This window comes from Engystomops pustulosus, chromosome 6, assembly GCF_040894005.1.
Source record: "Engystomops pustulosus chromosome 6, aEngPut4.maternal, whole genome shotgun sequence".
Taxonomy (NCBI): domain Eukaryota; kingdom Metazoa; phylum Chordata; class Amphibia; order Anura; family Leptodactylidae; genus Engystomops; species Engystomops pustulosus.
In genome coordinates this window covers 51,181,448-51,298,268 of record NC_092416.1, presented here as the reverse complement: position 1 = coordinate 51,298,268, position 116,821 = coordinate 51,181,448, and the positions used below count along the sequence as shown (strand labels likewise).

The following is a 116,821-nucleotide window of genomic DNA, read 5'->3' as shown; positions in this document are numbered from 1 at the left end:
CACAATAATGGTGGGGGGCAGAGAAGGAGGCACAATAAAGGTGGGAAGGCACAGATAAAGATGCACAATAGGAGAGGGGCAGAAAAGGGGGAGCACAGTTAAAGATGCACAGTAGGAGGGGAGCAAAGAAGGGGCACAATAAAGGTGGGGGGCAGAGAAGGAGGCACAATTAGGGTGGGAAGGCACAGATAAAGATGCACAAAAAAATGTTTGTGTGCCACTATTTCTGACCTTCTTTCTTAGGCTCAGAGGTCGGGAGGTATGACTAGACTCTTGTCTGAGCGCTCCTCACTCCATAGATTAAGCCATGCATGTCTAAGTACTGACTATTCTTTACGGTGAAACTGCGAATGGCTCATTAAATCAGTTATGGTTCCTGTGTGCTCACCGCACCGTGACTGGGAGCCATAGACATATTCTGGCCGTGATCTGGCCTCAATTGGTGAGGCCAGACCACAGGCACAATTGTGTCTGTATGAAGGAGCTACCAGTCAGTGAAAAATGTTGACATTTCCATCCATAACTCCATGGACTATCAGTAAAAGAATGTGGTGGGAAGAATCGGTGAAAATTTTTTACTGTGGGTTTATTCAGAATTTTACTTCCTGCTAGATGAAGGTTAAATCTGTGGCATAAAATATGTAGAAAGAAGTGAATATGATATGGTGTCACAAGTCCCATTCATACAAAGAATAACATGCCCACCATGCACGATGACCGGGGGCCATAGACGTCAATGGGGACAAATATACGGCCGCATATCGGTCCCCATTACGTTTGTGTGAATAAGACCTAAGTGCCTTTGCTCTAGCCTTAGTCCCTTTCATAGCTTCCAATTGACATTCATCAAAAATATCAATCCCAAAATGGATTTGTCATATTAAGGTCTAGATTCATGTGCACACCTGTATGGGGACATAATGCACTATAATATCCATGTTCCTCTATACAGCAAAGATATTCATCACTATATTTGGGACTATGCTATTATTTTTTTTTCTTATTAGATGTATGGAAGTACAGTACTGGCTATAAACATCAAAAAAATGCCACACAAGTCCAGAGCCACTCGGGATTTTTACACAGATCATTGAAATAACAAAAAAAATTAACATGGGTAACCTCAAGACTACATGGCTCCTCAGGGACGAGAAGAAACGGGATGCATATAATTACATCCATATACATATACGCTAATGCTCTCCACAGCGATATACACCACTAAAAAAAAATGTAAACTTAAAGCCTTTTTCCGAAAATAAGAGCCGGATTCATTTAGTTGTCACCCTGGCCAACTTGATCTGCCGCTCACTAGCCACTGGGGCATGAAATAAGATGCCAAAAAGACTTGTATAGGGGTTAGATGAGGAATGTGTCTTGAAGGCCAGGAATCCAGGGCCGATACTGGTGTTAATAAAGAGATTTGTCTTCATTTGGCAGCGCTGTCTGAATGTGGATGAGTATTTGGGGAGTGTGTGTGGGGGATGGGGATTACAGTCGTGAGTTCCCTGCAATGGGCTGAGAAATTCCGGTATGCATATAGGCACAAGTTACGGAAATCACTACTGAAAATACATACATGGAAAGTGACATCTGATTCTTAATATATTCAGAAAATTGATTATTTTGTTGTCTTATCCTGTTATTCTGGTTTTGATCTTATTTTGAAAACCAAATTGAATCTGATATAGGCGCTTAAAGGGGGTCGTCACCGTGCGGTCTCCCCTTTTACTATTGCTTCATTTGCGTGCATCTGTCCTCTGGGACTCTAGAAAAGCTGAGTGACACTGCCTGTGGTAACAGAAAGAGGTGGCAATGTGTTCTAGAAATAGATATTGAAATAAAAGGCCTTTCTTCGAACAATCCATTACGTCACATACACACAACTGCATTGTCCATATTTTCAGGCCTCAGGACAGTAGTAAGATGTGAGATCAGGTCAGGAGTAGCTATAACACTACTAAACTACAAGCACCCTGCTATGCATACCCTTTCTAGAATTTTGCCTTTTATGCTAAAACTTGCCTGTATACCTACAAATAACTATTAGGCTGAACAGGGAACAGAACTTCAGATGACTAAATGTTAGGCTCGCTCTGTAATTTATTAGAACACAGAACTATGTTTCTGGTGTCATTTTAAAGATAAGAATTTATCTTTCAGATCCCATCAGGACTGTTATGGTGTATGATGTAAACCCCACCCCACCCACTTCACCGTATATATATATATATATATATATCGAGTTGCCGGTCTCCTGATATATCCGACAGCTGTTGTGGTATAGCAGTAACCCGGGGCTCAAGCTTTCTAGGGGGCCATGGCAACCCACTAAATATTATACTGAGAAGGACCTTCACCCATGAAATTCTCATACATCCCTTCATGCTCTCATGTACAAAAGAGCCATTACAGGACATTTAAAGGCTCTCCAAAGGTCATGGAACCACAGATTCAAAGAAGGCAGAAGAGACATCTTCCAAGAAGCTTGATTCTAGCACCATACGTTGGAAGTGAATTCCAGACATGTAGGAGCTATAATACTCATACATCCCAGGGCCCATGGCAGTCTTATGCCACCCCTGATGCCAGGTCCTGCCTGGCATAGTATTAAACTATAGCCTGCGCTAGTTTTTGGCACAGGTTGTAGCTAGCTGCCCAGCACAGCCCGCTTCATTCCCACTTGGCCCGGAGATGGCTTAAAAGGGAATATAATTGCACCAGGAATTGCAATTTTTTTTTCATGGTTTAATGAACTACCTGTATCTCCCATCATGTTACCATGTACTATATAACTGAATACGGGGGCTTCTGAGGTAACTCTTCCCCAACTCGAAAAGTGACTTAGCACTTTGGAGAAAAGCTTTTCTTAAAAAAATTTTTTTTTAGGTAAATCGGACAATTTTTAATATAAAAAAAAAGAAGATTCTAGAAAGGTCACTTCATATCTTAAATGAGTGTAACGCTTCATTTCCCTCGAGGTGGCACCACAGGGTGATTGGACCCTTGCTGCCAGTATCCCCAGCAATCACAGTTGATTCCTGAGAATCATTGTGACAATCTCGGCTCACATTGTCATCTAGAGACTCCTCTAAAGGAAATGTCAGATTTAGAGATAATCTATGTGCATCCACTCACCACGGTTCATCAGTGATTCCACTCCTGAACCCCCTAAAAAGAAAAAAAAGTGTGTCTCTACCATAGATTGAAAAACAATGATCCAAATAATGTAGGTTTTTGGAGTTGGTTTTCATAAGACCAGCTAAAATGCACTCTAAAGGACTGGTTTAAACTGACTTTGCCTACAGCTTTTACCCCGCTAAACCACATTACACATTTTATGAAATCAAAGAGTTGTCCATATAATTATAGGGTTTCGGAGTATAAATTGGCTGAAAATGGTCATTTATTTGAGGTCATTTTTTTTAGATTCTGCATTGGGGTCCATGAGCTTCAGTTTATCCCCCTGGCTCTCCTATGGTATTTGAATGTATATCTGTTGCAGAGAATCCTGTTTTATATGAAACCTTTTTATGTCTATGCTTTAGAAAACTACAAATTCACAGAAAAGACAAAAAACATGAAAATAGCATTAAACAAATAATTGTGAGAAACTAAGCAAATTGATGGACAGATTTGTCATGCCTCAGCAGCAGATGTTCCATCTGCATCATGGACACAAAGCAATAAGTGTCCTATTCATGGAAACATCTGCAGAGCGATCAACCCCTAGAGAAAGGAATATCCCCTCACATTAATAATCTTCATACTGCATCTTGCAGATATACACAGTGTCTCAGGATATACTTATTTCAGAAACAAAAGAGAAAAGGACATATATGATTCCCCTGCAAGTAATGAGTGAGGAGCCGCTCTTTTAGGCTATGTATAGAACATGACCACCATCTTAATAGTTGTCATATTTGGTCAAGAGCAAGTTTTTCCAATGAGAAGATGGTCAGGTAACACATAAAAAGACGACATGAAACGTCTACGAATGATGCTCAGCTATGACGTGTAGTCCATCATAATGTTATGAACATGCATAAGAATATTTTAGAGAATGCGTCAATCAAAAAAAGTCCCTCAGAAGAAGAAGAAAAAAATAAAAATAAGAAAAACATGGCTTACGTGAGGAACAGTCGGTATAATTCATCCCTAACCTTTCTAGACGGCCAAAACAAACACTTGCCATATGGGGTTATGGTAGAGGATACATACTTCTGGTAGATGTTTGTGAAATATTGATGCTAATGGACTGAAACTAGATCCAGGCGCTCTGCTATTAAACCAATGAAACTATTGCGGCAGTGTACTGCGCCATACACAAGCACAGCAGTGCAATAGGACAAGCGCTGAGACCTGCCATTCCTCTCCGCTTTTTGTTCTGTGCAGCGAGTTTGATAAAGGCTTATGGTTCGTTTATACACTGCTGCAATGAAAAAAAAAGTTTAAACGGATTCAACAGCAGAGCGCCTCCTACGTTGTATACAGAGTGAGTTGTATATGGCGTATACAAGAACCCTTCCAGAGCACCTCCTACATTCAGCACCTCCTACATTCAACGTGTGGCATCACCCTAACAGCGTTGTGACCTTCCTTTCAGACCACGGCAGCTCAGGGCAAGTTCACACACTGCATTTCAACTGAAATGCAACAAAGAGGGGCTTGGCCCTATTGCATATGCTTTTCCTCCGAATCGCATTCGATTGGGAACGGGCACCAGGTGTTTTGCATTGTTTACATCCTGCTTGTTCACAGTCGCATGCATTTCAGTGAAAACTTGTACGTAATCAGACCAAGCCCGTCTGTTGGGTTATAAAATGTGACGGAAACGGCATGTGTGAGCGCAGCCTAAGGTCTACAGTTATTTGCATCATATTGTGGGCTAAAACCAGGTGTAGTTGAACACACAGAACAGAAGTCCATACAGTGGGTGACTTGCATCGGTTTGTTCCACCACACCTGGATTCATTGGCTTGATGATGCGCCAGTAGGCGCGAAACGACTCGTCGCCAGGCCCCGCTCCCCCGTGTACTATGCACCCGAAATAAAGACAATACACAGCTATTGGTGAGTGCCGCTTACTTTTTCTTACCTTTTGGAGATTGAATGGACTGTTCATCATACCAGCAGAGCACCGCCTGTGCCCTAACGAGAGGAGTTGTATGGCCGGAGTCCGAGTCAGTTACTAATATTGCCCCGCTAGTGGTTGAATTGTGACCACTCAAATTGGATTGTGCTGAGGACTATTTCTTACCTATCAGCCACACCTGGTTTTGGCTCACATTTACTAATGCAAATAACTGAAGACCTAAGGTTCACACATTGCATTTGTTAATGCATTTCAGATGTGCACTGTAAACATTATGTTAACAAACATTTTTACCAGATACAGTATGTTACCATTAGGTTTTCATTGTGTTAACTGTAAGTGCAAACGTACAGTGTAAATGCAAAGTGAGAACGCACCCACGCAAAGAAGTGTTTGTTTTTAGGGGAAATGGAAGTACAACATGGGATGAAAAAAGCGTAACCCACCTTTAAATAGAAAGCATGACCAGCACAGTACACAACACACATACAGAGAGAAGCTTAGTCTGGATGAGTTCACCATCTTTATATATATATATCTATTTGGACGTTCTTTAACAACATAATTCTCTACATTCTGGGCAGAGGCTTCATTCAGGTTTAAAATGAATGTCATTGGTTTCTAGAAGCCATGAATTATAATGGAAACCCCTAAAACAAATATAAAAAATAAGACACAAGTTCATTAGGGAATGAATGGTGAAGATGACGTGGTGCTTTCCTGAATGGAAGAGCTGTGGCTTCTGCTTCTTGTAAGACCCCCGGAGGTAGGTATTGCACCCCTCTGTTCTCTTGGATTTCGAGAAGGTGCACAGCTGACCTGGCCATGGTCAGTTATCTGCTAATCTCGCTTGTCACAAGTCGGAGGCAGTTGAGTGGTCACCTAGTCCTTCCAGGGCTTTCATACAGGTGTCCCCTCTAGATGAGGAAGAAGAGGGTTTTTTCCAGGCTTCTTTCCTTCTTCCTTACCCTCAGCCTTCAGCCATTCCATCTTCTGTTGGTGCTGCCGGATAGCGTCAGCTACACGGGCATCAATCATGGCTTCTGTCAGGATACCATCCTCTGAGGCATAAGCGGCGGCCTGAAATATGAAAAAAAAATATATTGAAAGTTAGAGAAGTACAGGGAACTCTGACAAGCCCATCGGGAAGGAATGCAACATCTGTTGCCCGAGCAGAGGTTTATTATTAACGAAGGCAACACCCTGTACAAACATAATATAAAAGTAGGTGCATCAACCACAGATAATAGAGTGGTTCCTGTTCATGCTTGGATTTGCAGAGGATATGCAGGGGGCTACAATATGGAGGTGGTGGTGAGAGGGAGGGGCACAATATGAGGGGCAGCTGGGGAAGGCACAGATAGATTTTAAAGAAAAGCTATGGATTAAGGTAGATCTGATGGTAGGTTCCAAGTTATTCAAAACCCTAGTTTATCTAGAATTAGCTAAAGATGGATTACAGTTTATCTAACCAATATGCTAATTTCTGTCAGAGGCTACTGAGGCATGGAGCCCCTCCAGGCAGCGGGAGCAAAAGGCTACTCAACGTCCCAGTAGCTCTGGCTTCTCAGCCAAAAGGCACCACTAAGTAAGTGCGCTCTGCAGAGCACAAGTTCCTAGAGGCGCCCAAAGGAGCCGAGGAAATGGGAGCAAATGTAACGTTTCAGAATATCCTATAAATGTGCATTCCCTTGTAACAGTAGTACTGGTTGCTATGGACAGCAAGCAAAAGTTTTTGTTTAAATAAAGAGGCCTGAGTTTTACCTGCAAAGATGCATACATTGTACATTTCCAAGCAGTAAAACTCCTTTGTATATAAGATGGTGGCTGATAATATTTATTTTTATTTCTTTTTTAAAATTCCCTTAAAAAGAATGACTGGACCATTATACAAGCCCATATGCCTCGTGTCACCACTTCATCCCTCATTCCCAGTGTTTTATGTTTTTACTCTAATATCTGATTTTAGTTGTATATGTTCCCCATAATCTGTAAAGTGCTACGGAATTTGATGGCGCTATTTAAAGATTATTATTCTAGGCAGCCATGTATAGACGCCACCATTTTCTCTGTTCCCATAGATCTGAACGGAGAGTCTGCGCAGGAGCAGCAAATTCTACATCCATCCTGGCAGCGAGAAGGCGGCATCAGATCCCCGTTCTTGAGGTGCAGGTCCCACAGGAGATAGTTTATTATGCATACAAGACAGATCATAGGGTGTCTAAGCAGCATAAAGCTCATTAATAGATTATAATTCGGGGACAGAAAGAAGTCATCCAAACCACAAACCCTTTGATACCAGGGATGTGATGGCTCTGATGTGAGACATATGGCCCTTTAATCTGTATCTAACTGCAGCACATTTACTGAAATAACAGTCAGTGTAACCAAGAGAAACCATTTGTACAAATTTCCCCTCACTCCATCATGTAAATGACTGTGTCACTAGAGGATTCAGGGCCTGCTGCCGGTCCCGTCTATGATGCATCATTCTAGGACATACACCGATGTGAAATATGGAGACACAAGTGTGACAGAACCGACCTGCCCTCCGCAGACAGAAAGACTGGAGAGCACTGACCTTTTTGACAACTTCACCAACAAATATAAGCAGTCCTACAAATTGAGTCCTACAACAGAGAAATGTTCCCATTGTTTGAGATATTAAAGTACGGTATGTGACTAAGCTTTGTCAGATTTCTAAATCACAAATAACCCTAATTATGACATAAATACTGATGGTCATGATGACATCTACATTGGTTGCAGTACAGTACACTATTAGAATGTTTGGAACACGGACCTTTAGGTGGGTTCCGCATGGGATTAAAGGCGTCTATTTAGAAGCCTCCTGAGGTAATTTAACGGGAAGAAGTTTTCCCGCCAAGTTTGTCACACCAGGCGTACGTCTGCCCACTTGGAAACAGGTTACTGGGGACTCTCTTCTGATCCTTGGTGATGGGATTATAGGCGGGTAGTGGGCAAGTCATGCCCAAGGGTTTTTTAAATAGTGACACTTTCTGTGAAGCTAGAAACCCTGGACATCAGACTGCCCTTCCTCCCCTCATTTCTGGTATTACTTCTTTGGTTTTTGTTTTTCTTGTTATGGCCTTTGTAAAAATTTCTTTCCATTACATAAATCAAAGTATATGGCAAGGTAGTAAATAAAGGCTGTGGCCAATACATTTTCCACTCCAATGGGTTGCCGGTGTCATTTATTGTAGATAAGTTTTTTGTATACCAATATACCGTTATAATCCCATACATAATTCACACATAGGCAAAAGGAGCCGACTTGTCCATCTATGACACGAAGATGGGTTATGACCACCTTAAAGTAAACCTGTCAGGTTGTTTGTAAGCCCACTTTATTCCCGTCCAAAACAAGGGAAGTAGAGGTCGGTAGAGCTCACCGCATTGTGCATCCCCTCGACATCGGGTATGTGTAGGTACGTTTCCCGGCTGCATATATGCCGTTTTCTGAAGTGAATCTAAAAACGGAAGAACCCTACTACCTATATTCCCCTTTATCTCCAGATCCCAGTGACTGGTGGTAGGGAATTAAAGGCACATTACGGTCACAACAAGTCATTGAAGGTCCCAGCCGATTAGTGGAGGTTCGGCTGGGACAACAGATTTTGTTGTATCCTAAATTAAGAAAAAGGCAGATGGGGAATACATTCAGATGTCTAAGGAAGCAGCCCAGTACTGCGATTGTGTGACCAGCAGCTTTATTCATTTGGGGGTAAAAAAAAAAAAAAAAAAAAAGAAACGACCCTTCCCCCTCTTGTTATTGTCATCCATGGGGTTCCCACCAACAAGTTATCCCCTATGTTGCGGATAGCAGATAACTGGTTAACCCTTTATACAAGTTTTAGAACCGAAACCCTAGTTGCATAAAGGCATGCTAGCAGTTTAGTGGTCACAAACCCCCCCCCCCCCAAAAAAAACAAACAAAACAAACAAACGCCCCTTAAAAAAAATATCATCCATATAAAAAAAGAAAAAGTAGCATTTTATGGGTAAGACGAGTATTTGGTGAAAACGGATAAGTCAGTGGAGGCGACAGGTCTGCTTTAATGCTACATTTCCACGTGGACACCCCTATGACTTCATTAGAGCCGCTGTCTTCTGATGTTCCAATGCATTTCATCATACATACAGCCAATCCAGAAAATAACAAACATGTCACATCAACATGCAGCAATTCCCTGCCAGGCTTGCTGACACTTCTACTCTCCACGTGATATTTTTTCCTAAATACATCTCCCATTATCATAGTGTCTCTCCTCACTTCTCCTCATGACAATGGTGCAGGAGGAGGGCTCCTGCTCACTCTGTGCGTTCAAGCTTCGGGTCACGAATGATATAGAAATGAAGTGACAAGTCTTCCCAAGCTGAAAATAGGTGTTTGTATCCAGTGCAGTGTTTCTGTGTGATGTGTGTCACATCTTCCCCCCTCCCATCCCTACGGCTGCAGAGAAGACATCAGGAAGGATCAGGTAAGGTAAATGCTACATGGAGTTGCTATTGGCTACAGCACCACAGTCGGCGATTGGGATATTTTTTTAGCCAAGGACCTGCAGTTACTTACATGGTCATTAATATAGTGTGATAATGTTAAATTAAAAACCAAGATCCATGGTCAGTGGAAATGTGTAGTAGTCAATCCTCGCTGACAACCATCGCTGACAGCCTCCTCAAAACGACTTACAGTCTGAATACAGGTTTGCATTTTGTTGCATGCGAATATGGCTTAAGAGCAGCCACAATCTGGGATAAAAGAAGGGACAGCTACTGAACACATTTCTAATTTAGAAATTGGTTTCAAGCACCATTGTTTCAAGTCAGAACTAACCTGAGATAAAGGGAATCAACCAGCAGAAGTAAACCAAAGCAGAGGGGAGTGGCTATTTACAGTGAGTCAAGAGCACAGCTGTGTAAGGACACACCCCTTTGAAAAATGTATTTATATACCAGCATTAAATGCACATATAAATGATTACCCATATTTCCAACGCTGTCTGCAAATGTAATGGTTAAAACTCCCTAATACTATACTTTATTAAAAAATATCCAGATCTGGACACTTAGGACACATATAATTGTAGAGTTGCACTTAAAATGTTTGCAGTAAATTACCTAAAGTGACACAAAGGTTGACAAAGTAACAAACATCAATAAAAAAAAAACTCATTACCCTAACCAAGTATAGCCTAGGTATAGAGGGTTATGGGTGGCTGTGAGTTCCTCAACTGTGCATTTGAAGTCAAGATGGGATGCAAGACCCAAAGCCATAAAGGGGTTAATGGCAGAAAGATGAGCTTGGCAGGCAATAAAAACAGTGAACAAATGCTCAAGCTAATGAAGCCCCATTTCTATTCATGAATGCCGGGGAAGTTGGAGTATTCACATTCGACAGCAATTCACTGTAAGCAGTTTGACTTCGGCAGCTGGCAGGTGAAAGGCCCATCCTCCCCTTAAAACTGCTTTCTTGAGGGATTTTCCAGAGCAGCGGCTGTGTAATGTAGATTAACTGGAAAGGGAGAGTTCTCCCTCCTCTCATCTCCAGCTGAAGGTCATAGGAACGAGGAGATGCATTCAAGGAACACAAGACGACCTAACACAGGGTGGAGTACGGCGCATCCAGAGGTTACCGGCACACACCGCCGAGTCCGACGCCTGGTTAACTCTTGCAATCAAACGTAGGTGGAAAGTACCAATGTGGCAGCCATCAAGTCCTAATACAGATACTGAAGAAATTCCCAAACTAAAAGTATATAAATCCAGCAGAGGCCGAACACCAACTACTAACTGGTGTGTATTAGATTATTCTTACAGGTCTGATGGATGGTGTCTGTAGTGTAATGGAGGCAGCTAGTTATTTGTCATCTTTGCATAAACCGGATGGACTAATTTAGAAACGAACACAGCCACTTACTTGCCTCATGCACACGGATGTTAATACCTGTCCGTGTGCCATCCGATGATTCAATGGATAACACACAGACTAATTTCCATGGCCTCATATGTGACCCGACTCTGGAAATCTTTTCTATCGTCATTGGCGCGTTAGCAAACATCTCACGCCTATGACATAAAGGGCGATCGTTTGTGAGTTGATAAAAGGGCCTCTGCTTACATAAAATCTCAAATACACCAAATAATTGTCAATATCTGCACCTCTGAAGAAAATCCTAATAAGCCACAGCTCGCCAGAAGTCTTCCCCTCTACATACAACATAAACAGTGTTTTGGATCTCAATTATTAATCGTGCTTTTAAAAATTAATTGCCATTAAACATTCACAAAATGACAACAAACAGCGCTGGAAGGCGTCTATTATATAGACATAATTGCATGTTTTTATATGAAATCCAACAGCATCCGAAAAACAGCTGGCGGCCATTATAACGCTGCGCTTTATTCTCATGAAGTTCCGGAAAAAACATTAGCTGATGGACAGGAATAAGTTTGGCTACTATAGTGAAGTGAACACATCACCTGCAGTCACTGGAGTAATTTTTTTTTTGCAGATCGTAAAGATCCGTGTATCACGTAAACATTCAATTTTTTATGGCATCTACACAGTATTACTGCAGCCAAATTGATTGTAAACATGTACAATATCCACTGATACAAATACGGATTCGCCTTCATTGACCCTCAGAAAGATAGAAAAATTTGTTTAGTAATGAAATAGCCCCTTCTATCCTTGGATGATTGCGGAAAAAAAACTCGGCTACTATGCCATGGACGACATACATAACAGCGAAGGCGTCAAATAAATGACGTCAAGACATTTGAGGTTTGAGAATGTTAACAACCAATGACAATGTAACCCCCTCCTCCCAGGAGACCGTTTAGAGGAGAAGGGATGTAAGACAATCGTCAATGACACTATACTATTCATGTGTGTCTATTACGTATGAAGGCTTGTCAAGGTTACTCTTATCTACGCTGAGCTATGCCCTTGAAATTTACCGTGTCAGCAAAGACAGGGCAAGGTCTACTGAATACAGGGGATGGGGGGGGCTGGGGGTGATGGTATGGATTAGAACATCCCAATCCCCCCAATCCTGTTGGCAATAATAGGGTTAATGCTTCCATTTATTGGAGGTGCTGCAGTGTCTGGCTGCATTAACGCCTGCGCTTAATACCTATAAAAGTGTTCACCCCTCACAAGTCATCACCAAACCCTGCATCTCGCCGCCGAATACTGCGATGCTTTGCGCTTGGCTGCTTTTCTGAATGACTTTCTAAAAATAGCCAAGCTGCGGGGTCCCTGCCTGTCAGGGGAGGTGAAGGGGGGGATAGGAAGAGGAATGAGGAAAGATGACGGAGGAAGAGAGGGAGAGAGCGAGCGGCTGTCCCTGCTGAGAGCTGCTGGCGTACTAAAAACCAGCATCCCGCCTCATTCATATTCATACTTTTTATCTCCCCCTGCGGACACGTTAACCCATTTCCGCAGACTTGGCTGACAAAGCAAGTCTTGAGCCAAGCTGGAAAGCAAGATACCCTTTAACAAGGTTACCCTCTCAGCGGAGACTGGAGGGGTGGGGGGCGGGCTGGAGGTTACAGTGACAGAGTTCATGCGTTTATCAGGACAGATTCCTCTCGCTGCTGGAAACGCAGCTGACCATGTGTTCCTCCATTCTCCAAGAGCTGCTAAATAATGCAGCATTTAGTGGCACAAGTGTAATGGCATCCATTTATAACGCAGAACACATCCATGTTCTCTCTCCGACTTGTGTAAATTCTACAACGTGATACAAATTGGTGTAATCTGTTACCTGTGGGTTTGGCACCCTGAACCTTTTATGCTCTTGAATCTAGAAACCAACGTCTATTACCACTTCATAGAAACGTTGCCTCAAAAAAGATCTATATCCAACTTCACCTATAAAACACAACCTGAGGGAACGCAGAGTGCCTGTAATAGGTCAAGATGGATTTCCAGGGTTTTAGGTTTCCCCCTTATTCCATGAGGTGTGATGCTTCGGCTACAAGATAGAGAGACATTTGTATGCTCTGATATGTTTGGGGAAGACATTATCGCACAATCATGGGTCCTAAAAAGACATGGGGGGGGGGGGGTGACTTGTGTGACTGCACATTTGGGATAAATTGGAATATCGACTGCATCGATAATCAAAACAGAGTGCTTTTTTGCATAGAGCAACTGTGTGCACACACATAGATTGCAAGATTTTAAGAATAAACTGACAACTGGGTGTTGTTCCCTTCCCCCTGTCATAGAAGAATGTCCTAACAGTTTGGTACCTTATTCCTGCACAGAACTAGCTAAAATCGCCATACCAGGGGACTCACTAAGTCAAGAGGTGCATGTTTTATCTTCTCCAACTTCACCCTCTGCTCCCTCATTTCCTCCTCCCTCCTCCTCCTCCAGTCAGAGCTAATGTTCCCCACTGGAAATACTACTAATTAGGCTGTCTACCGGGTGGTCCTGGGCAAACGCAGATAGCTTAGCTGCTACCATCTGACAATAGAAAACAATGCCTATAAACGTTCACATTTCCCCAATGTTTTTACCACCATGTATGCAAATCTGTGTCTTCCTCAGCGCCGAGTATGGCATATTTATAAGTCTCCTCCACAACTGCACCTACAGCGTGAGGGAGTGGGGAATGAGGGAGCTGATCTCTCTTCAACAAGTCACACATAGCCAACGTGTGCCATTCCTGAGGGAGGAGGAAATGAGGGAGCAGAGGGTGAAGTTGGAGAAGATAAAACATGCACCTCTTGACTTAGTGAGTCCCCTGGTATGGCGATTTTAGCTAGTTCTGTGCTATGGTCTTTTACATAAAAAAACAAACAAAAAAAAACAAAGGAGACACAGAATGGAGATTTCTGTGAACACATGATGACAGGTTCCCTTTAAGGAAAGGCTGCATCACATTATGGACATGTAATAACATCTACTTGTGATAGATAAAAAACAAATAGGAACAAATAGGAACCAATGAGGAAAATAATAGATAAGGGGGGAGATTTATCATCAAGTTTCTGAGGTAAAACGGTTCTAGTTGCCCATGGAAACCAATCAGAGCTCAGCTTTAATTTTATAAATGACTGTGGGAGAATGAAAGCTGAGCTCTGATTGGTACAGATCGGCTCCAAGAGACTTTTGATAAATCTCCCCCAATGTGTGTGTGTTATAAAGGATGATGAGCAAGCAACTTAAAGTGCTCGTATCATTTATAACTCTACCAATGAATAAAAAGGATAGCCATACGGTCTGCTGAAGCTGCACCCATGAACCAGGCTCTGCTGCAGCCAATACTAGAAATAAAAAAAATAAAAAAATCAGCTTCTTACAATGAAGCAAATCCTGACAAAAAGCAAGACAGCCTGCGGGGAGAGTCAATGTAAACGCTTTCGTTCAATGCAGTAGCACTGAGGCCTCCTGCTCCCTGGCCCTCGCTAATGCAAATGGTTATCCACCCAGCGGAGATAATGGTCTTGAAACACTGCTCTGCAGTCATTTTCTACAATTTGTCACACAGGCTCAGCTGCCTGAGCTCAATCGGGCGTCGCGGCACCGTTTTGCGCTCCCTCTCCCTCTTTAATACCATTATTTAGTTCTGCATTTTCCTACAAGGAACATGAAAACATGCAGAAATAATGGGAAAAGCTGGGATCCAACAGCAAATAGATTCTAATTAGAGCGACATACACAGGCCCTTTGTACCGCCTCGCCAACGAGAGGAATGGACAAGCACTCGCCACCGCCGTAAACATTACTCATTGGGTACACATTGTAAAGGTAGGAAAGAATGGGATACATTCTTCAAAGACATAACAATGGTACATTTTACTAAGTGATTCCTTAATAGGTATGAGGTAGAAAAACACAATTTCATTCTCAACAACGAATTCGAAATGCATGCACTGAAATGGCGATGGACAACTTAAAAAGAGTTTTCCAGTAGTTTTGACCATACTAAGCTGTAGACAATGTTAGGTAGCATCCCTGTAGATTTATGTAACACATAACGCTGTGCGTTTTGATAAAGGAATTTATATTCCAGGATTGCATCTTGACTTAGAACACAATGGCGCATTGGTGTGTGAGATCTCCTCACTGAGCCCAGCACAGCACCTCCCTTCTGAGTAAATGTTGTGGTATTCAAACAAAAGCTTACAACAACGACTAAGAGCAGTGAGGAGGGCTATGTGACAGAACAGTGTAAAGATGTCACACACCCGGGCAGCCCAGTGCTCAGAATCCAGCTCCATTCCTGGAATATAGACACATTTCACAGCCCTGCTGTCCTCACCCTGCTGTGTTCTTAGATACCTGCATGCAAACTGCTCCCCAGTTACTCCCCTCTGTTGTAATATCCACCCAGACGACTGGTAACGCTCTTTCTCAGGGGGAAAGGGGGGCTGTGCTACGTACAGCAAAGAGATTTCCTGCATTTTTCACAGTCCTGCTGATACTAACACATATATTTACAGAGATCTCCAGGGTCAATACGTAACACTGTTTGCAGTTTTCTATGGTTTGTGATGCAGTGCACTTCACAACAAGGCCATTTGTTTGGTTTATATGATGCCAGGCAACAGGCAGGGTCCCTTCAAGAGTCAGCCACCGTGCTGCCCATTAGTCTGAGTGGGTAGCACTTCTGCCTTGCAGCGCTGGAGACATTCAAGTCCCAACCAGGTAAACATCAGCAAAGAGTTTGTATGTTCTCTCTGTAGGTTGTTTAGATTGTGAGCCCCATGGGGGACAGGGACCAATTTGTCATGCTTTGTGCAGCACTGTGTAATCTGTAGGTGCTATATAAATAAAGAATTATTATTATTATAAGCAGGCAGGACCTGTGTATCCAGACCTCTGGAAGATGTAAAGTCAGTTGCTCTTGAACCAAGTGTAAGGATTGCAAAAATACTTACAAAAAAAGAATACAAAGAAACCGTCACTAGAAAACATGCTACTCATCATGTACACACACGACTACAGAATTCTACAAAAAAAAAAAAATTTCTACAAAATTAAGGTACACTTAACATCAGGAAATGCAGTCCCAGGTTTTAGGGTCTTGATCGTCTCCATAGCAAACCCAGAGGTTTGGCGAAGTACCAAGTTTGCAGCTGTAACTGCCTGCTAGATCCTGCCTGGGGCAGGACCTAACTGTGCAAGTGTCAGCCTATGCATATTCATAGGCTGACTACTCTAACACACTGCCATGCATCAAATTGCTGTACGATTGCTTCCTAAAAAATAACACCAACATAAAGAAGACATATCTCAAAATCACTATGGCAAGTTAAAAGTGTTCAAGATATTACCACATAAAGTGACTAGCCAGATCCTCAAAGCTGAAATGAGATTGACCTTTAAGGGGTTATAAAACTATAAAAAGTTTTATACTATAGAAGGCCAAATCTATACTGTAAATTTTTTACTATAAATGTCCATTATATGCCCACAAACTTAGAAATGACAACATACCTGCCAGGCAACACCCAGTTTGGAGATCTCTCGGCCAGACATGCCTTCAGTCAGTTTCGCCAGCTCAGAGCACTTCTTTCCGTAGTCAAACTGAGCAATTTTCAGCCGCCTAAACAAAATAATGAAAGCAGATTGTAACGGCTGGGAGACATGAACTAATGGTGCACTTTTCTCTGCATGGGAGAAGGTAGGTGGCGCAGGACAATGGCTTCTAAACTTGGCTAATGCATAGTGGAAGCTAAACATTGCAGGAGTCAGACGAGACGCGGCTCGCCATTTACTCCATTTAGCGCACGCTGACGTCACAGAACCATTCAGACAGTCGTGGGCAGAAATTGAAGCAGGAGAAAAGAGGACTGACAACAGCCATGAGCACACATTTACGCAGAATACGATGGATCCAAAAACACTTACTAGCCTAATGCGCCCCTATGAAGCAAACAATGTGTCAGAGCACATAAATATAAATGCACTCTCCGCAGCGGAAACACGTCACTGGCGTCGGTGATGTCCACTCAGACTGAGCTGTTTTATTAGGGAGATAGGGGAACACCTCAAATCTTTCTACTCTAGAAGATACAACTATGCCATTTACAGATCTATATGCTCTCAACTTAAAGGGAACCTGTCACCAGGAGACCCATTTTTAGCACTCCCTCAGTCCCCACAGAGCATAGTACATACACTGCCAAAGTGTTTTCGTATTAAAAATTGGTTTTACAGAAAAAAAGATATGTTATATAGAACCTTTCAATACCATGTGCTGTGTGACTAGGCAGTTGCCTTTTGGGAGGGTCTGGAAAGCAGCAGTTCACCCCCACCCTTGGGGAACAGCTTCTCCATGTGACCTTTTCAAATATATGAAAACACCCATCACTTGGCTTAGCGACACCCCCTGCTCCTCTACAGCCAATCCCGAGTGAGGGGAGTTATTCATATATTTGAAAAGGTCACATGTTTCCCAAGGCTGGGGGGGGGGGACTGCTCCTTTCCAGCTCCTCCCAAAAGGCAACTGCCTAGTCACACAGCAGATGCTAATGAAAGGTACAATATAACATATCTTTTTTTCTGTAAAACCTATTTTTTTTATACACTTTGGCAGTGTATGTACTATGCTCTGTGGGGACCTGTGGAGTGCTAAAAATGGGTCTGTTGGTGACAGGTTCCCTTTAAAGAACATCTACCACCAGGATGAAGGTTTGTAAACCAAGCACATTGACATACTGGTGTGTGCACCCCCTGGCAGGATCTGCTCTTCTTTTAGCTTCTCATGCTTTAGTTTTGCTTTTAAACGCCTCGGAAGAAGCAGAGGTTGGCGAAACCCAGGGTCGGGCAAGCATGTGTTAGCTGGCGTCCTCTGTATTACCTGATATGCACATTTTTTCAGTATTCTTGGGAGTATATTCTAATAAAAAATACCCATTTTTAAGAACATAATACACTATTTGTGTATTTCAGACACCTCCATCTTCAGAGTACCTAGAAATATGGTGTCATTTTAAAGATAAGAATCTTATCTTTCAGATGAGATCAGATAAGCCTTGTGGTTCTGTGATCTATAGAACCATTGATACAGGCAGGTAAATAAAAAAATAACAAAAATAGCACAGGAATTGGATCTTTAGCTGTCTGTATCTCTTCTCTTTCAGATAGCATCAAGTTTATTGTTCTATGATCCAGATTTTTATCTTCAATATGACAAAAACAATGTTTTAGTGACATTTCCCGAGGAATCTAAACTTGACTCATCTCAGGCAAAAGATAACTCTTCTCGGCTCATATTCACATGACGTTGGAGGAGAATTTTGAAGGTCAGAGGGTAAACTTTCACACAAAAGGGAATTGTAGAAGGGACATTTCAGCCCCTACCTGAGGGGGCTGGTATAATGGGGTAAAACCTAGTTATACAAACATTCCAAACCTCAGAGGAAAATTGCAGGGGAATTTGTAATATCAATGGTCAATCACATTAGTGCTACTAATACACATATAATATAGTATTGAAAGAGATGAAGGAAACCTTCAGAAGATGATCAACTGGTTGTCACAGGTTTAGCCACCTATATCCAGAACAAATGGCTATAATCATAATTTTTTTTTTTACGTCTACAATTACCACTTTTTTTTTTAAATTATCACTTTCCTCCAATTTATTTTTTATTTTGTTGATTAATTGTACTTGGTTATGGGGGCGGCCATCTTGTCTAAGCTCCTGCTAGCTCTGCTAGCAGAATTTAGTAAAATGCTTTACTGCATCCTGTATCCTCATGCTCATAAGCAGCAACAGACTTGGGGCCTTGAGTTTTACTAGGCAATTCCTGTCCAGATAGGAGGCATCTACTGTCAGTAATGGATGCGATAGTGTTATTGTAATCCGGTCTATGAAGTAAATGAGGCCACTGCTGCATAGAAACCCCATACAGTATTAGCAAGTGTCAGCCTATTAATACACCTAGAAGCAACAGTGAAAAACTGTGACAGTGATAATTAAAAATATAGGAAAAAAAATTAAAAGGAAATCTACCATCAAAATCCATCATGATAAACCAGGGAAGCTTACTTCCCATAGATCCGGACAACGTGACTGATATTTGTTATCCATGGCCTCCTTCCTTTGATTGTAATTAGTCAGGTGGGCTCTGGGTGTGTGTTACAAGAGCTCCTCTGTGCTCTGTCTTCACAGGCTATTACACTGTGCAGAAGCATGTATCCCCTCTGCTCACTCAGCACTCTCCCCTCCTGTGTGATGTTATCTCACACAGTTCCTGCACAGTGTAACAGCCTGTGCATCTGCATCAGGGAGGGGCTCTGGTAACGTACCCCAGAGCACTTAAGGCTCATTAGTACAATAAAAGTTGCCTGGATCTATAAATCTATAGACTTGGATTCAAGAGTCTTTAGGAGAGTAAAATCTAAAGAGCACTTTGTGTCTGTGTAATGCTTAGAGATTCCAATACTGTCTGAATGTAGAGTCTCATATCCAATTTTATATGAAATATTGTTAGGACACTTACTGCTTCCCTTCACTCGCAGGCTGCAGGACATATTTATCGAAGTAAAGACGGACCAGGCGCTCTCTCTCCTCCAGTCCTGGAAGTGCAAAGTTCACAATCTCATCTATTCGATCATTGATGGCCCAGTCAAACTGTTCTGGCTGGTTACTGGCCAGCACCAACATGAATCTGGAGAAAGAAACAGGGATCGGTTATTATATCACACCATCTAACACACATAACACAGCAACAAACCCATATATAGGAGATGCTAAAAAAAATAAACCCTCCAATATGGCAGCCATCTTCTCTTACAAACTTTTAGTAATGCCATCTCTCTCTACAGGCCATGTATGTGTGCGGTAACGGAAGAGGTATATACACCAAGGATAGCATTTAGAGTTAGCAATGTCAAACAGGGTCACCCATCCTCCACATGTTAATTGACTAAAAATAACCTGCAAATTAAACTTCCAATCAGAAATACATCATGTGGTGCTGTAGAATCATGTTTGGGGGTCTCCAATATTTGTCTGCTCTGAGGTCTCCAGTATTATTATTGTCTATTCTGAGAGATTCTCAATTATTATGGTTGTCTTCTCTGAGGTCTCCAGTATTATTATCTGCTCTGGGGTCTCCACTATTATTGTCTGCAGAATTTTTATTACTTATATATTTGTTTAGTCAGAAACGGTACATTTTATCATGACTCCACAGCCCTGCAACTTTCACACTCTATGAGCGTATTGTAGATAGCGGAGGCGTAGTGATCTACAATATCCAACACTTCTATAGCATTGGATGGAGCGGTAGGACCTATGCTTGACCTGCTACTTCATTCTATTAGAGAGAACGGACCCTCATTCTTGGAATCGGTGACAATAACACTTGGTATAATCATTTTAAAGATAAACAATCGTCAATTTCTGATACCATCCCATTAAATGAAGAAATACAAGTTATTTAACGTGTGGTCACTCACTTGTTACTCTGCTCTCCAGTCCTGTAGAGAAAAGCATTTAGTGTCGCTCGTAGATCTTCACTGATTTTCTCCTGTAAAATTAAACAGAGGAGGCGGCGGTCCAATCACATCTGTCTTTATTAAACAGTGACACCTGCCTTGTAAAACGGCTAGAGTTAAAGTACGTGGAATCCTGCCTTTGGGGGTGTGGAGGGGTGATGCAGCTGCTAATTGTGCGGCCGTAGCAAGGGCCCCCATACGTTTGTCTGCATGGGGCCTAAGTCTTACAACTGCCCAGTAGGTGCGCGGTGATGGCAGAATAAGCTAAATTAGATCAGAAGAAGCAAAAACTGGTATTTCTAAACATTTATGTGCGATTTTTTTGGAGTACAGGGAAAGATGAAATAGGTAAAGGATCACTCTGTGCAAAATTAACCCCTATAAACAAAAGCTAAGGGGCGACACAGGGGTTCATATTTTACATAGAATCCCTGGATTCCCTCCGATTACTAGAACAAAACTACAGCCGCCATAGTTAGAGGGACATTCCAACCATAGGCGTTATACTTCTCTGACAACCCCTATAAGGAGAGTAGATGCGCCCTTACCCCCATTCCCTCCTTGAGCGCAGTTATTTCTGGAATAACACAGTTTGTCGCAGTCATCTGTACACACCATGACTACAGTACAGAGAATACAAGAGTACCAATGCGATAAAAGAAAGTAGTCAGAGAAAAAAAATTTCAAATTTTGAAGCCCAATAAAGGATTTTAAAGTCCTTGAACCGATGAGGAGGAGCACAGGATGGGAACACCGCCTGAAGATGTCCTTTTGCCAATAATGATTTAAAAGGAGAAATATAAATCTGCATGTGGAGTCACTTAATTAAGGGAGAGGCGGTCAGCTGCCGGCACAAAGCCACCGCGTACTTACCAGAGCAAATTAATTAGACCTTACAACTCCGGTGCGTGGACTGCTGACAGGGCAATAATACCATCAGAGTCTTCTACAGCATAGTCACCTACTGACAGGACTGTGACCGGTCATACCATAGGGAATAGAAACGTCTTCTATCCTACCTGGATTGGTGGAGGGCTGGCTTCGCGGACCCCAACTGATCACGAGAACAGGGGGTTACACTAATATAAACTGATGCTCAGCACAGTGCATATATGTGGCAAATATTTTAAGGTATAGGACTTTGTTATACCCAAGAGCTGGTGGACTAGCCTTGTGTGTACACACCAAGTACAGCTGCCCGCCTCATCCAAAGTGTGAGGTAGAAGACTCATCAGAAGAATACCCCCAATAGTAGAGGCTGTAGGATCATATGACAATAATGCTTATCCTTATAAAACAAGTTTGGCTTGAATCTGACATAAGGACAACTGCTCTTGTTCACTGATGTCTATGGGATAGTTTTATAGGGAATCTGTCATAAGTGTTGCCCATTCAGAGCTGCAGACAGAGTTATTTATTAGGCCTGGAGAAATGTGTAAGCATACCTTTGTGTGGACCATTAGTAGTAACATAACAGTAAAAAATGCAGCTATATTCCAGGATTTTACCTGAACGTAGAACACTATGATGCACTGAAGCGAGAGATCTCTTCAGTGTAATGCTGAATGTTCTTCCTCACTCCTGTTGCGGCTTCCGTTTGCATACTACAGCAGTTAACATTGAAGAGATCTCAAGCACTACAGTACAAAGAGTCTTCCATGTCGAGCTACAATCTTGTAATATTAATGCAGTCCTGCTGCTACTAACACAAAAAACAAAGGATCTGAAGTAGGTGAGCAGAAGTGTAAATGGTGATCCCTATGTTAAATATAGATAGACATCATCATGAATTATCTTGTGATAGTGAAGTGATGGCTGCAGAGAAATCTCAGATGCCCACCAATGCTGTATTCTCGGAAAACAGCACTAAAACGGCGGTCTACATTTGTGCAACCTGGCAAAACAGGTGAATAGTGTAACCAAAAGAAAAGCGGGCCTCATGCTCTATGATTTGAGTACCTTCCGGAACACATCCTGTAAATTCTATATTGTGGTCCACATAAAAATGCGTCTACCATTATCTTTCTACACATTTTTAATTACGGGCACCACCTCTCACTAGTCGAAAGTAATATATTATCGCAACACAACTTAGCTGCAAACCATATCACTACCGCCAAGAGACTTTAGAGCCATCGCAAAAGCTGGTCCCCTAGTATCACTCGCACCATTATATCCAAAGCCAATAGAATAGATAAGGAAGGACACATCTGTAACATGCAGCTTTATATGAGGCTTTCACTTTGTGTGGGCAGTGTTAGCATAGATGGCAAAGTGATTACTTACAGTGGACCTTTTCCGCAAGAAAGCGTCGGCTTCATCCACGAACAACAAGAGGCTGAATAATAAGAGAATAAATACCATTACATAAATCCAATGAAAAAGAATCCGTTTTTTAATGTAAAAGATGTATGAGGGTGCATTGGTAACACAACAAGGACAAGAAGATCATTCACTTTCACTGACCGAATTGGTTTCAGCACTTTGTAACAAATCATTTTATTGTGCAGTGGTCATGAAAAGTACTGTAGCTGTACATGTGTTCATCATGGCCACTAGACCACATCACCTTTTAATCAGCAGATCAGAGGGTGGCAGGGATTAGTAAACAGACACCCATTGACCCAATATAGACAACCTATCCCAAGTCCGTTTTTAATGGAAATTTCAAGCAAATATTTCTATTTTACTTAGATAATTGCTCATTACTCACCCTCTCTTGCTGGTGTTTGCCCAGTCAAAAACTTTATGCATTGCAGTAACTCCATCCCGCCCCATGGGGGCGACATCACCACCAGTCATGATGGCATAATCCATGCCGGAATGCATGGCCAATTTCTGAGGAAAAACACGAAAACAAATCAATCAATTAGACTTTAATTAAAACTCCAACAAGCACAGGGAGGCCAAACTATATGGACATCTCGTGGCCAGTAACACACGGTACATCCCTGACAGTGGAGTGAGGTTTTTGATCTTGAAAGCCATTCATTTCTCATTGCTGCCTCCATCAATGATCTTGTTAAACATCCTCTAATGCTCACAAGGGAGCGATGCCATATATCTTTCTTTTGGGAAAAGGGAGGGTGGACTATTAATCCCATCAAGTAATGTGCTGTGTGTGCGTGTCACATAAATATTGCCCATCTCTCAATTAGGGAGACGACCAACATTGGGTTTAAACATGGCTCAGCATTGTCAGCCCACAAATCAATAGCGGCAGCTTCTGGATTACACAGACACAACACAGTAAAATGATCAGGGCAAAGCATTAGCGGTGCGAGGGAGGCGCAGACAGCCGAAAACCACATGGGCCCCGTCTCCTTATTAACTCCTCGCTGTGCAGACAATTACACTACATTCTTATATAATCTGGTTACTTGAAAACCTCAATGTTTCTGTTAATTCTGAACCACTTTCTACATGAATGATTTTCTGTCCAAGTCTAGATCAGAGAGCAATTTGGACTCGACACGGACACATTAAAGTCTATCCCATAGAAGTCTAAAAGCTGGGCTATACTTTTCTACCATCTCGCCCATATGTAACCAAGGCAGAGTATACATGATTTTTTTTCAAAGATTAACAAAAGCATAAGTTATTATGAGATCCATCTGCTCAGACGTGTGGCCTGGGGTGAGATGGGATGCGCCCTTACACAAGTTAAGCCAGTTCCCCTAAAATCTAACGTATATGATTGTGTTTAGCAGCAATAATAAAATAGCCTGTCATTTCTGTACAAATAGTACAAAATCCCTATTAGAGGGGATATATGGTCCATTAAGGAACTTTATCTTCTAACCAGGCTACATTACAGTATGTAATGCTTCATTTCTGCCTGTGTCGGTGCTGCAGCGATATTGAAAACTTGGTGTATGGCACCTCGCCATTATATAGAAAGTGACTGTTCTTATCGTTAGTTTGGACAACAGTCAGGGGACATTGAGTTATACAGGAGGTTTGACCTTTTTAGGGGCAACTCCATATAACAATGCAACATTTTTTTATTTTTTTTAATTTTGATTCCTCTCTACTGCTCAGACTTTGTTGCTTAGCAACAACGCCATCTAAGAACATGTTGCCACAGATTCTCAGCTTCGCTTTAATGTGGTAGTTAGTGCAAGTAGGAATGTGATGGGCCACCAATCTTCTTCCACACAAAGAGTCATCTTCAGATCTTGCCTCAACATTAAAGGGGTTGCATCAAGTTTTATTGACAGTGAGGGTCTGACTGAAGAGATCTCAACCCATCACAATACAGGGCTCCCGTTCTTACTAATTGATGGAGCAGCAGGCTGAGCATGAATCCTGCCGCTCCATTCAATACTATGGGAGTGATGGAAACTGTCCAGCACAGTCAGCATTTTGCACTCATTTACTGTCTATGGGGGAGATTTATCATCAAGTTTCTGAGGTAAAACTAGTCTAGTTGCCCATTGAAACCAATCAGCTCAGCTTTCATTTTATAAACATCTGTGGGAAAATGAAAGCTGAGCTCTGATTGGTTCCCATTGGCAACTAGAGCAGTTCTTCTCCAAGAGACTTATGATAAATCTCCCCCTCTGTGCCTGTCTAATACACAGTTCAACTTTAATCCAATTGTGTCACGGCGTAACATGTAATCGTCTGCCTATAAACGCTTTACCTTGGCAAAAAGTGTCTTGCCTGTCCCTGGAGGACCGTACATTAAAATATTTCTGTAGAGACCCTTGTTCTGTTTCGTGTTCCTCGTAGCAATTGCGATATCTCTTACTCGTTCTTCCAGTTTCGGCTGCAACACAGAGAAATAGATCATTCCACACCCCATAGAAGTAGCACATGACAAAGAGGACCGCTGCCTATCTTTATGGTTCAATCGATAGTAGTCACAGACCACTTCAAAAGATAAACGCCACTTTGTTTTATGGCAGGGCTTCCATAGACGGGCTTAAAGGGGAGGGGGGGCTCACTCATCCAATTAATGAGTTTAGTACATAAAACTAGGATGACCTTACAGAGTACAAGCAATGATCGGGGATGACTAAATAGAGGATGGGACACAAGAGAATAACGGCTCATTACTAGCTACTTCTGGGATGGAGGTTATAGGTTATAGCATTGCACATGATCTGTATGGTTAGGACACTGGAATTTGAAGAGAGAATTATAGGAGCACACTGGTTGTCAAATCACCCCACAAGTTAAAGAAGCATTGTGTAGGACACATTACATTGGTTTCCCATTGGTGAGGTTTGTAATACTTGAATAATAAATGAGTAAGGGTTCTATTGAGTCGGACCCAGTCAGGTATTAAGCATGTTAAAAACTGTGTACTGTGCACTTCACAACAAAGGATGTAACCAAATCTAACATTTCCTCTAAGAAATGTGCATAGGAAAGGCGGACAAGGAGAGAAGAGAAAGCGCTGATAGAGTATTTTGCGGAGAAAAAGACGCAGATTTTGGAGAGGTGGTCAGAATAAGGCTCACCAGAGAGAGTTGTGCTAGTACCAGGCACAAAACTAGTAGGAAGCTAAAGTAGGGTATCATACGGTGCTGCATCTGGATCAAGTGCATTGGGCGATCGATAGGGTGGTTGTCACTGCAGTGCACATTGGTAGGCAAAGTAATTTGGGATAATCTTCACAAAAGACTTTTCATTGGTGTCTCGGTTACACATCGCGTTTCAGAATTTCTAAGGACAGCTCTGGCAGACTAAGGAACCCCCGAGCTCACAGTCTCCTCTCACTTGAAAAAGGAATCCCTAGAGATTCTGAAACGCGTTGTGTAACCGAGACACCAATGAAAAGTCTTTTGTGAAGTTTAACCCAAATTACTTTGACCACCAGTGTGCGCCGCAGTGACAACCACCCTATCACCCTCTAAGAAATGTGGTGATCCCAAACAAAACTTAAGGCGTGTTCACAGTTCTGCAAAATTTGTACAATATCTTTGCTTGCTGCCATTCAATAGGAAGCTTGTCCAGTTGATAGAAATCTGTCCCTGGTCACACAGGTGCATGGCTTGTTATATTAGGAAGTAATTATCCAGGGACAGATTTCTATCTGCTGGAAGTAAACATAGAAGCTTTCTATATAATGACAGCAAGCAGAGATCTAGAAAACCGTGAGGAAGTGATACAGAAAGTTTATTGGAAACTTGTCTAACTTTTCATAATTCAAACAAAATGTATTTGTTGAAAGAGAACACCCATTTTATCCGTATTATCCACGGCTCAATATGCCGCATATACTTACACTAAGAACAACTCCTTCTAAGGCATCCTGGATTTTGCTAAAAATGCGCTTGGTGACCTATTGGTAAAAAAAATAAAAAATAAAAAAGTTCAATATCTTAATTTCTTAAAAACACAGAATTTTTAAAACAAAAATGGATGTTTAGCCCAAAAATAACATGACATCAAGCTCCTCATTATTTTCATCCTTACCTTCACAGGATGCTTGACCGCCTCCACCACTGTAATACGGGATGTGTCTCTAACCAATGAAGGCTTTCCAAGGCGTGCTTCGATGTAACGTCCGGCGACACCAGTGGCGTTCTTGGCAGAGTAAACACCTAACGCAAGTAGTGTCAATCCGGCTGCCTACAGGAAGGAGGACATCAGATGGCTCAGGCATACAGCAGATACAACCATTTCATCAGAACAACTTGGTACTGCGGCTAAGCCTGATATGAGGAATAGACGAGGCCTGTGAAGCGGTGTTTTCTGGAGCACCATGATCACTTCAAGCTACCGACACAGGCAGGCATGGGGTGCTGGTTCCCCTGCCAATCTTAACTTGATTACCAAAAAAAAAAAAAAAAAAAAAAAAAGGAATCCTACCTTGTCTGCGACTTTTATTCAATTATGCATCCTAAAATAGGTCATCAATATCAGATAAGTGGGTGCTTGACTAATGGCACTCACATGATTAAAGGGTGCAGCACAACAGAGTTCAAAGGTCGGTTGCACACAATTGTGCTTGGTCTGTGAAAAACGCACCACGCGCTGGCCGGATTTCACGGAACAATCACAGTGCAGTGGATGGGACTCTGTGAATTATAGTGAAATGTAATGGATGGAGTTCCTTTTCCCCTGCAAAACAGCAATGTGATCTGTAATCACGATTTTCACGGATAGAGCACAGTCATGTGCCATCATGGGAGGCAGAATGCTTATTTTAGTGGGAATTCAATTCATTCCGAACATGTCAGGTAAGGCGACAGGTCTTAATTTATGAAAACAACACATAATGCACAATCCAGGCAATATCATGTGGAGCCCTACAAATAAGGGGCCAAAGCAGACACCTGCGGGTACACCACACAGACCAGACGCAGCATTCGCTAGAGTTAACCGATTAAATTTTGATCACGACTATATATTTTTCTTCAGAGACAGAAGACAAATAGGCCACTTTCCTTATGACAGAAGCTCGCCATCTCTGCTTGGCAAGCGGCAATCATCCTACACTCATCGGGAAAAATCAGACGCGAGGGCGAATCTGACAGCTCCTATTAGGCAAGTGTCACAGCAGCCAAAAGAACGGATGCATAGCATCGCTGATAAACTACAATATCCCCCCGGGAGCAGAGTAAATCACCAGCCACTGGCATGACGAGAGGTCACAAGCGCCAACAGACACCTGGGTGACAGGAGATTCACAAATAGTAACCTATACAAATGGTTGCCGTAATTCACACTCCAAGGAGAGGAGGCCAACAAGGGTCATAGCTGATGCCAATGCCACAGAAGAGGTGGCAGACTCCAAAGTCACTAAGAGATCTACATAGGAGTGGTCTCACAAAAATGATGAATGCCGCTCTATGCCATGGTTAGAATTCACATAAAATCTAACAATAGCAGTATAGTGTTCAACATCACCATCTGTAAATAAAATTCAGGATGTGGCAGGGGAGGATGGAGGAAACTTTAATTTGGGTAAAAAAAAACATCTGTTTTTAAGAAAATCCCATCCGATGATCTGTCTAGGTGTCTGCATTTTAGCAATGTGTGAAACAAATGGCGATATCATCCTTGTATCACCATGGTAACAGCGGGCAGAACCTCCGACATAGAATATTTATAAGGACTACGTATTGATTATGGCAGAACCTTCACTAAATGTAACCTGTGTATTGGTACATCACTTCAGTAACATGACTCCCAGTTGTGAAGATTATATTTCACATGGGACTGAATAGGATATAGATTGTACACAGAATATTAACTTAAGGGGTCACTTTACTATCAATCACTTTGTCTTAAAGGGATTGTACTCATGAGCAGCGTGGATTCCTCATGCATACCCTGGCCAGGGAAACGCCTTACATACTGTAGCTAAAACATTAAATAAAAAGTGACACTTTTTACAATAAATTTGGTTTATTTTCTATATCCTCAGCTTTAAAACAGATAAATATCATTGCAGATTATTTTCTTCTATTTATGTCCGTGATTATGCAGTAACAGCACCTAGTGATATGCTTAACAGCACCTCATGGACATAGGCAGCTGTGACATCATCTATTGTCAGTAGTGATGTAATGATGGGTCAGTGTTATCTATATAGAGGACATTGTACAGGGAGGGGGAGGAGATAAGCTGTGACATCATCTATTGTCAGTAGTGATGTAATGATGGGTCAGTTATCTATGCAGAGGTCATTGTACAGGGAGGGGAAGGAGATAAGCTGTGACATCATCTATTGTCAGTAGTGATGGGTCAGTTATCTATGCAGAGGTCATTGTACAGGGAGGGAGAGGAGATAAGCTGTGACATCTATTGTCAGTAGCGATGGCAAACGTTACACTTGTACATTCTGGAAAAGTGTTTTCTATTGCAATAATGTCTAAATGGGGCGACCTCTGCACAGAATAGAAAGTTGGTCTATTATTAGGCCTACTGGTCAGAGTAAAAATAGTACTATAGTATATAGGTTAAAAACTGGGTCAAAAAATAGATAATTTCCTGGAGACAACTTTCCATTTATGGGAAACTCCTCCTAAACCATGCAGCTGGTTGAGTGTATAGAGAATAAAGAATTATCCATTATATAATTTTATTCCATATTTGCCAACATTCATTTACTTATTTGGACAACTACATTTTTACTTTATAGATCCATCCCATGAGTGTAAAGAAAACCCATATTGAGCGAGACCACCCCACAGGCTGCGTTCACAAATGGACATTACATTGCGTTTTGAAACACATTACAACAACTGAGGAGAGGAGCTTTGCCGAATGACATACCTGTTGATATTTGTGTTTACAAAACACAAATATTAACACAAGATCAACGCATGTGTTAAATCATTGTGTTAACACCAATGTAATTGGGCAAAGGTTCTGTTATATTGTGTTTCAAAACGCAATGTCAACACCATGTGTTTCACTATAAACACTCTACAGATCATCTAAACCAAAATTCTACAATGATATCCATTTCATTTGGCAGCTATTTTGCAAAAAGGAGGTGGAGCCATATTAGTATTCTCATTTAGCATGGCTAGTGCACATAACAACTGCATATTTAGGTGCCTATATAACAATACACAGGTTATAGACATTACATTCCCAAAAAGAGACCAGAATCAAAGTATCGATTGTCATGAAATGACTAGCTGAAAACCATTTAATGTAAACCCACACACTATAGGTCTATGAGGTTGCACTGAATCATCACTGCCTCTTCCGGAACTATGGAGGTTAAATGAGGCCCCTTCTGTGCCTTGCTCAAAACCAAATGACTTTTCAGACCTTGTTAAGACTCATTAGAGCAGTGATGGAAGACCACAGGTAATGCAATTCTCATCATTAGTAATGGCTCAGTAGTCCCTGTGGTCCCGTATGTAGCCTGCCCAGTCTGGGTCCAGGTACACAGCACTCATAGGCAAAGGACAACGTTGTATGCTATAGGACAACATTATCAGTATTAATCAGGGCTTGTATGCCCGTTTATAGATGTACAAAGTGAACTGCTAGTAATTGCGATTATTTCCCCCTTCGTGCCATCTCCACTGCGGCGTAAAAGGGGGCACTGCTAGTGCCGTAGGGCATTTGTGTCCGACTAGCTATATCCTGCGAATATTCAGGCCCTAAAGTTTGCAGGCTATACAGAAGTTCTACACCAGGCCTGTCCGCTGGCGAAGCCACTCGCCACATTTGTCAGGAGACAGGGAATGGCGCTGGCATAAGATAAATTTCCCCCAAGCAGTCCCTTCACCGCAGAATAGCACTGCTAAAGTGCTAACTCCTCATTACAAAGTAATGTGAGACAGCCCCAAGGTTACATCCATATGAGGCCGGCGGCACACGTGGCGTTTTGAACCCATTTTCCGGACGTTTTTAAGCTGTCCATTAAAAACGCATGCATTTTTGAAAACGCATCCGTTTTAAGATAATTGGTCAAACCGGTCAAAAACAGATGCGTTTTAAAAAATGCATGCGTTTTTAATAGATAGCTTAAAAACGGCCCAAAACGGGTTCAAAACGCCACGTGTGCCGCCAGCCTGAACGGTGTGAATTTGTTTTCTTGGGGAAGGAGAAATGCACAAATTTATGTAAGGGTAGCCTAATGTTTATGAACCCAACGTGAAGTCCCACTTAAAGGGACATTCCTCTCAGAAGTAAAGCCAGTGAGGCAGGATACTTCAGAAACTGGGAGGAGTCTAGAATTCATTCTTTGTAACTTAGATTCCACTTCCTGAGTTGATCCTCTGCAGAAACTTTTTAAGACATCTTGGAGTTACAGACGAAAGAACTGCACCAGTTTCAATCGAATATTAGTAAAGCTAGTCTCTTTGGTACAACTCGGAAGAAGTGAGATTTTAATATGTCAAGCCCACCAATGCTATGGGGTCAAGTTAGGTGGTGCGCATCCATAGCCTCATGCATGCGCTCTCCATTCACAACCCCCTATAGAAAGGGAGCACCTGTGCGCTGGCAACATGACGACCAATTATCTCCATTCGCTTCAATCAAAAGAATTTCCACTTCGATCACTGGCTGGAGAATTGCATTTTGCTTTGTCGAGCCGTTTCTTTTTTAAGCTCATGCAGGGGGCCGGGAAGGAGCGGAGCTTTTATCCCGCATCTGACATCTGTGCATGCATTAGGAAACAGACAATTACATGCTCATCAAATCGAACTCCACGTCCTCTTTGCTTTGGAAGGTTCTCCATTAACGGAATGAGCTGCAGGGGAACTGCGGGAATTAAACTCACTTTTCAAAGCAGCGCTGAGCGTTCAGAGCCCCGGTTTATTTGGGACTGAGATCTATATTGTTTGGCTGATGAGAAGCAAGGGCAAAACTAACAATACAAATGGCTTTGATGGTCCATTGACTAAGGTGCAGTACAGGCGGCTCTGCTGTGTTATACCTTCATTTATCAGCCTCTAAGGCCAGATCTGCCTTACCCTAGGTGAACTTACCGCTACGGTCTTAGGAAATACCATTTTTAACAATTAACTGAAATAATGCATCGCACTTGGCCAGTCACGGGGAGAAAATGCCCCAAAAGGTAAATTCTAACCATCAAAAAGTAGCAGAATAGTTAGAGGGGGCTGGGGTAAAAAAAACAAAAAAACCAAAAACAAATACCCCACATACATTGCCCACTTAGGTCAGAGGTTAATGGGGTCAGGGGTCCACGAAGAAGAGACCTTCCGACCCTTTTCCAGGAACATCACTTCCTGTCTGAGACCTCCGATTGGATGAAGAGGGCCTCTTGACCCCTGAAGCTTTGGTTGGGAGCAGGGCCTATAATGGGAAGTTGTAGTAGGGATAAGCATGTTTTTTTTCCTTACCCCAGCACATTTTCCATCGTCATGGAAATCTACCATCAAAGTCCAGGGAAAATTACTCATGGATCCAGGCACAGTGACTGTGGTAATCTTTTTATATTTGTTATCCATGGCCTCCGTCCTTCTACAATCGACTTTTAAAATTAAGCTAAAGAAGCAGAAGGGCTTTGGGGGTGTCACTAGAGCCCCTCTGTGCTGTAGCTTCACAGGTTGTTACACTGTACAGGGGCACGTCCCCCCTCTCGGTCAACTGTGTGAGATTACAGCAGGCAGAGAGAGGGGCGACAGTGTAAAAACCTGGAGGGGCTCTGATAAAGCAATTATCATTAGCATAATTTAAAAAGTTAATTTTGGAAGGAAGGAGGCCATGGATAACAAATGACTCTAACTTAGGGAAACGCCACCAAGAGTTGTCATTGGGACACAACAAAAATAAATAATTATAATAATAATAATAAAACTCCTAGTGAAACAAAAGATGTGACTGACAAGTTCCAATATATATAAATCAGTAATAGGTATTAGTCCCACTAGTATGGGACTCTACTAATACCTTGTACAGTCCAACCTGCCTACTACAATAGCTAAACTAGCATTGCTTGTTATGGGCAAACGTTCTGACACTACATTATTGCTGCAGTTTATAAAAAGATACAGATAACAGATAAAATTGTGATATTTCAGAAAAAAATACTGCACAAAAAAAAAAATAAAAAAATGTATGACTGTATAAATGCATATATCTTTCTTATGAGTTTGGTTTTGTATTGATGCCAATAGAGTAGATGGAGCACAATGAGCCCAGGGCACAATGATACTGAAGCAGAGCTCTGCATTGCACTACAGACGCATTCAGCTCAGCAACACAGAGATCCGCCATGTTTACCAGCAAATCCCTAACCGCAGAAGGCTGCTACCTGCAGATAAGAGCCAGGACCCAACTCTGCAGCACCATCTCCTGGCCGAGAGAGGACACTGCGGGGGAATGCTTTTAGGAATAAAAAGCATCAACTAAAAAAAAACCTGGTGCAGTAAACACTTATAGCAAATCTACCATCAAAATCAAGAATTGTAAACCAGGCTCATAAATACAGGCACCGTGACTGTTGGGATCTTCTTATATGTATTACGCATGGCCTCCTTCCTTCTAAAATTAACTATTAAAACTATGCTACAAAGCCAGAAGGGCTCTGGGTGGTGTTACCATAGCACCACAGTGCATCACATTTACAAGCTGTTAGACCGTCTCCTTCCACCTACAATGTAATCTGACTGCAGCAGAAGAAGTGTCAGCACACAGCTGGATGGGAGAAATGCTCCTGCACAGTACAACTGCCTGTGAAACTGCGGCACTGAGGGGCTCTGATAACACCCCCAGAGCCCTTCAGGCCAATTGTAGAAGGAAGAAGGCAATGGATAACAAATTTAAGAAGAGTATGCGGCCTGGATCTATGAGTAAGTGTCCCTGGTTTATCATGGCTGATTTCCTTTAAACAATGTATAACAAATCAAGAACAAGTAGCCTCCATGTCCTAAACTGAAAGATAAACATGCAGGATACACAAAGGGGATGGATTTCTTAACATAGTTGTAAAAGTTGGTGAAAATTCTGAAAGTTACCACAATTTTTTTTTTTTTAAATCTGTGCAGACCAGAAGCATTGCTCACCTATCCAATGGTTGATAAAGGATAGATTGTGGGAATCAAACCCACCCATTGTCAATAGAGGGGACCCCTGTACTCTCTTAGCCCCAGCCACAAGACCACCTTGGCATTTCCTTATATATTCTAAATAGGCCTTATGAGGGATGTGGTCACACTAGTCAGACCTGCACTTATTGACTACCGATCCTGTAAATAGGTGCTAAAACCTGAAGAAAACCCCCTTCAAAATAAGACATATATTCTGTGTGTGTCTGTGGACAGCAATTTGCTTGGCAAATCTGCAAATACTAACCTATGTGGGAAGGTAGCGTTGGGACGGCTAATGAATTTAATTGTAAAGGGGTGCAATTAGTGTAAAAAAAAAAAAAAAAAAAAGCTAAATAAAAAACAAAACAAAACCGTGATAGACCAGGGCTTTAGTGCACCAAATAGCGCTTAACTAATTAAGCCACCGGACCATAAGGACCAGTAGGTGATTTTGTTCTTTAACACCTTAAGGACGCAAGACGATATAGATTGTTCTCATCAGCGTGCTGTTGCAGCATGAGGACTATTTATATCATCTGCGCGATCCGCAGCAGAAGACCGGTCCTGGTACCTGCTGCATATGCCCGACATGGAGATGGCTCCATGTCAGAAGGCCATTTTAGGCCGTGTCCTTAAGGTGTTAAATAGCCCTGACAGGTCAATTTTAAAGGAAACCTGTAAAAAACCAGATCTTTGAAAACTGCTATTATACAGCCGTACAACTATCCCTCAATTGTTCTTCCCCATGCCTGTAACTTTCCATAGTTAATTTGTAAAGTTGATATACAATCTAGTCATATTCCAGCTCAGCTGCGCATCCAGCTTACTGATTGACAAGGGTCTGCTTTCTCTTCAGCCGAGTATTCGGCACTGCTACGTTATGTTCCTCTCCCTCAAAAGCGAGAGAGACGTTGTCTGTGTATGACTGACTCACTGAAGAGAAATCAGCTCCCCAATTCACCCCTCCCTCAGAAATTCTCTTCAGCAAGTCACAGCCAGCGTATTTCTCATTCTTGAGGGAGAGGGAAAGAACTGGAGACGCAGCTGAGCAGTAAGGACATGAATATGCCAGATGCAGCTCAAAGAAAAGATGATGATCGGACTCACATGGGGTCATTTGCATAGACGGCGAGTCAACTTTATGAACTTTACTGGCATGGGTAAGAACAATATAGGGATAGTTGCACTGCTGTATAATAGAAATTTCTAGTTAGTGGGCTCGTTTAACCGACTGGTTTTCTTTAGGCGATATTTCTCTGCAGCCCTGACACACAGGAATAGGTTTCCTGTAAATGCCAATATAGCTCTGCTTGTACTGGTTAGATAATGGGACTGTCCTAAATACATCTCCACCTATGTATTTTGCTTGTTGACACCAGTCATTCTATCAGGTAGAGATTACACTTAAAACTACAGGGACAGAGTCATAACCATTCAGATCTAGCCATGTAAAACTATTTGGATTTTGGGTGCAGAACTTCTAGAATACTCACAGCAGCAGTCACTTTGTCCCAGTCTGATACAAAGGCCCGAAAACCTTCTCCAAACACTGTCCCTGCCGTCCTGCAGAAATAAGCAGTGTATGTTGTAACTGACAAGCAGAGAGCTACAATAAAACCATCAAGTAAACCGAGAATCCCCCCTGACATACTTGATGGACTCTAGAACAGTCTGCCGATGTTCTGCAGCTTTGAGACGTATCTGTTCCCGAATGATGTCAGCGTTCTCCCGCTCCACCTTGGCTCTCGCTCGCGCCTCTGCCTCTATTCGCAGCATTTCATTCTTGTGCCGTAACTCCATCTCATGCTCTATCGTGGCTGAAGGGAGAACACAAAGCACATTGCTGGTGACATACATATATAGCCGCATTGTAAGTGAGCCATGGTTCTATCATCTGGAGAAAGGGCTGGTGCATTGCATTGTCAGATGGTAGAAGTACTGAGGCCTTCTCTATTCTCTGGCTCAAGGCTAAAAAACAGTAGCACTCATGCCCACGCGCTGGAACTGGCTTTGCCGTTTTCGCCATTTCAAGGATCAGAGAAAAAACAAAACAAAAACACAATTGTGAGCAATAGAAGTGTAAGATGTCTTGAAAGTCCCTCCTTTACCTTTTCGCATGGCTTCCTGTTTCTGGACAGATTCCTCTTGTTTACGTAGATTCTCTTCATTGAGCATTTGCTGTAGAGAGAAAAAGAACCTTAGAGGTGCTGTCCACTTTCATCAAATAAATGATATACATTGTGTAATGAAAAGTTATACAATTTCTCAATTCTTTTTTTTTTTGTGGTCATCATATAGGAAGCTTTATTGTTTTCTTCACGTGGATAAAAATCTGTCCATAGTCATGTGATGTCACACCGGTGCACGGCTCGTTATATCCATGTTCATGTGATGTCACACCGGTGCAAGGCTCGGCCAGGAGGAACCGTGCCCAAGCCCATGGCAGTGTGCGCAGGTAGCCATCGGCACGATCGGGCTGTGACACTGACAGTCCGATCCTGTACTGTAACTGGCGTTACATATCATCAGTCCTCTGTATACAGCACTGATGCAGAGCACTGATGCCAAGCACTGGGGGGGGGGGGGGGGGGGGGATGAGAGACATGCATTTGTGCATCATCTCTGCAAGTCTCTTTAGACAAATCACTGCTACATTGTAACCATTAGATCAAGATAAAGTTCTTTCTCCTTTATTTAATACACAATTTAAAATTACTAGCATTGTGGCCAGTTTAGCACAGAAAACAGGGGGTGCAATGATTTCTTGTATAACTAGACGTCTATTAACACTATACGTCTAGGAGTTACGGTATGTATTATTACCCTTCTGCAAAACGTTAATGCGGCCCCTGCTTTTACCTCATCTGCCAGAGATTCCTGACAATAGAATGGAGGGACATGAGATTGCTCGGTCAAGATCGCTCTGTTAGGACCTTATGATATTATTAATTAATATAAGATCAAGGTCCTTGCAGGGTGATTATTCATGGACAGTTAGAGATCACATTTTATGGACAGGAATGTCCGGCTGATGAGGTAAAAGACAAGAGGCTTCACTTTACACATCAAGAAAGATGCAGAACAATTAATAGCTGTATATTGGTAAATTATCCAATATCCACCCCCCAAATGTAATAATAATTCTTTATTTATATAGCGCACACAGATTCCGCAGCACTAAAAAGAACTTGCCGAACTGGTCCCTGTCCCCAATGGGGCTCACAATCTAATCAACCTACAAATATATTTGGGAGTGTGGGAGGAAACTGGAGGACCCGGAGGAAACCCACACAAACACGTAGAGAACATACAAACTCTTTGCAAACTTACACAGCCATTACAAAAAACATGAGCGGACATTTAAGCCTTTTTTTTTTTTTTTTTTTAATTTGGCAAAGTTGCTTAATTTCTTTGAATATTTTTAATGCACTGAAAAAAAAAAAAATTATTGGCAGCGATGCACCATATATTTGTGCAACCATGGCTGTGAAGTTGCTACACAGATTTGCAGATTCTTTAGTACAGACATCAGTGCCCCCTAGTGGCCACAAGAGGAAAGTGATGATGGATTATTTTATTCAGCCAGTGTCCCAAAAGTATCTGGGAGCTAAATGCACCAAGGTCATTCTTTTTTTTTTCAAGCTGCTCTTCATTTTGTGGACGGAGGATGGCGGCGGGGGCATAATAACTAAACCCCGGGGCAATGAACACTGAAAAAATGGAAAGACCATCATGGAATCTGGTAGATCCACATTGTAAGCAGAAAACAGCTCCCCTGCCACTCAATAAAATTACTCTTCCTTTTGCGGATTGTGTTTTATCATGGCCTTGTCAGTATGGAAGAACAATAGCATATCTACTGAGAGAATTAGACGGGACCCATCTGTATCAAACATAGGGAACACCAGAGCTTACATGTAAGAGAATGTGAAATACAAGTGTCGCTCCATTTCAAGTCTGAAGATCTGCATGCATTTCCCTTTGCTACATCTGAATGGAGAAAAGTTATACTGTGTCGTTCTTTGATATCTTGTGTGGTCCCAAAGAGAATGACTCCACTTGATACAAATTGGGACCTTTGTTCTCATAATACTTACTTGTTGTCGTAACTGGTCCTCGTACCGCTGTCTGGCTAGTTTGTCTTGATATTGGGCTCTCTGGAATACATGAAGAGACACTGACCAATAAGCAAAATGGTGAACTCTCAATATGGACTGATCCAAGGAAACGCCTCAACTTATAACAATGAACATGTACAATAAATATTTTCCCACAACTATATTTCAATCTGCTCGGCTCCCCCTGCTCTACAACATGCTGCCTGCAAATAGGACACTGTGTACAATCTGCTCAGCTCCCCCTGCTCTACAACATGCTGCCTGCAAATAGGACACTGTGTACAATGTGCTTGGCTCCCCATGCGTTACACTGGTTCACTATGTACAATCTACATATCTGCATCTGCTGTATAACATGCTGCCTTCAGATAGGACAGAATGGGCCAAATTTATTAAAGCCCCTGCACCAGTTTTCTCTATGACTTTGTACATTCTTTTCAGACTGCTTGCATATGTATTTCACAGTTGCACTACAATGCTCCGAAATGAGCGTCCTGGTGCACGGCCAGACCATGCGCCACATTTATCATGCAAAGCCCCCCCCCCCCTCATGTTAAAGGTGCACCACATGAAAAAAAAAAGTGGTGCACTCTGTTGGGCCAGTGCCAGGAGAGCCAGAAATCCTGAATCTGGTACACCCTGCACTATACATAGTGCACTTTGCACTGTTTTTAGTACATGTGAGCCAATGTGCTCAGCTGTACCTGCTCTATAACATGCTCTGCAGATAGGATAGTATGTTATATCTGCTCTTTAAAACTCTCTGCATATAGAATAGTATTTTTAATGCAAGTTTAGTTTAAATTGCAGATACCACAGTGAATAGTGACCTGGGACCCGAAAGCACTCACATGCCTGCTCCACCACCATCACCAAGCACGACCAAAATGTCACACCTATTCAAATTAATTTTGGATTATGTACACCTTGTCTCAATTAGTCCACCTAATTTGACTCCTAAAATAGACAAATCCTTATTTCTCTACTCCACCCTTTGAAGACAGGGAACACATTTAAGGCTCAGAAGCCAATTAAACAAGGCATAAAAGAGGCGTTAGATGTTACTGAATATACTACTGACCCCTTTGGAAGTGTATGGATAGGAAGACTTTGATCATGAACCCACCGCTTGATTTTGCTTTGTCTCCTCATTTAGTGTTTTCCTGCGCTCTTCGCCCTGAACACGGATCTGCTCGCTTTTCAGCTGTTCTACGGCGGCTTCGTATTCCTAAAACGGAAATAAATAAAACAAACGTGGAGAGCCGTGGTTAGAGGTCTGTGCTCTTGGCTATTTAGACACGTAGGTCCAAGTGGATGTTTGGGTGTCCTGTATCTACTTACATGACATTACATTACAAGAGAATTTCCAGTACTATACAGGGGATAGCATCCGAAACTATGTAATCCAGTTGTCACATACATCTTTAAAGAGACTTTTCCAGTTTTAATGGACTAACAACAGACAGATTTAAAAAAAAAAAATTCTCCCATGTCCCTGATGTCATAAAACTAATCTCCCAAATGGTAGCGTTTTATTTTCATAATGGTTAACCACAATATATGGCTAAGATTAATTTTTTTTTTTTTATAAAAGTAAAAGTGTTTTCCTAAATTAAAACTTATCCATAGAATAGGCTGGTGGAGATCCGAACCCCAGTACAGCACCGATCCTGTCCTTGGGATCTGATAACCAAAGAATTGAATGGGAAGCGGAGAACAGCCTATGTACGAGGCTGCTGAACCCTCACGAACCCGATATTGGAAAACTATCCTTAAGAGAGATGCCTCACAAAGCAGGCAATGTACTTGTTGTACCTTCCATTACAAGGTTACATATAGTATGTATATAGCAGGGCCCTGTATGGTCACGCACCCCAAGCTTGATTACAGGGTACAAACCATAGCCGGGTGTGGTACTGTTTTTGGAATAAAGCAGCCATGTATTTCAACTTCTGGACAACCCATTTTTAAGATAACACTTTAATGATTTACTGTAGTGGAATATTTTATTCTCTGATCATTGTTTTGTCTGCGGCTAATATTTTTCAGCAGTTATTGTATACTGCTCCTTATTTATGGTTTTTGCTTTTTTTTGGGTGGTGCAGTGTTAATACATTTCTAGGCCTCTATTACGGTGAAGTGCTGTGTATCCTTTGTAGTCGCCTACATCACGGAGAGGGAGAGGAGTCCGTCTGTTTCAGGTCACAGTTTTATTCTTTACAACTTACTGGTGAACAGTCATAATCTTATACAATGGAGCACATTTCAAGGCAACATTTCTGACTTACCTTAAGTTTGGCCTGCTGCTCCAGATGAAGAGTCTCTTCTTGCATCTTTGCAAGGTTAAGGGCTTCTTTGGCATGTCCTGAAAAATGAAAACAAGAAAATAAAGGTGAAGAAAGAGATTATTTGCGAAATACAAAGACACATAGGTTCCTCATTGCTGCATTGCAAAAGCCATTTTTTGTTACACTGTCGATGTAGCCATATGAGTATTTCTTTTTTGTGAGAGGAAGTGTATTTTTCCATTGGCATCATTTTGGAAGTATATATATAACTTAATAGCATCATTTTAGTAGCTCTTTCTGGGTGGGATAAAATGAATGAACTAAAATCAATTCAGACAGTGATTTTCATTTTAAATATTGTGCTGCTGATCATACATTGCATGTTACACTTCTACAGGTAAGGCTGCATTCACACGACCGTATGAAAATGGCCGTATGTTACCCGTACCATACCATTTTTTACGGGTTACATTAGGCCACATTGATTTCAATGGACGATACGTCCAACCATTTATATTGCAGTTGTTAACACTGTAATGTATACTGGACATATAAAAATATAGAGCATGCCTTATTTTCTTCCGTATTTCAGTTCTGTATGACATTAGAAGTCTATGGTGTCGTATAAATGCAGGTTAAATACATGCTTCATAAGGATGAAAAACTTCACCTATATAAAGGTCTCATACAGGACTGGAGAAATCATGCATTCGTGAGAATGCAGCCCAAGTATGATTTTGGCAATACCTTATTTATAGTTTATGACAATAACCTCTTAATTCAATAGACTGGCATCTATTTCCAATTCCAGGCACTGTAGTAACATACATCTGATACCCAGAGAAACAGCCATCACCATAAAGTATACTTATGGCATGTGTATTAAAAAGAACTCTCCTGTCAAAGTTAATTCATTGAATAATACATGGTGCAGGTTCTGAAGGGAGGAGCAGGACTCATTTTCATTGTATTCCTAGAACCTTGCTTAAAGGAAACCTACCACTTGAAGTGGCAGGTATAAGAAGCAAATACCGAGCACCAGCTCTGGGTGAGCTGGTGCCGGAGCTTATTTTTGTTAGTGTTTTAAACCGCTGTATCGCGGTTTAAAACACTTTTTAAACTTTATAGCCGAAGCTGCTTCGGCGCAGGGAGGTACGCGCTCGGCGCTTACCATGCATGTGGCTACATAGGAAGTGAAGGAGAGCGACGTGCATGGTAAGCGCCAAGCACATACCTCCCTGCGCCGAAGCAGCTTTGGCTATAAAGTTTAAAAAGTGTTTTAAACCGCGATACAGCGGTTTAAAACACTAACAAAAATAAGCTCCGGCACCAGCTCACCCTGAGCTGGTGCTCGGTATTTCCTTCTTACACCTACTACTTCAAGTGGTAGTTTTCCTTTAAACCTAGAGCCATATTCCTCCTTTCTGGCCCTACACAACATATAATTCAATTAATCAGTTTTGACTGGAGTGTTCCTTTAAGTCCCTTCCTGCATTACTGTAACTGTAAACAATGGAGCACGGGGGTTCATATTATTTTTTACACATCAGTGATTTTTCACTGAAGCCATTCTGGCTTATGGACACAATAAGATTGGTTTTCTCTTCTTGGCTTCAGTGATTTTTCACTGATGCCTTGCTGAACCATTCGTTTCAATGGGTTTTTTCACACTTCAGTTTTTTTTCTACTGTTGTGAAACGTGTAGAACCTGTCATTTGCCAATGTCATTGGATCAGTGAAAAAAACTGAAGTGTGAAAAAGCCCATTGAAAAGAATGGGTCAGTAAGGCATCAGTGAAAAGTCAGGAAGAGAAAACCAATCTGTATACTTCCATAAGCTTGGCTTATGTGTGCAAGGCTGTATGTGTCAATAAGGCAAAATCAGATTGGCAGGGGACAACCAGTACCCCAATTTTGGATAATCCTGACCTACTCAAAGCATGCTACAATGTACAAGGCAAAGCATTGTTCTGTTAATCTAACAAAGCAGCAACTGACACTTGGTGTCACTACAGGCTGCCAGACTTACAGCTTTTATGCACTATAATACATTGCAAAAACAATTCTCTGACAGCAAATATAGATATTAAACTAGAACATGAAAATTAACCTTGAACTACTGACTATACAGTGAAGCGTAACAATTCTGTAGCCACCAGGAGTCAACAGCATCACCATCAGGTGACCTACAGTCCACAGACCAAGATGAATGATGCAACAGAGTGCAAATAGTGACTTTAGCACATCAGTGCTGAGCGGTGGATACAGACAAAACAGAGCAAAGCAAGGACATCGCAAAGGACGTGATACATATCAGGACGTGACATTGTGGAGGGTGTTTGTACATGGTGAAAAAACAATTGTAGGTTTCTTTGATGCAGTAGTTGAAGTCAAAATCAATTGTGGATCTTATTGGGTGAGAAAGTACAAGTGTGAATGTAGCCTAAAATTATAATTTCTTTCGGAAAATAAGTAAGTCATCAATGTTTGGGAACAGGTGAGAAACATGGCACAGTAGAGGATGACATATACATGAGGGTATATGCGAGTATGTATACCTGCATTGTGTCGTTTATGTATGTATACAAATATGTCATAGAGCCAAAAGTTCCCAATAAACCGGTATCATCTGGTGGCGAGTTATTATTATGCCGCTCTCCCCTTCCCAATCAGAGATGGAGGTCACACATATTCAAATGACTGTAATCAGTTAAATGTTGCAGGGTGCCAGTTATAGTCAAAAACAGCGACACTCATAGGATGAAGTTAAATTTACGCCTAACTGGGAGTAGCATCATTTCGTAGACTGGGGCACAGCGGATCTAGGGTCATGCTAATAGTGGTGATGCCCAACTTGTACAGGCAGAGGTGCAGTGTCCGATAACCGACATATCACAGTGCTCAGAACACAGTGACAGTAAGTTAGAGGTCAGTGACGAGGTCGCGTCTAGTGGGTCACATTTAAGGGATCCATCATTTGGGGACACTCTAATGATACATGTTACTTGTTACATCATCTAGAATCAAGTGATGGCACAGACTGATCTACCAGGGAAAGCAATGAGCACTACAAGTCCCAGCATGGCCTGCACTTACGTGACTGGTCGAGCTCCCTGGCCGCTTTGGCTGCCCTCTCCAGGCCGGTGGGGTCAAAGTTGCTCCATTTGTCCTTGGGCTTGTTCTTGTCTCCCCCATCTCCGCTGCCTCCAGGAGGTGGCGGGGGCACGGGCAGGCCTGGCACATCTGGGGGCGCAGGTTGCCCCTTGTTGTAGCCGAATAACCAGGACATATTCTACCTACTGCAAGATCACTGATCTCTCCCTCATACACACGTGGGGCTCTACGCGCATGCGCATCAACCTTTACACAAGGTCACTTTCCGCACAACCTGCCTGCTTGTGACGTCACGGGAGACGCCAGGACGCTATTGGTAGAACTGCGGCCGGCATTCGTCTTCCTGTAGAGGGAAAGCGCCGTAGGACAAAAATAGCCCACCCGTGGAAAAGCAAAGTTATGACTTCCGCTTAGCAACGTCTTGTTTGGCTCCTCCCCTAGAAACGTAGGTTAGAAGCAGAGAAGCCACCATGGCTCAGGGAGCGGAGGGAGCGTTCGTCCTGCACGGGAGGAAGGCAGCTCTCAGGTCGGTGGAAGACTCCATAATGAATGCTTAGTTATATAATGCATGTAATACTGGGGGGCGTGTAACCTGTAGCATCCATAGCACTACAAGTACCAGCATGCCCTGAGTGGGGGTTATACAGCTAGTGTTGCATTTTGCATATTTTATGCAAATTTTAAGTATTTTGCATAAAGTGTTTTTCTTCCATAGACTAATATGGTGCATTTGACCTGTAACCTGTGCCCCCACTGGTAGAGCACTAGCTACATGTACAGCATCATCACCCAGACGTGAGCACCGTGTTCATCAGGGCCAGCCAGGGGATGGATGGATAGATAGATAGAAACTTCATTGATTAAATTAATATTGCAAATGCACACCAATTTGACAATCTCCTAGTAAGTATATTACAAACTTCCAGAGATTTTGATGTCATGTCCAGAGAGAGAACGATGGTGGCCATAGATATTGGGCGCTGTTCACATATTGTTACACATATTCCTACATGTACTGTAAATCTATACCCCATCGCAGCTCCTTGTTTCCATTGCAAGGTTGAATCCTGCACAAGTTAAAGGAAATTTTAACATTAAAATCCATCATGATAAACCAGGGACACTTACTCATAGATCCAGGCACCGTGACTGGTAATTTTCTTATATTTGTTATCTATGGTCTCCTTCCTTCTAAAATCAACTTTTACTATTATGTTAATGAGTCAGAATGACTTTGAGCCAATAATGGCTCTGGGAGGCATTATTAGAGCCCCCCATTCTGTAGCTTCACAGGCTGTACAGGAGCACTCCTTCCCCCACTGTATGAGATTACATCAGGCAGAGGGAGGTGCTGAGTAGTAGCAGGGGGGAGACAGTGTAGTGACAGTGTAACAGCCAGGGAAGCAATAGCATGGACCTATCTTCTACAGATTATTTTTTTGCAATGAGTACACAGTTTGCTACTGTATTGTCTATGGATTTACCAAACAGGAAATTCCACACTGTAAGCCTCACGTAATACGCGACGGCTGCAGCTGGCCCTTTAGTCGTCTTCTCCAGTACCATCCTTCTAAGGCCCATTCACACAACTGTATTCAGGGCTGTGAACTGGCCCCACAGTTTGCAGCTAGAGGTCTATTACAGCCGGCCATGGTGTGGTGACCGAGCCAGGCAGCTGATTATATATAGAGCAGGTCCTATCTTTGGACTAGATTGCCGTGCAGGGAGAGGTGAGCAGCGCTCACCCCTCCCCTCCCCTTCTCCTTCTGTTCCTGTGCTTTGTCCAGTTGAAGCACAAAGTTATGTACATCAAGTGTACACTTGGGGAATGCAAATGTTCAAGATTCAAGTACTTACATTTGCAGGCTAAGATGGGACTGGGCTAAAAATCCATCCAAAATAGACAAAAAAAAAATTATCAGCATTCCAAGGCCAAAAGGAAAGTGGAAAACGTTGTGGTCTCCATTCTATACGCTGAAACATATGGAATAAAGAACAACGCGTTTTCTACTTTTCTACTTTACTATTTGTCTTCGACAAATTAAGAAGCATTTTATCACATTTATTTCTCTCTCTCTCTCTTTATAAATATATCGTATGTATTTATCTATCTCACTCTCTCTTGTATCTTTCTCTCTCTTTTTCTTGTATTTATCACTCTTACTTGTATCCATCTCTCTCCCTTCTGTCTCTCATATCTATATGTCGTAACTATTGATCTGCCTCTAAAGTTCTCCTTTTTTCACCATACTACTGGGGTGCTGCCTTTTTGTGGATATTACTTCTTTCTATCTCAAATCAACCTCTCTCATATCTATCTATCTTCATTCTCCTCTTTCTATTCCTCTGACTTTCTACTGATATCAAATATATTTTCTCATATGATTCTCCTTCAGTGTTGCTGCAGACAGGAGTCTTCTGGCTCCTCTTTTGCTGCAGTGTCCCAGAGCTACTTCCATAATGTCAGTCACAATGTATTGTATGAATGGGGGATTCTCTGTAGGAGCGCTTGCTGTCATGGAAACCTTTGGAGCCATCCTACAGATCCTCCATAACTCCACCAGTAAAAGAGATGTGTCAGGCCCTGGATCCTCAATAATAACACAAACACATGATGATTATACGGCGCTACATCCAGCGATGGACAAACTGCAGCATTTTAATTCATAGTTCATAGCGGTTTAATCTGGTCCCATAATGTGGGTCAAAGATTTAGACCTAACGCAATAAATCGTAATAACCAACTATATTTTAAAGGGGTTATCCGTCTGATAAAAAAAAAAAATTAGAACGGCTTCTAATTTTTTTTTTATCAGACGGGGAGGACTGATGGGGAGGACTTTTCTTAAAAAAAAAATAAACCTGTAAATAAATAAAGGGCTTAAAGTGAACATCTGTGGTGGTTAACACTGTTGTAAGAGTTGGTGTCAACACTTGCTGTCTCCTTGTCCAGTAAATGAGACTTAAACAGGCCTTAAAAATGCCTTCCCCAGTTTCCATGGATGTTCCATTGCTTTTATGTGCTTTTTGTGACTGCCCAGTTAGTATCTTGTGAATAATTTAAAGGTCTTTACCTACACGGAGCAATAGCCCTCAGCTCGTAGTTCACAGATATATTTGTGACTATAGTTTAGTTACAGTGAGTAACCGAAACACCATCTAAATGCCTGTTTTGGTTTTCACTCCTCCTCACATTGATCAGCAGGTTTCAATAAGACTGGTAAGATGTAAAGGTCTACAATAACCTCTGGGTGCTAACATTTATATGGTTGCAAAATATAATGACTATAAATTCTTGTTCTCAGCTTTTGCCTACGCTACATTGTCCTAAAGCAGCATAACCTTTCAATTTTTAGAGAAAAGCCATATGAATTCCTCAGCAATACTCAAAAGACCACAAGCACCCATAATCTTAGCTTCCAAGGTTCTTCAAACAACCATAGATCGCATGGCAGCCAAGCTGGAGGACGTGCTTTTCTCAATGAAACAAACGGTAGGCGCTATAATATATTGCCCATTTCCCTAGAACTTTCTTTTATCATTCATATTGTACTATAAAGTATATGTAGTATATTCTTCATACATATGTGGTGCTTCAAGATGATCATGTAGATGTCCTTTTAGCTGTCTGTAGATGTAGCCTGACAAATAAAAGTGAAACCTTGGTTGGTTAGGCAAAATGGAAATGTAATATGTTTGTAATGTTTCTAACCAAACACCCTGCATTAACACTAGGTAATGTACTGTCAGCATATGCCAAAGAGAATCTGACCATTGATGACCTGGAGAAGAACTTGAGGAAACTCAAGGTGCAGGTGGATAGTTTGGCTTCTAGTCTAAATTTTGAAAGCAAAAGATCCAACTCCGGTATTTATGATTGGCCAAAGACAAGGGATGACTCCTTGTATAACGACGTCTGTGATCCCAGTCTAGACTCTGACTGGTTTTCAACATCAGTCCATCTCAACAAGCCACCATTGTTTTCTGCTGTACAGAGTTCTGGGCTACCAACATTTTCAAAGTTCTCCATTGGCCACCAACCTGTCGGCAGTAGGTTTACAGAGATGAATTCCACATCTTCATCTTTGACCCCTGCAGACATTGCTTACAGAGAATCCATTCCTGTGCAGCTCGGGGCTCCTCATGTTGTTGGAGTCAAATCCTTGTTACCACCAAAGATTGCTGTACGTTCTCGTTCTCCAGAAAGAACTAGAGTCCCTACAATAAGAGGAAGATCTCAGTCCCTTGACCGTTCTCACTCGTTTTCTCCGGCATCTAAGAAAGCCAGATGGCTCCGATCACGTTCCCAATCACCAAAACCCATCTGGAGGCCAAATTCTGCCAAAGCCAATGCCTGTGCTCAACCTCCACCAAGGCTGAAATCCAGTGGCAAGACGTCCTCTTCCAACAGACAGTCGCGCTCACGCTTCTACCGACCAGGAGCTTTGGTGACAAGATCCTTTACTCCACCAAGGAAGATCAAAAGCAGTCTGAACTATTCATGGTCTCCTTACAGCATCCCATCATCTGCAATTTCTGCACCAACTGCAGAGGAGATCAGTGAAAGGTACTCATTTTTTTCCCATTTCTTGATTATTTTAGAAATATTTATAGGTATAATGCACAAGATTACCGGCCAATCTAGATTGGGCTTATAGTTTCTTAGATTTTTAGATATATATAGAGAAAAGATAATCACACTGTCCTCCTAGCAGGCAGATATGGTTCTGCCACTAGCTGCCAGTGTTATGCTGAGGCATCATGGAATTGATAACACATTATACAAACTACATCCTTTTCCTTCTCAGTGCAGTGGCTGAACCAAGTCAATGTAGCTTAGCTTTCTCTATTGAAATGACCACTACATTGAGAACGAAGCGGTCTGCTCTCTGTTCCAATCTATATTTTCAGCTGTTGCGAACAGATTATCAGTGGGAAATTATCTGATATTGGCGATTTGGTCTATTAACATGTTAAGTGCAGTTTACACTTCAGATATAAACAACTTCCGTCAAAAAAATAAGTTAACGATGGAAGACTAACGCATCAGTTAAAATGTCCATTAACCTCAGACCCTTTGGCTTTGAAAGGAAGATTTGACGGAAAACCACAGAACTAGTTTTTTTCATTCTGAAATAATGTAAAACCAAACGGGAGTGGTACAATCTAACTGAAGCCAAGTATTTCTGTATATACTCGATTATAAGGCCTGTAATGAATGTTGACTTTGTTGTGTTAGATTCTTGAATACGCTGACAGGGGCAGATGTGGGGATTTCGGTAGTAGAAGCCTCCCCCTATCAGCAGGAACTCGCACGTTTGAGACTGGAGCGCCTCCGGGTGGAGGAGGAATTGTTGCTGGAGATTAAAAGGCAGCAAGAGTTGGAAAGAACCCGAGGACCGAAGCCAAAGTGGTGAGAGTCTTTATTCCTCATGTCTTAAAGGGACTTTGAACCTATTCTGAAGAATGGAGAAAATGTTATAGAATTTAGTATCTAGTGAAAATTGCCATTAAAGAGCATGACGGCTCCAAAAAACTTTCCAAGCCAATAAACTGTGGGGATATTTATAGGATCAAAAAGATACCTCTAATGGCCCCAAGATAAAAATACTCCTCTCTTATATCAGTTTGTAAGTGCAGCGGATGCCAAACAGGCATGAATTCGCTTTAGGCGGCATTACCTGGGGCACGCTGGACTCTTTTTATGTTTCTGTAGACTAATCTAGCAAACCATTGGTGAACTTATAGGCTGATAGTCATAAAAAGATCTTTAAGTTGCTTCATTAGTATGATTCTGCTTCAATTAAAGGCCCTAATACACAGCACTTACTATTTTGGGACGCATTTTGGATATATATGTATACATACATATTAAAGGAGACCTGCCATGGTGAAAATATCTGCAGCAGAAAGTTATAGAGCAAGAGCTTAGCAGATTGTATAAATTGACGTATCCGCAGGCAACATGTTATAGAGAAGGAGGACCTGAGCAGATTGTACATAGTGTCCTATCTGCAGGCAGCATGTTATAGAACAGGAAGATCTGAGTAGATTGTACATAGTATCCTATCTGCAGACGGCATATTGTAGAACAGAAAGAGATGCTGCATAGTTTCTTATCTGCGGACAGTTGTTATAGAGCAGGAGAAGCTGAAAAGATTGTACATAGTTTCCTATCTGCAGGTAGCATGTTATAGAGCAAAAGGAGCTGAATAAATAGACACAGTTTTGTTAGAAAAGATGCAATACAACTCACATATTTAATTTATTGATTACAGTCCCTTCTCCCTTCACTGGAGTCCAGTGGGAGGTTTCTTTCAGAAAATATCAGCCTTCCCTGTATAAATGTGCAGACATTCATAGTTGTCAATCACTGATTAGCACTGCCCACTGGACTCTTGGGGACAGAGAGTTCTACATTTATTTTACTAAATTATTATATGTAAAGCCTGTTTTATATAAGCAGATCTTGTATGCCAGGAGCCACCCACATTATGCCGCTGACTGCAGCACCTACATCCCCATTACTTATGACGAGAATGCAAGATCATCTCTGTCCTGGTGATGGCTCCTTGTCATAGTTAATTTTCCGCCGAGCTGACAGTCCTCATTTTACCTCGCAGGTACGAGATGAAGAACTCGCAGTTCCATTATGAAGCTCGCAAGAACAATGAGCTCCTGAAGAGCAGCAAGGATTACCAGTCAATCTTCAATTACCGTCAGGATCTCGCCGCCTCATCCAAGGATTTTCAGGAGCACTTTAAGAACACACACTTGGAGCCGGTATAAGTTGAACCTCTTCCTACGGAATATGATGTGTTTCCGCTTCCTGCGCCTGTGTACAGTTCTATGGGTGGTATTAAGATAGTGTGAAAATATTTAAAGGTGTGAATCATAAAAAGGGTTTGGAAGAACCGTGTGCTGCTGCGTATGGGGAAAGTACATGGCGTGCTATGTCAGGGAGATGGGGACGTGTTCTAACTCAGGGGTGTGTGTGTGTATCTAGTGCTGTGAGTTTGCTAGAATTTTCTGAAATTTAACCTGCGCATTTCATAGTGTGGTTTAGCACTTACCGATTATGTAGCTTTATTTATTTCAACCCAGGTTTGATATAAATCATTCAACAAAAGTGGATATCTCAGGATAGTGCTGTGATACGTCATAAATGTCTCACTGCTATAACCCTCACCGATCATTGACATTTAGAAAGCCTAGTACCATTTTAATTGACCATAACTGGCCTTGGGGCCTCCATATGAAGTTGCCCTAATCACACAAAGTGCCCCAACGCTTTCCTGGTGCTATTAGCACTTTTTTCTAGTGATAAACAAGGGTTACAGCATTCAGGTCATAGGTGATGTGTCCCAGCAGTATGTCCCAATATCTGTGCTTAGACTAAAAAGGGTATCTAGGGGCTTATTGGAAAAACACTGGAGGTTGGGGTGAAAAAAAAACCTCCCCCAGCTCCCTGTTACCGCAGCATGGCCCTAAATCTATCTACACCCTTACCTGTATCACAAGTCTGTCATTGCCTCCATGGCCAGTCAGTAGGCATTTGAATAAGAGCAGTTGCATATATGACCAGTGAGCTCAATGATTGGACACAGTGATCCCAGTAGTCCAAGCACTTCCATTCCAACCAGAACTGGAAAGCCAAAGGAGGGTGAGTGTGTTTTATTTTAGACCAGTCTGCCAGAAGTTTTCCAGTAAGCTCAGAAAACCCTTTTTAAAGGGGTTGGAAACATATGAGAAAGTTCACCAGGGTAAGTATAATCATACAGTACCCATATGGTACTCGCTTTGCCAAACTTTTCTCTTTTGCCTCAAGGAGACGTGAGACAAGTGACCTCCAGACTTCCAGTGCGTCAGTGGCCAGGGCGCTCCTTGATAAAGGCACATATTCTGTAAACTCCACTGCCATGTCACTGGGGCGGGTCACATGGCCCAAAGATCCTCTGGGCCAAAGAACAAAGTTTATAAGATTAAGTACAACAAAGCTGACCATATAGGGTCTTGTGGCCATCCCTTTTGAGATCTTACCTCTGCAAAAAGGCAAAAATGTCCATACCACTTCTCCATCTGTGTGACTGAGCTAATGAATTGAAAATACCCCCATTAAACTACCAGTTCCTTTTTTATATGAAACCCATTTACCTATAAAAAAACTATTCTGCCAAAGTCTTGTTAAAATGAACAGAAAAGAGTCATTTTCTGCCTGAGGTGAATCTTGTTTGGAGACTCTCCCCTCTGCAGCCTCTAAAAGTGACTCATCTCTGCTCATTTTTCACGTGACTTTGTAGGAGATTATTTATAGGTAAATAGTGGATTTCATATACTCTACCGGGCCCCTTTAAAGAGGTTGTCTTATGGCTGGAAAACACTGCTGTATGTTGATGCTGAGGAGCAATCTCCCATCCCCAGTCTAGAGAAATAATATCTAATATCTGTAATTTGTAGGCTTCTAGATAGTTTACCCATAAGCACTCGTAGCATAGATCCTCCTGGCACTGCTGATTTAACACTGTTTTTTATTGAGACTTCATTAAGCCACTAAATAGGCAATCATGAATTATCTACATAGATGAATGTACATATAGATGTACATGATTTTTTTGTTTAGTATGTTGTATACTGTATATATGGATTTGAGGAAAAATCCATTCCAATCCATTCTATCCTGACAGTTGTCCCTTTAATTCCTGATTGATGTTGGTGCTGTGTCTGTATAACTGTATCCATTCTTCTATCAATCTTCTCATAAATAAATTAACATTCAACAAAAATCCTCGGCCTAGTTATGGTGATTATTTGACAAAGAGGTGTGTCTTACAGCAAAACTGTATCTGGCTTCCCACTAAGGCCAGTTTCACACAAATTGCATATTTTACTTGATATTCCGTATCAGTATTTGTAAGCCAAACCCTGGAGTGGAAAGGGCACAGAAAAAGATGTGCACCTCCCCCCTTCTTTGGATGTACAAGAACTGATTCAAAACTGTGCTCTTTGCTGGCATCTATCTCCTGCTCTTCTTGCCTGTAGCCGCAGACAGTGTGATAGATCACACTGCATGTACACAGCAGCTTCTTTCACACTGTCTGAGTGGACACTGTCAGAAAAGATTATCATAAAACATGCCCCTCCTCTGCTTCAGCACCTCCTCTCTGACAGTAGAAAGGATTGCAATGGTAAGATGATATCTTGGCAACTGTGGGGCTAGAAAGAAAATTCACTGACACCAAAACTATGAACCAGCCCCCACTGCATGGTATATTAATCTCCACAAGTGTGTCATCCTCTTTAAAGACCCCCAGGGATCTGTTATGACCTTATGGTTGCCTACATTGGGGAAAAGTAAAAATAACGACAATTTAAAAACCCAATATATCAGAAAAGAATGATGTTAGCACATCACCCACCCACTCACGTCACAGACTATATTTTATTTTTTACAATTTACTGGACACATTTTGAATACATTTTCCCAGATATAAATATAAAAAATTAAAAATGACCTTAAAAAACCCTTATACAGTGCCTTGCGAAAGTATTCCGCCCCCTTGAACTTTTCTACCTTTTTCAACGTTTCAGGCTTCAGACAAAGATATAAAATTGTAATTTTTTGGTAAACACAACAAGTGGTACAGAATTGTAAAGTGGAACGAAATTTATTTGATATTTTAAAATTTTGCAAAAAATAATAAACTGAAAAGTGGGTTTGCAATATTATTTGTCCCCCTTAATACCTTGTAGCGCCGTCTTTTACTGCGGTTACAGCTGCAAGACGCTTGGGGTATCTATCAGGTCTCTATCAGTTTTGCACATCGAGAGACTGAAACTCTTACCCATTCTTCCATGGAAAACATCTTTCCACAGATTCTCCATTGGATTCAGGTCTGGACTGTGACTTGGCCGTCCTAACACCTGGATCCGTTTATTTGAGAACCTTCCGTTGTAGATTTTGCTTTATGTTTGAGATCATTGTCTTGTTGGAGGATTGCGTCAAACATATCATTTGGCATTGTGGGCAAAAAGTTTGATTTTGGTTTCATCTGACCAGAGCACCTTCTTCCACATGTTTGGTGTCTGGTGGCTTGTGGCAAATTTTAAACAAGACTTTTTATGGATATCTTTGAGAAATGTCTCTTCTTGCCACTCTCCTATAAAGGCCAAGTAGGTGCAGTGTACGACTAATTGTTGTCCTAATTGGGACCTCTCTGGACAGACTCTCCCACCTCAGCTCTAGATCTCTGCACTTCATCCAGAGGGATCATGGGTCTCTTGGCTGCGTCTCTGATCAGTCTTCTCCTTGTTTGAGATGAAAGTTTAGAGGGACAGCCGGGTCTTGGTAGATTAGCAGTGGTCTGATACTCTTTCCATTTCTATATGATCGCTTGCACAGTGCTCCTTGAGATGTTTAAAGTTTGTGAAATCTTTTCGTATCCAAATTGGACTTCAAACTTCTCCACAACAGGATCCCGGACCTGCCTGGTGTGTTCCTTGGTCTTCATGATGCAGAAACCGAGAGACTATCACTGAGCATGTGTATTTATACAGAGACTTGATTACACACAAGTGGATTATATTTATCATCAATCATTTAGGACAACATTGGATCATTGAGGGTGCGTTCACACGATGCGTAATGTCACGTTTTTTTACATGTTTTTGACGCATTCCAAAGGCTCCAGCCTGGATCACATGCTTAGGTAACATTGCGTTTTTATTGCATTTGCTAAATTGCAATGTTACTTCAGCTTGTGATCAACTTTAAAGCCTTTGGAATACGACAAAAAACTTGACGCAACACATCGTGTGAAAGCACCCTCAGAGTTAATTTGCTGCACTGAAAGTAAAGGGGCCAAATAATATTGCACACACCACTTTTCAGGTCCTTTTTTTTTTTTTTACAAAAGTTTAAAATATCCAATAAATTTCATTCCACTTCACAACTGTGTAAAAAAGTTCAAGGGGGCTGAATACTTTTGCAAAGCGCTGTATATCTCTTAGAAACCACAAAAAAGGAAAAGGTGTTCTAAGTTGAAAACTACATGTACCAAAAATAAAAATGTGCTTCGTCAACAACAGGTTATAGCACATATATCTTTATAAAAAGTTTAGCATATGATTAGACCCATAAAACCTGTATTTATATTCTGTTAGGGGAAAGTGATCTGCAGCCTGTAGTGGTTACTTTTCCTACAGGTTTTAAACATTTTCCGTCTGTTAAAAAAAAAAAAATATATATATACCTGGTATAATAAAGGGATGGATAGGAGGGGGATGCTGCTGCAGCTTCTTCTTACTCATTGATTCAGTAAAACAGAGAGTCATAGACTATGACTACTGAATATGTACTTCAAAGCCCCCAGCTCACATGTGGGTAAGGCCTCATTCAGACAGCCGTGTTTGGTCTGTAAAATAAGACGTGTATCTTTTTCAGAAGGAAGACGAGTGATGCTAGGAGCCCCTGTTGGAGTCACTGCTGGACTACTCTCCCATACTGAATACATGATTACAATGTAGAGAAATTGTCTCATGGGGGAACCGCTACTACTATGCTAACATAAGAGGCCTGTAAGCCCCCAGGACCAGGGGTCGCCTACATCTGGTACATAACTGAGCACAACGTTGCTGTTCTTGTCCTGTAATGTTTTATTGTGCAGGAAACAAAAATAAAAGTTAGTATTAAACATAAAATACAGAAATGTCTACAGACTGTCAGGAAGCTGCAGGTAATCTGGTCTCTTGCAGCAGCTCTTCTTCTTTCATCAGGATGACTTTATTAAATATAACACAATATAATTCTAAGATATGTACATCCAGGTCCCCCCATACTGGATAAATAGCTTATAAAGGGGTTTTATTTCTTCAGAACGGCACTCTTGTCTGTGGGCCTTGATAGGTATTCTCTTAGGCCTCACGCACACTACCATGTGCTACCGGAACCCAGGCATAACACACGGTTGGATGGAGGGGGTGGGGGGTGACCGCTCCTCACCCCTCCCCTCTCTATAGACTCAGTCACAGTGTGGTGAGACACAATAGCCCACATTTATTAAAGTGTTTGTGGCAGTTTTCTGACTTTGCACTAGAAAGAAGGTGCAAACTCCTTTTACATGTATTTACAAAGTGTCGTGGCTGCTCTGTGTCCAACAAGACAGAAAAAATGTGCACCTAAAGGAGCTGTTACTGCTTAGTCCAAATTTGCGCCACATTTATTACTGACATGCCCCACAATTCTGCAGTGGGAACAAAGTGCACCAAAAAACACTTCCAGAGCAGTGCAGGGGGCGCCAGATACTGCACTAGTTTTCATAAGTGTGGACCATTGTGCTCACTGCACTGTGACCAGGTGCCATAGACCCCTATTGAGGCCATGATCTGGTGTAGTCAGATTGTGTCCATGATTACGGTCGTGTGCATGAAGCCAAAGGGAACCTGTCACATGGAAAATGTGGACTGATCATTGTGTTATAGAAGGCGCTGTGTTATGTGGGAGACCTGTATTTTATATGATCATGTCATGTTATAAATGGATAAATGACAAATCTTTTCAAAAATATAAATCAATGTGTCCGATCTACCCTTGTTCTATCACATCCTGCAGCAGATGGGACACTGTGTACTATTTGCTCAGCTGGCCCAAATATACAACATTTTGTTTGCCGAAAGGACACTGTACAATCTTCTCAGCTCCTACTGCTCTATAACATGTTACCTGCAGACAGGACAGTGTCCTATCGACTCAGCTCCTCCTGCTCTTTAACATTCTGCTTGCAAACAAGACAGTATGCACAATCTGCTCAGCTCCTCCAAATGTCTGACATGCTACCTGCAGACAGGACCCTGTACAATCTGTGCAGCTGCTCCTGGTCTAGAACATACTGCCTGTAGATAAGACACTATACGACTCATAAAACTTCTGCTGCTAGTAGAAAGGGCACTATATACAATATCTTCAGTTCTTCCTGATCTATAACATGCTTCCTCTAGGTAGGACACTATGTACAATCTGCTCAGCTCCTCTTGCTCTATAAAGTGCTTCCTGTAGATAGAACACGATGTACAACCTGCTCCACTCTGCCTCCTCTATAACAGGCTTCTCACAGATAAGAAACTGGGGAGCATGAATTAATCTATCTTTGACAGAATTCTGTAATTTGCACCTGAAATGCACCACATGTTAGAGTTTTAGGGTTTCAGACCATTTTCGGGCAGCTTTGCTTCTTGGTGTATAGCCTAATGAAAAGGGGACATGACAGAAATTTCAGTCATAAACTAGACCAAACAATAGCTGCTCTAAACTATGACTACAAAGTCTTAAGCTACTTCAGATACATCATACAGCAAGATTTATATGGCGCAGAATAAGACTGTGGAGTCTTACTGTGCACTGGTCTATTCACCAACACATTTTATACAGCCCCCTCATTATGTACAAGCTGCTTCTGCTCTATAACATGCCGCCTGCAGATTACACTGCATTTTTCATGTGACAGGTTCCCTTTTAGTGTTCAGCTTTGGCTATGTGGTAGAGAATTTAACATACAGTAAAATAATTGAGACAGAGCAGAAGAGTAGGACATAGTGGTGGCATCCGGTCATTACTAATCTTCAGATCCCTAGAGCCTCCATACTGCTTGTGTAGTTGCTTGCCTGCAGATGCATTCAAATGTAGACATTGCACATGTTAAGCACGACCCATTCGCCACACCAGTCCTTAACATGTCTATGACTAGAAGGTAACATATGTGTCCTAGCACCAGTGCTAAAGCAAGTTATATCATTTATTTATGTAGCTGTAGATGAAATGTTTAGATTCTGCATCTTGTATCTGACATGATCAACTTTCACAGCATCCTTTACTAGGACATGGTATTACTGTGACAGTGACGTGACCGTAATGGTTTATTGCTGGGGACATTACAGCCGTCATATACAATTTTTATTCCTATGGCGAAACATTAATGTTATGTATAGGAAACACACCTTCATCACTTTAAGGCCTCGTCTTGGTTGAAGAACATTAAATACACCAATACATCTGTATATTAGTGCAAAATGAGTGATTTACGGCTTATATCCCTGATCTGGATGATGTAAAAAGAAAACTAGGCCAAGATCCAGAAGACATTGCACCACCTTACTTTACTACCAAGACAAAACGTGATCTTGGTTAAAGACTGGAGAAAGGGGTGCATATTGGGTGTACTTGGCACCCTCTGGTGTAGTACTTAGCACCCACTGGTGTAGTCTTTTATATTTGCAGAATTAGTTGCATTTCTTTTTGCTCAGGAGTTTTTGTAACAGACCTCCTCCTTTACATCCTAGATCTCTAGGCCCATTCTCATAATGTCCATTATATAATACAACAGGTAATCTTCCATTTTGCATTCAGACTCCTTGATTTTGATAACGATTAAAGGGGTTTTCCAGTCTTTTCCTGTCTTCTCATAACCCCATCGATCAGCTTATTCAAAGACCCTCTTTAACGTTTACCGAGCACCACTCAATGCTCTTTGTTGTAATACCAGACAGTACTTAAGCCAGTGCTAAAATGATGTAGCTGTACCTGGTAAACATTAACGTGGGTGTGATACTCACTTGACTGGAGTCCTAGAAACCCTTCAATAAACTGATCGGAAGAGGTGTTGAGAAAAGGGTCCCCACCATTCTGATATTATCAATATCCTGGAGATGCCCTGCGTTAGAGACCGTGTAAAGTGGTTATGAGAGAAATACACAGGTTCATCATGGTCACTAGATATTTTGTTGACCACAGGGATGTTAAAATATGTTATCCCAAGACAATCTCCTCCTCCACTTCTCAAAGCCTAAATGCCTTCTGCAGAAATATCCAGATTTGAGGGTTTCTCGTCCTGTAGAGCTCGTAGCTCCATTCTTGATGACCTTCGGGGCATCTTATTGACCTTCCTTACTGACTGGAATAGCCATTTGATGATGTTCCTGAAGAGAAAATGAATAGGTTGTCAATAGCTGGAATATCTTTCATATATCTTCGGATATCTTGTTATTATATAGGATCCCATTGGTGTATTAAGCCCAGTGCAGTCCCCTTGGGTCCCTACTATGGATCTGTATATACTTTGGGTTTTTGAGTACCGTTAGTTTTCTTTAAAAGCAATACATCTAGTGGAAAACAATATGGCATCTGATGACACAAGAGAATGAAATACAACCTCCATATTGTTTTGGGATCTAAATACGGACAGTCTATCTTTGGGATAGGACATCAATATCCAGTCAGTGGGGGTAATCTAGCATCTGGTAAAAAGTCACTTTTTCATTTCAGATTTTCCCATTCCTTCCCAACCCAATTTAGCATTTTATTACTCGTGCAAAAATGCTAGACGGCAGCCATTTTTCATCTAGTAAAACAATCTGCAGAAGTCATATCATCTTCATTTTCTAAAGCTCTTGAATTCTATTTAGCTAAATGCAGAGATACAGTTTCATGGCGTGAACCTTCAGCATTTGTCAAGGATATAGCTTGATCCCTAATCTCGTTGAATACTGAGCGTAATTGCTTATTGCATTCATTCTGTATTCCATTTTCAAGGACGCTTCGTAATTTCATACAAAGAGCTCAGAGAAAATCTCTCACCTTCTCCGCTAAATTCACTCAATATCATTAAGGCGGAGGCTGAAGACTTTGAGCTATCTCCTTGTATTGTAAATTATTTCTATTTTTAGCAGATTGTTGCTTAGGGAGACTCCCTAAAATAACCTAAACACCAACAGTTAAGGGTAATAGGCTAGGCCTCATGCCACTATAGGCCTGGTGTTATATGTAATATAAATTTCATATTGTAAATATCTTCCTAGACTGAATAAGGGACATTCTAAGCCATTTACCTTACCTGAGCAGGTAAGTGTCCCCTGAGACACTTGAGATTGGGAGACACATTCATACACTATTGCAAACAGTAGTGGGCATCTGCGCTGTCACTGTGATGTCACCCCTAAGCCTCGGTATTCAGAGTCCGTCTGTAACAGACTTTGCCAAAACTGAACTGGAACACTGGAGATGGTAAATGCCATATAGCTAATATTTTCTAAACCCTGACAACCCCATTTACTCTACACACAATTCGATAAATTGAAAGAGATTGTAAAACAAGAGTCTTTCCCATTACTCCAATTTACATGAGCTGCAATACTAAACACAACCTGTGGAGACTGGGGGGGGGGGGGGGGGGTTAAGGAGATAGAGCACCTGTCAGTTTAATTTGGAAGTGCTGGAAGTTCTGAACTGAGATAAAAATAGTTTTTTTTCTTGCTTTTCGAACCTGGACTGAAATAATATAGGGCAGTGATGGAGAACCTTTTAGAGACAGAGTGCCCAAACTACAATCAAGACTCACTTATTTATCGCAAAGTGCCAGCACAGAAATTTAATATGTGATTTATACTTCCTGCTCTGTCACATCTTTCATTCATATCAGCACCCTGGGGACACCAATAAAGCAGAAAATAGAAGACATTTGGATGATCCTGCAAGGTCCCAAAAACAGGAAGAATTGTCAGGGCTGGAGCATGAGCTACAATAATCCAGATCCGTCCACACCTTCCCACTCCTCCAGTAGTCCCAGGTAGCCCTGTCACTTTAAAATAGCTCTGTGCACAGCAAGTCCTGGGCTGTCTGGGACTGCAGGAAGATACCTGGAGTCATCTCTGGTGATGGCCTGAGTGCCCACAAAAAGGGCTCCGAGTGCCACCTCTGGCACCAGTGCCATAGGTTCGCCACCACTGATATAGGGTGATTTGGGATAAATACTAAACTATGAGTGATTTTGTGTCCCAAATCGTCCTGATTAGTTTCCTAAAACATCTCTTTTAAATTGAGGAACTTTGCATGGACTAGTATCCTGTCCTGTCACCTACCTGGTTGGATGTGAATCTTCCGGCACAGGTTTCTCCCCTCTCCATTCTTATAAATAGGCATAACACAGATCTTGTTTGTAGTTCCATCTGCCAAGTCTGTTACATATACGCTGTGAGTCTGTGGAGCTACACTGATGAGCGAGGAGCGGCCTGCTTGTCTTCTGCACCGTACATGGTAACCCTGTACTTCTCCATCTGCAGATCCCCATGTGGCCTTGACGCTGTTGGAGCCCTGGTCTCTAAAGTGCAGATACTTTACACTTGTGTCATCTAAGAAAAGGAGCACATTTTACGTGTATCGCTTCATATACAAGACCTTTACAACTATCCAGAGACCGATGGTCGTGTGGATAATACCCAAATATTACCATACTTTTTTCCAGACTAATTTTGGAAACTAATTAAAACATATTAAAAGCGGTATAAATTTGGCTTGTACAGACAATTTTACTTCTTTATAATAAGTCCACTGAAGGCTTTTCTCCTCCCTTCATCAGAGTACTGTACACCTGCTGATAGCACCCTGTGCACAGTGCCCACTGGACGGGTTCTTTCTGCAGCAGCTGTGGTCACATCACCTTCCTTTGACCCGATGGATGGTCTGGGGCTTGTGGGGTCTGCTACTGCATGGTCTGGGTCCTGCGGCACTCGCTGCTGCATGGTCTGGGGGCTTGTGTGGCTGCCACTGCCCGGTCTGGGCACCTGCAGCATCCCTGCCGCATGGTCTGGGGCCCTGTGGGGTCAGCCACTGCCTGGTCTGGGGGCCTGCGACATCCGCTGCTGCATAATCTGGGGACCTGTGTGGTCAGACACTGCCTGGTCTGGGGGCCTGAGGCATCGGCTGCTGCATGGTCTGGGAGCCTGTGGGGTCTGCCACTGCCTGATCTGGGGTCCTGCGCCATCCACTGCCGCATGGTCTGGGGCCCTGTGGGGTCAGCCACTGCCTGGTCTGGGGGCCTGCGACATCCGCTGCTGCATAATCTGGGGACCTGTGTGGTCAGACACTGCCTGGTCTGGGGGCCTGAGGCATCAGCTGCTGCATGGTCTGGGAGCCTGTGGGGTCTGCCACTGCCTGATCTGGAGTCCTGCGCCATCCACTGCTGCATGGTCTGGGGGCCTGTGGGGTCTGCCACTGCCTGATCTGGGGTCCTGCGCCATCCACTGCTGCATGGTCTGGGGGCCTGTGAGGTCTGCCACTGCCCAGCCTGGTCTTAGGGGCTTGTGGGGTCTGCCACTGTCTGGTCTCTGGGCCTGTGGCGTGGAGTATTTATATTACTGAAAATTTCATACTCCTACTCGGCTAAAATACTCCTCAAAAAAATGCTGAGAAGAGTATTTTTACTCTCCTGGAAAAAATTTTCTGAGACCTCTGGGGAGTTGTCATTTGGAGTGCATGTAGAAATAGAGCCTTTGAGAAAATCTGTTTTTGTCAATTTCACCCCATTTGGAATTTATCTACAGCTTCCCAGTCCATTCCATGGGATATTAAAGGAAACCTACCACTTGAAGTGGCAGGTTTCTGATGGAAATACCGGGCACCAGCCCAGGATGAGCTGGTGCCGGAGCTTATTTTTGTTAGTGTTTTAAACCGCGGTATCGCGGTTTAAAACACTTTTTAAACTTTATAGCCGGCGCAGGGAGGTACGCGCATGGTAAGCGCCGAGCGCGTACCTCCCTGCGCCGGCTATAAAGTTTAAAAAGTGTTTTAAACCGCGATACCGTGGTTTAAAACACTAACAAAAATAAGCTCCGGCACCAGCTCAGCCTGAGCTGGTGCTCGTTGTTTTCTTCTGAAACCTGCCACTTCAAGTGGTAGGTTTCCTTTAAATAAATAAACTAGGAAGTTCATTTTGTCCCTCAGAAAACAAGCCTTCATACAGATCTATACATGGAAAAATAAAAAAGTATGGTTTTTGAAAGGAGGGGAGGAAAAACTGGAAACATTCGCAACAAGGGGTTAATTTTAGCTAAGGAGTGGAATATTTAAGGACTACAGGATCACGCACTAAACAGGGGTCGTAGTCTGTAACCAACTCTAACAGAAAATGCACCTGACAGTTTATTGTTCCCTGTATAAGGTTGTGATAAAATTCCTAGCATACTACATCCATCCATAATACAGTCACTTACTATGTTCGGTGCAGGCGATGGCAGACAAGGCCTTTTCTCCACCAGATTTAAAGATGGCAGTCACTGTAACCAGGTACGTTGTATTGGATTTCAAGTTTTCCAGGACAGTGCTATTCACCCTGCTATCCACCTGCAAGGTTCGGACGATATCGCCGGAGATGGGTCCGTACTGAATTTCATATCCAGCAACGCTATCAAAACTGGGACCCCAACTTACCCGGAAACTATGTGCGCTGGGGTCAGAAATTAGGATGTGGGATGGAGAAAGTTCTTCTGTAACGAAAAATCTAATTGTGAATTATGTATCCAAATTTCCTTTTCTTATAGCAGACTTGTTTTGTGTTGTGCTACTTACCCTCAAGTGTTGAGACCTCGATGCTCTGTGGTGGAACATTTTGGATATTAGCCTCAGAGGACACTGTAGCCCGATATTCAGTATTTGGGCTTAAATTACTAAAGATCATATTTATCTGGTCGTGGGGCAAAGTCTTCCTAAGTTTCAACCTTGGATTTGATACTAATACAAACTCTACTATGTAGGGTCCTTTGTCTCCTGGCATCCTTGACCAGGCCAGCTGGAGACTTGATGTTGTGATATCGCGGGCATATAGAGCCCTCTTCAGGTCTGGTTCTGCGGAGGTAAGCAGGCAGGATGAGATTTCCTCTGATTTTGGTGACCTATTTTGTACTTTTTGGTTTAATTACTTGGGTACACTGTCATACTAGTTACCAACTCCTGTATCGTCAATACAGAGTCGGCTCCAGGTTTCAATAAGCCCCTGGGCGACAGAGCCTCATTAGGCCCCTTTGCAATGAATTCACATGTCAGCATTAAAAATGAAAACTAAAACAGTCTTCTTTTCCCTAAAATATTCCTTAGTTTATCATCCCAAACAACCCCCTATTATTCTATATACAGCCCCTCATGGGTATTTTATATAAAGCCCCCCTTATATACAGCCTTATGTGCCCCCCCCCCAGCAGCTCTGGGCCCACTGCACCACTACTTTCATTTTTGAAAGGTGTTGCCCCCATATTGGACACTTTTGTATTATATTATTACAGCCGTTTTTTTAATCCACATGCTATTCTACATATTCACAGATGGCATAGTGACCCATTATTTTTATGGGCTTATTCAGACGTCCGTTTTTTTTTCACAAATCATATATCAGTGAGAAAAATAGCAGAACATACACAATTTGTATAACACTTGCAGACAACATTATTAGAAGTCAAAGCAAAAGGACGGTTAGATGTGATTTTTTTTCTCAATTTTTCATAGAGAACCCAATTATTCCAACCATTTTCCTTGCGGAAGTGAAAAAACGGTGGCAAATCGGACAGGAAGAAAATGGAAACTGACCCAACACATTTGACCCAACAGATTTTTTTCTTGTATGTAGTTCTTTTATAGGTCCTATAGGTTAAAATTTAGTTTTATTGAGTTTCAGCCAAAGACATGAACCCTGGGGTTACTACTTCTAGGACTCATTCAAATAAAGGACACAGGTCCTATGTCCCTTATGTAGATAAAGCAGCATTTATGGATGAGCACTAGAATTCTAGAAAGGACATTTTATCCCCTACCCGAGAGGCTAATAGTTTAGTTAGGTAAAACCTGGTGACAGGTTATCTTTAAGAGACCCAAAGTTGTTTTTCCAGGAAGCCAAAGCCAGTGCATGGGGTTTGGATATGTCTATGTACAGTGTTATGTCTATAAACTGAATAATTCAGAAGGTCAATGGGTGAAGACAATTATCCAGTTCCCGATATGGTGGCCAATGATAAGACATGCAAAGTTCCTAGGCATGACATACCTGGAAGGGTAGAAACCCTGATATACTGCTCCTGGTTATACTGCGCCTTGGAGTCAGGGATGAAGGTGACCTGGTAAATGGTATTTGGGCTTAGGTTGTGAAACATCATACTAGTCTGGTCCCCATATAAAACGTTCTGTATGGTTCTGCTTAAGTCCGTTAATGGTGCATATTCCAATACATAGCGCCCTGTGTCTCCCGGCAGTTTGAACCAGGCCAACTGGAAGCTTTCAGAAGTTCTGTCCAGAACATGCAGATTTCTTGCTTTAATTGGATCTGAAAAAATATAAAAAGACTGTTTTTAATGTCGCTGTTTCAATTATTTATTTTTTTTACTGAGCCATTGCTTTCAACGGGTGTTTTCACATTGGTATTCTTTTCACTGATCCGTTGTCCATGGAAAAAAATGTGGACAATAAAATTCTATGGGTCCGCAAAAAATAAACCTGATCACAGGTCAGTTTTTTATCACTGATTTGGCCTGGGGTTGTGTTTTCTAACCACTGTTAAACCTTCAGTGTTTTTCTTGCAGACGCACAGACAAAATGGGGACAACACACAATGGATGCGTAACACACACGCCAATGTGAATCTGCCCTTATATGGATCCTGAGTTAACACCAAGACTACACCTTAGAACTGCATTCACTTCTGCTGGTCTACTAGTGGATAATCTCATAATAAGGAGGCAGGCTATTAGAATACTGTATCAGATTGCTATGCTCTGTGCAGACACTGCGACAACAAGGAATTCTGGGAGATTTCAGCCAACAGAATTGTGAATGCAGCTCTGGATTATGTTACAGCATGTGATAGCCCCGCGAATATATATACCCCCCTTCCTGACTGTTTTTGGCCTTTTTTGACCCACACGCCACTTTGGGCGTGTTGAAGTGGAGTGCAGGCGGGGAGCAGGGAGGGTGGGGCGAGGCATGAATGGCCGTCCCGCCAGATTTACTATAGTCTCCACCAGAAAATCAGTGGGGACTATAGCAAAAACCTCTCTCGGTGCCTCTTAGTGAATACAGGAGCAGGACTGCCAGCAGGGGGAATTTTAAGTCTGACATCCTATACGCCAATCTTAATGAATTCCCCCCATAGTACGTAGCCTGATTAAACATTATTGTAAAGAATATCACAAAAAAACTATCAGTCAAAATATAGCAATAAACTTACCTATAAGAGTGGAGACCTGAATAGTTCCATAGCGGACACCAGATTCATGGAAAAGGGAGATCTGATAGGTGGTATTGGAGGGCAGGTTACTGAACATCATACTGCTCACATCACCAGATAAAATCTTCTGTAGTTTTCCACCTGGATCCGATAGTAAGGAGTATTCCACAATATAATTGCCCTGGTCTTCAGGAACCCTGGACCATGTTAGCAGAAAACTTGTGGCTGTGATATTAGTGGCCTGGAAATTTCTTTGCCAAACAAGTTCTGGAGACAAGATGGAGCCATTATTTTATACATTTCAGTAAAAACTATAGTTTGTGTCAAGATATTTAACCATAGATCTTGGTTGCAATGAAAAAAATGATCTATAACATTGGTCAGTCATATGAAGGACAATGGGGCACATTTACTAAGGGCTTTGCGCCGGTTTTCTGATGGACTATGCACATTCTTCTAGGTGGAAACTGCTTGCACAGGTATTTATGAAGTGTCTGCACCACAAAAGTGTCGCGTGCAACCATTTTGTGATGCAGCTGCGCTAGCCTTCATGCGACACAAATTAGGGGGGGTTCTAGTGCTCAGTCGCACCGAGCACTGTATTTAATATGCTAAGTCTGTTGCACGCCCTATGTTGAAGTTGCACAAAAAAGTTGGTGAACTCTGTTGGGCCAGTGCAGGGAAGCAACAGGTTCATGATTTCTGGCACACGTTCTTAATGAATCGGTCGCACCGAGCATTATAAGCGAGAAGGACACTTCTAGTGCAGTTTCCAACTTTCTTAGTAAATGTGCCCCAATAAATTTTGCGGATCAAAGACTATCTCCATGGAGTCTTAGGTTGGTTGAGGGCTGGAGGTGCGCAAATCTGATTGTGGCGATTTCTGGGTCAATTCTGGTCTTCTTTAATTTGTTACATGACTGCCGTACCATTGGAAAACTACCCGTTGATCCACTATGGTGGCTTTCAGGATGGCAGCCATGTCCTGGACGATAAGCAGTTTGCAGCTATAGGAACGTGCAAAGTCTACCAGAAAACTGGCACACGGCCCTTAGTAAATGTGCCCCATTTTACATTTATGTTTCACATCTACTCTCTATAGACTGTGTTTTTGCAGATCCCTTTAGGTTAGGTAACAAAGAAGTAAATATAACAAATGGCCATTGCTAACCAGTGATTGTGATGCTTCCACTAGAGGCTCCTGTGTACATTTGGTCATCTTTCGGTTAGTAGAACATGCACCTAAAGGTGTAAGTGACACCCTACACTGTATCAATTGGGCCGACTTATAAATACATTTTTGCTCTTTTTAGCAGCAACACCTGCAACAAGAAGGGGGCAGCATCAGGGGCGCTGTTATCTGCTACAAAGCAGGACCAGCAATTAAAAACAGTGGCCCACATTTATCAAAACTAATGCAACCTGAACTATGTGCATTATTTCTGTGGTGTGTGAAGTGTGCACCATTTAAATGTGGCCCAGTGTCTTTTTCTACCTGATGTCAACATTGGTGTCAGATGCAGCATGGAAAATAATCTGACACATTACTATTGGATGAGTTCACCTCAGGCCGCAGAGAGTTCACCCCTGCTAGTACACCCACCTGATAGAGTGGAAACCGTGATGACTTCAGGTGGCGCATAATCTTCAGGGATCAATGTGACCTTATAGGTGGTATTAGACCTTAGACCGCTCACAACCACACTAGTCTCATCAGCTTGGACAATCTTCTGTTGTATACTCCCTGGATGAGAAATTGGCACATACTCCAAAATATAACGCCCTTCATCTCCAGGCAGCCGTGACCAGGTTAAGACAAATCCAGAACTTGTGATGTCCCGAGCATGAAAATTCCTTGTGAGTATAAGTTCTATAGGGATAGACATTGGCACAAAATACTGCATAAAATTTCACAGGATAATTTGGTAAAGACCAAAAATGTAAACATTTTACATATGAACCTTTTCAGAAGGGGAATAAAACATACACTTATCTTCAACTCTTTTCGGGAAGTTGCTTCTTCTTTACAAGTTACAAGTGACAATACAATACAATAACGCTTTATTGATCCCTTAGGAAATTGAAAAAAGTTGAAAAAAAAGTTGTCTCAAGACAATATTTTAGATGTAAGACGGCATCTAGGCCCTTCATGAAGCTCTGGGCTGTGACCACCTCCTGAGCTCGGCTATTCCACAGATTCACAGACTCAGTTCTTACAGTAAAGAAGCCCTGTCGCCCCTGAAGATTAAACTTTTTTTTCTCCAGATACAAACAGTGCCCCCTTGACTTTTGATGTGATCTAAACTGGAACAATTTTCCACCTTATTTTTTGTATGGACCATTCATTTAAATTAATTGTGTCCCCTCTTAATTGTCACTTTTCCAGAAGAAATAAATTGGATTGTTTTAATCTTTCCTCATAACCCCTTATCATTTATGTGGCTCTTTATTGTACCCTCTCCAGCTCCAGGGTATCCTTGTTATGGACTAGTGCCCAGAACTGAACAGCCTATTCCAGGTGAGGCCAAACCAATGGCCTGTACAGTGGTAATATTGTATATACCTCTTTCAATATAAGACAGGATCCTGGTGGCTTTAGAGACAGCCGATTGACATTGTGATGTTATGTAATTTATTATCTACTAGTCACCCAGGTCCTTTCCCCCATGGACATATGTTGCATGTGGATTATTAGCCCCCAGGTGCATAACCTTACATTTATCCACATTGAACCTCATTTGCCAAGTGGACAACCAAACATTCAGTTTGTCCAAGTCACCCTGCAGCCTATAAACATCCTCCATAGACTGTATTACACTACACAGCTTGGTGTCATCTGCAAAAATAGACCCAGTGCTATTAATTCCTACCTCTATATCATTAATAAATATATTAAATAGTAGTGGGACTAGCACAGAACCCTGAGGTACACCACTTATAACTGGTGACCATTCCGAGTAGGAATCATTGACCACAACTCTTTGGACAGTTTTCAATCCTTTTGAGTGAAGAGCCCATCTGCAGACCTTCTATGACACCATGTATATGTATATGTGACATTAGTGGTGACCCTTCCATTAGGTCAATTTCGTTGATCAATTTTGCAAAAAAATTTGGATGTTTGGGAGTTATATGTGTATTTATGAGAGTGTACACAGAAACACGGTGTCTCACCTGGAGTGGTGGTGATGGTTATAGTCTGCAGCTGGATGTCCTGCATATTGGATTCTGGAATAAAGGTGATCTGATAAGTAGTGTTGGGTCTTAGCTTTCCAATGACTGCCATGCTTTCATCATACAATGACATCTTTGATGTCACATGTGGTTGAGAGGCTGCTGCATAATTCACTGTGTAATGTCCTGTATCTCCTTCTAACTTGGACCAGGTTAATATAAGACTTCTTGAGGTGATATCGTGGACCTGTAGATTTCTTGCTTGGATCATGTCTGTAATAGAAGAAGATACAGCTTAGCATAGGCAGCTTTTTCTTTAGCTAGGTCCCCTGATCTGGAGATGGTATCAGTCTTCCATTTCTTACAGTGAACAAACCAGTTATTATAATAGAAGACCACCCTCCATAGTACCCGCACCCTATATACAGGATATATATCCAGGTGAGGGATTCTTCGTCATAGTTGCCGCATACATCTATGGAATATAACAGGCATCCTACCTGGTAAAGTGTGGACCGGAAGTGTCTGTGATTGTGAGACCTCCAGTTTGGATTCAGGGATAAATGTCACCTGGTAGCTGGTGTTTGGTGTTAACCCACTGACCACCACACTAGTCTGGTCTCCATATAATGTCTTCCTTGTCTTTCTCCTGGGATAAGATTGTAAAGCGTAATCCAGAAAGTAACGCCCTGCATCACCGATTAACTTTGACCAGGTGGCATTAAAACTAGTGGATGTAATATCCAGGATCTGGAAATTTCTTGCTTGGATATAATCTGTAAAACAGGAATAGGAATAGAGAGATCAGTATGGTATATTATTATAGTAATGATTACCTGGTCATTCAGATTGCATCAGACATGCTATTCCATGAGCTACAGAACCAGAGATGCAGACAATTAAAGAAAGGGGAGAATTGGATTTTCATCTGCAGCTTGCTCTTCCAACTATGTGGCTCATTTACTAAGGGCTCCGCGGCCGCACTTTCGTCGGGTTTCCCGAATATTTCTGTTCGGATTTGGGGGGGAAGTGGCCGGCTTTCATGCGACAGAAATCAGGGGCGTGGCCGTCGGAGAACCTGACGGATTCCGAAAAACCGTGGAATTTAAAAAAGAAATGTGTCACAAGATCAAGCACTTACATGCACCGGGAAGAAGCAGGTGAACTCCGGCGGACTTCGGCGCAGCAGTGAAACCTACTGGATATCAGGCGCACGACCTTAGTGAATCCTGGCAAAACCCGAATCCACGTCGGACAATACACCGCGGGATCGCGACAGGGCTGGGTAAGTAAATGAGCCCCTATGTCTTTATTGGCTGTATCTCTAGTTCTGTAGCTCTCAGAACTACAAACCAAATGCAATCTGAAAGATGAGATTCTTATCTATAATTTGATGGTTTGTTTCTTGTAGCAATACAACTGAAGATAGGTGCATCTAAAGTGAAAATCTTCCTGCAGTCTCTAAACGTGACTTATCTCAGGCAAAATATGACTCTTTTCTGCTTATTTTCACATGACTTTGCATGAGATAGATAAATGGGTGAGATTTCACATAACTGGAAATTTAGAAAGGACATTTCATACCCTACCTAAGGGAGCTGGTAGCTTAATGCGGTAAAATCTGGTGACAAAGTCCCTTAAAGTCAATTATGCTATAGCCAAATGATAGAGCTTACCTGGGAGTGTAGACACTTGGATGGTTTCTGGTTGAATATTTGGGTCATTAGAATCAGGTATGAGTGTGACTTGGTAGGTGGTGTTTGGAATTAAAGCACCAAGGATGATACTAGTCTCTTCCACTGATGTCGTCTTCTGTAACTTTCTCCTTGGGTCAGACAGTGGCCAATACTCCACAACATACACCCCTGTATCTCCAGATAACCTCGACCAAGTCAACAAGAAGCTTGTGGATGCTACATCCTGGAACTCCAAATTCCTTTCTTCCTTCGCTTCTGAAATCGGAAAATGGATCTAGTAAATTAGTCATTTAGTGATTCTAAGTAAATGAAGAGCTAACACAAGTTTTCTAAACAAAACAATCCCTGTCCATGTGTCCTATAAGGTTATGTCCATATATTCAGGTATTCAGATGCATCCCTCAATGTTGTTTTCTCAAACATTATGGTACACACCTAGTTTTGGCTTCAAAAACTGAATACCTGATTGTGTGGACACACCCTGAAGAAGACAGACTGACCCCACTATATTAGTATCAGGTCATATTACATTATTCTGAGCATTTTTCAAAATGTTTACAATATTTTACCTGGAAAAGTAGACACTTGTATGGTTTGAGGATGGAAATATTCAATATTAGACTCAGGGTAGAGTGTGACCTTATAAGTTGTATCTTCAGTTAATCCTGTAACTTCAAAGCTTGTTTGATCCCCATGTAGAGTGTGCTGTAACTTCTTCCCTGGATCAGCCAATGGTGCATATTCCAAAACGTAATGTCCTATATCTTTGGACAATAATCTTGGCCATGTCAACAGGAAACTTGTTGTTGTAATATTTACTGCGTGTAGTCTCTTTGCTTGAATCAATTCTGAAATAAAAAAAAAATTGTATAAAATAAGTTAAAGTAAAATGTTTACATGTTTAAATTGCAACACTGAAAGCTGCAGTACTCCAATATATCCACAAGATGGCAGCATTGACTCTAGTCAAAATGTTCTCCATTTTTTGCTACCTGAGGGGACTTTGTTAAGTTTTTCTAAAAAAAAATAATAATCACATTTCTCCCAAATCTTGGAAATTCAATATATGGAACATCATTAGCTTAGGTTCAGGGAATAAAACTACTTAAAGCGCATTCAAATGGAAAAAAATATTTTGTTTATTAAGAATATTAAAAAAATAATAAAAAAAGCCTGGAGCTTTTACATTTAATATGATTTAGTGCAACTTATTCTGAATCTGTCTATTCTACTATTACATACACCCGTTCATGTTGTTATGGACCTACTTATATTACAGAATCTTAGGATCCTGTGCAGAGATGGTGAGAAGGTAGTTATATGTAAGGACATTAGAGTCCAGTGTACAACAAATTACTCTGGTGTTTCATGAAACATTTAAAGAAAGAAAAAAAAAATTATATGATTGTAGACTTTTAGACTTTTTGTTGTTTTTGTAGTGACTTTTTATTTTCATTTTTAAATCCATTAATAAAACTATAATATTGAAATAATTTACCTGCAGACACTGTGATGCTGGGCTGACTACCATAACCTTGTACGAGCTAAAATATTATGTCATAACACTTAATGTTTGTTACATTCAAAGCACCTAATCTCAGGTACATTAAAGGGGTTGTCCACTTTCAGCAAATATTGTTATTTATATTGTTTGTGTAAGGAAAAGTTATACAATTTTCCAATATACGTTCTGTATCAGTTCCTCATGGTTTCTAGATCTCTGCTTGCTTTGCGTCTATAGAAAGCTACTAAGTTTACTTCCAGTGGATATAATGGGGCAGATTTACTTACCTGGTCCATTCGCGATCCAGCGGCGCGTTCTCTGTGGTGGATTCGGGTCTTCTGGCGATTCAGTAAGGCAGTTCCTCCGACGTTCACCAGGTGTCGCTGCTGCGCTGAAGTGCGCCGAGGTCCGCCGGAGTTCACGATCTGTTGCTGGGTGCAGGTAAGCATGTGTCCAGTGACACTCTTTTTATAAAAAGCGGCGGTTTTTCAGAATCTGTCGGGTTTCCGTATGGCCACACCCCCGGTTTCCATTGCGTGTATGCAGGCGCCGATGCGCCACAATCCGATCGTGTGCGCCAAAAACCCGGGGCAATTCAAGGAAAATCGGCGCAAATTGGAAATATTCGGGTAAAACCGCGGGCCCTTAGTAAATGACCCCCACTCTGTCCATGATGATATGATGGACAAGGTGCATGGGCCGTTAGTATCAAACAGCTCCTATTCCTCTCAGTGATAATAAAAGGCTTGTGCACCTGCATGGCCATCATAACCCCATGGACAGATTATAGCTACTTGAAGTAAATAGAGAATCTTTCCATAGAATGACAGCAAGCATAGTTCTAGAAAACCATGAGGAATTGATACAGAAAGTATATTGAAAAATTGTATAACTTTTCATTACACAAATAATATAAATTATTTACTGAAACTGGCCAACCCCTTTAATGTTTGTGTTAACATACTAATTGGTTTTTGGTTATTTGTACTTACCTTATACCCTGGTTATTTGGTGTTTTCAATTCTCTTGTTATCAAGGTGTACCAGCCAGTGAAGCTGCAGCACAGAGTGTCTCTGGTAGAACCCTTTTGGCTCATTACCATAATTTAAAAAGTTGATTTTAGAAGGAAGAAGGCAATGGGTAATAAAGATTAGAAGATTACCACAGTCATGGTGCCTGGATCTATGAGTAAGTGTCCCTGGTTTATCATGATGGATTTTGATGGCAGCTTTTCGTTCTCTTCCTACTCAAGTCACATCCTTTGGCTAGGTGGTTGTTCAAATGAATAAGGTTAACATGCAATACTTAGCACAGCCACAATACAATATAAGGCACTGTGTTTGGTGAACAGTAAAGTCGAGATGGCAGTGCTTTTCCCAGTTGATGGATGTGTTGGGGTGTTAGGTCTTTACCAATCTGATAGTAAAAGTGTATTTAAATCCAGGACCTTATGGTAACAAAATTTTGTTACATTAGTAAAACCATTATAGCTGTACTGGAATCAGCAGGTGAGATCCTACATTTGCTGTGACTCAGGACTATCTGTATTTAGCAGGATCTGGACCCTGTCATAGACATATTAGTGTGAGCCAGCCTTATAATAATCTGCTATATATCTAGTAACCACAGGCGTGTCTCTGCATTACTCAGGTCCAAAGATAAAAATGGCTGCTGCGTCATAGCCAAGACTTGACACTAAGGATACAGCTATACATATAAATAGAAAAGGCGTAATACACAATAGTACAAGCAGTACTGCTGGTTTATCTTCTATCCTCCCATTAACACTGCGGGGGGAGAGTGCTTATTCCACTACAGAGATGATAAGTGGCCTAGGAGCAGGGATGTGGATTCAGGGCCACAGCCAAAATCTCACAGGTCCTGGTGCAACAGTTTTGTTTTGTCCCCAGACACAAATCCTCATTGCACCAGTTGTAGCCCATCTGTACCTTTCAGTAGCATCATGTCCGCCATCAATTAGAACTAGAGTCAGGGTTCACTACTAGAATCTTTAAACAAACCCCAAAATATATGTTTTGCCCCCTCTGTGTCTGGTACATTCCTCTATAACATTTTGTAGATATTAGTCACATCTGCAAAGATATTTATCTAAGCCTGGGTTCACATTTCGTTTTTTTTTGCCATATGTTGTATTGACACATCTGGCGGATTCCCAACATGTCTTTACAACGTATGGCACAGACGTATCTCAGGGTACTCCCAATGACTACTCCTCGGACCTGAATGAGGGTGAACAACAGCAGTAGACGGTTGCTGGCTGCTGCCGATATATGGGGTGTTTCCTCAGTGGTGTCACTGTACTTAGAGAATAATCCTGATGAGTACAACTGTGAAGGTAGAGCAGCACTGTGAAGGAGGGAACTAAGGTCCCAGAGTGGGGGCAAGCCTCCGCTGATCGTACTCAAGGTAAGCAAACGATTGCCAAAGGAAATAAAAGAGATGAGGCAGCACTTCTGGAAAAAGCTAGGTGCTTATTCACCCAATGTGGAAGATGCAACATTTCAGCCCCTCAATGGAGCTATTTTTAATAGCGTGCTTAAAATTAGCTCCATTGAGGGGCTGAAATGTTGCTTCTTCCACGTTGGGTGATTAAGCACCTAGCTTTTTCCAGGAGTGCTGCCTCATCTCTTTTATTTCCTGTATAATAATCCTTTATTTATATAGCGCGCACAGATTACGCAGCGCTGCACAGAGCTTGCCAAATCGGTCCCTGTCCCCAATTAGGCTCATAATGTAATCAACCTACCAGTATGGTTTGGAGTGTGGGAGGAAACCGGAGGACCTGGAGGAAACCCACGCAAATACGGAGAGAACATACAAATTCTTTGTAGATGTTGACCTGGATGGGTCTTGAACCCAGGACCCCAGAGCTGCAACTTATATGGAACTTTGCAAATTTAAAAGTTGTAGATACAGACCCTGACTGAAATTGCTGGATAGACATGCAGTGATAACAGTGCAGCTGCCTGTAGCTACCACAAGGGGGAGTGTACGAGCTCCATGCGCATTGTTTTACTGAATTGAATGGATGTACTAACTTAAAGGAAACCTACCACTTGTAGTGGCAGGTTTCCGATGGCAATACCGGGCACCAGCTCAGGGTGAGCTGGTGCCGGAGCTTATTTTAGTTAGTGTTTTAAACCGCGGTATCGCGGTTTAAAACACTTTTTAAACTTTATAGCCCGCGCAGGCAGGTATGCGCTCGGCGGTTACCGTGCGCGCGCCTATATAGGAAGTGAATGAGAGCCGCGCGCATGGTAAGCGCCGAGCGCGTACCTCGCTGCGCCGGCTATAAAGTTTAAAAAGTGTTTTAAACCGCGATACCGCGGTTTAAAACACTAACTAAAATAAGCTCCGGCACCAGCTCACCCTGAGCTGGTGCCCGGTATTTCCATCGGAAACCTGCCACTACAAGTGGTAGGTTTCCTTTAACTAAAAAAATTCAATGTGCAATAAATTCACTACAATATCTGCAAAATGTATACTTGCAAAATGTATACTTGCAAAATAAAAAAAAATATGTGTTTTAGACACTTATTACATGGGTGTGGGGGATAGCAGTGCAATCTAAAATTTGGACAAATATCTGTCACAAACTGAGCCAATCAGATACTACTGAGTACAAGACTACATATTTACATCAGATGTATCCTCCAGTGTCAGCCACTGTGATACATCTGGTAAATCGTGCAGTGTGAGGTGGTCAGAGTTGTACTGCCTTGGTGTTAAGGGTGTGCTCACATATTCTGTTGCAACGCAATGCAACTGGATTGGGGAGAGGCTTTTCCCGATTGCATCTGCCTTTCCTCTGCATTTTTTGTTTTGCTTGTAAACAATGCAAAATATGTGTGCTTGTTACCAATTTCCTGTATTTCTGAGGAAACACAGATTCGATCGGCACAAGCCTCTTCCCGTTCCGGTTGCATTGCATTTCAAAATGCATTGCAAGTAGAACGTGTGATGGCACCCTGAAGGACATCTACCATCAAAATCAATGAGGAAACTAAAATCCTGGCAGCTGCAGGGCGCTCCTTCCCTTCTGCATCTCGCTGTGCCCCCATAAAACAAGTAACGGCCACATGTGGGGGGTCTTTGTACTCAGGAGAAATTGCAGAACAAATTGTATGGTGGGTTTTCTCTTTTTATATTTTGGAAATGTGTAAATTTTAGGGCTAAATGAACGTATAAGGGAACAATATGACCATTCTAAATTTCACCGCCATTTTGATTCAATTACTATGAAGATCTCAAGGGGTTAACAATCTTCGTAAAAGCTGTTTCTGATAGCTTGAGGGGTGCAGATTTGAAAATGGGTTGGTTATATACGGGGGTTTTGATGCTAAATATGTAAAATTTCATTCAAAACTGTATTTATCCCCAAAATAGTCAATTCTGAAAATCCGGAAAAGCGATATTCTATTTGTAAGCCGCGTGACATCAAAATAAATTATCCAGACATTTCAGAAATTATGAAAATGTAAAGTAGACAAATGGGAAATGCTATTCTGCAAGTTATTTAGGTGGTAAATCTATCTGCCTGAAAACACAATGATTTAGAATTTCGAAAATGGCAAATTTTTCAAAAAATTTATCATATTTTCTTTTTTTTTGTAAATAAACGCAAAACTTATCTGCCAAAATTTACCACTAAAATGAAGTACAACATGTGGGGAAAAAACAATCTCAGAATCGTTTTGATAAGTAACAGTGTTCAAAAGTTATAACCATATAAAGCGAAGCAAGTCCGAATCCAAAAAATCGGGCTGAGCCTTAAGCTACAAAATGGTTGCGTCCTTAAGGGGTTAAAGAATGATGAAGATATGATTCAATAAAATACAGGTAATCCGCCATAATTGTGTAGTGATTGGCCTTTACACCGAGGCATTGCCACTCCCAGCTTTCTGAGACTTTCTACAATTGATTGATCCAACCTAATTTGGGCCTCTGGAAGCATCCAAAAAAAACAATAAAAAATATTTTATTTGTATCTATCTCTCTCTCTGGCTGTCTTTGACAGTGTTAATATGTGTCCGTCTGTCTCTGTCTCCAACTGACCATCTCTGTCTCTGGCCATGGGTTTCTCTTACGGTCTCTGTCTGTGTCAATCTGTCTCCGGCTGTCTCTGGCACTGACCGTCTCTGGCACTGACCATCTCTATCTGTCTCTGATATCTCTGTCTCTGGGTTTCTCTGTGTATCCCTGTCTCTGAATGATTGTCTCTGTCCCTGATTATCTCTGACAGTATCTGTCTGTCTCTAGTTGTCTCTGACTTTCTCAGACTCTCTCTGTCTGTCTCTGGTTTTTTCTATCTGTCTCTGACTGTGACTGTCTCTGACCGTCTCTGACTGTTACTTTGTCTATGGGGGGATTTATCTGAAGTGTCTTAGAGCAGAACTGTTCTAGTTGCCCATGGTAAACAATCAGAGTTCAAGTTTCATTTTCCCATAGCTGTTTATAAAATTACAGCTGATCTCTGATTGGTTTACGTGGGCAACTAGAACAGTTTTACGTCAGACATTTCTGATAAATCCCCCCTAGCTCTGTATCCTTATCCATCTTACCTCATACATAAGCGTCTTATACTCATCATTTATAGTAACCAATCAAAGCTCAGCGCTCATATCAATGACCTATGGCAGAATAGCAACCAATAACGGCTCGGCTTCCAACTGCCACAGCAGCAGCAGCAGACAATGGCTCCTGTATATGGTGGTTAATAAGGGGATTTTTGAAAGTGCAGGGTTAAAATATATGTCTCTAGACCTAGTCTATGATGTTCCCTTTCTTTCCCAGCAGTGTAATTTTTGCACTAAAAATAACTGATTCATAACAGAAGATACATTGAAGTCTATAGAGAATGAAATTACAGTTTTTTTTGGTTTCTGTTACTCTTTCCTAAAGTGTAACAGAATGCCCCAATGCAGGTGTGAACTGGGCCTAAAACATGTGAAACTGGTTGTAGTGAGGGCCTGGCTTATGTTGGATGGTGCTGTGTATGGTATCAACTCTGAAAGGGGTATTCCCATCTGGGCATTTACATACAATTTAATTAAGTTTCCATATGTAAATGTTTTTTCAATTGGATGTTATTAAAAAAAAATGTTCCTGTGTGAAGATAATTTCTCATAAATGTAGCAATGTTGTCCCTTATAAACGAGATGGCTTCACTTCACATTTTGGCAGCAGTGGCCAGTGCGCTATTGAGTCCTGTCTGACCCCCTGGATTCAGTGTTCATTACCAGAGGACGGCTGTGGGACATACAGTAACTCCCGGACATTTCATATACAAAACCTTTTGTTTCTTTGTGCAGAGGTGGTCGTATCCAAGGACACAGTCTTGTTTCTAAGGAGCCATATGACTACATTTAAGAGACATTGGAGGTCATTTACTAAGGGCCTGAATTGCGTTTTCCCGTCGGGTTACCCGAATATTACCATTTTCCGTCGATTTTCCCTGAATTGCCCTGGGTTTTTGGTGCACGTGAGCGGATTGTGGCGCATCGGTGCCAGCATGCATGAGCCGGAAATCAGGGGCGTGGTCGTAAGAAAACCCGACGGATTCGGAAAAAACGTTGCAGCAGTGACACCTGGTGGACATCGGGCGCACTACCTTAGTGAATGGCCGGAAGACCCGAATCCTCCACAGAGAACGCGCCGCTGGATCACGACAGGACCGGGTAAGTAAATCTGCCCCATTATCTTCACACAGGTAAATTTTTTTTAATAACATCTAACTGAACAAATGTTTATATATGGCAGATTAATGAAACTGAATGAGCATGCCCAGACGAGAATACCCCTTAAATGTCCAATAACCATCCAAAACATTGCTTAAATGTAATACCCATAAATCCAAAGGTCCAAATAACAATGGTACCACCATTAACTGCAAAAATAAGATCCTATAGAATGCCATTGTAGTACACAATGTTGCTCCAAAGTAATTATCACTATAGTAATACCAACCTACACTAACCACATTACAGCTCCATTTGTAAAGTAATCTAAAAAAGTTAGTATAATACAATTTCTTTATCATAATAAAGGTTAAACATTTAATTGCAACAATGAAATTTTAGGCAATCTGTGGTGCATCCTTCAGCAACAGTGGTTATTACTGAATAGAAGCACCCAATGTCACAGTATGGCCCCACCACTTATGATTGATTTATTCTGAGGAGGATCCACATACCAATGATTGAGTCCCGTAGCTCCTTTGTTATAATGCCCAGATCATCCTTGTCAACAAATTTTAGGTATTTCTCATCTGGTTCACTAGCTGCAGCAGATAACTCCCGGTAATTTCCTCGACCCGTTGTAGAAATAATAAATACTGAAACACCCATGTCCTTGAGAAGCTTCATTGGCGAAGAGATGTCATCAGTGGACAGTCCATCTGTCACCCACACCAAAACTTTTGGGACATCAACCCTAGAACCAAAGTCTTCTGTATATAGATTCTGCTTAACATAATCAATGGCTTTGCCTGTGTTTGTATCCCCCATACGTTGCTTTACGTTCTGGATGGCTTTGATGACATCTCTACTAGATGTGTGTTGGTTCAAGGAAAATTCCAGTGTAGGATTAGTGCTGATCTGAACAACGCTGGCTTGAACGTCCTGTGGACCAAACGTGAAAGGTTGGAGGAGATCTCCAATGAACTGTTTGACTTTAGCAAACTCATCATAGGTCACACTTCCAGAACTGTCCAATAGGAAGAAGAGGTCACCTTCTGAATCCGGGATGAAGCTGGGATGATCTGAAACAGAAAAAAATAAATACTAAAATGTTAAAATATTCAAACCTAAAGTAAACTTGGGAAATGGTCCATTTGGTATTATAGATGGCTTCATTTGGAGGACCATTGATCTTAACCCCATAACGACCAGCCCCTTTTTGGTTTTTGTATTTCCATTTTTTATTTCCCACCTTCAAAAATCTATAACTTTTTTATTTTTCCATGTAATGAGCTGAGTGAGGGCTTTCTGCATAACAAATTGCACTTTATACTGACGGTATTCAATATCCCATGCCGTGTACTGGGGAACTGGAAAAAAATTCCAAATGCAGTGAAATTGGTAAAAAATGTATTTGCGTCATTTTCTTGTGGGCTTGAACTTTACAGCTCTCACTTGTATTCCTATATTCTTTGTGTTGGAACGATCACAGGGATACTAAATTTTTATAGGTTTTATAATGTTTTCATACATTTATAAAAATGAAATCCTCCTGTATAAAAAAAACATTCTTTATCTTCTGGTGCTAATGACTTAGTTCCATACTTCAGTCCACGGAGCTGTGGGAGGGGTCATTTTTTGCAAGATGAGATGATGTTTTCACTGCTACATTTTTGAGGACTGTATGGACTGTATGATCACTTTTTATAAAAAATTTTATATCGTGCAAACTGGCGAAAAAAGTGGCATTTTTAACTTTGAGTGTTTTTTTTCCTTATGAGGGTAAGTGCCTGGAATAACACTTATTATATTTTGATAGATGGGACATTTTTGGGCGGGGTGATAACATGTTTATGATTTTTACGGTTAATTTATATTTATATCATAGTTTATAGTTTTTATATCCCTATTTATTTCATTTTGAACCATGAAGGGCAACACAAGTGTTGAGACCATATTACACCTTCGCAGCCTAGGTAGGTAACAAATGATCAGGATGAAAAGGATGATTTAGTGATACTTTGTCTTTCTTATACAGGTGGTCCCCTACTTAAGAACACCCGACTTACAGATGACCCCTAGGTACAAAGCGACCTCTGGATGTTGGTAATTTACTGTACTTTAGCCTTAGGCTATAATAAATAGCTATAACAGTTATTGCTAATTCTGGTTCTTATAACAATCCAACATTTTCAAAATCCAATTGTCACAGAGACCAAAAAAAATTGTCTGGAGCTACAATTATAAAATATACTGTTCTGACTTAAATACAAATTCAACTTAAGAACAAACCTACAGAATCTTATACGTACCGCGGGGACTGCCTGTACTGACTACATAGAGAGGCGCTAGGTGCAGTAGACCCTGTTCCTAGGTAACATCGGTATTTGAATTCCATAGATAACTCAGATTAGCCACGTGCACGTCTTTTGACAGACATCATTGTAGACAGAAATCTCAAGTTCTGTACCTTACCTCATCCTTCAGTAATTCTGTGCATAATAAAATGTCATGTACATAGGAAACAACTGCCCTTTGCCCTAAATAATTCCATATTCCATTACACATCTAACTTGGAGTATGTGGGGGAGGATCACTCTACTCTCAGATGAATGAAGTTGGCTCTTTACACCTGAGCAAAGTCCTCTCCTATATAAAAGCCTCTGAATATATTACACTTGAACCTTTTGTTGGCAAATAACAAGGTACAATTCATATTATTCTGCCACCAGCCACCACTTGAGACCAAGCTTCTTGGTAGAGGCAATATTACTGATGGAGAGGAGTATGGCACCAGGGTTTTATGCAGTCTGGAACTGTGGTGACACATTAATCTGATTGAGAGCTGTGTCACCAAATGGTCATGAAATGAGGACTTTTTGCAAAATAATTTGTATTCCTTTAGATTAATTGGAACAATTAAAGGACATCTACCACCAGGATGAAGGACTGCACATCTAGCATGCTGACATACTGGTGTGTGCCCCTCTGGCAGGATCTGCTCATTTTATATACCTAGTTTTTACAAAAATTATGCAAATGAGCCTGAAAAGCTCAAGGCCCCATAACTGTTAATTGAGATTGGAGCCCATTGGGTTAATTTGCATAATTTTTAAAGCATTTTTTGTAAAGACAAGGCACAACAAGCTAAAAGAAGAGTAGATCCTGCCAGGGGGACAAACACCAGCATTTAAGTGTGCTTGGTTTACACTCCTTCAGCAGGTTGGTAGATTTCCTTTAAATTAGAGTGCTCATTGGCCATAAATACAGGATTGCTCTTTTCAAGAAAGTCAAGGTTAGGAATCACTGCTATACTGTAATAAATCTCCTACATGTAACGGGTGCTCTTGTGACCCATATCGCAGGGTCGCGGGCTCACCCGTGCCTCTCTCACAGCGCTTACCTGTCCTGTCTCTGCTTCTGTCTCTGCTTCTGTCTCTGCTTCCTTGGGCGTGAGTGCATGTCCCCGACTCCTTGGGCGAGCACCATTATTAAGCTTGCTTCCCCCTGCACACCCTGCTGGATCTTTGTGCTATATGCATTGGAGAAAGCTTGTACTGTTGCCCTGTGCTTGTGTATTGACTTCCCGTTGTGACCCCCAGACCTGTTCCCGTTTACGCTCCCCTGCTGCCTGCCCTGACCTTCTGCTCTGCTTCTGCCCCTGAACCTTTGCAGTCTGTCTTGACCTCGTGCCTGTCCCCGACCACAAACCTGCCTTCCATTTCTATACCTCTCCTTGGTACCACGCCGCAGCAAATCTAACCTGCTTTGTGGCAGGCTCGGGTGAAGACCGGGTGCCACTTAGACTCTGGTCCCAGGTGTCGGCTTATGTCATCGTCTGTGGTGGTCCAGTGGGTCCACTACCCCTAGAGCCTGACACTACAGAATAGACTTTTGGGACCCTCTTTTGACAAGAAAGAGGTAATCCCTGGGGGAAAAAAGGCCCATCACACTGAAATTACTAGGGTGATTCCTAATATATTATGTTTGAAAATCTACACAATAATACTATATACTTGCATCCTGTACAAAGTCGGCATTGAGGGAAGGACCATATTTATGGGACAATGTTCAAGAGAGAATGTAGTATATTTAGATCATTGTCAACTTGAAAACCAGATCTACTGCATGAGAGGCACAAACATTAACAATGAGTCACAGGCTCCCCTGCTATCTATGGGAGAATATTTTGAGTTATTGTTAAAAGTGATAAATACAAATGAGCACATTTTATATAATCAAAAAAAGTCTAATGAATAAAATACTTATGTAAATATTTTAATGACTTATAATAAAAAGAAATTACAGCTCATTACAGTTTGGAATCATCTTTGATTATACCTTATTCTTTAAGCTTCACATACAGGCCCTTACTACAACCCACCGGCTCATCTCAAGAACATATCTTTCATCCAACCCTTCCTCAATCCAGAGTCTACAAAATTACTAGTTCATGCCCTTATCATCTCTCGCTTGGACTACTGAAACATTCTGCTCCGTGGTCTCCCAGCTAACTGCCTAACATCCCTCCAATTAATCGCCCCTCCTCTCTGCCAGACTCTCCACTGGATACTAATTATACAATGAATTCAGATTAAAATATTAACATTGACTTACAAAGCTGTCCATAACCTGTCCCCTCCATCTATCTATGAACTCATCAGCCAATACCGCCCCATACGTGATCTCCATTCCTCACAGGACCTTCAGCTTCAAACTTGTACAATAGTACAACCACTACTTTCTGGCTGTATAGGCTGTTATACTGTCTAAACCATTCGTCCCTTGCTTCCCCAGCACTAAAAATACAGCAGGAAGTGATCAGTGCACAAGTGCCGAGGAAGCAGGGGGGACAGCAAAAGAAGTCTGTCTCTCTCAGACGGTCATCCCTCAGGCTCATTAGCATAATTTTAAAAAGTTGATTTCAGTAACAAATATGGCCATGGATAACAAATATAATAAAATTACCATAGTCATGGTGCCTGGATCTATGAGTAGGTTCCAAGGTTTACCATGATGGATTTTGGTGGTACATTTCCTTTAAGGAGGTCATATTAGTTGTTGGGGCGGGAGTATTCATGAAATGGCTGATTTACATATGAACTGTAGTGAAAATAACTTTTTTTTTTAGTGTATTTTCATTTTCCGGGGGATACCCATTATAAAGTAGGGATTTTTGTTTTATGATGGTTTCCGCATGAGACACTGGAACGCTTTGTCACTTTAGCAGTTCACAGGGTTAATAAGAGCGAGAACAAACACATTCCTAGCCAAAAGTGTGCCAATAAAGCCACCACACTCAAAACAGACACATCCTGCCAGAGATGAAAAACAGCTTGGCCTGAAGAGACCTGTGGAAGTGTCAGTCTGGCAGACATGCCGGTGTGAGGTGTAACCCATGGCTGCTGCATTGTCTGCCGCTCACTCATCTGTCATTACAGCACCGTGCAGGGTTATGCATCTGATCTATGTATCCTGCTGTCCAAGATTAAAAGACAGGGCTGTCTCCTTTCTGAAGTACTATTACACCTGCCCATTCACAGCAGAGGAGCAGAACCACATCTCACTGATCAATTTGGTTCTGTTTCTAGAAGACAACCTTTGAGGACCTACAACCAAACACACTATCTATCTATTTTAAAAAAGGCTGACTGAAGCTGTAACATTGGACATGAGGTGAAATAAATTCCTAAATTTTTTCACTTTATTGGGAGTGCTGCCTTCTTTTTTGGATTAAATTCTGTACTTTATTTGGGTAAGGGTTAAGTATAGCACTCTATCCCTTTGTTTTTTGATTGTGCTGCTGTTGTTTGTCGATCTATCAATCTAATGCTGTACAATGTGCACATCCTCCATTCTTTAGTGTCAGTTCGGATGACGGGGTCCCCTAACACTACAGGCCCCATAGCAGCTGCTCTGGCTGCTACCTGTCAGGATCAGGGGTAGTGGAACCGCTGTACCACCACGGACAATGACGTAAGCACCTGGGAGCGGAGTCTCAGTAGTACCCGGTTTTCACCAGAGGCCATCGCAAAGCAGCTTGGACTTGTTGCGGCGTGGTACCACCAGGTCGCTCCACAGGCGCGACTTTGCCCGCAGGACAGGATCATCGTCAGAGGCAAAGCAGAATGTCAGGGCTGGCAGCTGAGAAGCAAGATCAGGAACAGAACCGGGGTCACAACGGGAAATCAGTCTAAACATGGGACACAGCTTTCTCAATGACATGGAAGCACAAAGATCTGCCGGGCCATGAGGGAAGACATTGGCTATTTATAGATGACCAGATGGCTAGGATGTGGGAAAAAGGCACGCTAGAGCGAGGAGACCGTCGCTGGAGCGCGGCAAAGTGAGTAAACCAGGGAGGCACGCTACCACCGTAGTTACGCCCCTGCACAACACTTTATATCAGAGCTTTGTAGATTTTGGGGCTCATTTACTGAAGGCCCCATGGACCGCACTTTTGTCGGATATCCTGACGATTTCCGTTTTGCACCGCTGGGGCAGGGATTTAAAAGGAGTTTTTGGCGCACGCGATCGGATTTTGTCACTGGCTTTCATGCGACACAAATCAGTGGGGTCCGACGGAATTGGACAAACCGCGGGATTTAACTTAAAAATTGTGTCGCAAGCCATGCACTTACGTACCCCGGGAAGAAGAAGGTGAACTCCGGCAGACCTGATTGGGGAAGCAACACATGCAGGATATCGGGCGCACGATCTTCATGAATCGCGCCAGAGTTCATCCTTGTCGGACAGTCCGGATCGGGGATTACACAGGGACCGGGTAGGTAAATGTGCCCCCTTGTGTACACCATTAAAAAAGTTTGATTTATCCCATTTTCAGTTGTATTTTTCATAGGATCAACCAAACCGAAAAAAGGTTACGGTACTTTTCACTGTTGCAACTTGGTGGGACCTCGCAGATATCACCTGCAGAGCAGTTTAAATTTTGGAGCTCACTTCTGTGTGAACCAACCAATTATTCAGTTGAGGACTTTAGACAGAAGGAATACTTTTCTGCAACACAACTAAGTATAAGTCTGACATATCAATGGGGTTGCCAACGGATCTGTTTTTTGGACAGTATTTCTACAAACAAAGGAGATCCTTTCTTTCCAATTCTGGACAACCATTGGTCGGTATGGCACTGCTGAGCTTTCTCACTACATGATGTAGCTAATGCAACATAGTAATGTATAATCCTAAATCCAGTGATGATTCATGTAGCCTTACTCTGACAATGTGATCACAAAGAGAAGAAAGAATATTGTTATAGAAACCTTCATATTCATATTTTATGCAAATTTATTCCAGTTGCTCTTTGATGTTAGCAGACCATTATTATTCCTACATAAGCTGACAGGTAATCGTCTTAGGCCCCTTCTCCACTGGCGTTTTTCACGCGCGAGTTCTGCGCGTGCATTTGACGCTCAGAACTCGCATTGCACTCTGTCCCATTGTATTCAATGGGTCTTTCTCCATTAGCGTGGTTTTTAACGCGCGTGCTTGCGTTCGTTTGCACGCGCGTCAAAATCGCAGCATGCTCTATTTTTGCGGGTCACGCGCGTTTTTCACGCCCCATTCAAGTCTATGGAGATGCATCAAGAACGCATTGCACTCGCAATCATTGCAAGTGCAATGCGAGTGCAATGCGTTTTAAACGTAAGGGTTGCTAGGTGACCAGAATAACATTATTTCCCCTGCTCGCGATCGAGCATTTAATTAAAAAAACACAATGAAGAACAGTGAAGAATAGAATAAAATCATTGTACACAGTGAACACAGTGACCACAGGATCATTTAAGATAAAAACACAGTGCAGAACACAGTGAAGAATAGATTACAGATGTTCGGCACATCTGCTTACTTGTCGGGAGATACGCGCGGAACGGTGCGAACAAAATAGCATGTGAAGAACAATATATATGTGTGAAGAATACATTGCAGATGTATGGAAACATCTGCAATGTGTTCTTTACACACATATATATTGTTCTTCACATGCTATTTTGAACAACAATGTGCCCATCCTTGTAGTGGATAACATCGGTTACACCGCGGCTGGCAGCGCCTCCTCTCCCCCGCAGGACATTCCCGCAGGGTGTTATCAGATAACACTCCCGTGTGAACTGAAGCTTTCCCTCAGTCATGTAGCACAGCGTTCATACACGTCAGGGACGTATGACAATAGTAAGCAGCCGCCACCCCCTTAATGTGTGCTGCACAGGTGCCGTGTCACTGCTGGGGCTGTCCCATTGTCGCAGGAGAAGAGGGGACACGAGGGCTCGGAGACTGTGTAGTATGCAGCTGTTCCCTCACTCAAAGTCCTGCAGCGCCGCAAGGAGGACGGCAGCAGGCACCTGCTGTACACGGGAGCACGCAGCCCGACACCTGCGGCTGCTATCCCGTACAGAGAAGGGGAACCTGGCGGTGTGTGAAGGTTTCCTATGTCACTGGCACCGCTCAGCAGACGTTACCCCGCGCCTGTGTGTACAGCTACGAGTAAAGGGAGGGTGGGCGACACCTGGGAAACTTTGTGCGCGCTCACGCCGTGCCCTGTCTACACCGCGGGGAGAAGAACAATATATATGTGTGAAGAACACATTGCAGATGTATTTAAACATCTGCAATTTGTTCTTCACACACATATATATTGTTCTTCACATGCTATTTTGTTCGCACCGTTTCGCGCGTATCTCCCGACAAGTAAGCAGATGTGCCGAACATCTGTAATCTATTCTGCACTGTGTTCTGCACTGTGTTTTTATCTTAAATGATCCTGTGTTCACTGTGTTCACTGTGTTCACTGGTTTTATTCTATTCTTCACTGTTCTTCACATCTGCTAAATTGTCGGGAGATAATATACGCGCGGAACAGTGAAGAATAGATCGCAGATGTTTGCAAATTATCAGAAGACATTATTTTTCAATTAAATAACACATTTTAATCCCAAACCATGGTCCCTTTGAAATATGCTCGAGTCTCCCATTGAATCGCGCGTCAAAAATGCGCCGAAAACGCAAAAAAAACGCAAATTACTCCAAGGAAAAATGCAACAAAAACGCAGCAAAAACGTCAGTTTTTCACGCATTGCACACGCACGTGAAACGCAACGCTAGTGTGCAAGAGGCCTTAGAGGCAACATATATAGTAGATTTTATTAACTATTACCTGTCCTTTTTATATTACTGTAACTGGCAAAGGTGAAATTAAATTGCAAGCTCCAGGATGTAATGGGAAAAAAATAGCCTTATAAGGAAATCGTGATGATGTTTTTTCCAATTTTATATAAAAAAAACTAAAATGAATGGGCATTCTGATTATTTAATGAGATCTTAATGAGATCGTAGTTAATAGGTGGGTCTGAATGCTAGGAATAATCACAGGAACATATGACCTCTAGCACCCCATGTACTCAAATGCCACACACATATTTGGTTTGCACATACAATGGTGTTTTGCGAAGACATACTTGCCAAAACTATTCCTGCATAGTGATTGGCTGCGTTGGTTGAAGGTCTTGTCGACACCTCATCACTTTGGTAGAAACAAGAAAGACCAGCAGCGGGAGGGAGCAGAGCAGCAGGGTAGTGGTAAGGTGGGTATTCCTCCTTTATTTTTTTATTTTTTTTCGATTGTAAACTATTTTAGAGAAATTTCCAGAGATCTTTAGAAATTTGGGGAAAATTCAGAAATTTATAATGCAGCATCTCTAACAGAATCCTGTTTCCAATCTGATACAGGATCTGGCCTTGTAGATCCCTTATCTAAAATGATGTTATTAAAATATGCTAATGAGCTGCAATTACTCAAGGACAAGGAGACAATAAAAACCTTTACAACCATTGATCCGGCATCAATGTGGATTCAATCAGTGCCACTGCTTTAAAATGTGAATCTAGATTCACTAGATTCCCTTTAAGCCTTTATCCCTATGACTGCAGCTCTGGAGTATAATATATGCAATAAATTAATATTCATAATATGTAACATGTTAATTCTAAGTATAATGGAGTAGGTTAAGCAGTATGAAAACTCTATAGGTTTACTACAGTTTTGTGTTTGCTACAATTGTGTGAAGTCCAAAGTAACAATTCTCTGGCCTCTTAATATATTTGGCTGCTCTGATACATTATAACAAATGATTGCCTGGACTGGAAACAACTGTGGCAAAAACTCAGCTGTAATAGATTTTAGGCTTGAACCTGTTTTGAATCTATGGATTAAAGGAAGAATGTTCCTATTTACTGACAGTCAACAGGGATGTAGGATCTGCAAACACAGCAAAGTCTCAAGGTTGTCCATGTGAAATGTCATTGTTTTAGGAACAGACTTGGCTCATGGAGCCCTATGTGTATCCTCATTCCTTGTCCCTGCAAATCACCCTTCATCCAGACATTCATCATCCCGCTCGCTTTGGGAGATTTCCATTTTGTAAATATCACATTGTTTATTCTGTATTATACACTTGTCCACTTGAAAAGGTCAGAGAAAGAGACATTTGTATATTTGTTAGTGTTTTCTTGCTCGCACTGTTTGTTTTCTCGCTTCCTTAGGCCCCTTCCACACTTGCGTTGCAAATCTGATCAGGGTCCGATCAGAGTATGGTCAGTGAAAAACGCACATTTTGCATCAGAGTGCAATCAGTTTTCAGTCAGAGTTTGTTCAGTGGGGGATATTTATCATACGCTGGCGCTCGTGCGAGTGTTCGTAATCAATTGCAGTAATTAAGGAGTTAAACTGTGTTGCAAAGAGCATTCTTTGCATGGATCTTTGTGTGGAACGGCCGGTCTCCTGCTGCGGATCGTGCTGGCACAGTGACAGTGATGACGATTTAGATCGTCCTTACGTGGCAACAGCCGCTGATTAGGACGCTGTATATCGTCTTGTGGCAGCACCCAGTTAAAGGGAACCTGTCACCAGGGACCTAATTTTCACTAAAGACAGGTTGAAGAAGCACATTACAGCTGCTTTGCTCATATGTCTGTCTGGCTTTTCTAAGCATTTGCATTACAATATAATTGTGTGTTATTACTTACCTTGCACCCTAACAGAATCCTCTGTGTAGTCCTAGGGGTTGGGCTTTGGTTTGGATGCATTTCAGAAAACAACATGTGACTTGTCTGTGCTGCAGACTGCTCAGCTCTCAGCCCCCACCTTTGTGCTCTTGTACAGCTCAACCCTCCCCCACTGATGTCAGCTTACCAGGTTGTGCCGTGTAGATAAACCATCAATATTGAACATGAGAAGGCTCTTTTGAGAAAATTAACCATGCCCTCTTCCCATAAACTGGAATTAGTGGAGCAGTGCAGACATTGATCATTTACAATAATATTAATGGATGTAAATTCAGTTATAACACCCCTCCTCCAACCCATCATACACCCCTACTCATCATTCTAGCCATCCTTCATTATACCAGACACCAACATCAATCTCTGCTCTTCTTTGGTTGTAGAATATTAGAACATATCTCATTGTGCTCTGCCTGGAGCCAATGGCACATTCAGTCACACGTTCAATTCCACAATTCCCATTCAGGAGCAATCTGAGTCGATAGATTAGACTAATGACAAGGATCGGTGATACAGACAAAGGCAGAGGGAGAGCGGACAAATAATCGAACGTATTGCTATTATCACACGAGGTCTCATAAATCAGGGAGACGGCTGCCGTTACAGGAATAATATAGAGTTAGGGCAACATGGAAAATTCTTCAGCCAAAAGTTCAATAAATGTGACAGATCATATTCTTTATTGATGTTATTATAGGCTGAAATCCATCAGCTTCACAAAAGATTATGTTGTTAGCACAAGAGCAGAACAATTCTGAAAGATGAACTTTCATCTGTCTACTTCTATCTAACCATTTATAAATCTCATCTGTCTTACCTATTCATCTACCTACCTCTCTAATGCACCTGTCTGTCTGTCTATCTATGTGTCCGTTTGTCCATCTATCTGTCTATCTATCTATCCATCTATGTACCTCTGTAATGCCTCTATCTATCTACCTCGCTAGTGCATCTATCTATCTATCTATCTATCTATCTAGAAGAAGTAAAATCCAAGTCAGCACAATCTTATGGACTCCTAATAAGGAGGGGTGCAGCGCCCCCAAAGGTTCTGGCTTGATCCTCTTGTAGATAAATAAAGTAAAATAAATCTATCTTTTCCAATTGAACTGGATCTCCATTTTATTAATCCAGAAGTGCGTCCAGGTGAAGATTTGCTTTTTGTACTTTTCTATTTACAGGCGGTCCCCTACTTAAGACCCCTAGTTACAAACGGACCTCTGGATATTGATAATTTATTGTACTTTAGTCCTAGGCTACAATAATCAGCTATAACAGTTATCACAGGTGTCTGTAATGAAGCTTTACTGTTAATCCTGATTCTTATGACAACACAACATTTTTAAAATCCAATTGTCACAGAGACCAAAAAAATTCCATGCAATCTTTGCTGTTGTGTCTCAAGGTGAGAAATGCAGCTATTATTCTCTCCTGTCAGCCAGACCTACCATGATAAGCATACTATCAAGTGTAGCAATTGTTTTAGTCTCTTCGGTATCATTAAATACCATTATAATACCTTTTTAGATATTTTTGTTGTATTGGAGGTATTCAGGATCCCCCCTTCATTATTCAGTGCAGGTTCCAAGACTAATTTTCTTTCTGGAGGATGCAGCATGTTCATGTATTCCATGGGTAACCCTTTGAGTGGAACAGGAGGAATTCACTTCCTCCTACAAGTTCTCAGCTTGTAAAACAGAGATATAGTCTAAAATGAAAAATACTTAATAAAGCATCATTGGTATATTCACCATTAGGTTTTCTCGTCATAGGGAAGAATTTCATGACATTGTTTGATCATTGTATTAAAGGGGTTTTCCCACGAAAGAATCCCCTAGTGATGTTAACACAATAAAGATCATTTTAACCCCTTACTTTACTATTTTACTGAGTTTTATTGCTGTTTTAGCTCCTATCACTCTCTATGCTGCTCAGTGTGGACGGGTCCTCTCCAGCAGACACATTGGGGCAGATTTATCAAGTGTCTGAAAGTCAGAATATTTCCAGTTGCCCATGGCAACCAATCACAGCTCAGCTTTCTTTTTACCAGTGCTCATGAATATTTTAAAGCTGTGATTGGTTGCCATGGGAAACTGGAAATATTCTGACTTCCAGACACTTGATAAATCTGCCCCATTATGACCCATCTAGTTCTGTAGGGTGACAATGTGGTTACATTTTCAGGGTACAGGTGTATATGCACAGGCTTCTGACATTGTACTAACACACTGACACATAGAAAGAGATGAGACAGATCAGAGATGTATGAGATGCCTATTATACAGAGGCTGATAGACCATTACACTGTTGCACTCCCAGATATGTGCCTGCCTCCCCCTTCCCCCGGATCACTTATCTCCTTGTAGCTTGCTGCCTCTCTCACTGCTCACTATCACCTAGCAGGAAGTGTCTGTGTCTCAGTGTGCAGCAGTGTGAACTCAGTGCAGAGCACGTGGCTGCAGCCACACAGCAGAGACGGACAGTAAACTCATCTGCACGATCTCATCCAAGATGGCACCTGACCCTCAGTCTGAAGTTACTGGGTTGTGTCTAGGGGAAATTAAAATTGTGTACAGCAGGACTGATAGAGACAGGTTGGACTTATATCTGTGAAATTTTTGTGAATTAAAGAAAGTGTTATTTTGTTATCCTGAGTACATATAAGAAACTTGTCTTTGTGGGAATACCCCTTTTAGTTCCAGAATGATGTGTGCTACCAGCAGTCACCATTAGAGGAGGCTTACTACATACTTTGTGTGTAGTGTATACACAGAATGCAGTAACTCCCTTGCTCCCTCTAGTGGTGGCTATAGGCAAACAAAATACTATGGCCCAGATTTACTAAGCTCCGTGTTTTCTGGCAGACTTTGCACATTCTTTTATGTGCAAACTGCTTCCACAGGTATCTAAGAAGTGTCCGTACCACATATATGTTTTGTGTCGCGGCAGAACTATTCTTCACACGACACAAATTTTGTCATTGAAATGGGCGTTATGGTGCACAATTTAATATGCAAAGTCCGACAGAATTGTGCCGCACTCCCTGTGTTACAGGTGCACCAAAAAACAGTTAGTGCACTCTGTCAGAGCAGTGCAGAGAAAGCCAGATTCATGACGAACGTGCGCCACAAATCTTGAATCTGGCGCCCCCTGCAGACTACACATATTGGGCACATTTACTTAAAACAGTGCAAACAGTGCAAACTGTCCATGGCACATATGTGGGCCATTAGGGCACATTAAGCAAATACAGTTCAAACTGCAGTATGCCTCTGTAGTGTGCAGAAGGTGAGGGATTCAGGATTTCTGGCGCATGTTCTATATGAATCTGGTGCTCCCTGCACTGCTCCGACAGAGTGAAACAACCTTTTTTTGGCCCACCGCTGTTGGACTTTGCATGTTAAATGTGGCGCAAGATTTGACTGTGCACTGGAACACCCATTTCAATAACGAAATATGTGTCGCATAAAGATTAGTGCAGCCACGACACATAAGGGTCATGTAAACCTCATATTTGGCGCGGGCACTTCTTAAATACCTGTGTAAGCAGTTTACACATAGAAAGGCCCTTAGAACATGTTTTTGTATATGCATTGGATGTACCCCTATAAAGATTTATCAAGCAGTTAATCAGTGCAGGTTTTTTTTCCTGTTTATTTTTAACAAATGCCAAAAGGGAATTCACACATGAAATATCTCTGCAAAAGTTACCAGTAGCAACTAGTAGAAGGAGAAAATGTCATTCTATTAAATAACCAAATACGTGCTCGAGGAATTAGGAAACTTTCTATGGAATTCAGGTTTCCAAGGAAATGATTGGTATTATGTTTATGACTCAGGCTGTGTCATAGTATAACATGGAAACCTTCCAGCCATCCATAAAACAAGTGCAGCAACCTAACCTTGCTGCAGATTGTACATTTCAGCACCGTAGGTAGCAGCGTATATATAATACATACTGCAGGATGTTACTACTATCCCTGCAATCACTCACTAAGGAACATACATTACACACTTTTAGGCTTATAGATGAATCAGCACATGAATAAACTAAGTGTAAGTTTTAGAATTTCGGGGATAAAGTCTTGCATGCCACTATAACAATGTAAACATTAATTCAATGAATGGAATTTGACTTTGGAGATCTTATTAAAGCTTATGGCTTTTCAATAGGAAATCTTTGTTACTTTGCAAACACCACTGACTTACAATGAAAGAATATGTGTACGTTTGCTATTGATTGTATACCATATTCAGTACATCAAGAAAAAATAATGTAACTATCCAAACAGCTTTTGTTTCTGTTTAATTGATTTACCTCCTATGCAGAACAATGTTTTTCTGAGTTTACAGACTATAAACAAACCTGATGCAGTTTCCGTGTTTATCACATCTATAAATAGGAAGGGTAACATGGCATGACAGTAGGATCAGACTACATAGTTCACATGTAGTCTGTTACCATAGAGATGCATACAAACTCAACCAACCCTGTCTAACGTCTAATTATAAACAAACATTTTAGTCTTACATGAAACTATCATTTCCTGATCACTATTCAAACTCTATTTGTCTAATGAATAAAGCTCTAACTTATTATCCATCCAAATAATTAGGGTGGGAGAGTGAATGTGTGACCCATGTGAGTCATCGAATACTTATCGCCAATACAAATGAATGATATGTTAATGGTGAAACAGCCCCTTTAATTATCAGTATTTTGCAATACAACAACTTGTTGTTATTGCATATACAGGCGGTCCCCTACTTAAGAACACCTGACTTACAGACGAACCCTAGTTACAAACGGCCCTCTTGAAGTTGGTAATTTATTGTACTTTAGCCCCAGGCTACAATGATCAGCTATAACAGTTATCACAGGTGTCTGTAAGGAAGCTTTAGTGTTATTCCTGATTCTTATAACAACCCAACTTTTTTAAAATCCATTTGTCACAGAGACCAAAAAAAAATTCTGGCTGGGTTTACAATTATAAAATATAAATTTCCGACTTACATACAAATTCAACTTAAGAACAAACCTACAGAACCTATCCTGTACGTAACCTGGGGACTGCCTGTGCATATATTTTCGCAGATTCAAAAACCTAATTTCTTTTATTCAGTGCAAATCTCTACTTAATTATTTTGGTTAATTAATTCCATCATCCCCGATTACTTCTACAAGCACAACAAGAGGTAAAGTGAGGGTTTAGGCAAAAATTAAATTGTTAGTAATAAAAAAAGGCTGCAACATAGAAGGAACATTCTTAATGCCAAGGGGTACTTTCACAATGTGCTACAGCAAACACATTGGAGTTCATATACTAAGGGCTCCGCGGCCGCACTTTCGTCGGGATGCCCGAATTTTTCCTTTTTGCAACGAATTCCGTCGGGATTTTGGCGCCCGCGATCGGATTTTGGCGCCGGCTTTCACGAAACAGAAATCGGGGGGAATGGCCGTCGGAAAACCAGACGGATTCGGGAAAAAAAATGATTTGTGTCGCAAAATCAATCACTCACAGGAATAGGTTGGTGAACTCCGGCGGACCTCGGCGTAGCAGCGACACCTGGTGGACATTGGGCGCACGACCTTAGTGAATCGCCGGAAGACCTGAATCCTCGTCGGAGAACGCGCCGCTGGATTGTGACAGGACCGGGTAAGTAAATCTGCCCCATTGAACGCCACTTGACAGATACCAAAACCTGACACCACATTTTGGTTGTAAAAATCAATAATCTTTTGGCCAACTTGCATGCTATGTATACATCAGTTTCATGCATAAAAATTGGAGATTCAAGAAAACAAACCCTGTGAAAATGGATGTTGTGGGGGTGGATGGAGAACATCTACTAAATATCTCCATTGTAATACTGGGTTTGTTAGTAAAGCTGCTTAGACAAAAGGTCCAATATGAAAAGGTGTTATCTCTGGTTGGTCAACCCCAAAATTTTTTTGTTTTCTGCAGGGCCATTGGGTTCCAGCAGGGGATATTTCTTGTATTGGAACTTGGACCCATTAAAGGATCTTCTGCTACATAGTAGGCCAACTCTGATACCAGACAAAACCTGGGCAGTGTTTTCCATAAAGAATCAACCATGTTTTTCCAGTAATATAAAACCCCTTTAATAGTCTTTTGATTATTGTCGCTGCTTGAAATCTGGCCTATTTTCCTGACATAGCTACCTCTATTCACAAATATAAAGAAAAAGTAAAAAAGAAATTTGGCTTTGGATGGTTTCCTGTGGATCTTCATTGAGAGTTGTAGGTGACAGCAAAACTTCTTCGACTTATCGTCACGACTCATTTAAAGTCTTTGGCTAACTCAGGGAAATTCAGGTCACTGTCACGCTACATAAAGGCAGCTCAGAGAGCAATTCAGGATAAACGGGGTGATTATTTGTGTCAGTATGGATGCGGCAACTTGTCTCAGTTGTGTTAATTTTATGGAGTGCTCCTGGGCACCATCTAAAGATTACCCAATCAATTTGTTGGTTCGTAGTTTTGGTCTAATTATGTAATTTTTCCGGCACTTAATCAAAGAAAAATTTGGCTAATATAGTCCAAAAAGTTAGGGAGGGGGGTGGTCGAGGAGAAAAGAACAAATTTGTAAAAGAAAAATCAGTATTTTAGAGGACTAGGGGGTTTTATACCAATTTACAGGACAAGAACGAATGGATTTGAACCCAAACCGAGAGTTTTGAAAAATTTGGTGAAGCTTTAGCAAAGCGAATCTTGGTTGATTTGTTCACCTCTAGCATTATCTAATAACCTCTAATATCATCTTACTGGTTTAGACTAATAACCTACAATCTGTCCAGCTGCTCCATTTTTACCTATTGTGGAAAGTTGCACAACAATTGCAAGAATTTTGTTCTATATTCTTCTTCGACTTAACAAGGGCGACCATTTTCATAAAAAGTGGTAGTGAATCTCTAACTTTAGTAATCAGCATCCTGACTATGCTGGAATTGGAATTCTTTGTATAATGGAAAGCTTAATAGTTCTCCAGTATACTTTCCTACTTTGTGTAGGGATTCATGACCTCTGCTTGCAGCATTGACTCCATCTGTTTGTCCCTTCCATTGGGTCTTTCAGTAAGGGGTAAGAAAACCTTACTACAGTATATACGGTACTTATATTATAAACTACCTCCTATTTTATTTCACAAGCCTCTGAAGCTATCTGACAATAGAAATCGATGGCTCTGCACCTGACAGGTTATCAATCCGCATAGTGAAGTTGCTGACAATGTGCAGGATACAGATCGATGAGTAACCACAGTGCTGTAAACTATCCCGGTCACTCCTTTCTCTGTAGTGGATGCAGTGCGCTATTTCTAGGGGTGCAGCAGATTATCTGTCATATGTGAAGGTTTCCTTTATAATCCTATTACCAGTGGGAATCTGCTTATCTCATCTCTGCAGCGTCCACATATCTGTGGCCAATATGATGGATTTCATCTGTGACTGTGCAGGTGGACTGCAACCCCCTACAGCATTCATCACCGTATAAATATCATGTTGTGAAGGGGAACTATCTGCTTTTTCATTTCTTACCTGAGGTTAGTGTCAGCTAACATTTCCAGTACATACCAAACATGCAACGTCATTCACATCGGGGGAAAATGTCAATGTACATAGAATGATTGACAGTTATAGATATATGTGTATATAGCGTTATATTCATCAGACCTGGACAATTATCATCCAGGTCTCAAAGTCAGTAAATGACTGTAACGACACACCTACACAACATTTTGCAGAATGATGAAATAATAAGAGCAATAGGAGATGTATGTGTAGGCCTTATATACAATGTTGGATCTTCATATAGGCTCCATACCCGGGCCCTATATGAAGATCCGCCATCAGTCTTAAAGGAAAAAAAAAAACTATGCTCACCTTCCGGCTTCTTCTCCTCGGCCCTGCGGCTCAGTTTTCTGGTCTTCCGGCCCAGGCGCATCACTGTGACTGTGTGGTGTCATAGTTTATGCCCCCTCACACTATGTAGTTAATCATTAAATGACTTTTATAAACAGTACAAAATTAATGATATAGAGTAGTACTTAAAGGGGTATTCTCGTCTGGGAATTCACATTCAGTTTCATTAATCTGCCATATACAAACATTTCTTCAATTGGATGTTATTAAAAAAAAATGTTCCTGTGTGAAGATAATTTCTCATAAATGTAGCCATGTTGTTCCTTAGAAACGAGATAGCTTCCTCGGATACGGCCACCTCTGCTGCAGTGATTGCACAAATAAACAAAAGGTTATTGTATATAAAATGTCCGGGAGTTACTACATGTCGCACAGCCGTCCTGTGGTAATGATTGCTGAATCCTGGTGGTCCGGCGGGACTCTATAGCGCATGTCTGGTCACCGCTGCCAGAGTGTGACGTGGTCGTATCCGAGGAAGCCATCTCGTTTCTAAGGGACAACATGGCTACATTTATAGGAAATTATCTTCACACAGGAACATTTTTTTTAATAACATCCAATTGAAGAAATGTTTTCATATGGCAAATGAATTTAACTAAATGTGAATGCCCTGATGGGAATACCCCTTTAAGTCCAAACATCCTGACACATGTTGGCGGGGGGCCCTAGCCATGTGAACAGCCCTGGGCACATGGGACACTTAATCCGCCACTGCTTATACATCACTGGAGCCTCCTCATAGTCAGAACAGAGCTCTCCCGTAGTTACAGTACTGTATATCTTCACTCTAACTGTGAAATTTGTGCACCCCTTTTCCTATAAGTCCTATTCTGATACCTAAATTGACAAACTTTTTCAGTAGTCACAGCAGCCCTTCGATTTTTTCCAGATTTGATCTTTATATTAGACTAGCTGTAGCTCTCGGTGTTGCGCGGGATAGTAAATAACTGCTCTTAGTAATACCAAAATAGATTGGGTTAGCAAAAAATATTTTATTTATATCTATCTCTCTGCCTCTGAACGTTTCTGTCTCTGAGTGTCTCTGACTGTGTCTATCTGTCAGTGTCTATCTGTCTCTGACTGTCTCTCTGGTTCTAAAAATTACAGAACCACAAGCCTGATGCGTTTTAGAAGATACAAGGTACTAAAGACCTGAAGATAGCAGAGTGTGAAGTGACAATCCCCCTGCATCCTCTAAAAGTGACTAATCTCATGTAAAATACTCTTCCCAACCCATTTTCATATGACTTTAGGGGATTATTTATTTATAGGAAAATGGATTTCACATGAAATAGGGAATTCTAGAAAGGACATTTCACCCTCTACCTGAGGGAACTGGGAGTTTAATGGCATAAAATTTTAAATCTATTTAAAAAGGTATGAATTTTTAAGATGTATGGCAATGTGGCAATTGTTTTATATATAAATGAAGGGTATTAGCAGAAGTAATGGACCTTTAAAAATCCAGCTTAGAAAATCAGAAAATGGCTATAGAGGAACTAAAAAAAAATCTGCACTACTGAGAATACCAATATTGAATGTGTACAATGGACCTCCTGTTAAATTCTAAGAATAATATATTTTTTGACCTTGCGTTTTGTTCAATAACAGAACTGATCTATGTTTTTCTACTTCTCTACACATCAAAGTATGGAGTATAAGCAGGAGATGATTTACCCAGTTGTGAAGGCCCCCATAGTAGTGGAATGCAGCCAATTCTCCCAAACCCACACCCTACTTGAAGCCATAAAGCTGTCCTTTAAAGGAAGTCACACTGTTTTAAGCTATGGCAAACTCCATGCTTTGCTATTTGTACAAAAACTATGCAGTAGGGGGCCCCCCAGACAAAACTTTACTTGGAGTCCCAAAAAAGACAAATCAACCTTTGTGTTTGAGAAACCTATGTACAGCAGCTTGTGGGGCTTTTCGCTGCACGTTTATCAGACTTTGCATGTTCTTCTAGGCTAAACCGGCTTGCACAAGTATTTAAGCAGTGTCTGCACTGCTTTGCGGCTTCCATGCAACAAAAATTAGGACTGATTCGGACCGAGCGCCATATTTAACTTGGAAATTGTGTTGCACGCCCTATGTTAAAGGTGCCCCACACAAAAGATGGTGAACTCTGTCGGACCAGTGCAGGGAAGCGACACATTCATGATTTCTGGCCTCCGATCTTAATGAATCACCGCACCCTGCATTATACACTGAAATAGCAGGGGTTTTTTATCCTTATTAGGCGCAAATTTTTAAAAAGGCGCAATTTTGTTGCGTAAATCATAACATAGTCTTATCTGAGCATGGTCAGGACTGGCGTGTTATTGCGCAATTATTTGCACCCATATAGGCGCATATCAACGTTAAATAAAGCGAAAACATCAGGAAGTAGGTGAAATACAAAGACAAATTAGAAGCAAACCAGGATTACTGCTACACAGCGAACTCCAGCGTGCTCCTGTAAAAAATTGCCCAAATAACCCAATGCGCTCAAAAAGTCACTAAAATACAACCAAAAAAGGTACATCAGACTAAGACCTCCATTGTGTTGAGTGGAGGCATGCATTAAGATCATGGCTTAATATAGTCACGGATCTGATTTATCACACACCAGCGGTTTGTGCACCAGAGTATGATGTAAATCTGTCCCCTGCCCCCAGCCTAGAGATACATCCAGTGGGTGGCTATGCTGCTGGACAGGTCCTGCCTGGTATAGAATTGTGCTATAACATGGACCTGAACAGGCCTAAGCTATAGCTAGTGCTCAGCCTGCCAGGACCCTCTTCTCGCCCTTTCTTGCCAACTTGGTGAGGAGACAGAAAACTGTGATAAGTACAGTAATTCAAGAGAATGGAACCTTGCCTGGAAATATGTGATGTATATGGGAAAATATATGGCAGAGGGAATATGTTGCTTCCAGCAAGAATTAGGAAAGTTCTCTGGTCTTTACTGGAGAATGGCAAATGCCAGCAAGATATTTCCACTGCAAGTGAAAAGTACCCGACATTCATTGCTTGTGCTGGCAGGCCCAGAATACAAAGCGCTGTTGTGACTCAAGTGGCACAAAGACTAGAAGAGACCCCTTCATTGCCAAGAAACTAGCAGCTCAAGAACAGTGGTGATGCCTCATCTCCTAGTGACCTTATCTCCTAGCACATAGTGTTCTGCTCACCCCATGCATGGCTAATCTAATTTTTATTGGAATAAATATGAAGTATTTCATTACAATTCAGCTGTATTTCATATCAACTAAAATAAAGAAGGTTAGGATATACAACACATGGAAATAAACCTGAACCAGTTTTGTAAATATTTACGACCCACAAAATTAGGTTTAGGTCTTATGTGTTAATCGTACATTGTACATAATGATGGCATTGATAATGACAGATCAAAGTGGCTAGTATGGGCTTCATAAATATAAGCCTATCTCTCATGGGGTGCATGGCCTATGTTCAGAGGTCAAAGTTAGCCCTTAAACATATGGACTGGTAAGATTTATGAGGTTCTCAAATAATGAGTTGGGACCTATTTATTTAATGTGACTTATTGGGGGGTATTCATAATTTTTGGCGGAGGATCCATGTTTTTGGTGCAATAAATTAGGCTGGGATGTTAGATTTTTGGCATAGGCGGTTAATAAATTGGTGCATCAATGACCTGAGAGACTATCCTGTCCAGAGTGCATAGACAAGCCATTGATTTGTATAACCACTGTGTAATGCTTCTGTGGTGGCTCTGTACCGGAATATAAAACCTACTTCTAGGTTTCCTCACTGCTAAAAGTTGATCGCTGGAGAGTTATTGTCTATGGACACTTTGCTGGGAGAACCTGTCAATGCCCAATCACGCAAAAAGTGAATTGTGACTTTTGCAGAACCTCAATAAATAACCTTTCAATAAAATCTTCCACAGTGCGTGTTAGTAATATAAACGTCAAGTTAAATCCCTTAATAAGTCAGTGTCACTCACCATGTAGAGAATAATGGAGATGCAGGAAAAACTATACAAAGCTGACAGGCCTCCAGTACAAGCTTCAGGGGATAGATTCCAGAATTCATGGTTTATTTTAATAAGGAGCAGTTTCATCTCCATTTATTTTAGGAATCACATTTCTAACCTTGGGTTCGTTTTTTCCATGACGTATCACATATATACACATTGTAGAGACTGAGTGCTGCTCCCGGTCACCGGTCTCTGCGTTAGGGGTAGCAGGGTCTGCCAAACACCGTTTAGGTATCACCACATGCTGCTCTATGGAAGTGGTGGTAAGGTGAAGTGCACCCCAATGGAAAATGTCCAGAGAGTCAGGGTCTGCAGTTATCTTTTTTACTCATGAAATTCAGGCACAAATCAACACAAACAAAGCATATGGCCGGCTTTTCTGATCTCCTCCCTGACAGAAGAGAGATTTCAGGCTGTGTTAATAAACCCTTTCTCCAGGTCTATACAGATACAGCGCTAACAAGCAGAATGTATATCACAAAGCACTAACGATTGATGAAACAACTTGTGTTACATGTGTAAAAACCTGCAGGAGAATAGCAGGTTCAGTCGTCAGCTATCTTCACTGTATATCCAGCTTTAGTCTCTGAAATCTGCATTAATGCCCTGGCGATTCACTGTGCCATTTAGGAAATCCATTATAGGGACCATATAACAAACCATTGTAGAAGAAAATACCCCAAAAACAAATACCTTAAGGCTATGTACACTTTTTTCCATGCTGTCTTTATTTATAAAAAGACCAATAGGGATGGATTAAATATGTTCTACCTATTCTGTGAGGCCGTTTGCATGTATTGCTATAAAAAGCACAGCTTCAATGTTTCTTTATCACTAAAAGCTGTTTGAATAAGATTCAGACAGTCAATTTCCTCTTATGCAGGAACAAAAGTTACAAGCTCCAGCAAGTCATGAAGCTCAGTCGTGTCCAGTTCCCCTCTCTATCCCTGAAGACAGCTCTGGCTTATATAGCTCAATTCCGGTGCTTAACTCATTCACACCCGACCAATCCTGCTGCTTCCCCAAGCCACACCCTCTTCCTCTCCCATCTCACAGCAGACAGCTCAGGCTGATACCGACCAATCCTGCTGCTTCCCCAAGCCACACCCTCTTCTTCTCCCATCTCACAGCTGACAGCTCAGGCTGATACTGACCAATCCTGCCGCTTCCTTCAGCCACACCCTCTTCCTCTCCCATCTCACAGCTGACAGCTCAGGCTGATACTGACCAATCCTGCTGCTTCCCTCAGCCACACCCTCTTCCTCTCCTATCTCACAGAAGACAGCTCAGACTGATACAGGTAAATTATGCTGCCTCCCTCCTCAGTCATGCCTGTGTTTAACAGTCAGTCACTATTCAGTCGTTCCTCTCCCATGTCTAGTAGTGTCAGTAGATAAAAAATAGGATATTGTGATAAATATATATCTTTTCTCTTGAACAAAGGTGTTCATAGCCTTTGAAGACAATAATGATGTGAATACTGGTATCTGAATGGAGCCCTAGTTGCTCTATGGGAACATTTACATATCATGTATAATAGCAGACAATAATCACCTGGCCCTTGAATGCTGCATCTATATGGCCATGACATCATTGACTGCTGTGATGTATGATGCCAAATTGTATAAAGAAGATGGGAACATTGCCATTCAAAATAGCGTTCCACAGGTTCATACCATTCCAAAAATCCACATAACCGAGAGCAGCATCAGACTTAGTATCAGCCAATAGAAAGGAATTTCCAAGACCACAGGAAACCAGACAACAACATTTCCTGCCATAATGGCAATATTATTTTATATATTAATAATAGGTAAAACGCTAAATGTAACTGATATTATTGTATCATCATATACTGCTTATTACTATTGAAAGTATACTGTACTTTTATTTACACTCCATAGAAACCTGACTACGTTAATGGAAACAGATGGGTGATCAAAAAACCATCTCCATGCAAGGATTTACTCAAATATTGGCAACCTCAACTTCTCTCTCACTTACATCACACTCTGCACTTATTAACCATATGGAAATAGTGTTCTGCCAAATCCAGTATCTATATGTATTCAAGAGAAACAGAGGCTACTAATAATCATAAGATCTACCAAGGAACACAAATAATGTAGGTAGCACTTTAAGGAGTACTTTTACCCTGAGGTTATTATTGTCTTCTCCGACATCTTATTGTTCTCCAGGATTCATCTCATACAATTACTTGGTATTTCTTATGATCAATAGTTTGCTCTCATAGAAAGTTGTCCACCACTACCATGAGCTAATACAGTGACTGGCAATGACAAGTACCATTAAAGGGAAACCGCACAAAACCACTTGTATGTTCTTAAGCACCAGAGGCTTAGTGTCCCAAATTTACTTATGACTTATGTCCCAGATTTACTTATAACTCTGTTTCAGATGCTCCCAGCACATGAACAGCTCATAAAAAGTATTCACTAAACAGAGTTCATTAGATGGATGGGGGAACATTTATCATATGATAAAATTATATGCACCTGTGGAATCATCTAGAGGCCACATGGCAGCACTGCAGCGGTGGAGCAGTACTAACCCAGGTCTGGCCTGGCATACAATTGTGCCACAGCCTGCACCTAAACTCATTCAAGTCCAGCGCAGGCCCACATCACTGCTGGCCGTACCCTCTTCACACCCCTCCACGCCCACCTGGTATGGAGGTGGCATAAAGGGGGGAATAGGTGCAATTACAGACATACAAGCCCAGATAAATGCGTCTAGTGGGTGGTTGTATTCAGTGACTGAAAGCATGCACTTTAACATACTGCTTGCAGAAAGAATGGTATGCACAATCTGCTCAGCTCCTCCTGCTCTATATCATACAGTCTGCTGATAGCCAGACTGATATGCCAGATACATGAATCGTGGTGCGCGGTCTGGTGTGCCTGCATTTTTTTTGGTGCACTTTGTTCATGTTGTGGGGCACGTCAGACAGAATTGTGGTGGAGGGTCTGACAAAACAGTAACACATCTCTTTAGGTGCATATTTTTATGTCTTGTCAGACGCAATGCAGCCGCAACACAAAACTGCGCAGTCACTTTATAAATACATGTAGAAGCAGTTTGCATGTCCTTTCTAGTGCAAAGTCAGACAGAAAACTGGCGCAAACACTATGGCCACTGTGTACTATGATGTATGGTACACATAGTACACTGCGTACAACCTCATCCTGCTCTATAACACGCTGCAGATAGGAATTTGTGTACAGTCTGCTGAGCTCCTCCTGCTCTATAACACACTTCCTGCAGATAGGACTTTGTAAACAGTCTGCTGAGCTCCTCCTGCTCTATAACACACTGCCTGTAGATAGGACTTTGTGTACAGTCTGCTGAGCTTCTGCTGCTCTATAACCCACTGCCTGCAGATAGGAGTTTGCATATAGTCTGCTTAGTTCCTCCTGCTCTATAACACACTGCCTGCAGATAGGACTTTGTGTATAGTATGCTTAGCTCCTCCTGCTCTATAACACACTGCCTGCAGATAGGACTTTGTGTATAGTCTGCTTAGTTCCTCCTGCTCTATAACACACTGCCTGCAGATAGGACTTTGTGTATAGTCCGCTTAGCTCCTCCTGCTCTATAACACACTGCCTGCAGATAGGACTTTGTGTATAGTATGCTTAGCTCCTCCTGCTCTTTAACACACTGCCTGCAGATAGGACTTTGTGTACAGTCCGCTTAGCTCCTCCTGCTCTATAACACACTGCCTGCAGATAGGACTTTGTGTATAGTATGCTTAGCTCCTCCTGCTCTATAACACACTGCCTGCAGATAGGACTTTGTGTATAGTATGCTTAGCTCCTCCTGCTCTATAACACACTGCCTGCAGATAGGACTTTGTGTACAGTCGGCTCAGCTACTTCTGCTTGCAGATTGGACAGCGGTTTCATCATTTAGTAGTTGAAATTCAGGCAGCCCTCACATTGCCCTTACACAGTAGTAGGTTGCACATCCAAATATGGAGTTGGCCTCCTTTCAGAATTTGATACACATCCAAAACAATAGAGAACAGCTCTCCAAATATTTTTGGCTTGCTTGTTTAACTGTATCAAATATCACTTGTGTTAAAAAAAGTTTTGTTGTTTTACAGTGATTTGGATAGTTACTCTTCAATGTGTTTGGAGAACTATCAACTACACAATAAATTCATAGGTGTTCAATCCACCATTTATACTGTACATTGATGACATAGAATATACACTCACCGGCCACTTTATTAGGTACACCTGTCCAACTGTTCGTTAACACTTAATTTCTAATCAGCCAATCACATGGCGGCAACTCAGTGCATTTAGGTATGTAGACATGGTCAAGACAATCTCCTGCAGTTCAAACTGAGCATCAGTATGGGGAAGAAAGGTGATTTGAGTGCCTTTGAACGTGGCATGGTTGTTGGTGCCAGAAGGGCTGGTCTGAGTATTTCAGAAACTGCGGATCTACTGGGATTTTCACACACAACCATCTCTAGGGTTTACAGAGAATGGTCCGAAAAAGAAAAAACATCCAGTGAGCGGCAGTTCTGTGGGCGGAAATGCCTTGTTGATGCCAAAGGTCAGAGGAGAATGGGCAGACTGGTTCAAGCTGATAGAAAGGTAACAGTGACTCAAATCGCCACCCGTTACAACCAAGGTAGGCAGAAGAGCATCTCTGAACGCACAGTACGTCGAACTTTGAGGCAGATGGGCTACAGCAGCAGAAGACCACACCGGGTGCCACTCCTTTCAGCTAAGAACAGGAAACTGAGGCTACAATTTGCACAAGCTCATCAAAATTGGACAGTAGATTGGACATGGTGTGTCGAATATATTTTCTTGGCACTCTTTGGGCCCCTTGGTACCAATTGAGCATCGTTGCAACGCCACAGCCTACCTGAGTATTGTTGCTGACCATGTCCATCCCTTTATGAGCACAATGTACCCTGTAACATCTGATGGCTACTTTCAGCAGGATAATGCGCCATGTCATAAAGCTGGAATCATCTCAGACTGGTTTCTTGAACATGACAATGAGGTCACTGGACTCAAATGGCCTCCACAGTCACCAGATCTCAATCCAATAGAGCATCTTTGGGATGTGGTGGAACGGGAGATTCGCATCATGGATGTGCAGCCGACAAATCTGCGGCAACTGTGTGATGCCATCATGTCAATATGGACCAAAATCTCTGAGGAGCTTCCAGCACCTTGTTGTATCTATGCCACGAAGAATTGAGGCAGTTCTGAAGGCAAAAGGGGGTCCAACCCGTTACTAGCATGGTGTACCTAATAAAGTGGCTGGTGAGTGTATGTTATCTTATTGTGATGAAGGGTTATTATCTGGTTCTTATCACCAAAAATCAGCTGAAATTTGTGAAGGAACCAGATAGCAAGTATTTATCTAGCCCACGCTGCCTCCTCAGGATATAAAAGGAATTACAACTGCAATTCTTATTAAAATCCACATCAAAACATATTTTAAACAGCCGACAAACTAAAGACAGAGCCGCGTCTTGTGGTTTAGCCAACATTAACTAAACATTCTGTACCTGGAAGATATTTAAGTAGGCCCATGCTTGATAGCACCAAATAAGGAGTATACACAGTAAATGTCTGTGGGTGGACGGGAACCACAAAGAGTAATTAGTAGGAAAACTAAACAATTATATTTCAGCAGGACAAATGTGAGTGTTATTATTCTGAACCAGGTTCAATGATTCTTTGTTATTTTTTTATTAAGCCCCTGGCGAATTCTGTTTTATGTCATAATGATACCAAAGCTCCCAGACAGACAGAACAGAATTGTGAGTAATAATCATTATTATGTTACGTTTTTTAATATCAGAGAGAGAGAGAGAGAGAGGAGAAGCTCAATTCCAGCCTTGTATGTAACTCCAAGGGGAACGCCTGGTAAAGCTAGAAGGATATTAGTATGTAGGCGATATAGTAATTATAACACCAGATATCACAGCGGAGTAGTTCAAGTATATAGGACCCAGAGGCCGCATTTAACTATGGTGGCTACTATGGGTTGAGAAGGAAATCATGTCAAGAATATATATTACATGTACACACACAAGCTGGTCTGTGTACCTGGGTGCAATAGAATCTATGTTAATGTGTCTATGGAGAGAGTAATAACAAGGGAATAGCCATCCAGCAGACTCCATCTATCCACTACATGGCAAAAATTATTTTGATAGGTTATCAATATAAGATTGGCGGGAGTCTGACATTCGTACACCCCCATCATCAGCAGTTCATTAATGGATGAAACACATAACCAGTGATTCGCTGACCATATGGTGGTCACATCATAGAGATAAATGATGCAAGGAGTCCCTGGGTACAACAGTGCAATACTGAAAATATACCTATACTTCAGCACTATTGTTCTGTGAGGAAGGAGGGACTCTTTTCATGTTATATTACTATGATGCTTGGAGTCCCATTCCTGGAACAGTGTTTGGTCTATGAAATACAGTTGTAATGACCTGCTGGATGGGGCATTATGAAAAGAACCCACTCCCAGTAGCTCCCTGTATGGTAAACAGAGTATGTACAGCTCTGCTAATTCACGATATTCGATCTATTGTCAAATATTTATTATGATATAATCTTAGGGTTATGCATGGTATTGCAGCTGATCGGCCATCTGTCTGTGAAAGTAGGGTTAATGTCTACACTGTTTACAAAAATGCAACATCATTATCTGCAGCGAGGTCAGCCATTGATTGGTTACTCCAGACTACCTTGTAATTAGCTTCTGCTAAAGTGTAGATAAGGGAGTTTCTTGCAAGGCCCTGGGGGGAGAGTAGTGATGGAAATGACAGCTCTTCTTAGTGAGCTGGCTCATTAGGCTCCGCTCACTAAGAAGAGCCGGCTCTTCTGGCTCCTGAACGGCTCCCTATTAAACTTATAATAGGGAGCCGCAGGCCAGTCAGGCATCCTGAACCACTCCACTTTTAACCCGATATTATTGGGTTAAAGGGGGTGTGGTGAGCCGTTTAGGGGCAGGGTTTAGTGAGCCATCGGCTACCTATGACTAGTGGAGAGCTTTCTGTCAGTCTTCAACCAGTCTACATCATAAGGTCTGCAGAGACTAGCAGCTACTGTCTCCCTCCAGCAGACCAGCAGCTCTGTGTACTCACCTCCTCAGAGCCTGTAGTAGATTGCTGCCCAAGCAGCCTAAGCTATTCCCCATCCACAAGCTACAGGACCAGGGCTGGGAGTTACACCTAGACTGCAAACCAACCATTCAGCTACCTCATGGACCTGGCAGGAAAGACCTACTGCCTCAGCTTGTTACCCGTTGCTGTGATGAAAGTTTGTGAAATAAAGAGTCTGTTAGTTATATGCTTATAAAATCCTGTCTCCATGTGTGATCCCTGGCTGCCGCTAACATCACAGGCCCACCACAGCCTCCTCTTAACCATCTTACTGAGAATCCCTTCACTACACACACCAGGAGGGCCCCAGGGGGAATCCTCATTACCTTGTGGCCTCATCCTCTTCTTGCATCCCTTCGCTGGCCCTGCCTTGTGTGGAAGCAGCCTGTGAGCAAGGCTATCATCAAGCCAACTCCCCACCAGGGGAATCCAGCTGCCCCCACACCTAAGATCAAGCCCTGGTTGGAGGACATTGTACAGCCACCACACTTCCAGTGATTCAGGGACTGAGCATGGTCATGTGTTTTAGCCCTAATATTGAGAACACATCTGGAAACACAGCTTCTTTCTCTGAGTAGCGGCCATGCACAGTTACTTCAGCTTAGCTCTCAATAATTGAGGAGCTAGGTTGTAATTATCCAGGATTCAAGTGAATGGCAGATGAGCTACAGCAATACAACATGGCCACTACACAAAGAATGGAGCTGTGGTCTCCTGAATGTCATTTTTGTTAGAGATGAGAACAGCTGAATAATGGAATGCCCGGTATGGGACCCCCACATATTTTCATGACTTTTCTAATGTCATTGATATATTTAGGCTTCAACCTAATGCATAAAAAGTGCATTCAAAATTAGGGTACGGACACTTGATATAAAGTAGGTTGTATCCAACATGTCAAAGACACTGGGGCACATTTACTTACCCGTCCCATTGCGATCCCCGAGGTGCGTTGTCCAAAGAGGATTTGGGGCTGCCACAACTCACTAAGATCGGGCGTCCAATTTCCTGCATGTATCGCTTCCCGCTCAGGTCCTCCGGAGTTCACCATCTTCTTCCCGGTGCATGTAAGTGCATGGTTTGTGACACAATTTTGAATGTTAAATCCCGCGCTTAGTCCGAATCAGTCGCGTTGTCCGACGGCCACGCCCCCCAATTTGTGTTGCATAAAAGTTCGGCGTTATTGCACCAAAATCTGATTGCGTGCGCCAAAAACCCCAGTTAAATGCGGCACAAAACGTAAAAAGTCTGGAAACTGCGGTCAGCGGACCCTTAGTAAATGTGCCCCACTGACTGTCAAAGGACACCTCTTTTCAATGAATAGCCCAATAATTTGCCCTGCTAAGTGCTAGTGGAGGTATACAAACATGAATATGTGGGCGGAGTGATCAGGACTCTTTCTGTCCCTCCTAGGAGTCCTGTTTAGATTTACTGCTCTGATTTTTACTGATCCAAATCCCATATATGCCAGAGCTTGTTTCCTGTATCATAACCTGTACTGAGATAAGTCAAAAGAAGTGACCTAAAAGTTTTATTTTAATATTTTTCATCCATGTTCCCCATTTACCTCTATCAATACCCCCCTCCACACTTGTATAATTCTTGAATGATGAAATATTGGCTGCTGTGTAACCATATTCCTCTTCCTCCAGCATTCCAGCACAATATCCAAATGAAAAAAAGAAACTAAAATAAATATTTTTATGAATTCATAAATTTCAGTCCACCATCATTTCATGAATCAGGCTTCTGCCTGATCTGTCAATCCCGGTAAAGTTTCTATATATCAACAATCAATATATACAATACTAATAGGGTACATGCATAATTATACATGTCCCACTTTGTATTTCATTGTAGTTGTGCAAGATTTTCAGATGTACCCAAACAGTGTAATAAAAATGATGACTTGGCACACAGCTGGCACAGATGCCCATGGCACAACATGTGCAATGTGTGTGTCAGAGCTCTATGATACTTGACCATATTCTCAGTAGTATCGTCTCATCATGTAGAACTAGAACTCTCAGCATCCATACCAGGACATAAGCTGCCAGGAATGTTGAAATCCTTCTCTCTTACTACTAGAGCCATGGTGTATATGTTACCTATTTACCAGGGACTCATGGATCCTATTACATCTCCTGGGTAATGCCACCGGACAGGTTCTTAGCTACAGCACCTGAAGGTCTGCACAGTGACCTTTTTGTGTGAATGGATAAAGAAGCCACCTGATAAGGGCACTTACCTGCTTCTGGGATACTCTGTCCTAGGGCAGGAGGGAGCAGTAAGTGCAGGTATAAAATCAGCAAGATCAACATATCAAAGTGCAGGTTGGTAAAACTTTCTACCAGAACTTCTTCTCCAGATCAGGCATAGTATTCTTCAGCAGGAGGCATCACAGGTCCCTTCTTCTTCTTCCTAAGATCTCATTCATGGGGTCTCTTATAGGACAAGTTTAATTCATGACTGGCACCCTTTCCAGCCCAGGAGCTGTGTATGTAGTGCCAGGAGAACTCTGCTACACCCACTTGTAAGGATGAGAAGTTTTCTGCAGTGGCTCCAACTTTAACCATGTGAGGACAAGAATGCAAATCTTCTTGTGTGGACTTTGGGGCAGGTTTCTGCAACAGCAAAGACAAACAGTGAATTATCCTAAGCAGCTTGTGCCCCACATAGAAGGAAAAGCAAAAGTTTGATTTTCAGAATCTACACACCCTCTGTGGACTCAGACTACAGGGAAGAAGGGATTCTGCAGGGTCCTATAGCCTGTCTGTCACCGAAGGAAAACATTCATTTACTGTGACTTCACACAGCAACAGCTGGATACACATGTACAAGACTTGTACAAACTGTGGATACCAGTGAAGTGTTGCAGAACTGTGTTTGCTGTAGCCCGGAGCAATCTGCTGTCACAGCGGAGGAAACAACAAGTGTCTCAAGGAATGTTACTGGGACCTCCAAGTAAAGGGATTTAAAGGGGTGCTCCATATTGTGTATGATTATTAATTAAACATCAGTTTGTCATCAGTATTATTAGCTGTAATATTATTTACTGTTTTGAGTTAAAATTATGTAAATGATCATGCTATAAACACATTAAGAAATCAGAACCTGAAATTATTTAAAAGAGAATGCTTTAACATAAGTACTAAAAATTAATATAATTAGAAGTGGTCTACAGACTACCAATTGCCATACTTCTGCATACCTGCCAACTGTTCCAAATTTAGGAATTATTTCCTCTCTGTGCATGGGCTATGAAATGGCCAGAAATGTATTACAGTATTAATAAGGGGCTATAAGGGGCACCGGAGTATAAGGCGCACCATCAATGAATGCCTGCTAAAACTTCTAGGTTCATATTTAAAGCGCAACGTATTGTAAGGCGCACCTGATTATAAGGATGTATGACCAGCAGGTGGCAGACCTGTGCATAGTTCAAGGCAGCTGTTATCTCTAAGTACGGTTCATATATAAGGTGCACTGGACTATAAGGTGCACCTATGATTTCTGAGAAAATCAAAGGATTTTTTGTGCGCCTTATAGTCCGAAAAATACGGTAAATTGTGTATTAAATTAGCAGCAGCAGCCATTTTATTAACGGCCCTGACATTAGTCCTTAAAGCCAGAACTGCCACTAGGAAGTTTTTGTGAGTCCCCCACAGAATGATCATTCATCCCTGTGTACACAGTGAGTTCCCTACAACTGGAAAGGGAGGAGGGTTTTCTGTGACTTGGAGCCCCTTCTCATTCCTGGGGCCCTTTGAACACAGTCACACTAACCCCCCTTGATGGTTGCCCTGCCTGGAGCTACAAAATCAGGTGCCAATATTCCCATAACTTTTTTTTATCCCCAACTATTTATCCCCAACTCTTCTGAGATGGCAAACAGGGACGTAACTAGGAGATGCAGGGCCCTAAAGCAAAGCTTCTAAATGGGCCCCCCCTTCCCCTTAAAATAATATACATATTTTTATTCTCACACATGTGCGTTACAATCACGCACCATAGATACACACCATATATGCATACATACAGCATATACACACATACATACAGTACCCTGTACACCAATGCATCATATACACAGGCATATAGTATATACACATCATATATCTACACACAATACAGAAAGTACACAGATACATACAATACTGTATACAGACATACATCATATACACAACCAATACACCAGATTCCAGGGCCCCCTGACACTGTTAGCCCCATAGCAGCTGCAATGGCTGCTACCTCTGTAGCTACCCCCAGATGGAAAATAGCCTTCCTCTCGATCCAATAAATCTGATAACTGCTCGGCTGTCACAAAGGCAGGAATCTGGGGACATGTCCGTTTTGGTCCATATTGATAATTTTATACTAATTCACAGATCAAATTGTTTGGTCTTGTGCTTCACAGGACAGCTGTGCACTGGAGAGGAGGAGGAGGGGAGCCCTACGCCCTCCATAGACAAAAGCTGTGACCGCCCGCACACACGGGGAAAGATGGAGTATGCTGTCATGCCGCCATTGCCGTCTACGGGCACGTATATGCAGCCGCATATACATCCCCACAGATGGCCGTCTGAATGTACCCCAAATGTGGGCTCAAACCTCTTTTTTGCTTGTCACCCTGGGACTCCTCCTCCCCCCTGAATGCGGGGGAGGATTGAACAACGGCAGCAGCTGGTGATTGGCTGCTGCCAAGGTATAGGGCAGTGGTGGCGAACCTATGGCACAGGTGCCAGAGGTGGCACTCAGAGCTCTTTTTGTGGGCACTCAGGCCATCACCAGAGGACAAAGTTCACCAAATAGGACCAAATCCACCGAATCTTCCTGCAGTCCCAGGCAACTTATGTGATGCGGCTCTCAGCACTATTTTAAAGCGACACATCAATGGATGTTTGGAACTGCAGGAAAAGTGAGAAGGATTTGACAGAACTGCATTATCTTAGGAGGTCATCCTGCTGGACCCACTATTCTTCCTCTACAGAGAGACCCTCTTTCTTTCAACTGTATTGGTGGCCTTAGGGAGCCCATACAATTGAAAGATGTGGAAGAACACATAGTAATAAGTTACTGCTTGAAATGCCATGTTGGCACTTCACGGTAAATAAGTGGATTTTGGTTGTGGTTTGGGCACTCCTTTTATGGACAGTTACATTATCGGTGTCCTTCGTCCTGCTGAGCTAGGCTTCTAATACCTCCGCTGAGTGTATTATGTCACTCAGCAGGAGGGAAAGATGTAGCTTTTACAGTGTATGTCATATACTGAGTAGAAAGAGGCAACAACTATGCCTCCATCTGCCAGAATATGGCAATGTGTACGCTCAGCATATACGTTGGAAAGTGTGAACCCAGCTTTAAAGCATTTTTGACATAATATGGATAAGTGAATAGTACAGATGATAATAGTAAACTTTGTAATACACTGTATTAAACAAATACGTGGGTCCTTAATTTTCCTCTGCCTTTTTTCCTTATTTAAGCAATTTGTCTAACTCGGCTTTCTGTCCTGTATACACTAACAGACAGGAACAGACAGTCCCTGGATGGTCTCACATCCACTGAGAGATGAATTATCAGTATAAATATTGCCTGGGTACAGAAAGAGTTAATCATTAGCCTCCTTATTTGTCTGAGCCACAGAGTAGATGCTTTACTTAATGAAGTACAGTATATAACAAAGTTTACTTTTATCCCATGCTCTATTAATTTCTGAACAAAAAAAAAATCTTCAGAGGTTTAGTTACTGTTCAACTACATGAGAGTTTGGTACTTCATTGAGAAACCTGTTTATACAGTATATAGCTTGCATAGTTTGCACTGTTATACTCCTGGCCCCTTTGGTTAATCAGGTTATGAGACTTCACACCTCACTACTAACTTCTATGTAATGACCTTGATGCCCATTTCTAGTTTGAAACATCTATCTACCAATGTTAGCAAGAGAAAGGGAAGGAAAATTTCCCACCATTGTCGCTTTTCTAGTAATATGTGCATGCTTTTATTGCAAGTGGCTTAAAGTGCAAAAGTATGCACCAAAATTTGGTTTCAAAACAGCAGCTTCAAGCTATGTCTTCCAATGGCCCACATTTATTTAAGTAATTATTAAAGTATTATTAAAGTATTTATTAAAGTATTGCACAGAAAAGAATGTGTACACTGCTTATACATGTATTTAAAAAGGGTCTACCCAGTGTTGTGTCTTGGCTGCACTATGCCCGAAACACCACAATATTTAGCAGATAAAGGGGCGTTCCGGTACAGATCGGGCACCACCTTATTATAGCGACTCAACAGAATTTTGTCACATTCTCCTTGTTAAAGGTGCACCAAAAAAGTTGCTCCACACTTCCAAGCACTGCCGGAGGTGCCAAATTAATGAAGACCGTGTGCTAGTATTCAGTTATCTGCCGCACTCTGCACACTCCACAGGCAAACTGCATATAGTACAGACTGCACTATTTATGATAAATATGTGCCAATGCTCCTGCTTTAAGGCCCCTGGAGACAGGGGGCTTGGCTTATCTGGGTCTTACTCATTTTGATGTTAAAGGGAACCTGTCATCAGCAATAGGCCTAATAAACCACTGCCAGAATGATGTCAAGCAGTGTAACACCTTCTTGTTTTTGTTTCTTTCATGATCCAGTGTGGTGGCATCATCCTGGAAATCAACTTTGAAGTGAGATGTAAATTGGTCCCTGTCAAGGAGGTGGAGAGTTTAACGCTGAAGTCAAGGTGGTGAACTCTGAACACCTCCTCTGTGATCGACATCATGCATCGGACTTCTGGAGATCTGGTTAGAGATGTCTATGGATGCAGGGCCATCAGTAACACTAAAGGGGTTTTCTGAGGAAGAGAGAGCTTGACTTCAGTGTTAAAATCTCCACCTCCATGACTTTATGCAACCAATTTACATCTCATTTCAAAGTAGATTTTCTGGATGATGCCATCACACTGGGTCAAGAAAGAAAGATGAATTGGAAGATGTTCATCTGCTTGGCAACATACTGGCACTGGTTTATTAGGTCAAATTCTGCTGACAGGTTCCCTTTAAGAACACAGGAATAGGCTAAGGTTCATGGAACAGGTTCTGAAGGGAAAACCAACTCCAAGCCCTTGTTCGCTGCCTGGAAGACCAAAGATGCCCATTTTAAGTGACGCTGTATACAAATATATTTTATCCTGTATTTTTTTGATAAACTTTGCCCACAACATGACAACTACTAAAAATGATGCAATTTCTATAAGCAACCAGGGCATCATAAAAAGAAAGAACTCCTTTTTCCAATAAAATGTAATTATTGTTATCTCTGTGTTTGTAGCGGACCAAAGGCTCGGATGGGTTATTCACTCTCCAGACAAACACATTAAGTGACAACCTTCTTTATTTACAGCCACCCATACAACAAATCCTGGGGATTCTTTGGTTAATCCAACACATATTGGAAGACAGAATGTCCGGAAAAGTTTTGTAAAAGTAATATGGAACTTTTCTCTAACCTGAGGCAATGCGATGCAGTAATCCGGTGATTTTTATTGACATTAAAGCTTCAGAATACAAAGAACCTTTATGAGCCAGAAATCTCTTCTATTCCACATTAGAGGAGCCATTATTATACATCAACCCCCCTCCCCTTATACCCTGCTGTAGATCCCATAGCAAATCCTATAGCAGAGCTCTCATCCTACTATATTCCTTTCATAGTAATGATGCTGTACAAGGAGGTGGAGGGCTCCCCTGAGGCACAAAGGTGACTTATACATCTTATCTCCTATAGCTATTTCCCAGCCCTGCTACATCCTCACAGCTATGGTCATGTATGGCAGTATATCTTGTAGCATATATTACATTGTAGATAGACTATCTGCACTTCTCATGAGATCATCCTCAATTTACACTTAAATAAATCCACCATCAAAATCCAGCATGAT

At 41.8% G+C, this 116,821-nt stretch overlaps 3 protein-coding genes across 3 annotated transcripts; 1 reads left to right on the top strand and 2 right to left on the bottom strand.

Moving 5' to 3' along the window:
• Nucleotides 1-5,605: 5,605 nt before the first annotated feature.
• Nucleotides 5,606-43,947, bottom strand: LOC140135057 (ATPase family AAA domain-containing protein 3-B). Its single transcript, XM_072156052.1, has 16 exons — nucleotides 43,568-43,947; nucleotides 40,473-40,549; nucleotides 39,311-39,412; nucleotides 38,164-38,223; nucleotides 36,175-36,244; nucleotides 35,718-35,883; nucleotides 35,560-35,629; nucleotides 27,015-27,170; nucleotides 26,824-26,880; nucleotides 25,234-25,359; nucleotides 23,302-23,426; nucleotides 22,875-22,926; nucleotides 20,550-20,620; nucleotides 19,589-19,756; nucleotides 16,575-16,683; nucleotides 5,606-6,175 (listed from the first exon to the last, which is right to left on the bottom strand). The coding sequence occupies exons 1-16, from the start codon at nucleotides 43,758-43,760 to the stop codon at nucleotides 5,996-5,998; spliced, it is 1,782 nt and encodes a 593-aa protein (XP_072012153.1). The 5' UTR covers nucleotides 43,761-43,947; the 3' UTR covers nucleotides 5,606-5,995.
• LOC140135058 (uncharacterized) lies at nucleotides 43,931-55,163 on the top strand. The gene is made up of 6 exons (XM_072156053.1): nucleotides 43,931-44,111; nucleotides 46,942-47,078; nucleotides 47,321-48,152; nucleotides 48,825-48,998; nucleotides 50,209-50,368; nucleotides 55,026-55,163. The coding sequence occupies exons 1-6, from the start codon at nucleotides 44,056-44,058 to the stop codon at nucleotides 55,038-55,040; spliced, it is 1,374 nt and encodes a 457-aa protein (XP_072012154.1). The 5' UTR covers nucleotides 43,931-44,055; the 3' UTR covers nucleotides 55,041-55,163.
• Nucleotides 55,164-55,217: 54 nt separating this feature from the next.
• On the bottom strand, nucleotides 55,218-111,714 carry VWA1 (von Willebrand factor A domain containing 1). The gene is made up of 14 exons (XM_072156051.1): nucleotides 111,603-111,714; nucleotides 111,134-111,509; nucleotides 79,205-79,771; nucleotides 71,057-71,335; nucleotides 70,467-70,742; nucleotides 69,291-69,566; nucleotides 68,791-69,063; nucleotides 67,220-67,486; nucleotides 65,617-65,883; nucleotides 64,441-64,716; nucleotides 62,976-63,251; nucleotides 62,621-62,893; nucleotides 60,491-60,760; nucleotides 55,218-58,552 (listed from the first exon to the last, which is right to left on the bottom strand). Exons 2-14 carry the CDS (start codon nucleotides 111,204-111,206, stop codon nucleotides 58,521-58,523), a joined length of 3,405 nt encoding a protein of 1,134 aa, XP_072012152.1. The 5' UTR covers nucleotides 111,207-111,509; nucleotides 111,603-111,714; the 3' UTR covers nucleotides 55,218-58,520.
• Between the last annotated feature and the right edge of the window lie 5,107 nt (nucleotides 111,715-116,821).

What these genes read in the sequence shown, in the direction of transcription:
- LOC140135057 (XM_072156052.1), bottom strand. Translation starts at nt 43,760, where the DNA reads ATGTCCTGGTTATTCGGCTACAACAAGGGGCAACCTGCGCCCCCAGAT. An exon ending in CAGGGAGCTCGACCAGTCAC is followed by an intron (nt 40,550 to 43,567) that starts GTAAGTGCAGGC and finishes TTCATTTTTCAG; the next exon opens with GACATGCCAAAGAAGCCCTT. An exon ending in AGGACCAGTTACGACAACAA is followed by an intron (nt 36,245 to 38,163) that starts GTAAGTATTATG and finishes TTCTCTCTACAG; the next exon opens with CAAATGCTCAATGAAGAGAA.
- LOC140135058 (XM_072156053.1), top strand. Translation starts at nt 44,056, where the DNA reads ATGGCTCAGGGAGCGGAGGGAGCGTTCGTCCTGCACGGGAGGAAGGCA. An exon ending in TTTTCTCAATGAAACAAACG is followed by an intron (nt 47,079 to 47,320) that starts GTAGGCGCTATA and finishes CATTAACACTAG; the next exon opens with GTAATGTACTGTCAGCATAT. An exon ending in GCAGAGGAGATCAGTGAAAG is followed by an intron (nt 48,153 to 48,824) that starts GTACTCATTTTT and finishes TTGTTGTGTTAG; the next exon opens with ATTCTTGAATACGCTGACAG.
- VWA1 (XM_072156051.1), bottom strand. Translation starts at nt 111,206, where the DNA reads ATGTTGATCTTGCTGATTTTATACCTGCACTTACTGCTCCCTCCTGCC. An exon ending in ACAAGTGTCTACTTTTCCAG is followed by an intron (nt 70,743 to 71,056) that starts GTAAAATATTGT and finishes TTCCGATTTCAG; the next exon opens with AAGCGAAGGAAGAAAGGAAT. An exon ending in GAAGATTCACATCCAACCAG is followed by an intron (nt 58,553 to 60,490) that starts GTAGGTGACAGG and finishes TTTTCTCTTCAG; the next exon opens with GAACATCATCAAATGGCTAT.